Below are 121,907 nucleotides of genomic sequence, written 5' to 3'. Positions count from 1 at the left end.
GAAATGGGTGCAACCGCGATCAGCATTTACAGCGACTCTATGCTGGTCGTCAACCAAATTTTAGGGGAATGCCAAGCCAAGGAAGAGAACATGGTCCGCTACCTGAAAGAAGCTAAGACCGCTCTCGGGTCATTCAAGCACTTTGAAATCACTCAGATCCCCAGAGAGAGTAATTCTATAGCAGACGCCCTAGTAAAGATAGCCTCGTCGTTGGATTCAGAGGCTCCAGATAACATTCCTGTTCGTTTCGTTGATGCTCCAACTATCAGCTCAACCGAACAGGCCGTAAATGTGACTCAACAAGATTCCTGGATGATTCCCATTGTCCAGTACTCAAGGACGGGACCTTGCCAAGCGACAAGGTCGAGGCAAGGGTCCTGCGAGCAAGATCTGCTCGTTACACACTCATCGGGGACCAGCTGTACAGGAGAGGATTCAGTGCCTCTCTCCTCCGATGTGTAACCAGTGAAGAAGCAGACTACGTCATGAGGGTAATCCATGAAGGGATCTACGAAAATCACACAGCTGCTCGATCTCTTGCGAACAAGGTTGTTCGTCAGGGATATTATTGGCCCTGAATCCAAGAAGATACGCACAATTTTGTCAAGAAATGTGATAAGTGCCAGCGATTCGCGAACATTCCGTGAGCCCCCTTGCACGAGCTGATAACGACATCTAGCCCCTGGCCATTTTTCATGTAGGGGATCGACCTTATCGGTCCCATGCCAGTTGGAAAGGGAGGGGTCAAATATGCCATGGTCGCGGTAGATTATTTCACAAAATGGGTAGAAGCTGAACCGCTAACCGCGATCACAACCAGAAAGCTGAAAGACTTCGTTTTCAAGAACATAGTGTGCCGCTACGGAATTCCCCACACCCTCATCTCGGATAATGGAAAGCAATTTGATAACGAGGAGTTCAAGCAGTTCTGCGACGAGCTGGGCATCCATAAAAAATTCGCCTCAGTCGCCAGACCGCAAGCAAATGGCCAAGTTGAAGCTGTCAACAAGACCATCAAGCACACTCTGAAGGCTAAGCTTAGGGCAGCCAAAGGAAATTGGGCTGACGATCTCCCCGAAGTCTTATGGGCATACAGGACAACTCCAAGAACCTCCACCTTAGAAACCCCCTTTTCGCTAGCCTATGGCTGCGAAGCAATGATTCCCGTGGAGGTGGGAACTGGTTCTTTTCGGAGAGACTTGCACGATGAGGTTGAAAACGAAGCACTTATGAGGGCAAGTCTTGATCTCGTTGAAGAACACCGCAGCAAGGCTTCGCTAAGGATAGCAGCCTACCAGCAACGTGCAAAAAGGTTCTTCGATTCAAACGTCAAGCGAAGAGATTTCCAAGTTGGAGACCTTGTGCTAAAAGAAGTTCTCCTCGGAAGCAGGGAGCCAAGTGCGAGGGTACTAGGACCTAACTGGGAAGGACCGTAACGGGTCGACAAGGTGATCAGACCGTAACGGGTCGACAACGTGATCAGACCGGAGACTTACCATCTCAAAAGATTGAACGGTTCTAAAGTACCCCGAGCTTGGAATGCCGAGCACCTCCGGCCATACTATCAGTAATCCCGAACTCAGCTCTCATTATAGATCAGTTTTTTTGATTTTGTTAGTTCCCTTTTTTTTTTTGTTGTAAAGTTTATTCTGTTCGCTTAAGCAGTTCGCATTTATTCTGTTCGCTTGTAACGATTCACATGTAATATTGCCTATGTAACCTAAATTGTAAAATGCACTTATGTATGATAAAGCGAACAACAATTAAAAGCAAAATGTATTTTCATTTATTTACAACAAAAATTAAGATCCTATTCTAATGGAGTCAGACCCATTGCACTATGGCTGGTCGGGGGGATCCTTCGAAGCAGGACCAGAACCCTCTGCCTGGTCAGATCTTCGGGTGGCCGCTGCTGCCTGATCATCTTCCTCCGCCAGAATCCGCAAGGTCTCTTGCCAACCCTCTGGGAGGTCGAAAATATCCAGATCTGGGTTCTTCGGTCGCAGGGCATAGATGGACCCGATTGCCCAGTCGGCGGCCTTATCCTTGATCTCCTCTGACTGGATACGCATTTCTTCAATCAGTGAAGCGATTCTTTCCCGACTCTTCTAAAGTTCGGCCTCCAGAGCAAGCCTTTCCTTTTTGGAAGCCTCCCTTTCTTGTTCAACTCGCTGAGCCCATATGAAGGTCGTCTGGAGCTCCTGGTCCTTCTCTCCGACCTCCTTGGAGAGCCTAGCAGTTGTCCTCTGAAGCTCCTTTACTTCCTCTGCACGTCGCTCAAGCTCCGCCTTTTGGAAGTCCACTGTTCGCAGAGCGGCATCCTTTTGGTTCAGGTACCTGTTCGCCGCTTCGAATGCTTGCGTTCTTTCCGCTTCGACGGACTCCAGGTTCTGTTTGAGCTTCGCGACCTCCTCCTTTAGGTCGCTTGCCCCCTTTGCGGCCCCCAGCCGAGTCTTCTCCATAGACATCCTCATCGCAAGCAAAGCCTGCGAGCAAGAAGTGAATTAGAATAAAAACGGTGGACAAGCTTTAAGAGCAATTCGTTTACCTTGCTTAGATGTTGAAACGACGTGGTCATCAGGTCGTCGCCCGTATCGGTGAACTCATCATATGACTCCGATAGCCCACACTCGAGCAGAGAATAGACTATCGGCTGCAGGTATTTAGGCAGGCTCCCCAACGAGTCCAGCACTGGCGTGCCCTTCGCCTTGTCGGCAGCGATCGTCTCGTCTGCGGGTTCCTTGCCCGACCTCCTTCTTGAGTCCTGTCGCGACCTCAAGGGTTCTTCCTCAGATTCAGTCTCTGACTCATCGACCTGAATTTGCTTCCTCTTCTTCGACCTCTGGGTCGGAGCCTTCCGCCTTGGGCGAGCAAGTGGTGTCTGAGCGACCTGTTCTATCCTAGTCGCTTCTTGTACAGGACGGGGCTGGGAAGGCACGGCTGTTCGCATCGGTTGTGCTGTAATGGGACGAGCAGCTTCGGTCGCTCTCTCTCTCCTCGATCGAGGGAAGACAAACGGTGCTCGGTGAGGCTGCTCGGATTCTTTCGGAGGCATAGTCGCTACATGCAAGTACATTAGTATGCAAAAGTTATTCTGCGACCAGAAGGGAATCAGTGTAACTTACCTTCTAGGGGCTCCAAAGACGCATTGTTACTGATGAAACCGTACTTTTGCAAGTTTGCGGTTGTCACGAGCTTCCTCGCATCCCGGCTTTCCTCGGGAAGGACTCTAAAAGACACGAGCATGTCTGGGTCGTTAAGCAGGTCTTGGCTGGTCGTCTTATTAACTGCAAAAGAAGGCAGGTCGTTATGATAAAGCAGATGAACAGACAATGAACCTAGCGAAGAAGAACCTACTTGGTTTCTGAAAACGGCAGTGGCCATCATAGCAGAAAAAGAAGAATTTTGTCTCGTAGGCCCCTGCGTTGCTGGGATAGCTATGTATCCCTTCGGCGATGGTAGGTCACCGGGACAAGTAATAGGAATCCTTGTCCTTACTCTTTTTGAGATAGTAGGCGATACGGAGCTCCACTGCCGTTGGCTCGCCCAAGCCATTCTCGCGGCACGCGATGTACATCGCGACGGCGATGACATAAGCGTTTGGCGTCAACTGCATTGGTGCGATCCCGAAGTGATCCAGGACCAACCTGATGAAAGGATGGAAGGGAATCATCCCTCCACCCTTGAAGATCTCTTCAGAGATCGCAACGAGGCCTTCGGAAGGATGCTATGACGACGGGTGTGGTTGAGGAACACCTCTGCGCGGACGTCGAACTGTCTTTTTATCCTATTGAACTCTTCTTGGGTGAGAACCGAGAAGACATCAAGGGATGCGTCCTCGGGAACGTCCCGCGAGGACAAACTGGCCGCTTCCTCGGGTCTGGACGTTGATGGTTCCATTCCAGAGTCTGCAACACCGACAGACAGGTCATTTTAGCCATCGCATGTCCTGCATGGCAGCATGGGACAAATCCTTTAAACCCTAACAGTAACTCGAGCCGCCATCCACGGCTCGAATCCGACGATGGCGTCGCGTCTCTGGTGAAACACTGGGAGACCCAACGCCATTGCCCACCAACCAAACAAAAAAAAAGGGGGGGGGGGGTGTTGGGGGAGAAAGAAGAAGACCTTACCTTTTAGGGGGCGTGACCAAGAACAGATCTTGTTTCAGATATCTGAGAGGCGCCAATCGGAAAAGAAGAACTTTCGGTTTGCAAAAATTTGTCGCTCGAGGCAGAAGGGATTTTGGTACTTTATTCGAAAGTTTGGGCTTTTATAGGACTGCGAACCGACGGTTACTACCTCTCGGAATCGAAACGACAGCCTCTCTCTCTCTCTCCATTATGCGCCCCACGTCGCATTCAATGCGGTGATGATGGTCGTCGTTTCAAATGTGTCATGCAATTAAGGCTGTCAAACATGCCGGGTCAGCACACAGCGCATTTAATACGCCTGCCAGATGCTTTGACACGTGCAGAGTCCTAACAGCGCGAAACAAGTTCATTGAATCTCCAACCCTAAGCACGTAGAAACGTCCGACGAATCCAGGTCACTAGGATGATGACTGTCAGGTCGTTTGGGCAGAATGTGAGGTTGTGTTCGCAAAAGGCCCTATCCCGAGCTTCTTCCATTCAGGTCGAAATAACCAAACCCCAATCGCGGCATACTTAGTTTCCAAGGTTCGATCCTCAAACCTTGAAAACTAGGGGACTTCTGTTAGCCTGGGAAACAAGGGCTGACGTGGAAAGTCGTGGTGCAGTGTGACCTGCTCCCGTTAGAACGGTAGGTACACGTCAGGCCTGCCAAGCGCTATGGAGCTCCCACGCGTCCATTCCCTGCAATAAATCGCATGAAATCAGCTTGGGAAGGGGGCAATGGGACGTAAAGCGGATTATGTCTTGACATTCACACCAACCCATGGATTGAATGATATCACCCGCCCTCATCTGTTATAAAAGGGAGAAGACCCCTTCATTAAGGGGATTCGGCCATTTTTACACTTGAACTCTCTCTCTCTCTCTCTTGCAAACTTTGTATGTACTTTTCCTAATCATTTGTAAGTCAGTCCGTTGTTGCGACCTGACCCCATTACTAATACAAATCATGGACGTAGGACTTGCTACCTTAGCATCCGAACCACTTAAAAGCTTTTATTGCATTCATTTCACTTTTTCTATCCATAATCACGTGTGTCTCCTGACCAATCAACGTTACACACGTGTCGATTAGTTGGTGTAAGAATCACGCATCAACAAATTTGTATCATTAGACAATTGGATTCCATTACACAGGACAATGGACAAACCGTTAAGCAAAGTATCAAGTTTTTTTGATACAATATGTCAATCATAATAAATATGATTAAATCCACAATCAACTGGTAAATTTTGTTTGAATCACTTGGAAGAGTATTACTTTTGTACCTTCAAGTTGCATGCGGTTAAATTTCCATACTTGGTATCGTCCACAATTAGTAAGGCCCTCTGCAACTCTGAAATCCTATAACCACCATTTGTTTCCACATAAAAAACATTTATTTCAAGAGTACATGTATCCCATATTGTTTAACATTTATGAAAGCTTCCACAAAAGGAAAACCTTTGACTAAAAATTAACTAATCTCCTCACCGAAAAAAAAAAAAAAAAAAGAAATCCTGACAATGTAATCAAGAAAGAATCGTGAAATCGCTCCCTTTTTTAAGTCTATACTTCTTTTAAATCTTTCATACATTAATAACATTTTAGTTCAAATTGACAAAGTAAAAACGAAAATTTACCGTAGTGCCCACAAGTATGATCTTGGCTCCATTGTTGATCTCAGATTCTCTCAAAGACTTCTCGTTCTCCAAAAGTCGGCCTTTCAACACAAAAAACATTACAAAAAGGTGATCACCAAGAATTCAAGATTCAATTTTGATATTTCAACGAAATGGAACCTTTAAAGATGAGTTTCTGGTCACGAGGGAGGACATTAGTGAGAGGTACAAGAATGCTCTTCAAGCGTTGAACTGTTGAGTCATGCGATGTAGTTATTGGTATCGATTCTGTAATGAACTTCACTGTGATGTTAATGTTGTTTTCTTCCATCTTGCTCTCTGTTTCGTCCGTGAAAAGCTTTTCGATTGCTTCTGTTGCAAACCTATTCTTGTTGTGTGTATTAGAAAGAAAATTCAGGCGCTAAACAATTTACTAGTTTTTTTGCCGTGAGTGTTCACTGGGAGTAACTGTAGTTTTATACAAAATTTGGCGGTGTTAATTAACACTAGATTTTTGGGTTATTTCCGTTAGGCTGAGATATCTTTGTTTCTTCCGAATATGTATTTTAGAAATAATAATATGTCCTGTCCTGTTACAGTTTGCTGAAATAACAGAAATCCGAAGCAAATTTATCCGGAAATTTAAGATTTTACCCCATATCTTACTTCTATGTGATGTAGTTGTTCAAAAGGAGTTTACCCCCCTGGTAGTAATTCAACAGGTTTCATTACTTCCAACAGAATGTTCAAGGGAGAATATCCTATATAAATCTAAAATCAGCCATCTGGCTATGACTATTCACATAGCAGTGAAGTTGGGTCAAATATTATGTTCTTTGTTCTAAATGGAAAAGCCGGGTTTTCATCAGCAACTTTGCACAACTGCCATCTGTAACCAAAAACTGTTCAACTCAATTTTTATCAGCACCTTCATCAAATTCAGCAGAATTCATAAATCTGAAATCTATTTGCTTCTGATGCTTTGCACTACGGCGTTCATCAAAATCTTCCCATCCTTCGCACTGTTGTCAGAAGAAAACTTTTTTATCCGTTGCAGTAAAGGGAGAGTGAATTGGGCCACTTGATAAGTCTAATACCTGGCGGAGGGTATCTATAGTGATTTCTGTATTATGAAGATCCAACGTTGAGAGCTGGGCACACATCCTGAAAAACGAATTTGGGAGGCTTTTCATAGCATTGTTACTGAGATACAATGCCTGTATCCAATATCAATAATTAGCCACAGTTCTTGATGGCCAATCTCATGCTCCCTCAAGAACATACAGCTAGTGCACAAGAATTGGGGAACCTCTTGTTGCAAGAATTTGACTGTCCTCCAATAATAATGTCTTTAAGTTCAATTTGAACTTCTGAAAAATTGACCAAGATGAGGCGGGAATTCATTTACGAACTACCTGGAACTTTGATATAGCAATCAGATGAAAGAGAGTTGAAAGAAACTAATATGTAACTAAGAAGAAAGTAGGGACCTTCAAGTTATGCAAACTGCAGACTTCATCTGGCAACTCAGACAGAAGATTTGATGAAATATCTACCTGCACCATGTGAAGATCAAGTCAAGTTAAATATCAAATTCATCATCTCTTGTTCCAGCATATATTTACCGCTACCTTGCATATTCCTTTTGGGAATTCTTTATAATTTTAATTTGTTAATCTAAACTCAACATTTTTGTGAATGTGCAGGATGATGACACGAATTATCACATGGATATGATAGCTGGGCTGGCTAACATGAGAGCAAGAAACTATAGCATTTCTGAGGTTGACAAGCTAAAAGCCAAGTTCATTGCTGGAAGAATCATTCCTGCTATTCCAACCTCCACAGCAATGGCGACAGGTCTTGTGTGCCTGGAGCTATACAAGGCTCTGGATGGAGGGCACAAAGTTGAAGACTATGCGCAACAAATTTGCTAACCTAGCATTGCCTCTGTTTTCCATGGCTGAGCCTGTCCCACCCAAGGTCATGAAACACCGTGATATGAGCTGGACTCTTTGGGGTAGATGGATCCTGAAAGACAATCCCACCCTCAGGGACCTTATCCAATGGCTCAAGCAGAAAGGGCTGAATGCTTACAGCATCTCATGTGGAAGTTGCTTACTCTTTAAAATTATGTTCCCCCGGCACAGAGAACGGATGGACATGAAAGTGGTTGATCTGGCAAAAGAAAGTGGCAACAGTAGAATTGCCTCCATACCGTCGCCACTTAGATGTTGTTGTGGCATGTGAGTATGATGAGGATAATAATGATATCGATATTCCTCTGGTATCGTTTACTTCCAATTAAAACGTTGTTTTCCCGGTCCACCGCACCAGTCAAAACTGTGATTTTATAATGAGAACCCTATTGTTCACAGTAGTATCTTTGGTTCTGTTTCATATCGAAGAGTACACAAAACAAAACCCGAAAGCAACTTTGGTTGTTGTTATATATTGCGATATATGCTTTTATCTGCTGCTTGTGTTGTTGCTGGTTGTGTTCAATGAGAGCAACTATAGTTTTACACATAACTATGCCTATGTTAATTAGCATTACATTAATGGTTTACTTTCTATAGGTTGAGATATCTTTGTTTCTTTCGTTTCTTTCAAAAATATACGTATTTTTGGAAATATTATTATCTTGATATATAATAATAAGATGATGGGTAAATAATATGGGATATTAAAAGAAGTATGAAAGTAAGATAATATATAAATATGGGCTGCTAAATGAGAATTGTGATGTTAGTTAAGGAGAATTGCAAGAACCGAGGCCAATTTTTCATGTATATATATCCCTTAATAAAGCATTTATAAGGGGCCTTTATTGGCTGCAAACCGCCTCAAAGAGGCAATTAGAAACCATTGGATCTTATATATGAACATATGTGGGTGCGTTTGGTTTAGTATTTTGGATAGGATTTTAAGGGTAGTATTGGGTTATTGGATATGGGAGTATTACGAGGTAAATTTTAAAAATTTATAAAAAAGCCCTTAGGTTTACTAATTTAACTAAAGACCCTAACATGTAAAATGACAAAAACACCCCCACCACTGCAGTGTCAGATTCCGGCCACCACCGCCGGAATCTGACCGGAAAATTTCGTTACGGCACAGACTTGTCGGATCTGTGCCGTAACACATCGTTATGGCCTTTTCCGGCTAGATCCATGGTAGATCTGGCCGGAAAAGGCCAGATCTATGGTTTGTTTTGGCCGTCGACGGCCGGAAAAGGCCAAACGACGGCCATCTTTGGCCGTCAGCGACGGCCAAAGATGTGGCCGTCGTTTTCGATCGACGACGGCCAAGATTTGGCCGTCGTTGACCGTCAACGACGGCCATTTCTTTGGCCGTCGCTGACGGCCAGATCTGGCCTTTTCCGGCCAGATCCGTTGTGGATCTGGTCGGAAAAGGCCACAGCGGTGAACTTCCGGCCATTTCTGGTCGGAAGTTTGGCCGTTGTACAGATTCCGGCTATCACCGACGGTGGTTGCCGGAATCTGACAAGTTGGGTTGATGGGGGTGTTTTTGTTAATTTTAAACTTTTTTTTCAGGGGGTATTTAGTGAAATTAATAACCTTATGGGGTTAAAATGTAATTAAAAAAAATAGGGTAATATTTTGAGAATATTGTACCAAACGCGATTTGAAAAATAGGATCCAGAATAGGGATAAAAATATTAAACCAAACGCATACTGTATTTTTGCAATGACCTCTCCTGATGAGTCAGGAGCAAATTTATTTAGAAATTTTAAGATTTTACCCCGCATCCTACTCCCTATGCAATGTAGATTATCAAACCGAAAGTACCATGGTAGTAAAATCAACAGGTTTCCATTACTTCCAAAAAAGTTCTCATGGGATAATCCTATACAAAGCTAAAATAAGCCATCCTGTTATAAATATTCACATAACAGTAAAGTTGAATCAAATATTATGTTCCTTTTATCAAAATGGAAAAGCAAGATTTTCAGCAGTAACTTGCACAATTGCCATCGGTAACCATAAACTAATCAACTCAATTTTTATCAGCACCTTCATCAAATTCGGCAGAATTCATAACTCTGAAATCTATTTGCTTCTGATGCTTTGCACGACGGCGCTCGTCAAAATCTTCCCATCCTTCACACTGTTGTCAGAAGAATACTTTATTATCAGTCGCAGTAAAAGGGGAATGAATTGGGCCACTTGATAACTGTAATAAGAAAAATAAAAAACCTGGCGGAGGGTATCCATAGTGATTTCTGTATTATGAAGATCCAACGTTGAGAGCTGGGTGCACATTCTGAATAACGAATTTGGAAGGCTTGTCATAGCATTGTTACTGAGATGCAATGCCTGAGAAATTGTATAAATTCAAGATCAATAGTTAGAGACCGTTTGCTCCTAAGGGCCTGTCTCATGCCCCCTGAAGAATATACAGCGAGTGCACAACAATTGGTCAACCTCTTGATGGAAGAATTTGACTGTCCTCCAACAAGAATATTTTAATTTGTGAAAAATTGACCAAGAATGAGGCGAGAATTTATTTGTTACAAACTATCTAGAACCTTGTTATAGCAATCAGATGAAAGAGAGTAGAAAGCAACTAATTCTACTAAGAAGAAAGTAGGGACCTTCAAGTTATGCAAACTGCAAAATCCCTCTGGCAACTCCGACAGATGATTTGATGAAAGATCTACCTGCATCAGGTGAAGATCAAGTCAAGAAAAATATCAAATTCTTATTATATGGAGCAGAAATCATCCTTCTAGATTGCAGCACAACAGCCAAGTAACTTAGGTTGCATTATAAAGATTTAAAAAAAAAAAAAAAAAAAAAACATATCAAGAATTCTACCTCAATAAGAGAAGTACAGTTGCCTATATTTGAAGGAATGGAGCTTATCCTGAGCCAGAGGAACAAGCCAATCAAGAATCATAATTATGTATAACATAGACAAAAAGAAGCTTGCATAGGGCGGTCCTATTCTGTTTGCGCTCTAAACCCAACAAAAGAATTCCTACACAACAATTCCATCAATTTATCTATACATTACCTATTATTGTTGACTTTCAAAACTTCAAGCTCAGTCAGATTTCCTATTTCAATTGGGAGGGCAGTTAACTTGTTGTTCGCAACATGTAGCTGCTGCAGAGAAGTCAAAAGACCCAGTGTGGAAGGCACAGTGTTCAAACTGCAGAAAAGATGTAATTTGTGATAGTTAATGCGGAACAACATTATGCACACATAGACAGAGAAGCTACAGTTCCAGGCGTATAATACCTTAGGGATAAAAAAAGTATCCCACATTTCACACCTCACAAGCATGCCTTTCAAGAACAATGGTTAAAGAACTATACAGAATTAGTATGAACTTATAAGAAATAAAGTAAAATACCAAATAGAGAATCATGTTTTTGCAAAATCTTAACAATTATATACATGTATAATAAATTCATTGTAAAAATTGGAATTAGCCCATATGGAAGAGAGGCCAATAACATTTTGCATCTTTGGGAGGGTGTAGAGACTTCACATTAGGTCCCAAGTTTAATCGTTAAATTTCTCCCTCTGGTACTCCGTCCTTTACTTTTCTTTTGGTTCTTTAAGGGAAGCGTCAAAAAATAAACCAGAACTCCATAAAAGCTCCTTGTCATATTGGAGCAGCAGAGGGATAACCAAACCACAACTACAAACAACTTTTCCCACTTCTAGTTTAAAGAAGACCAATTTGACATGAATGTCATGTTTTTGTGTCATAAGAAACTAATTATAGATTCAAAATAAAAAGGCTTTACAGAAAGGTAAAAATGCTGTCTGCTGGTACACAATACAAAAAATAGGAATTGACAGCTCAAAAGATACATATCTATGTGTTTTACAAGGGAAAGCAGAAACCAAAATTATACTACACACATTATACATAAATGAATATCAAAAACTAACCAGTTTTGGCTTAAAGATAGAACTTGTAGAAGCTTCAGACTTGTGAGTCCTTGCCAGTTAATGGATTCATCCGACAAACCATTTCCATCAAGAGACAATTTCTACCAAAGAATTGAGATTGAAGGATTTACATTCATCATCTTTTAGAGGGAGGCCATTCAAATGGCTGAAGTAAAAACACCAAAGTTTGGTATAGAATGGTTTTCATACCCTCAATCCAGTAAGACAATCAATCCGGTCAGGTACATATTGAATGAAATTGTGGCTGATATCAAGGATTCTTATAAAAGGTGCACAAGGCCAAACTTCATCAGGAATGTCCTATCAAGATACAATAAAGTTATCAAACATATACCTTGTGAATACATCTAAAAGAAGAAACTTGAAAAACTCTTTGCTTTTTTATGTTTATTTCTGATAATAATGAAGTTCTACACCTCTCATTTCAATTTGTTTTCTTCTACATATTAGGCAACACAGAACTCTTAGCTCCTCAAAAGTATATAAATTGACACACTGAATCCACCAACCTCAAAATCTTCATCAATAATAATCTATATTCTCCATTTAAAGAAAAATAACTCTGCAACAAATTACTTCTGTTAATGCTATTCATATCAAAGGGCAAAACAACACTCACATTACAGTGAAAAGCAGCTCCTTTAGTTTTTCAAATATCTGCAGACAGGTCTTATAAAATTCACATTCAATTGATGAACATGTATGACATTCAGAGACCTGACTAATTTGTATCACTAGACAATTGGATTCCATTACACAGGACAATGAGACAAATCGTTAAGCAAAGTATCAAGTTTTTTTGATATAATATCTCAATCACCATAAGAAATGATAGGATCCACAATCAACTTAGGTAAAATTTGTTTGAAATCACTCAGAAGAGATATTACTTTTATACCTTCAAGTTGCATTCGGCCAATGCTACAATATTGGTAGCCTTCCACCGTTCAGTACGGCTCTTATCAGCTTTGAATTCCTTCTTCTCATTCACTACATTAGTCTTCCTTGAAATAATTCGGCTTGGAGCCTCTCCCATCTTTGGACCATCCTGTTCATATAAATTCCTCAGTTAAATAAATTAAAGACATATAAATCCTATAACCACCCTGTTTTTCCACAAAAAAACATTTCTATTCAAGATTACATGTATTCCATGTTGTTTAACAACAATAAAATTTGTCAAAGCTTCTAACTGTTACATCACCTTCCACAAAAATAAAAACCTTTGACTGAAAATTAGCTAGTCTTTTCACTGGGAAAAAATAATAATCTTAAACGATATAATCATGGAAGAAGCTGAAATTGCTCCCTTTTCCAATTTTATACATCTACATTTTTCTGAAGAACTTATTGAAGTATGTAAACCTTCATACATTAATATCAATACTAAAATTTATTGAAAAAATAAAAATGAAAAATTTACCCCTTGGTGCAAACCCTTAGATCCCACAAGCATGATCCTGGCTCCATTGACGATCCCAGACTCTCTCAAAGACTTATCATTCTCCAAAATTCGGCCTTTCAACACAAAAACAAGACAAAAAGGTCATCACCAAGAAGTCAAGGTTCAATTTTGAAACATGGGTTTTGATATTTCAATGAATTGGAACCTTTAAAGATGAGCGTTTGGCCACGAGGGAGGATACTAGTGAGAGGTAGAAGAAGCGTCTTCAAGGATTGAACTGTTGAGTCATGTGATACAGTTATTGGCATCGATCGTGTGGTGAACTTTACTGTGATCTTAATGTTGCTTTCATCCATCTTGCTCTCCGTTCCGTCCACGACTTCTTGTGTGTTTTAGAAAGCCGATTCACATGGTAAGGTCGTGTTTGGTAGGGTATTTGGAATAGTGCCTTTTTTTTTTTTTTTTAAAGTTGAATTGAGTTGTTACGAGGATGATATGATTTTAAAATTGTGTTTGGTAAACTTTCGGAAAATATTTTCTGGAAATATTGAGTATATTTTAATCCCCAATATTTATTAATTTAGCTAAACATCCCTTATAATAAAAGTTTTAAAATTAATAAAAATATCCTCACTCACCCATTAAATGCTAACAGTAGGCCACTACCATCAGACGATGGCCAAAAATCTTCGGAATGGAGCACGCTCAGCTAGACGTGGTCGGTAGTGTGTTAATCTAGCTTTTTCAACTAGATCCATGGTGAATCTGGCTAAAAAATACTAGATCGATGCATGACCGGCCACATCCAGCCAGTCGTAAGCCATTCTGGCAGATTCCGACACCTTCTAACAGTGGTGGCTAGTTGTCGGCATTATATGGGTCGGTGGGGTGTTTTTGTCGGTGGTGAATCTGGCTGAAAAAGGTCAGATCGGTGCACCACGGGCCACATCCAGCTGGTCATGAGCCATTTCGGCAAATTCCAACCCCTTTCTAATAGTGGTGGCCGGCTGTCGGCATTGTGTGGGTCGGTGGGGTGTTTTTGTTAATTTATAAACTTTTACTGTTGGGGGTGTTTAGTCAACTTAACAAACCTAAGGGTTTAAAAAAATCTAAATATTTTGAATTGAATTGAATAAGATTGGATTTTGAAAATATTAAAACAAATACATATGTATTTTGGATATGATTGGATAGAAGTAAAATCTAACATGTATTAAATAATTAACCCCAATAATGTTTTGCTCACGACTGAATCATATAACTATTTTATCCTTTTTTTTTTTTAATCTGATTGTATGACCCATTATATTAGAAATATAATTTCTCTTGTTATTTCATCACATTTTTCAAATCAATCATAACAACTTAGTTATGATTTGACAATGACTATTATATATATTACTCAATAAATCTTAAGTTTGATTCATTCTTTCATTGTTAATATGGTAGCCATTGAAGCTATTGTATGATCCATAGATTTAAAGTCATGAGAAATTAGTTGAAATGTGCATAAGCTAACCCGACGACCCAATCATAGTTACCATTATTTAGTTGTTGATTAGTAATCCAAATATAGATGGATGGCTGGCTGCTAAGTCAAAGATGATAATTTCAGATCTTGAACACACGGATAGACTTGTTATGGTCAAGCTTAGAAGTCCAAGAAATCACAAAAATGGTATTTCATGTGAACATGATGAAGATGAAGTTGGGATTTCTTAGGTTCAATCAGCATGTGGGTTGTGGGAGTTTTACTTTGCTCTTCACTTTTCTTCTCTGCAACCATGTGACACTTTTCAGAACCCACTCACAAAACCACATCATGGACTTTTTAACTTTAATCTTTAGCTTTTTGGTAATCCAATTGATTCTGTATTTCCATTCACGCCTTGTCTCTGCTACAGTATAATTATAACTGTGTATGGTCTCATCTCATCTCATCTCATGACGACAGCAGCTCACTTGTTAGAATGAATTTAGATCACCCTTTCATTTCATTACTCCATAACCCATAACTATTATTCCTTGAAACTTACCAGGCAAAAGGGTTGTTGGTATTGTTGACAATAGCAGGAGGAGCTAAGAATGTAAGCAAAAGTTTTTCGATGTGCCCATTAATGGGAATAACTGGAAACTTCAAACAATTATTAGCAGAACTTAAATGAATTTTATTTCTATCTGCTAAATTTCTTTAAAAGAGTGAAGTGAGAGAATAGAGATATAACTACCACCAAATAGTTTGATAGTTCGTTTGAGACTCTTAGATTTATTATTCAAAAAGTTCTAAGTTCGAATCCTCACAACTACTAATAAAGAATAACCATTGAAAGTTTACCTAACCGTTAACTTCAAAACCCTAAAAGATTAATTGAGGGTAACGCGAAGATTTATTAGACTGATGTTTTTGACGATGTCTCCACTGCAAGGAAAAAAGAAAAAAACATCTTTAAATAGGCCTTATATAAGGTATGGGTATCCACTGATAATCAGGACCTCCCATCTAAAATTAGGCTAAAAATATACCATCTCCAGATCACAACCTCTCATCCCTCTCTTAAACCCCATTAAAACAAAACACCGAAAACTAAAACAAACCCTTTTCTCATATTAACCTCAACTACCTTAACCAACCCAACACCCACCATTTTAAGTTTTCAGTTTTAACCCATCTCTTCTCTTTCAGACCCCCAACCAAATACAAAACAAAACAAACCCAGATTTCATACACCCTCCAAAAACGCACCGCTTTATACCCATCTCCTTCTCCGAGATTTCATTTTTTTTTTTTCATCTCCATCGAACTTTCCCCTTCGATTGTTCACAAACCCCAGTTCTCAATGTGGCGGCCGTGGACTAAAACGCCGAGCAAAATCCACGACACGTCATCACAATTCTCATGCTCCTCCTTCAAAGACATTCAAAACCTCTGCACAGAAGATCCCGTCCCAACCGCCAACATCCTCACCAAAAAACCCTCCATTTTCCACCGTGTTCGCCTCGCCAACTCTATCATCCGCGCCTTGGCCCCTCGCCCACAACCCGACACCTCATCCTTGGACGCTAACAAAAATTTACCTCAACCTCAAGATTTAGAACCCTTACAACCACCGAAAATCTCAATCCCCGGAGCAGAGAAGCGTATTGTGGTTTACCTCACGAGCCTACGTGTCGTCCGTTCGACTTTCGAAGATTGTAAGTCCGTCCGATCCATTCTCGGGGGGTTTCGTGTACAAGTCGATGAACGAGATCTGTCCATGGACTCAAGTTTCGTAAACGAGTTACAGGCGATTCTGGGCGTTAGTCAAGGTAAGTTGACTTTGCCGAGGGTGTTTATCGGCGGTAGGTACATTGGTGGGGCCGAGGAAACACGGCAACTTCACGAGACGGGTGAGCTTAAGATGTTTGTTGAAGGGCTTCCCACAGCTGATATTGGAGCGTGTGACGTGTGCGGCGGTTACAGCTTCCTTCTGTGCAACGACTGTGACGGTAGCCACAAGATGTACACGGAGAAAGCTGGCGGGTTCAAGTCTTGTACTGTTTGTAATGAGAACGGACTCATCAGGTGCCCATCTTGTTCTTTTCCGCCATTTTCAACCGTCTGATTTTTAGGCTTGAGATGATAAAAAAACCATATAAAAAATTAAAAAAAAAAAAATTCGGGTTTTTTTTCTTTTATTTTTTGGATAAATTAGTTTTTGTTAATTGGGTTAAGTGGGGGCCCACAGATGGTGAGACATGACACGGGCACCGTTGGATTTGTCTTTAAGATTTGTATTAGCCTCTACTGAGTCTTGTTAGTATTAGTGTCTTTTTCAATCTTGTACTGACATGGAAGGTGGACTCTCTCTCTCTCTCTATATATATAATCTTGAGTGTTTAGAGTAATGTTTATGACATTATGAACCTTAATGTATATTATAAAAGTATTAGCTTTTTTCATTCAACTTTGGGGTTCCAATAAAGAGATGGTGTAGGTTGTTTTATTTTATTTTTGATATTCAGGAGTGTTCGGGTCAACTTGCACGCACCTTAATTAGTCCTTTGAAGTCTTGAAGTTAGAAGTAAGATAAACCACAAATGATTATCCCTTATTAGTAGTTGTGGGGATCCGAACTCAAGATCTCTTGAGTAATACACCCAAAAGTATTAAGCGAATCGTTAAACTATCTAGAGGTAGTTGTTTGATTGTTTGTGCAACTGGCTTTCAACTCAATGCGTTCAACTATTTTACCTTCTTCTTCCATGTGAAAATTATGCAGAAATCTCTGGAATCCAATCCAGTCAGAGAATGTGTTTAAAATGTTCTCTTTTATAGTATTGATAGAGTGGTGTGGTCTTTATATTTTGGGAGAGTCAAAGACAGACTGTAAAAAAAGTGCAAATATTTGACACCAATGCCACTTTGTTGCTGGCTGCATAATTGCCTCATCAGCCATCCCAATTCAGGTTCTAACTACAATCCCTTTTCGCATTGACACTGGTTTTCGCCATTGGAAGGAAAAATTGCTTAGGCTTTTACTATCAGAGAGCAACAAATGTGCCTAAAATAGCTGAGCTTTTCTAAGGAAGATAGTTTAAGATGAGAAGCTTTTGGGTGAGATGGAGCTATCACATTAATAATATTACATCACTTGGAACACTTTCTCTTTCCTTCACCCAACTACCATAATGACTCCTTAATTTTGAACTAAATAAATTAATTACAGAAGCTTATGACATGGTAGGTTTATGCCCTCTTTTTTTTTTTTTGGATAACTGGGATATTTGGGTTAGTTTATACGCACTTCGTCTAATCCTTGAAGTTAATTGAACATCTTCTAAGTCCAATAGATTAGATAAATCACAAATGTGATAGCTGGTCATTTTGGAGGATTCAAACACAAAATATCTGGGTCTTAGATGGCTAAAGTCTTGCCATCTGGCATGGTTTTATACAGTTTTTTCAGCCTCTTCATCAATGGTAATGTAAGCTAGCAAAAGATTATCGTAGAAAGTCCCAGTATCTATGGTCTTTTTGCTATGCTCAGAACGTTGATATCTCACTATTTCTTTTTTTTTTTTTTTAAAGGTTTATAATAATAGACAGTGACAGGGGAATGCAGAATTGCAGATATCATGTGAAAGCAATTATTGCTATTTGCTAGGCCAAAATCAAAATGCCATAAACACTTCAGAAGGGCTGATCCCAATTAATGGCGTCCAGTTCAGAAAAGAATCTCAAAAAGCCAGTTTACTTGACTTTCTGATGATCCCATGATGAATATTATTATCCAGAATTACAGCTATTTCATTGACAATGTGACACATATTAAAAAATGGGCTTAACTAGGTGTGAACCATTTATTAATCTACAAATCATATGCCAACACAAACATATAAAATAATGACAATATAACTGGAGATTAGAGTTTCAATCAATGGGAATATATGCTTATATTTCTTAACAACTAAAATCTACCCACGTTTCAATCTGCAGAACTGATTTATTATGAGCCATATGATAAGATGATAGATTTCATCTGCTACCTGGAAGTTTCCCAAAGGAAACATTCAGTTCTTCAGCTGCTTCACTGCTAATTGGACCTGGAAAGTTATTATTCTCTTGGTTTCGGGTGATGCCCAGAATTTTACTGCTTAACAGAATTTCGAGGTGTATAGTCTCATCACTGTAATTCTCATAGTTGTATTTCTTTCATTGGCAGATGCACCAAACTTGCGATCAAACTTCCACTATTACAGGTCAAATAATACTTGCAAAAGAGAAAATCCAAATTTCCGGCTTTTCCAGAACAGGAAACAACCAGAGAAGTCATGCATTAAATTAAACTAAAGAAATTCTGAAAGATCACACTTAATCAGCCACATGTCGATCTTCAAATATAAAATATTAATGACGATTATTGCTGGTCCATCGATAGCTTGACACATAGTCAAAATAATGTATTAATAAACTATTGCTCATACAGCAAGAATCGTATTTACCAAAATCATTAGGAAACAGAGTTTCAATCAACAGGAAGATGTGTCTCCAACTCTCCATACTTCAACTACTATAAGTGGACATGTGGCAATCCATAGAAGTGGAATTCTGTGAAGAAATTTGGGATTTTATGCAGCTGCGTTTACCCTTGTGGCCTCGTAGATTAAGCTTAATCTTAACAACGTCTCTTGAAGAAGCATATTCTGCTTTTAGATACTATTCTTATCTTCATTACGATTTATCTGTTGTTTTAAATATGGCAATTAGATCAAGCTCACAAGGAAATTAAGAATTTGTTGTTGTGATTTCTCGCACCAACGAAAAGTACATAAGCCTTCGAGTAAGTTCACGTAAAGGGTTTGTATAATACTGAGAAATATAATGTTGAAATGATGAGAAATAATAACAATAATGCGTGAAAACAAATAAAAATAGTAGATAATAGGAATTTTTGAAGTAATTCAAATGCAAGGTACAAATCTTACATCTTGTGTTATCTTATTGACGTGTTTACAAAAGTTATTTGCTCTTAAGTAAGGCTATTGCTCTTAGCTATAGAGAGAAAATGAAATTCTTCATCCTTGATTTGGGGTAGGAGACCCCTATTTATACTGTTGCATGGGTTGTCTTGCTCATGAAACAACCCTCTCATTGCATGACATGTGACCTAACAAACCACCCTTATTTGAGATATAATAGTGAAGTAGTTCTCTCGTGGGGTGACAGGCGACCTGGATGACAGCTCAGTCCTGAACCTTACTATAGAAGCAACCTACGGCAGCCTTACAAATGAAATAACCCCTTCTAGGTGTGACACGCGATCTAGACAGGTGCATAGTCATAAGTCACGTGGCAAAAGCTCATGCTTCCGTTGCTTAGTCATAGGACATGTGTCGAGAATTCATGTCGTACAAATTTACAGTATAACAGAATCAAACAAGGATTAGTTTTTGATAAAGTTCTGAATCTTATGATTCATTCTCCTTTTAAGTTATTAAAAGCTATATCTTAATATAGAAATTTTGATTAAATGATGATTACCCAGATAGTACCTTTAACCATCATCATTATCATATTTTATTATTTGTATTTTGACAGATGGGTTCGGTTAGGTGAGGGGAGATTACCAGCCGCAATCAATAATCTTTGGTAAGAAATTTTGATACGCATTATTGAAAGAACCCTTTATTTTAATCCCCTTTTTGCAGTAGATAAGTTTTAAAGAACAGTCTTATTGTTAGGAAAAAGATGTTGATGTCGAAGGGTAAGGATAATGATATTCGATTATTTAAAGAGACTTGATGAACAAATATGCTTTGTACTTGGACTATCTTCATATCATGTTCTTCTTGACCTGTATGATAATCAGATGACAAAGACTTGAATTATTATTTTAATGAATAATCTGGAAGAAGCATAAAATATACATCAATATAATTCCTGAAAGGAACTATTGAGAGAGTAGGAATCTAATGCAGATGTTAATGATAAAATGTAGTGTGAATGACAATGAAGCCTACAATTTTTTTTAGTTTTTTTGATTTTTAGTAATATTTAATTATTTGCCCTCTTGGTCTCTAATGCTCGATCATGGCTATATATACAAAATCCGTTGCTGCAAAATTAAAAATTAACAACTGTTACATTCTTTTCTGATTTCAAAGATGATGCAAGTTGAGTCTTTTCAGTACTGGCCCGATGATTACAATTCAACAGACTCACCCCTGGAAGAAATAGGACTTTATTTTGCAGAAAAGTATGGCCAAGGGAGCTGCTTTGAGTTCCCTTCTCCATCAATCTCCATGGAGGATTTCTCCAATGATGTTTCTTCAGTTTTGTTATCCTCTCCTGTATATGATGATGACGACTCACATAATCTTGCAATTTATAGTGATGATTTGTTTGTTATGATCCCAGTGGAGCAATATTTACTAAACTTGGATGAGGTTGATATTCCTCTAAATGATCAGTTCATGGCTGATGAGTTCGAAGATTTTTCTGAGTTGATGGTGAGTGGCAGCAGCCCTATGTCACCACAATTATTTGCAGAAGAGGACACTAAGAGCCTGAATCTGTCACCAATATCAAGTGAGGCATCATCTATTGATGTCTCAGTTCTCCCATCAGATCAAACATTCCTGGTTTTTCCCTCAGAAGAAATGGAGGTTGATGACCAATTGAGCATTCTTCATCTGCTGAAGGCTTATGGAGAAGCAATAGAGCTGGAACAGAAAGATCTAGCAACAGAAATTATCAGGCGATTGACAGATAAGGCCTGTCCAACTGGTGCAACCCTCGAACGTCTTGCATATTTTTTGATCCAGGCCTTTGAGAAGAAATTAGACTACCTGAGTCAAGAATCAAGCAAGAACTTTGCCGCGGCTTTCAGAGCCTTCTATCAGATTTTCCCTTATGGAAGGTTTGCTCACTTCACTGCCAATTCAATGATACTAGAAGCTATTCCTGAGAATGCTCGGATAGTTCACATCATTGATTTTGACATTGGCCAAGGCATTCAATGGCCTCCACTAATTGAAGCACTCGGGAGGAGAGGCCAATTTTTGGTACAATTGACTTCAATAAAATGGGAGGAAGAGGATTGCAGTTACTTTCCTCCCACAGACAGCTTTGTGGAGACAAAGAGGAGACTGTATGAACATGCACGAAGTTTTGGTGTGAGATTGAAGATGGAAGAGATAGGCATGGAGAGCCTGGTGAGTGAGATGAAAACAAGGAGAAGTAGCAGAAGAAATGAATGGTTAGCCTTCAACTGCATGGTTGGTCTCCCTCATATGGGGAGACTGAGGAGTAATAAGCATGTTATGGAGTTTCTGAATGTGGCTAAGGACTGGGTCAATAACACAGGTGTTATAACTTTTGGTAATGTAAGTGAAGGGGAAAGATTAGACTGCAATGGATTTGGGTATTTCTTTGAAGAGAAGTTGCTTCAACTCCAAGCATTTTTTGAATCAATGGAGTGGCATTTCCCTGCTCACCTTTCGGAAGCAAGAATAGCAATGGAATGTCTGTTTATGGCACCCCAAGTTTCTTCCCTTGCTGACTTTCAGAATTTGGAGGAAATTAGTACTAGGAAAAGTATGGCTCTCTCTGAGATAGGGTTGAAGGCCTGGAGATTAAGCAGAAATAACCTTATGGAGGTTAAGGAGCTGGTGAGCGAAGGTAACAGTCTATATTGGGCAAAAAATACAGGCGAAAATGAGATGGTTTTGGGCTGTATGGAAACTCCATTGGTGAAAGTTTCAAGCTGGAGATAAGGAAATGACTTGGCAGGAGATGTATACTATACTTAAGAAGGATTACATTATTTTGTAGAGATTGTGAGAAAGGCTGATACATAGATGAAAGCTATAGAAGTTTTAGCAGACATTGATTCAGAATTTGCTGCATTAATTGATTTGTACATATCATGTTAAGGCATACACAATGATATTAATTTTCAAAATTATTCTTTTTTTTTTTTAAATACTAGATAAACTCGTACGATATGATAGATATAATATCTATTATTTCAATCACTTGTATAATATATTTATTATTTTACCTACTGTTTTTGGGTTAGGTAATTAGTTTGAATGCACCTCAATTATTACTTAATTATTTAAACATTGCGACGGTAACATTTGAAAAGCGATGTTGATGTAGAAGGTTAATACATCTTTAATATAGAATTATTTGATATTATTTGTTTGGGCTGTCTAATGGAAAATGCTTTGATGAAGACTTTGAATGCTCATCTCATTAGTCTCTTCTAAACTAATCCAAAGATTCCAAACAAACACAAAACTACAAAACTTCAATTTCCCTTGGACCTGCCAGGAGGCCCTCAACTCTTGGGGAACTACATTAAACAATAAGAAGTTCATAGAAATTGCCTCTGCTGCAGCCTGCATGGTCATACAGGGGAAGCCATAAAAATTGTTGATGTTCGATTTTAACACCAACGACTCGCACATGCAAAGTGCTAAGTTGGCTTAGAAATTATACGTAAATAAAAAACGCAGAAGTGTTTATGGTCCTGAGATTATATATGTTTGCAGAAACATAAATAATAGATTGGTAAGAGAGATTTTTAAAGTGGTTTGGATGCTTAAAGCGAATCCTACATCCACTGTTATTTTGTTATTCTTTGACTATTTCCATGATATTACCTGTAAGTCGCACAAAGATGAAGAAATACTTTCTCTCATGTGCCTAACTCTCATATGCCCAGCCTCTCATTTTTCACAAAGAGAGGTGCCCATTTATACACCTTTGAGATCACTGTAATGAGTGATTTTATAAGTTGTCTTGACACATGGAGAGCTCTCATTCGTCTTTATATTAAAATGAGATAGAGTTGGTATTAAATATCTTTGAGGTGGTATAGGTTTGACAGCTAGTACACTTTGTCTTTTAGGTAACTTTTTAGGCCCAACAAACCCCCCCCCCCCCCCCCCCCCCGCCCCAGTTTTTGGAGTGCATAATTGCACTTCAAAAACTCATGTCTTAGATCTGAATGGCTATCGCACTATAGGCTGCAGTCTCGAACTGAAGAGCTCAAACTATGTCTGGGACGATCGAGTGCTGAGAGCTAGGATCGCGATCCGAGTGCTTGGAGCAATTCGAAGTTGAGTGCGATTTGAAAACTAATATGAAATGTCCAGTAGATAAATTCCTAAAGAGAACTAACGTCAGAAGCCCAAACGCACGGCTTAGAGGCCTTAAATGGATAAGCCAACTTAAAACAATCATAACTTTTGATCCGAGAGGAGTTTTGAAGCCTGTAAGATATCCACGAAAAGCTTCTTCCGAGCTCTATGTCTTGGCAATGGGGGAACCTAGTTGGGGCCATTTTCGAGGCCAAAATCCACTGTTTCGGCATGTTTTGGGGCTGTTTTAAGTTTTCTACGTGTTTTTTTTTTTTTTTTTACGCTGGCAGATGGTCACAATCTGATAACTGAGAACTGATCATGATTTGAGAGCTGAGAACACAACCTGAGGTTGTTCGCAATCTCAGAGCTGAGAGTTGATCGCGATTTGAGAGCTAGGAGCTGATTGCAATCTGATAGAGGCTCGACTTAAAAGTCTGATGCAAGCGATCTCAAGCAAACGAGCGAGCTTATGAGCTCAATCAGAGAGCTTAAGGAGCTCGATCAGAGAGCTTAAGAAGCTCGATCAGAGAGCTTAAAGAGCTCGATTAGATAGCATAAAGAGCTCAATCTAAGATCATACAGAGCTCGATCATATAGCATAAGGAGCTTGATTTGAGATCATAAGGAGTTTGATCTAAGAGCATAAAGAGCTCTATCAAAGATCATAAGAAGCTCGATTAGATAGCATAAGGAGTTTGATCTGAGATCATAAGGAGCTCAATCTGAGATCATAAGGAGCTCCATCAGAGAGCATAAAGAGCTCAATTTGAGAGTCTGATGTATGCGATCTTAAGCAAACGAGCGAGCTTATGAGCTCAATTAGATAGCATAGAGAGCTCGATCTGAGATCATACGGAGCTCGATCTGAGAACCCGGGAAGTTCGATTAAAAAGCGCAAGGCTTGATCTGAGAACATAGGAAGTTCGATAAGAAAGCGAGAAGCTGGATCTAAGAACATAAGATCAGCGATCTAAGCACTCAGAAGCGTGATCTAAATGATCTGAAAGCGTGATCTCAATGATCTTGAATGCGCGATCTAAGAAATCAGATGCGTGCGATCTGTGATCTGACCACGCGATCAAAGAGCTGAAGATCAAAGCGATCTAAGCGTGCGATCTACGATCTGACCATGCGATCAGGGAGCTCTAATGCGTTTGATCTGACCACGTGCTCTGAAGTTAAAGATCAGCAATCTAAGCTAAAGATCAGAGCAATCTGAGCGTGCGATCTGTGATCTGACCATGCGATCGGAGAGCTCTGATGCATGTAATCTGTGATTTGGCCACGTGATCCGAGAGCTCTGATGCGTGCGATCTACGATTTGGCCATGCGATCAAAGAGCTCTGATACGTGTGATCTGCGAACTGGCCACACAATCCGAGAGCTCTGACGCGTGCGATCTGCGATCTGACCATGCAATCTGAAGTTGAAGATTAGAGTGATTTGAGCGTGCGATCTACGATCTGACCACGCGATCGGAGAGCTCTCGGAATAGGGTTTAGTATTTTGATGATAACTTGAGTTGTAAACCTCAGATTCGGATAATTCTTAGACCATCAGAAAGCTAACTCGAAGGGCTACAACTCTTGTGCTTATCACATTGCCAGATTCAGACTCTATCCTGCTCGGATCTCCACATCAGACGACGTGAAGATTTTGAGGCTTGCTGGAAAAACATGGAGAGCTAATGTTAATCATGCCCTCCCTCTAACGCCAAACTATTGATGTTTGATTTTGACACCAGCAACTCCCACGTGCAAAGTGCTAAGCTGGCTTAGAAATTACAAGTGAATGAAAAACATAGAAGTGTTTATGGTCCTGAGATTATATATGTTTGCAGAAACATAAATAATAGATTGGCAAGAGAGATTTTTAAAGTGGTTCGAATGTTTAAAGCGAATCCTACATCCACTGTTATTTTGTTATTCTCTGACTATTTCCATGATATTGCCTATAAGGCATACAAAAATGGAGAAATGCTTTATTTATAAAGAAAAATAAGCTCTCATGTGCCTAACTCTCATATGTCCAACCTCTCATTTTTCACGAAGATAAGTGTCCATTTATACACCTTTGAGATCAATGTAATGAGTGTTTTTGCAAGTTGTCTTGACACATGGAGAGCTCTCATTCTTCCTTATCTTAAAATGAGATAGATTTGGTATAAAATATCTTTGAGGCGGTATGGGCTTGACAGCTAGTACATTTTGTCTTTTAAGCACTTGTTGCGCTGACATCAGTGTGACTTTTTAAGCACAACAAAAATGATTTTGGGTGGTCGAATGTTGTGTTCAGCAAATAAGGAGATCGGGTTATAGAAGATATATAGGATCCATTAACACAATTTTTAAGCACTTCTGGGTTGAGATTTCATGGGTTGGTGGCAATTCTGCAAGCCCAAAACGTTGCATGAATCCTGGAGGGGATCAACACCACCTAGCCCTCTCCTTTTAAGTCCTTTTTTTTTTTTTTTTTTTTTTTTTTTGGTATCCAAGGGTGTTCGGGCCAGCAGAGGCGTCCCTCAATTAGTCCCTTGGGACCTTGAAGTTAACAATCAGATAAGCTTCCAGTGGCTACCCCTTATTAGTAGTTATAAGGATTCAAACTCAGAATCTCTTAGCTAATACACCTAAGAGTCTTAAGCGAACCACCAAGCTACCTAAAGGTAGTTTCTCTCCTTTTAAGTCGCTCTAACATACATTTGTGTATCACTTCTAAGAAGCTGAGCTTACTCCCAACAAGCTAAGTGGAAAGTGAAAATGACTTTGTAATCTTTGCCGATTTAATGTCCCAGTATGAGTTGGTCATATGCCATTTTCTACAACTTTAAGAGGTTCCCTTGTCTGTTTCTTTAATTTAAGACCTGACCCAATTGAGCCCCACTTCAATTTACATTTATAAAAATTCAAGACCAAGTAATCGATTATGGTCCACAATGACTAACCAGACCACAAGGACTTGAGCTTTTAAGTGGTGGTTCGGACATGGGTCCGACCCTAAAGCCTATGCCCTCCATTTGTTAGTAGACATGTAACATGTTAAGATTACCATCCAAACATGCTTTAAGAAAGCAAAATCTGCTTTGTTGTTTTTGTATGGTGTAGGGTCAATTTCTTGGCAAATCTAATTTGGGTGCACCAAATGGCTCCTTTTTATTCAATCAATATATTTGACGTTAATAAGGTACCGAGTTTAATTCATAAGAACTTGTTTTTAGGTTTCACGTAAACATCTTTCACCTAACGATGTTTTTACAAGATGTGATGCTTGAAATTGAACTACTCCTCACGATGAAAAGTACACCAAACATGTTGTCGAAAGGCATTAATTTAACTTTAATATAAGATAAAAAAATAAATTAACATTCCATCTAAAAAATAAAAAAATTAATAAATTAAATATATATAGAAGACTAAACATCATTTTCTTTATCTTCTTCTTCTCTAATCTCTACCATATGATTGAACAATCACAACTTCACTACTTATCTTCCACGCCATGACTTCCCCTTCAAAAGCTCTCTCATGGGCCACAAAGATTTATTCATAATCAAGACTAACATATTATATAATAAACTCATTTTGGGTATCTTTTATGTTACTCTTATTTTCTTCTTTGTTAGATTAATTTATTAATTCATATATATTATATACTAAAAAATGAGTATAAAAATTGATTAAGAAATGCTTAGTTGTATAATTACCATTTTAATTGGATATATATATTAAGTACTAAAAAAATGAGTAGAAAAATTGAACCCTTCTATAAGTAGCCCAGACGGTTATGATGAATTAGGGATAGTGTGGATAGACACACAGTCTCAGGTTTGATTCCCCATTTGAGTATATGAAATTTAAATCGAGGGTCGTGGTAATAGATTGTTGCACTAGTCTCTCCTGAGAATTGATTAAGGTATGAGTAAACTAATCCGGACACTTTGATTAAGAGAAAAAAAGAGTATAAAGATTGATTTTCACATATATAATTTTAAAATTATTATGTTGAATAGGGTTACAAACACTCCCAAATATAAGGTCCAAAATTCATCTTCAATCACATGGCAAACATGCAAGTTGGCTTAAAATAAGATAAATAATTGAGGACCCAATTTGGTCTTGAATTATTGTATTCTCGATATATATTATATTATCTTATCTTCTATAATTTTATGTTATATAAAATACTCATAATATTAATCTATTATTATATACTCAATTCTAAAATAATAAAAAAATGTATTTATTATTGTTTTTATCATTGTTTTAAAACCCAAACAGGAGGGCAACCCGTTTTGTTGTCCGGGTCATTTTAAAAAATGACATATTAATCCCTCAAATTTTAATATATGACAAAAATTCCCCTAAAAAAGTTCAAATGAGTCCTTAAAATTTTGATTCATTTAAAAAATACCCCAAAAAATTACCAATCAATCCCTAAACTTTTGACATATCTCCAAAACACCCCTATAAAATTATAAATTAACCCTTATAATTTTAAAATATTACAAAAACCCTCTAAGACCTGAACCGGACCAGAGAAGCTGCAAGGTCCCAGTCGGATCGGTCGATCCGATTTGGTTTTTAAAACTGAGGTTTTTATTTTTATTCTTTTTTTCGTAATATTTGTTTACTAATCATATTATGCTTGTATTCTAAAATAACAGACACAGGGGTGGATGCAATACTAATCGATGGCTCATCTTCATATTTTTAAAAAAATTATTAATATGTATGATTTCTGGATTTTAATTCACCGTAACAAATTTTTTTGAATCTGTTCCTACTAAAATGGATAAGATCCTACCATCCAATCACAAGGCCGATGGTTCCCATTTTCATTTTCGAGAATATAGAACCAGATTTTCCTTTCAATTTTTGAGATTGATTTTTAGAAACAAAAACATCATATTCAATACACCGAATCGACTTGACTCGTGATATAGACGCAATAAAATTTAATATTAACCTTAGAATTTCATTTCTGAAAACAAAATCATCAAATTCATTCATGAACGACTTGACCCGTGACATACACGCAGCTTCATATTTTCTTCCTCCAATTCGGAAGCTTGTGAACTGTAATTATACAGTGATGGCAAGTTGGACCAATTCAACTACCATCAGTCACCCACACGTAAACTGACTGAAAACAGTACGTGGCATCAAGTAATTGGTGTGTTCGTAAGTCTCTATCACAAGTCAGTCATAAATGAAGGTAGATCGTACAGTATTGCATGGATGTAACTGTATCCAATCCCCATACTTTTCCATTTAAAAAATGAAGAAAATGATAATACTAGCATGACCACCAATTGGCATTTACTAGACGCCAGCTTGCCGCAGACACGAAACGCGGCATTTTAGATTAGATTTTCCTCGTTGAATTGGTGTTTTTTTAATTAAATGTTTTCAAAGAATTTATTTTTCTGAAACATTTTAAATGTTTTTTTTTTTCATTTTAAAAACACTTTAATATTGGAGTCAAAATCTCATAACTCATATATATGAAAATAATTTTGAATAAGAGTAAACAACTTTTTTCCACCTAAGGTTTAGCCTAATGACACTTTCTCACTCAAAAAGTTTCAAAATACAATTTTATTACTCAAACATTATGTTCCGTTAATAATTTCTGTTAAATATAGTGATATATATTGTAAAGACGAAACAGACAGTAGGCGATAGTGTCACTTTGACTATAAACGACTAGCAAGTGGGTAGTAGGGTGTGGGGGGTTTTGTAAAGTGGGGACTGATGAAGTAGGGGATGACGACAACAATGATGACTTAGATTTTGGCCACTGAATTTGGCTGGAAGCGACAAAACCCTAATCCAAATGGCGTTGGCAAACGGTGGGAGCAATCAGACAGTAGTCAAGGGGGTTTTGGAGTATAGAGGTCAAGGAATCTCGTGGTGGTGAAGGGGCAGGCCAAAGTCTTTGATTTTGGTGGCGCTGGGTGCTTGCGCACGCTGTATTACATGCTCATTAGGAGTGCGCGCATGTTGGCTTGTTGGTGACTGGGGCTTTTCATTGGGGCAATAGGTTGAACAAGTGGTGGGCTTCGATGGAGCAACAAGGTTGGAGAAATGGGGGAACCGTCGACAACCAAAAAAATCAACACAATAGCAACACAAACACTTCAAGTAGCAAACCACAATTCAACACTTGAAATAAAACAACGTTTTGAAGGGGATTGGGGTCGCAAAATGTAATTGTCTCGCAGTGGCGAGTGCAGGTCACAATGACAAAACGGCGAGTGGGGGAAGCCAATAAAGGGTGGAGTTTTGAAGAGGTGGGGAAGGGGATTCGTACAGTGGTGATAAGGGTACTTTTCGGTGTCTAAAATGGTCAAAATCTAATCACGAAACAGTGAGTTTTAGTGAAGATGTAGTGGTAGTTTCCCGATGATTGGAGACAAAAACATGACCGACTTATATTTGTAGCATTTTTCTGGTTTTAGAAATATTGAATGTTAACTGACCATCATGTTCTTACTTATAACACACTTTTTACCATTTTGTCCTTTTTCATAACAAAATTTATAAACAGAACTGTGTTATGGGTAGTAAAGTTATATTTTGAAACTTTTTTATTGGGAAAGTATCATTAGACAAAACCTTGGGTGGGAAAAGTGGTTTACTCTTAAATAATTTTCTAAAAAAAAAAAGCTGATAAAGGAAATTTAGAATAATTTGATATTAACTTGATAACTACAATATCAATTCTAAGAATTTTAAACATGTATATGGTTGAGTTGTCGCACTTGAATATTTCTTTAATCAAAAAAGTAAAAAATAAAAAAAATGAATTAATCCAAAAATAAAATTCAATTATAATGAAGATTAGCGGTAATTAGAAGAGTATACAACACGTGAATAGCACATGCTATCAATAGGACGGCGCTTTAAATTTACGAGCGCGCGAGGAAGTAAAGTCTAAAGACTCCCTCCCTACAAGACAAACCAAATTCTACGTCAATGGATCGCCGTGTTTAAGACTTTTAACTCGCCAACACAACTCAGCTCAACTCAACTCAAAAACATGTATTCTCTCTGTCTCTGTCTCTTAATTTCAGCTAAACTTGCAACAATATCTATCTGAGTTTCTGTATCTTCGGTGAGAATTTGTACGTTCTGTATATATATTTTTCTTCTTTGTTTATCTCAAGTTAGGTAACCGGTAATTGATACAAGAACGACAGAGAAAAAAGAAAGTGTTGAAACAGGGTATAATCTTATCGTAAACTACTTCTGTGAATGGATGAAGAGTGGAGATTTGGCCATCGGCAGAGCTTCAACATGGCGGTGTTTATGGCGGTGTTATTGCTGTTTCTTCAGAATCTGAGTCTTTGTTCGTCTCTGAACAGCGAAGGTATATATATTTATATATGTGTGTACGCATTTATTGCATGTCCGGACAGGTTCAGGCAAGTTTTGAACTTTGAACAGAGAATGATGTGTGAGGTGTATGAACATACAGGTTTGGCACTGTTGAGATTTCGAGAGAGAGTGGTGAGAGACCCTTTTGGGGCGTTATCAAAGTGGGATGATAGTGGTACCGATATTGATCCTTGTTCGTGGTTCGGTGTTGAGTGCTCAAATGGAAAAGTAGTCTTCTTGTGAGTAACTTATCATATCTTCTTCTTTATTTCTTCTGCATTTCTCATTTTTGCTCTCAAATGACTCATGTAGTTGATAGTTAATAATGTTTGAAGTTTTAGAACTTCTGGTCTTCCTGATCCAATATACAGATTCGCCGCCAACCACCACAACACCCACAAAAAAAAAAAAAAAAAAAAAAAAAGTCCGAATTTGACACTTAAGAGATTTGGTAACGAGGCTGAAAGATTTTCAGTGTTTTGTGTATTTTTTTAATCCGTAATCATTTACTTTATGAAGTCTTTTCATAACTTTGATTATCACGTAAAATATGTACAGTAGTGTGTTCTTGAATGGCATTTATCATCTTTCAACTACTCACACTGGCAAGTTTATTCAATCAATTATTGAGCTTGGTTGGAAGATCTAAACAGGGTTTTTTTGCTAGCTTGATTGTAGTATTGTTGATGAAGAATGGAAGATTTTATAAAGAATTTTTCTTTTTCTTTTTTGAAAGTGACGACAACCACTTAATGTTGCATATGTGATGTTTTTGAAGGAATGGTCCTTGCATTTTTTCCCATTCTCTTGTTTGATTTATTATATCAACATTATTAAGTGTAAACCTTACTTTGCTGTTGATTTGCTATGAACTTTTTACACCTCTAATGGTTGAGCAGAGAGTAATTCTTCTATGTCTTATTTACCTTCATTAATTGTGCTTTAATATTCAATTGCAGAAATTTAAGAGATCTTTGCCTCGGAGGGACACTGGCACCTGAACTTGGAAAACTTCCGAAATTAAAATCTATGTGAGCATGTAACTTGGCCTCATCATGTATATAATTCTCTTATCTTTGCACCTTGTTTTGAATCTCCTGCCTTTTTGTTTACAGTATTCTTCGCAACAATTCATTTTTTGGAACCATTCCTAAAGAGATTGGAGAACTGAAGGAGTTGGAAGTGTTGGATTTGGGATATAATAACTTTAGTGGGACGTTTCCTTCTGATTTTGGCAATAAGCTGTCTCTGACTACCCTGTAAGTTGGCCCTTAAATGTTACTTATGCTAGTATGTCTTTGGGAAGCTTATTGATTGAATTTTCTTGGGACTGTTTTCTGCAGTTTACTGGACAACAACCAATACCTTGGTGGCATATCTCCCGAACTATATGAGCTTAAGACAATTTCTGAGTTTCAGGTGGAAGAGAAACAGATAACCAATGCTGCTTTAAGAGCATCTTATGGCAGAAAATTATTATTTTCATGGTAAGCGAGTTCAATAAGCACAGTACTTTTTCTTATCAGTTATTTAATACGAATCCCCTTCAGAATTGTGAACTTTAGTCTTAGCTAGTTTAATCTGCCCCTCTGTAAATCAATCCCTTTTCTGCATCTTGAATATTTCATGGCGTAATTATTTTTCTTTTAGGAGTCCAGCAACATGGTCTGGTCAGGTCTCTGTCTAAGAATTTGTGTAATATTACGAAGAAGTAAAGGTAAAGGAGAAAGGGAGAAAACTTTCGGACAAAATGTAAAGAAGCAATGTTTTACTGTAGTTACCGAATAATGTTTGGACTATGTCATGTAATTAAGGGAACAATTAGATATATGTGTGAATCAGCAAATCATAAGGGATGAAATTGGTTTATGTTCTTAATAAAACTGTAATAAGCTTGAAAACTAAGACTGAGAGGTGCTGAGGGTCTAATCATGAGTAAAAATCAAGCTCATATCATTCATTTTGCAGAGACTTTCTCTTAGAGCACTTCGTTTTTTCTTTGTTAGGAAAAGTATCCGATCTGGAGATATTGCTTACAGGAGGCTGCTGCAGCGACTAGCAAGTTTAGATCATTCAACAGCCCCTACACCGTCACAACCTCCATCACTTTCTCCTTCACCGCCTCCTGCAGATCCTACATTTTCTTCTCCATCTCCATCTCCTGCACCTATGGTAGCACCACCTCCTGTATATCCACCAAATGTTGTTGCAAAACCACCTCAATGGCCTGCGTCTCCAACGCCTTCTCCTGCTTTGACTCCAAGCCTGGCAGGGACTGATTCCAAGTCAAAGCATCATATAGTTCTAATTTTGGCTGGAATTGTTGGAGGCTCATTCTTAACTCTGTTTTTGGCTATTGGCATTATCTTCTCCAGAACCAGTAAGGTGGTTACTGTCAAACCTTGGGTAACAGGGTTAAGTGGGCAGCTTCAGAAAGCATTTGTAACAGGTATTTCTTTGTTTTGAGCATGCTCGCCTCATTACATATGCGTGGATACTCATATATTCTAGTCTACATTTCAGGTGTACCTAAACTTAAGCGAGCAGAACTTGAAGCAGCATGTGAAGACTTCAGTAACATAATTGGCTCTTATTCAGATGGTACTGTGTATAAGGGAACTTTATCAAGTGGGGTTGAAATAGCTGTAACATCTACTTCTGTCAAATCTCGTGCAGATTGGTCAAAGAGTTTAGAATCACAATTCAGAAAGAAGGTAATTTTAAATTTATTGAAAATTTATGGATGCAGTATAGCAATCCCAGTCCCTGAATGTCACTTTTGGCCTTGTTTACAGATAGACACGTTATCAAAAGTAAACCACAAAAATTTTGTGAACCTTATTGGGTTCTGTGTAGAAGATAAACCTTTCACAAGAATGATGGTTTTCGAGTATGCTCCAAATGGAACACTCTTTGAGCACCTTCACAGTAAGTTCCTTTTAACTTCTATAAACTTTTGTATAAACATAATGAAGCATTCTTCCGTTGGTATAGCTATATATTGCAGAACCTACTTATATTAGCTGACAAGAAACTATGACATGAGCATAAGGAACCTTAAAAACTCACAATAGATGAAACTATATGAACCGCTTTGTGATTTGAATGACATTGAAATCTGGATTTCCTGCAGTACAAGAAGCGGAGCATCTGGACTGGGGAATGAGGCTACGCATAGCTATGGGCATGGCCTACTGCCTTGAGCATATGCATCAGTTAACACCACCCATTGCTCATAGAAAACTGCAATCTTCCTCCATATACCTGACCGAAGATTATGCGGCCAAAGTATCAGACTTCAGTTGCTGGAATAACACAACTGCAGCTAAGAATGGATCAGCTTCGATGGAACCTTTAGAAACCTCAGAAAATGATCTAGAAAGCAATGTCTACAACTTCGGAGTTATTTTGTTTGAAATGATAACTGGTAGGATCCCATACGTGGTGGACAACAGCCCTCTTGAGGACTGGGCATCAGCGTATCTGAGAATGGAACAACCATTAAAAGAAATGGTGGATCCAACTCTAAAATCTTTCCAGGAGAGTAAGCTTGAGAAATTGCTTGGAGTTATCAAGGACTGTGTCCACCCTGATCCTAAACAGAGACCACCAATGAGAATAATTGCAGCTAAGTTAAAAGAGATAACAGCAGTGGGACCTGATGGAGCAATACCAAAATTATCTCCTCTCTGGTGGGCAGAACTAGAAATTATGTCCACTGAAGCAAGTTCATAAGTGAAATTTGGCCTTACATAAATTTAAAATGATCTTGACCTTTTCTTTTCCCTGCTTCTGTTGTTGGCCCCAGAAGCAGTGGTATGTAGAGTAGATGTTACTCTTGTCTTATACAAGGTAGAGGATAGATTTTTGTAAATAACTGAGAGAGACCTGCTGGCTTTTGTTTGCTTTCTTCCTCGTTATCGAAATTGATTGTATAAATTTCTGCATATAGTGTATGATTATGACATCAATAAATTTGAATTTATTTTTTCTTTTCTTTATAAGGCTGCTATTACATTTGTTAGTCATCTCAGTTGAGTCAATTACAGTCCTTATTTTCAAGCATCAGCTCTTCAATCCCATCGGTTTCTATGGCAGCTTAGAATCTGTTAGGATCCAAAGGGAAAATGGTGGACATGTGAGTTATAAAGGCTTAGGCACTCTCCCTTGACAAGCTGGTTTTCTAAAGAGAATTTTACTCAATCCCATGAAACACCAATGGTCCAGCCCAAATTGTTGAGTTATTGGAATGGGTTCCTATCAATTGGTATCAGAGCATGATCCTGCGCCTTTGTGAAAACGCAAGCGTGGCAGGTTGACCTTGGGCTCAGGCTGCTACCTCGAGGGCATGGAGGCTCAAGGAAAAGGGGATTCGCGTAGTCACCCAAGGGGTAAAGAGGCCGACGTGGATGTCGGTTGCAAAAGCATGGTGGAATATTAGAATCCCACATTGAAAGGGAAAAGGGTGGACATGTAGGTTATAAAGGCTTAGACACCCTCTCTTGGCAAGCCGGTTTTCTAAGGAGAGTTCTACCTAATCCCATGAAAAACTCATGACCCAACCTAAATTGTTGAGTTATTGAAGTGAGTTCTTATCAAAAATCTTTTCTAGATGAACATTCAGTCTTCTGCATGTACAGTACTACAGATATAAAATTGAAGAAAAAAAAGAAGAATGTATTAACAAATAAAAGAGACTAAAATCTCTTCGTGACCTCTATGTACAAGATGGATTTTTTTTTTTTTTTTCCTTAAAACGAAATAAAAATCTGCTACTAATGGAAGACAGTTGGTGAATCCTACACCCTTCCAAGAACAATAACAAAGTTGCGAGAGTAAACACTGTTACTATCTTTACATGCCAAGAGGATATATTGTATTTAACCACTTTTCACCAGATTCGTCTGGGTGGTAGCCTGCAGTTCTTTGTTCCACAGCATCATCATAATCCTATGATATATATAAATACATACCTCTGCCACTCCCTTGTTCCTCCTTTCTCTTGATGTATTCCTCTCTTCTCATTGCTATGGCCGCCTAAGTTGTTGGATGCTAATAGAGACCACAACATCCAGGAACAATTTGGCTGTATATGAATTCCCCATGATTTTCTTTCCTCAAGCCTGACAATATAGCCTCCTTCAATGCAATAACTTCATCTGCACAGGTGAGTAAATCTCACTTCTGTGGATGATTGGTTCGGTCTCTTGCTCTATTATACAGATCAAGTGTGTCCATGTGATTGGGGTCCAAGCAAAGAGCTGCTGCAGAGTCTTGGATAGCAGATGTGAGGTCCCCCATTGACTCGTAAAAAGCTGCTCTCAGATGAAGCATTTGTAAGTCAGGCTTGAAAGCTAGTGCCTTTGAGAGCTCCTCTACAGCTTCTGCTTCTTTCTGGTCATCCATTAATACTGAGTATGAAGATAATCCAAGTCAGAAACGTTTTGATTTTACCAGGTAACAAATGAGAATTACTGAAGTGACATCAATCATAAATGTCAACTAATCCTTCAAAAACACTTACATAAGTTTAACACACAAAACACCAAAAAATTATCCCAACTATTAATCTTAAGTATCATTCTTAACCAGAACTCAAACAATCGACATGATAAGAATATTCTCACTCAATTTCCTCTGTTGAATCAATCCATTGATAAAAAGAAAATAGTAATTAAAAATAAACAATTATAGGTACCTAGACAAGATCAAGTTAAACGTATCTAGAAGAACCATATATCAGAAGGAGAAGAACCCAGAAAATCTTAATCCATATCACCTATGATGATTACAACATGCAATGAAGTATTTACGTTAGGCAGAGCAGCCAGTACTTGTATGTAAGAAGTCATAAACTTGAACAAGGAAAAAAAGACAAAAAAAAGTAGGCTTCCAGTTAGAATCAAAATGCAAAAATTGGTGCATAAAATTACCAGCTGCCCTATATCTGTAAGGGTATGTCCTGAGTGGATCCAGTTGGGTTGCCATTTTAAGATCATCCATCGCCGTCTCACGCTCACAGTATTCTGATCGTTTCTCATATGCTGATGCACTATTATGTGCCTTCTCTATTAGCTTAGTCATCTCATCATAAGCAGCTTTTCGCTGATTTTTCAAATAATATACACGTGCTAACCCTTGATGGGCTCTTGTATGCTTGATGTCAAGAGCATTTATGTAGCAATTTGCGGCCAGATCTAGCTTGTCACAATCCACATAAATACTCCCTAAATTATTCAATGCCTGCAAAGATAATAAATATGATCAAACAAGTATTTCAAGGCATGCATGGACAAATGATAAGGGTATTGGTACATTCGGAACTCACTTGTCCTTTCCGGAGACCATCTGAAGGACACTTGAGAGCTTCTTCCAATAGTTGGATAACATAAGTTGAACATTCAGGATCAACACTTGTATCTGCCAGTATGTATGCTTTAAGGAAAAAGGCTTCAAAAGACCTTTCAATTAAAATAGACTTCTCAGCCCTAGAGAGAGCTTCTACTCGATGGCCAGTGTCATATAAAATCCATCCTTCATAAATCAATCTTTCGTGTTCGGACCTCGAATGATTTTTAGCCAACCGTAAACAGCGCATTGCAGCCTTCTGACAATTTAACCTATAAATACACAGTTACCCAATTTATACAAGCTATTGGGTGATATAAGTTCAACGTTGACAACTGCCACAAGGCAGAATTCCCAATTTACACACAAAATAACATTACAGTTTTAACAACTAATCAAAAACATCCAAGGAAACAAGGAAAAATGCAAATGCAGGGCTAAAAAAGAAAACACATATAATGGATGCAACTGACAGTACAAATGCAGCTAACAGCAAGATTTATAAGTGAATCCATGAGGCCAAGATTTGATATTCAGTTTAAAAATATGAGTATATAGTCTCACGAAAAAATCATGATTTACACCCTAGAGAACATGTGAAATAGGATAAAGTTGAGAAAATAAAGATCTCAATAGTCATGCAGTCTTCTGAACTATAAGTATATAAGAGTATAATTATATAAGATAATGAACTATAAGTATCATTAAAGATACTTACCTAAGTAGAAGCAAAGATTGCCGAAATCGTAGGAAGCTTTTTCCTGGGTCATGTACTAGCATCTGATGTATGGCAGCCAGAGAGCCAATATCATCTACAGAAGACCATCTATCATAAAGTTGCATCCAGCAATCAGCTGGACTCCACTGCTGAACCCGATGGCTCAGAAGATCAACAATGTGATCTCCATTCACCCTGTCATGAAACATCATGTAGTTGGGCTCTAAAGTTAATAGTGCTAGAATGTCTCTCAGAGCACTTTCATAATCCTCAAGCGCAAGGAAGAACCAAGCTCGCAATTCAAGACAGTCTGCAGAGAGCCTGAACCCAATGATTCTGTTGATCTCTGCGATAGCAGCACTAATTTGCCTCTCTTCTACCTTTGCAACAGCTCTGTATTTATATGGAAATGAAAGAGTGGGATCCAATTCAGTTGCAGTGTCCAAATCTAAAATCTTCTCCCTGCCAAGATTATACAAAGACCGCTCTTGGTACATCCACCCGGTTGGTTCATGCTCAGAGATAAGAGAGTGCATCAACTTATAGGCTGAGAACTGTTGCCCTTGCCTGTACTTGGTTCTAGCAAGTCCAGCCAATGAATAAAAATGACCCACCTCAGCAGCTGCCTCGAAATAACACTGGGCATCCTGGTACTCTTTTCTCTCAAGCATCACACAACCCAATTGATGCAAAGCAAGCATCCTTTGCCACTGTTCAGTTGCACATTCCTCTAACCTTTTCAACAACATAACTGTTGTGTGCGATATGATGTTCTCTTCCATAGCCACCTGGCTCAGGAAATAATACAATAGGAAAGAAGCATGCCCCACATTGACCAATCTTTCCCTAGCCTCAGGGCCACAAAATATTTTCAGCACTTTAGGATTATACAAAGAGCTGGGGAGCTCTCTTAGCAACACCTGCAAGCAAGAAGCTACTAGAAGATTTGCCCTTTCCTCCAAACCATATTCAATAAGAATCAGTGCATCCTCAATATTAACAAGAAGTGAAGCTAAATGAGCATCACAGGTAGACTTCATCTCCTCACAACAGAACCTATTTGCAAAAGAAAGTAGCTCCAAAACAATCCCTGGGCAAAACAAATCTACTCTTCTAGTCCTACTATACGTTTCCACAGCCCTCATTCCCTTAACAGATATCCCACCCTGCGAAAAATCAATCTTATCCCTTCTAGATTCAATAAATTCACCATACAACATTGCCTTAAACGGACTCGAAAGTGCTGCAATTTTATAGCGATTAAAATAAATCTCCTCATCACCAATACAAAATGCAAAATCCTTATTCTCCTCCTCCTCCTCCACCTCCTCCTCCGAACTCAAACACTCATTCTCCACTACAATTTGTGCTTCAATTGGCTTTGAACATCCCTCGCAACATTTACAATTATCATAAACTGAATTTGGTTCATACCCAGATGCCAAAGCAGCCACTGGACATTCAAGGACGAACCCACTACAATCCATAGATGCAACACCAACGAGCTCATCTTCTCTCCTCTCAAACCTTAACCAGGCTGAGAGCACAACCTTTGAGTGCACATCTGTAGCATACTGCCTTGCAGACCTGAGACACCTTCTTAACAGCTTGGCATCACCTAAGCCACGCAAGTAAGCGTACTGCTCAATGCGTACTGATGATTTATCGGTCTCTAAACAAGTCTCAAGTCGTTGATAAACATGAGCTAAGGCTTCTACATAATGTATTGGCTTGAGATTAGGGTCAATGGTGGGTTCAATAAGGTCAGTTGTTGGCAGTCCAAACAGAAGGTGGGTTTGAGCCACAGAGAGAGAGTTGTTCTTGCTTGACTTTAACCCAATAAATTTGATTCTTTTGTGATTGTTAAGTTTATTTCCAATAGCAAAACCGTTGGTGCTACCAGTGCTATTGTCTGGTGAATTTAAAGCGTGCACTTGGGTGCTCTTGAATCTTTCTATGAACTTAAATCCACGCATTTTGTATATCAATATATACTATTTTGTGGGCATGTGTGCAGTTATACGTTTAAAAAGATAAGATTTTTAACAGTTTCGATACAGAAATCTCAAGTCTTAATCACTAAAAAGCATAAAAACGAAGGTTTCAACAAAGAGTTCAATTTACCTCTCTGCCCTGCAAAGTTCAAACACCACCACCTGTCCAACCCAGAAAGAGAGAATGACAGAGATAGAGCAGTTGCAGGTTACAGGCCGAAAGGGTGTTTGTTTCTCGGGAAAGAGAAAGAAGATTGTAGAAGAACTTTTAGACTTTGCGTTTTCTCACTCTCTCTTTCATGGTGGAGACTAGAAAAGATTCGTTTTTTTGAGAGTTCTCTCTTTTACTTTGTGTATCTCTCTCTATCTATCTCAAGAGATGCAGTAGGGTCCTTATTATTCTAAATTTTGTCGGTTTTGGTTACCAGAAACTTTTGGTTTTGATTTAGGTGACTCACTCCAAAATCAAATTGGTTTTTGATTACCCAGTACCCACTACATTATTGCCACGTCACCATCTATGGATATGAAAGAACTGGTCAACTGGTTAGATGGTTGGTTAATTTCACCTCAGTAAAGGTACCTTCTCCTTTACTGCTTGCTACGTTGTTAACCGCAAAAAGTGGATTATGTGTTGAATTGCATGCTAAGCAAAGTGGAATTCAGGTGGAGTAACAGTTGGACCATCTAATTTGTTATGTTCTTGAGTCTCATCCTCACCAAACAGTTGATCCTCCAGTTAAAGTAACTTTTTTTAAGGTTCCGAGGTACATTAAAAAACAAAACAATTTACAGATGGTTAAAATTTGTTGTTGTGCTTGAAAGAAGAAGAAGAAGAAGACATGCAGCGTTCAATCATCTTTCATAATTGATGGATCAACGACATGAACAAATTCAGTTTGGTTCATTGGTAAAATTTCAAAATCATGAACAGAGGCCTATAAATTATTAAGATCATAAAAGGGCACCTCCCCATCAGAACCCACCAATCTTATCATACAAATAAACAATATTATAGATCACATCTGGAGAAAATATTTATTTCATTTCTTTAATTAACCTCTCAGCAAACACATGCATATGTCAAGATATGGTGCTAATTATTAACTAATAAACAAAGGGAAAGGCCGAAAGGGGGTACTTATCAATCAAATTATTGATGGGTAGGTAACAAACACTATTAGATCTAAGAATAAGCTTGCAAAGATTAAATTAGGTATCTTTTTTTTTTTTTTTTCCTCCCAAAATGAGATTCTAACAGTGATTGGAGGACTAAACAATTAATTTTTCGTTGAACATTTGCACATTGTTTAACATTATTGCCACTTGCAGGTTGCAGCCATATCTAAAACAGAATATAAACCAGCTCTGGAAGGACAAAGAAAGGAGGAGCAAAGAGACAAGAAATGTAATCATGTGCTTAAGACCCCATGTGAGAGAGTTCTGAAACAGCCAATCTTCATCAGTTTTTCTTACTTGGACAGCTTGATGAATGATGATTGAGAGGGTAGAGTAGCAGACTAATTTTCACCAACTTGTGCACATGTCAAGGACTGTGGAATTAAATTTTTGCAAAGAATCTATTCAAGATATAGCAAAGGCTAGAAAGTATAAAGCATCTCATAGTTTTATCAATTTTAGTCACCAGTCATTTCAGCCTTGGGCATATTGTGTGTGGGTAATGGCCCTATGAAGCCATCACTTCAACTTGGGATCATAAGGATTTGATTTGATGGTGTTAAGTTCTTCATTGTGGGCCTCTAACTTTACTTTTGGAAGTGATATTGATGAACCAAAAAAGGCAGAGATAGGACAGAAATAGGTAAATTCTGATTACAAGGCATACCATATAAAGCTGAACGCAAAAAGAAAGATAGACCAATAATAAACAACATAATGAAAATGACTAGGAAAAACATAAAGATTAAGTTTAATGTTCATTAAAGTTTTGCTTTTTGAACAGCAAATAACATAACAAGTTGGACTTGGTAATGCTAGTTCTCCACACCAACCCTTGGATTATGGATCTAAGATTAACAGAATTATGATTCAATAGTTCAAATAGAGTAGCATTTTTCCTGCAAGTTGTTATTCTTTAATGCTTTTAGTAGCCAACTACATTTGAGGGGCAGACATGGAGCATAAGTAGGCTATTAAATCACTCAAAGCAAACCCAGAAATGTTTTGACGGTCCCTTGAGTTCAACACCACATTGGGCCACCAAATATAAACCAGCAGGAGAAGTGGGTATCTAAGAGACTGTAAATATATTGACACTGAGTCACCTGTAGAGTTGTTGTTAGTTATACTTGCCCAGCCACCTAACCTGGTACTAACCATGTGCTAAAGACTGCAATGTCAATGATGGCATATGGCATGTTTTACACATGGTAATCTCTGGTAATAAGTGAACATAGCAATTACTTGTAAACCAGTGGTAGAATTATTACCTGGGGCTTCACAGAAACACTGAAAAACATGATAATTTCAAGCTAATATAGAGAGGAAGAGAATGCTATGAGAACATAAACATAGAGCACAAATATGTTGCCATTTATATAGTGAAGTAGTATATTCCACATCATGTATACAGCAGCCACCAAATTTGAGAATATTTAGATCACCCCAGGAAGGAGACACTGCTGTTTTGAAGCCATCCATATCTATAAAAAATTCACATTAAAAAAGCTCCGGGATTGCCCTTACAAATTTTGACCTTTTGTAACAAATCTGGGATCAAGAATCTCAATGGCCGTTCATCTGAGTCACTTAAAGCATTTTTGTTATCCAGAGCTTATATTTCTTTATATACAGATATACAAGAGAAGGTCCAATTAGACTTGCATCAGATAGACGCTTGCTAAGGTTAAGATAAGCTTCGACATCCCCTGATTGTTGGATCCTTTTTCTCAGTCCCTGCAGAACAGCTACCCTGTCTAAATACTCCGGATACAAACCCAAATCAAGCATTTTAATCAGTGTTTCTGCAGCATCATTGAAATGTCCTCCTTTAATGTAACCTCTTAACAACCAGGATAAAGTTTTCTTCTTACACAGAGAGTTCATAACATCAACTCTCGTAAGCAACCGTGAAATAGCACCAGCCTCTTTTTGCAAAGCACAGATAGCCAAAACAATGTCATAAAGATCTCCATCGGCTTCTTTACCCAGAAGCTTCATTTCCCACAACTTTCTTTCAGCTTCAAGTCCACGACCAGCACAAATATACATTGCAAGAAGCCTCTCATGAACCACCCCATTAAATGAAGCACCTCCCTCTTGAATTGCCCAACTAGACAGGCGTGCCCCATCAGCTAGAAGATCTGATTGATAGTTTTCAGTAAGTCCTACATTTTCTGCATCAAGTTCAGCTATCAAACCATTCCTTGCATAACCTTTCAATTTCCGTAAAGCCTTTGCAAATTCATTTAGCTCTTTAACCACAGCTGTCATTGCAATAAGGTAGCTGTAGACCTCTGGCTTCAATCCAGATTCTCTAAGATGGATCACCATATTGACTGCCCCCCTGTAGTTTCCTTCAACCTGACAGTATAGACTTCAAGTCGTTATTCACATAAAAATTCAACGAACCATTATATCTTTGAAAATACACAATAAGATTGGAATAATTTGCTTAGCAATAAGTTTCTTAAGAATTGTGAAGTACTTGACCAATGTAATACAGTAAGAAACTAATACTAACAACATTCTTTGATGAATAATTTGTAATAACAAACAGACACTTGTGTAACAGTCACAAAGTTGAAACACAAATTTCAAATGTGCATCAAAATACATATCTATCATTTTGTTAGAAAGTAAAAAAGTACAAATACTTAGATATAAATTCATATTACAAGAGATAAAAACAACTTCAACAAAGTCAAAGAGACGACAACGACAAATTGAAATAGCAAACATATTATAACAAATTCAAGCAATAATTAGGCAAGGAAATTCAACTCAACCAATCAAATTCTAGCAATGTAACTGATGAAGAAAAGCGGGGCTCTGAGATGATGATCATGATCAATGTTAAAGATTCTGTTGCACATAAAGAAACAAACTCGAATTTTCAACAAAAGAAAACAAAACTCAATGGCCAGAATACAGATAACTAAATTAGACAAAGGGCTTACCATCATCTTCCACGCAAGATATCCAGTTGGGCCTCCTTTCTGTCCTTCTCCATTGTCCTCAGCATAACTAATTCCCCGTCTCAAGATCTCTTTCACAAACGAAATTGCTGCCTCCTTCTTCCCCACTTCCAGATACAATGAAATCACCTTCTCAATCATACTAAACCCTGGCTTCAGCCCAACACAGTCCATGTCCACAAGAAGGTCAATCACATCCCCAACCTCACGCTCCTCATCAATCAACTTCTTAACCCAACTACACATTATTGAAACCATAAGCTCCATCGTTTCTTTATCAACTCGGTTCTCTTTTTTAAGCCACTCAAAAACCTCAAGTGCACACCATGAGTCTCTCCCCTCCTGAGAGAAGTACACTAGCACTAACTGCAATTCTCTGGCTGATAAACGATCATTCATTTCCTCTAATATATCTGAGGGCTCCCTTGTCATTCTTTCTAGCTCTTCAATTGCAACAAAAAACTCTTCACTCATTTCTTCTTCATCATCACTTGTTACAAATTGGTCCAATTCGACTGATTTAAGCAACCTCAATTCTCGAAGTTTACTCAGCTTAGTGACTATAAAACAAGGATTATGGTGGTTCTTGATTCTTGTAGAAATTCTTGAAGAGGGCTTTATTGAAAAACTAAGATGAACGTAAGGAGCAAGAACTTTATACCGATGAATCGAAAAAGGAGAAAATGCAAAACCCAGTTCAGTAAATGAAGCCATCTCCTATGCTCTGATTGTAAACCAAATTCCCAATTCAAAGAAAGGAAAAAAAAGTGGAAACACAGTGTTTGGTTGCTGAGAAACTTCAAGGAAAAGAAAGAAAAAAAAATCCTGAATCTTTAAACCTAAACTCACGCAAACAGAGTCAAAATTCTAATCTTTAACTTCCAATAAAGCAAAGCTTTTATCTTTTCTCAAGTACTCTATATCAAAACTCAAAATCTAACCCTTTTCTTTTCTTTTCCTACGACTTCTCAGCGCCCAAACAGAAATTTAAAGTTTCAGGTTTTGAGAAAATAAACCCCAAACCAACTTGAACAAAGAACCCGTATTGAAAATAAAGAATAGAAGAAAGTGAAACTGACCGATTCTTGAAGTGAAACACAAGACAAAACTTTTTGTGTGATGCTCAATATCCGAAATAAATGGTTAGGATTAGGCAGTTTTGGTTCATATCAAAGGTCGTGCAATTTGCCATAGACAAAACAGTGTACTCTTTGCGAGAATGTTTTAAACGAGTTGAGACGTGTCCAAATGAAGACTACTCACCGAACTCACAATCAGCCCGTACTGACTACTGACTGACACTGCTTATTTATTTATTTATTTTTTGCTTAATTAAAAGAATTAAAAATTCCTCATCTTTGTTTGTTTACACTTTACCCCCACAAGTCTTCTACTTCATCATTAATATTCTATGAATGACTTTTTCTAAAGAATTTGGAAACGTTTTCTTTGTTTTAAAAAAACAAAACATATAATATTCAATTGCCATTATCAATTTGATGCTGGTTTTTGTATTGTGGTAGACCATTACAATCATACATTCCAAATCTTTCAAAACTCCATCTTTATACTATTTTGTATGATATTATCGTGTTATTTAATCATCTCGTTTCACCATTTACACGTTAATGGCATTTGGGATAACATAATAATATTTCCGTTCTATCGAAGATTTTCTTTGTGAAAACCACATCAAATAATAAGGGGAATAAGTAGTACCAACTAATATATTTGTATTTTGGAAAGAGCGAACGACTTTTTCCCACCCAAGGTTTGCCTTCATGACATTTTTTCACTCAAAAAGTTTCAAAATACCACTTTCTTACCTAAAGTTTATATTTTGTTTACTATCTAGAATACACTTTCTGATCCGATGGCCAACAGAGAGAAAAATCAATCCAGGCTATGTGGAGCTTTTGAATAGGGAATGTTAGTGAGTCTTTTGGTAGTGACAAATTGGATTTTGGTGGTCGGGATCGGTCAAAATCTGACTTAGGAGTGGCGACTATGCGTTACACAAATCGCTCGATTATTGGCGATTGTCGGGAGCAAGGTTTGAGGGGTTTTGGTGAGTGATGATTAAGGAAGAGAATGATGGTGACAGGGGCAGATCCAGCCCACTTTTTGCCCACCCTCAAATTTTTTTTTAAATACTAATAATTATTTTTTTGAATTTTGGTCACCCCTAAAAAAATTTTCTGGATCTGCTATTGGATGGTGGTGTGGGGTCGCAAATGTCTGAATCGGCTAGTGATTGGTCGAACTATAAACTTTGGGTGGAAATTGGTATTTTGAAACTTTTTTTTTTTTCGTGCGAAAGTGTCATTGAGGCAACCTTGGGTGGGAAAAACTCATTTACTTTTTTGGAAAAGAGTATGCTATAGCCACCGACGGTAGTGCATCGAATTTGTACACCCAATGACGTGACAAACCTGACTTGATTAATTTAGTTTAAAATTCATCAACGGTTAGGATTTTGCTATGTCATTCGATCCTAAATTCGGTGCACTACCGTCGGTGACTGTATTATTTTCCTTTGAAAAATTGGTGAGTGTTTTTGGCTATGAACAATATCTAAGAGGAGTTTACATACTCAATTGGACCAGGCCTTTCTTTGTGGCTCCGTAATCGACTGCTGAGACTAAATTACGGGCCTTTCTTTGTGGTCATCTGAGCCCAAAACTAACCTCTTTTCCTGCCCATGTTAAATGCTGGCCTAGGCCAGGCCCATGTATGTATGTACCTATGTATGTATGTATGTATGAGTAACAAGCATACACATATATCATGCATTAACATGATGTATTGATCATGCAATGATAATATATTCTATAGATGATGTGGGCAAAAAATATAAAATGGAGGAGAGAAGGATATCAAGTGTGACAGATAGAAAAAGGACAAACATGCTCATTCTTGGAATAGTGGTTTGATCCGCATAAATAGGGTTACGTATTCTCATGCAATAATATATTAATTACATTTGTTTTGGTGGAATTAATTAAAGGCCAAGAGTTGACCTTATAATATTCGACCTTCTCAATTCTCAATCACCCACAACAAAACAAACCATTTAGGTTACAAAATTCTTCTTCACATGCAAGGACTTGACACACCACACCCCCTTTGATAACTACAAATGGCCTAATTCTCTCTACTCTTGGCTCACCATATATAATTTTATTTGCATTATTAAAGTAATTATTTATTTTTTAAAAATATTGATAACTATCAAGGATCGACAACCTCTTTCTTTGATAAGGATGATCGGTCACTATCTGTTATGGTTTATATGTGTAGGGTTAGGATTAGGAGCTGAACGAGTATTTCTTCGGTAAAGACTTTAATAAATCAAATTTCTTGTTTAGATGACATACTCAAAACTTAATAAATTGTTATTCTTTGAATGATAAATCCATTAAGCTTCTTTATTTCTTTAAAAAACTCGTATGAATATCAGATACAGAAGCAACAAGATCTCTATGCCAATTTAATAGTTCTATACCATGAATCCTGAATGGAACTAATTAATTAACTCTTTGTACTTAATTTTCTTATATAAGAATTAATGTAGTCATATAGTGAATCTGTTGTATATGGATCATACTTTGCATGACCTTAACGGATTATTGGCTTACACTGAAGCATTCTTCGGTGAGTGGACGAAGGCGAGGGGCCAACGCCCCCTTTACGGTAAGTCCAATTAGTAATTAGTAATTAGGTTTAGAATTAATTTACAAATATTTGGGTCTGAGTTGAGTTAGATCAAGTAAGCGCAAATGGGGTTAGGTTTACCATTATATATATTTTATAATAATGAAAAACCTAAAATGAGAAATAGAGAGTAAGCGTGGACTGTCGATACTTTAAGATGATTGTATTATGTAGATTTCTGAAACTCAATAAAATTACTCTATTTGAATGTTAGACGTAGTTTCTTTATTGGAATGAATTAGGGTAAATCAATTGTCTTCTCTTTACTTTTCTGCTTTATTATTGTGTGTGTTTTTGCTATGGTTTCAACAGAATCCACTTTGAAATTGAACTGAAATTATTTGTGAGACTTGAGATTGAGAGAGAGAGATCATCGTTTTAAGATTTATTTAGCCCTCTATGAGCTCTCCATATAATTTTATAGTGATGATCATACAACAAAAAAGGTTTTTAGCTACGAATTTTTTTGTTGCTAAAAACCTAGAAATTGTTGTGGTATACGTTTAGCGACGAAAAAAAATTGTCGCTATGATCGTCGCGGTAGGTATGTCGCGCTTGATTTTAGGTGACAATTTGTTAAAATTCGTCGCTAAATTTGGCGACAAACCAAAAAATTGTCGCCTATATCATTTTCGTCGCTAAAACTAATTACTGGTGAAATATTAAATGTCGTCACCTAAAGTTAATAGCGGCGTACTTTCTATTGTGTAACCTACACTATATAGTGACGAGATGTGTGTTTGTGCCGCCTAACGTACACCACAACAAAATGTAAATTTTCTGATTCGCTGCTGGCTAATATTATCAAACAGTCCAACAGATAATAAGCTTCACATAATCACATTATATATGGTATTACTTATTTCTCAAGCACTAATTAATTAACTGACGATGAACTGAGGACAAGCACGAGAAAGCCTGATGATCAGGTCAAATATAATAAATTTAATACATGTTAAGATTCCTATATATATGTATATGCATGTCATGGTATTCTATAATCGAGAACACTTGCATTGAGCATCTATGATATATTTGTGTAATATGCTCTCTCTATGATATATTTCTGTCAATTTTTTTTGATCTACTTGGTCTTCGATCGAGGATGGAATTTGTCATAAACAATACTAAATAATTTTTGCTATTTAAGTCATCTTATTGTAGAATTAAAATCTCAAATGTCGCAATCCTTCATGATATCATCTTTAGCAACTCAGTTTGTATTATTTTAATATATTTACATCTAGATTTTTTCAGCCACAATTTGTGTATATATAATGCTTAGTTTTTTTATCACTGTCTTGTACATCAAGTACTTCAATGCTATACAGGATTTTTTTCATGGATGATGCAGAAACACTTCAAAAATGTTTCAAATTTTGAGCTACTTAGCTTGTCTTTTGCCACAGGAATCTCTATATATACCTTTGAGGACTAAAGGCGTCCAGTGTTAGTATATTTTGTTAATTTATTCTTGATCTTCTCTTGTTGGTGTAATCCTTTTGACAGTACATATATATGTTGGAGAGTAAGCTTCATAATTTATTTTAAAACTTGAGAACAAGAGTCTACGAGATTATTATCTGCTGTATGGCACAGAACAACCGGCTCGAATCATATAGAACATCGTGAATTTTTGTGCTTACAGAGAATCAAAAGAGTGACGTCCGTAGGATAAGGAAAGAGCATTGAATCCAACGCATGTCAGGAAAAAATTATTAGATATATAAATAAAGTCCACAAGAGGTTGAAAGGAATCTCTGAGAAGGCCAAAAAAAAGTTTTATAATATAATATATATATTAGGTGTGTGTTCATATGGGGAAGAGGCAAAGAGACAAATCCGTGAGCGCCGACAGCAAGAATCATCAGCACAGTCTTCCCCACGCCTCGCCCAATCAATATATCTTCCATTCACATTTCTAGGTTTCATCTAATTCAGTTTTTGTGTTCCCCAGTTTCCCAAATAGTGCCCAGGAAAGGAAATAACGAGTTCATTTGAAAACTTATTGGTGGGTTTAAATTTTCATTTGAAGTTTGGGAAGAAAAAATTGTGGGAATTACTTAAGAGTTCTTGAGTTTGAATCACAACGACCACTAATAAGAGATAATTATTAGAGATTTATCTGACCATTAACTTTAGGGTCTCAGAGGATTCGTTAAGATGCGTGTAAACTGATTTAGACATCCCGACACAAAAAAAAAATAAAAATTGTGGGAACGTTAATTATAATCTTATTGACGTATTAGTTGGCTCATTAAAGTTACATGTAGTATATATGTTTTTATATCCAGGAGCTTGGCAATGTCTGGGTGTTGTATTGCTCTTGGATTTATCATTTTGTGCATGTTTTGCCTTTTCGCTAACTTAATTATAATTATTTCAAACCTCTCCACCACCCCAATTAAGTAATTATTAAACAACTAGTTAGTGACTCATTCATGCATGTTATCAAATGTATATATGTGTACATGCATCCATATACATCCTTGGATATTGGTGTATCTCAAATTCTCCCATTTATCACTGAATCATCATCTGTTGTTAAAATTTTTTATTCAATATTTCAAACCATGTGCTATGACTTTTAAGAGTTAGGGCAATTGTCATTTGGCATGAGCTTATCTTCTTTAGTTGTGGAAAATTTTGCTCTATATGAACCCTTTGGAGCTATGTAAGCATTTTTGTCTTTGAGGTTAAAGAGGGAGAAAGAAAAGACAGGGAAGGAATTATCAACATCCTGCACAAATCCATGATGTTTAAGTATTGTTTATTAGAGTCAATCACTTCTAATGAAGCGTATCATTTTCTTTCTTAAACCTTTCAGACCTAGAAAAAAGAGACATGAGAGAAAGTTTGCTTAAGGATGATGGCTTGAAGATGAATTTTCTGGACAGAGATGAGCTCGATGACGAAGGCGAAGACGAGAGCAAGACTAAAATTAGTACAAGCTCAAACAACAGTGTAGTTGAAGAAGGTGATCAAAAGAAGACCAGCAGCTCTAGTACTGGGGTGCGCCCATATGCAAGATCCAGGGTGCCGAGGCTTAGATGGACACCTGAGCTTCATCTTTGTTTTGTTCAAGCTATAGAGAGACTAGGAGGTCAAGAAAGTAAGATAAACACTTTTTACTTTTTTCTAGTAAATCATTTGTTCAGTTTGTTAAATTTGCTGGTTCATGTTTTCTAAACTTGATTTATTTTTGGTGTAGGAGCAACCCCTAAACTGGTTTTGCAACTAATGAACGTCAAGGGACTTAGTATTGCTCATGTCAAGAGTCATTTGCAGGCAAGATTAACCTCTCTTAATTCTGAACTCCTTTTTTTTTTTTCTTTCTTTCTTCTTTTTTTTTTTTTTTTTAAATAATCTTAATTTTAATCGTAATTTTTGGTATATGGGAATAGATGCACCGGAGCAAGAAGATTGATGACCAGGGTAGAGGTAAACACAGCTACACAATCATGGAATTTGAAAATTAGGGTTTATCTGGTCGTCTAGAAGTGTCTCTAATCTTTGGAAATGCTGTCTTTCATAAACAGTGAACTCTAGAGGGCATATTATGGGGACTGATCATCCAGATCAATTTTCTCACAATCTTTGGCACTATCCCATGCTTCAGAATATCGATCAAAGGGTCAGACGTTCCAATAACATCAGGTAATGAATTATGAAACTATATGAATATGAATTCTTGTTTCATCAACTTCAGCATATTAAACACTCTGGATAGCGCTTAAACATCATTCAATTTATCTCTGATCTCTCTATGAACTAATGTTCATGTGGCATAGTGATGATGCTTCTTGGAATGGCCAAGGGAACTGGTTGCTCAGGCCACATATGACTACTGAAATGTATATTAGAAGAGGAGGTAATTGCTTTCAAGGCATGAATATCTCTGGAGGTGTTGGTTCAAACCAAGTAAGGAATGAAGCTCTCTACATTAATGAAAATTTTCCGTTCACTGAACCAAGCATCAGGAGAACACGGGGACTCCCTGAAGATTTTCAATTATCGTACGATCGCAACTTCATCCACACAAGGTCGAGCATATGCAACGGGATAGAAGAAAGAATAAAATGCTTTAACTATCCCATTACTAGCTCAGACACAAAGTGGAGAACTAAGGGAGAAGATGAGAAAAACACAACAAAACGAATAGCACAAAATCATCAAGATGATCTTGATTTGAGCCTTTCACTGGGCTCAAAATTAAGAGAAGATAAGGGAAAGCTGTACTGGGGTGAAGAAGAAGTGGAAAACAATTTGCATCTTTCTTTGTCTTCCCCACCTTCAAAGAGGGAAGTGTTTTCTACAAATCTGAGAAAGTGTGGGAGATTGAAAGAAGACTGTGATACCATAAATCCAAAATTGGCGAGTACTCTGGATCTGACTATATGAATTACAGAATTCTTAGTGAGATCTTGTTGGTACTTGTACAATTAAGAGGATAATCTTAAGATCATTGTTATGTAGTGGGAATGGGAGGTAAAATCAATAACTCTATGATCCCTTTCTCTTTTGAAATTAAACCATCTTTTAATTAGTTAAAATATGTTCATCTCACTCTCAACTCTTGCTTGAGCTTTCCTTCACTTGATTTATACTGCCAACCCATATCCTCGAATTTTGAACTAACTGTTTGTTTTTTCATGGAAAGTCTATTTCTATTGAATAAGACATAACTACCATATAGCTATTATATGTTATAATGTCCAGCCAATCGATCTCACTCTCATTTTTCTCATAAATCTATATTTTAGGAGTTTCAAAGTTGATAATTGATCGAGAGAGTTATATATATATTATTATCTATTATTGGTAAGCGAGTAGTGATCATTGGGAAAAAAAACTATAGCTTGTAATTTCTAGAATACCAACAACAGTAGCATATCTATTCCCAAGAATGAAGCTATATAGCTCTTGCTTAAAAACCTAAACTACTGGAAATGTACAAGATTTTTAATTCTCCAATTACACGTTCAATCGATCAAAAGGAAATACATATTTATAATTTTGTTCTGTTCTCTTTGCTTATTGATTTTCTCATTAGATTCATATGCCTATAGCTAGCCAAGTCGTAACTAAGTCAAAATGAAAGAAAATGAACGATCTATTGTTTGATTCAAAAGCCTAGATTTTTTGGTGGCTCAAAGAAACTTAAGGTTCCCAATACAAGACAGGCTCCGAAATATATATATAATTAATTAATAATCCTATGTTATATATTAAACTTTTTCATGCACCAGACAACACAGTCCAGGACCCAAAACACAGCAGACATACTACATACTGTTTAGATCATTATTCATGCATGCAGAACACTAAACATGCAACAAGCAACTGATCGAAAAGGAAATTAAACATAAGGGTTTACGCCGCAAGAGAATTTTAAACCTTAATGATTTTGATGGATGATACGATCAACCCATTAAGAGGATTAAAAATTTTGGCCGACATTCAAGCTATGGATCTGCTCTATTCCACCCAAGTTTAAGTTGATATCCTCTTTCGGTGGAGGCTGAGGTTGACTCGGCATCTGCACCGGCAGTCCAAGTTCCCAACCAGGCATCATCAGCATCTGTCCAGAGTTTTGCGGTTGCATCAGGTTCATGTTAAGCCAGTCAACCCCTGTTGTTTCGGCTGCTAGTTTCTTCAATTTGAGTTGTTTCACCCCATTCATTTCTTCTGTATTCTCTCCATATTGGCCTACCAAAAATATATAATAATTTGAGATTACATTAAAAGTGCACGTCATAAATTACGTAAGCACGTAATCCATATAGTCTGATAACACGGTGACGTATTATGAACTTAGAATCTAGATTGAAGAGCCATTAATTTCAAGTCTAGGTTAAAACATGCATGCAAGAGGACAAAGAAAATTAAGTAACGGTTGGAAGAAGCCACTCTTTTCTTTGCCACGTGGCTTACTACAAAGTTTGACTCTTTGACCATATGAAATTTCCTTGAGGCCATCGCCCATCAGTTACATGAGGTATCCACTACAACTACCATTTGATAGAAGAATCCTAGAAACAATTAATAAACCAAAGTTTATTCTCTCAATTTTGGCTTAATTTCTTTACAATATAAATTAAATTTTACTTGATTTTATTTTACAAATGTAATTATATTTCTTCTTTTCAATTTTTTTACATACTTGATCACTATTTTTTTTATTTTTTATTTTCGGCCGACAACAAATTGATCTAATTTTAATTTAAAATTTAGTTTCTTTACTTATTTCTTAATTACTACACTAGAATACTTGTCCCATCTAATTAGGGTAAATTTTTGCATTTAAATTTAATATACATGAAATAAACTACTTTTTGAACTACAAAAAACGCGCGTGAAACCGTTATTATTTAAACTAAAAATCCCATTAAATTCATTCATGGACGGTGATCACGTCGACTTTTTAATCATATGTATAATAAAAGAGAAGTAAATTAACAAATTCATGAATTGCATAGAAAAATTAAGAGAACTAAAGAATTAATTATCTAAACCCTAAAATTACCCCCAGAAAAAAAAAAAAAAAAATCTAAGGAAGAGAGCAAATTAAGCTAATTGTTCAAAGGATTGATCAAGAAATTGGCATAACCTAGATGGATAATTAGTATGATGAACTGAATAATTAATGATAGATTTACCTTGGTTTGAGTTTATAAAAAACATCGTTTCTAGTCCAGATCGATTTATGCCGGGCATGGCCATTTCATTCATCCCCGCAGACTGCCAAAAGGGCATCCTATTTTGTGCTTTCATTCTCTCCTGCAGTTGAGTCAGGTGAAGTTGCCTCAGTCTGGTAACTTCTGCTTTGTTCTCTTCAATTTCAACTGAAAAAAAAAAACAGTTTATCATTTGATTTTGAGACCACACACACACATACAAAAGAGTGAGTCTTTAATTCAATTGTTGATTACCATCTCTGAGCATGTTGTTGTTTCTGTAAGTGGCCATACATTGATTCAATCTCTCTTGCTCTATTTCTAACCTTCGTTGATGGTTTTTATAAATTTCCACCTGCGGATTGAGCACGCATATCTGAGCCTGTGAATATAAAATAGAAAGAGATGAAGTTAACATGGTTAATAATTTAAAACTTTAATAGATTCAATAAAATCTATAATTATAGACAAAGGTATATATGGTTACCTCTAAAAATTTCACCTTCCTTTCCATATCAGTAAGGTACTGAAGCTTCCTCAATCTAGATTTCTGGGCAGAGACCCGGTTTGAAATAATCCTTCAAAAACAAAACATGAAATGAAAATTCTTGAATATTCATTAAGACTTACATAACATCACAACTTTTTTACGTGAAAATCAAAGAAAGAGAGATAACAAGGGGTGAATTATCACCTTCTAAGCCTCTTTGGGTCCATGTTAGGGTCAATGTTACGATACAAGCGAGTGAGGGCAGCACTCCCTGGCTGAGTTTTTTTGGCAGAATTAATATTATCACCACTAGGCATCGGATTCTTATCAGACGGTGGAGATGGGTTCTGGCTTTTTTTGTAATTAAGATCATTTACCATTGGTAAAATAGTAGTTTTAGGATCAAAATGTGAAAAATAGGACTTAGTGCCACCACTGCTACTGGCCCCACTGCCACCATGGTTCATGAAGTAGGGTTTTTTCCAAACTTGAAATGAACCAGGAGTTGAAGCCATCACAGAAAAGGGAGAACTTTTACTGGCAGTCCTTTTAGGGCAGCATGGTGGCAATCCCTTCTCATTATATTGTAATTTGTTCATGCCTTCCATGTATTTATCACCTGCAAAATAGGAAAAAATAAGCGAGGCACTACTAAAAGTACCAAAGAAAAACTGAAAACCTTACCAAGAAAAAGATAATACTAACCCTAAAATGCTGTAATATTAATGGAAATAACCTGAGTTTAATATGCTTGTTTAGACCTATATTTATACAGAGAATCACAGTCAAATTTCTTAAATATGAACTGCATCTGGGCAAGGATTATATCTTTAAAACGACATTATTTTATCAAACCCCAGCTTGAATCACAAAATTACCATTTCAAATTCATGCTTATCTCTTGAACAAGGTAATTAAGACAAACTACTATATGGGAAAAATGATAGCTGTCGCTTATTCAATGTAAAATTTAATTGAATGCACGAGAAAGACACAAGAGTCTTTAAACTGAATATTAGCCATCTATGGAACCTTAATCATGATGGTACAGTCAATGAGTCAGCTTAATTGTGCCACGTGGACTGCCTCACCACACTCTTAATTAATTGATTTACTCTTAAGGGCATCTACACTAATGAAGTGTCATACATTTTTACTCTTATAAGTTAATTTCTATCAATGATCCATAAAAATAAGAACCAAAAGAAAAAAAATCTTCAAGGAAGTATGTCTACTCCATAAATACAAAAGTAAAAGATGTTGTATATTATTATGGTTAATACATATGTTTAATTAAATTAATCTACAATCAGATCGATTAATATGTCATTTTAGTTACGTATTTTGTCGATTAGTATTACTATTAATGATTTGATGAAATATGCTTCAATTAAAAACTTTGTTCCCAGTCTAGTGTGCAAACACAATTAATGAATGATAATATCTGTGTCCCCTTTTGATGGCATCATTTTTTTTTTTTTTTTTTTTTTTTTTTGTACTATACTTTATATATTTTCTTTATGGTGTTGATCAAATATTGAGAAAGGAGAATTGAAGATTTGAGTTAGAGGTACCTTCAAATCTTTTATGTTTTTGAGGGTTTTTACTTTCTTCGAAAAACATTGTCAAGTATGTCATGTAGTGTGTATTAGATCGAATAATGTTTCAATTAATATTGTGAAATTAATTGTTGCTGCATTTGGTTTTTGAGCAAATTTAGGGAACAATAAATGTGTATATAAACTATAAAGGCGAGAGGCAATTGGATTGGAGAGATATATAAGATTAAACTGAAGAGAACGAACAATAGCAATTAATATTCAATGGCAATGTCGAAGGAAACTCATCACTTTATTAATCTCCTTTCTGTAAGGCACTCTAAAGAGAGCGAACAATAGCAATTAAGAGACAAAATCAACGAAAGCCCACAACCTTACAGAAAAGAAAAAGAAAGATAAAATGGGAGATATATATATATCTCAAGAGCAAGTACTAGATTATGCTAGAAAAATATTATTGAACTTATGAAGATTGAGAGGGTTCGATCCTTCAAATCTGTCCCGGTGCAAATGGATTCATGTTCTGGTTAAACATCTGTGGCGACATTGAAGAATGAGGTTCCTGGAATAGATTAAATTCTAGTGTGCAATTCTGATCTGCAGGTTTGGCTTTGACCAGTCCTGCAGCCTCTTCTTGCTGTTTGAAGAGCTGCTTGAATATCTCACTCTCCCCCTTCAGTTCCTCATATTGAGCTGCATAAATAATTATAAATAAATGTATCATTGTTTCATTTCTTTAATGGCAGTCTTAATACGTGTTAAAGAGTGCTCACATATTAAATTAACATGCAAGAAGCCAAATTTTTTAATTAAAAATTCATATTTTTATAGTCTTAGCATATGGAAGAGAATTAACCTTCTTTGAATGTACATTCATTGGATATGGCATTAAGTTTTTCCTTCATAAAAACATTTTCTGCTCGAAGCAACGAGTTCTGACGACGAAAATATTTGATCCTGGGAGAAGTAATCACTACTTCTGCCTTCACAGACAATGATTAAAATTAATTAAGAGAGCTTCTGGTGAAAAGATAGATCGATGTTGGTTTAATTTGGTTACCTGGAGAGCCTTCACTTCTGTTTCGAGTTGCAGGATATAATGGAGCTGCTTAAGTCTATATTTCTGCGAATATTGCCTGCTTGCAAGAATTCTGTGTCATAAAGAAAGTAAAATGAGTCAAGAAAATAAGGAAAAAAAACATTGAAGAAAATATTACACGAATATAATCATGCATGAATTATAAAATGAAAATTCATGCACTTTATTTAATATATATCCTAAAATGTCGAAACCATCTATAGAAACACTGCTGAAAAAATTGAAAAAATGGTAGATGAGGCGCAGGTTGAGCAAAATCATGCGGCCTCGTTTGAAAATTTGAAAAAAAAAAATTGGTTAATCTAGACAAAAGTGAAAGGTAAATTAATCCACCGTTTCTGCTTCTTGTCTTGGAGATCAGCAGCCAGAGTGGTTGACAGATTCTCAGAGGACGTTATTTCTCTGTTAGCGCCGCCGTTATTCCCACTAATGGATAGTGAAATTGGGAGAGGAGGCAGCCCATGGACACCTCTCTTATAAGCACCCTCCATTTTTTTTTCTTTTCTCCTGCAAAAAGAGAAATGAATCACACACAAACTCATTCATAAACATTATAAAACTTGTATTAATCCCTTTTTGTTAGTATTATACGTACTAACACTGACGACAGATCGAGGAAGAAATGAGAATGGAGAAGAGCAAGTGATGACTTCGTTCAACTCAACTCCCTCATTTTATAGAAGGAAAATTCTACCATCCATGCATTTGGAGACTCTTGTATATAATTCCATATATGGCGAAGCCTGACAAATGCCAATCTCTAAATGTGTACATATTATTTTGTATATGACAATACCCAAACTATCCAAGAATGCATGGCGAAGATTGATTTTGGCGTATTTTTATGGGGATTTTTTAGTCTTAATAGTTAATACTAATCCTAATTTTACTATTCTTATAGAGATTTATTCATGTAAGTGGAGCATTAAACGTGATTAACAGCATTCAATTTAGAATTTGTCAGTTATAGAATGAAAATAATGCAGTAGGAAAGCGTCATTATCCTGCATTCTGGAAACTCAAATGGGAAGATATGAAATGTATTTGAGTTCTGTAACTATCCATAATGCTGGAATTGACAACCATTCCAACAATAAGGGGTTCGTCTATAAGGGGCGACGCAAATGGGGTTCCCCTTAGTGGTTTTGACTTATACCATAAATAGCCGTTGTAGGATTTGTTTTAAGGAATAAAACTCTTAAACAGGGTTTGGTTTAGCAATACGAATCCTAGTAGTTTAAAGTTTTTCTTTATAAACCTAATATTGAAATAATATTGGTTTTATTGGGCATAGCTCGGAATTAGATGAATCAAGATAAATTACGTGTGTTATTTTTCTTTACTATTTCGTTATTTGTATGTAATTAATTTTAGTTTGATTCAAATTAAATACTCTCTAACTCGTTTCACATAAATCGTTCCATATATGTTTCTTAATTATTAAACAAATGTGTTTTATAATCTTCATTAATTCCACAATGTATATATATATATCACTAACTATGTGGTTTTGTAAAGGATGCTGCGGATTTCCTACTCCAAATTATTGAAATGAAATTAAAGTTTGGGTAATACATGGTAACTTAATTTCTTGTAATTACTGTCGATGCCTCTAGTAAACCAAAGTTATCGTTTAATAGCTATTTTGATTCAATCTCTACTATACAAAACAAAAATTGAAGATTTACTACGGATTGGAAGTATGGATCTAATTAAAAAAAAAAAAAAATTATGTTTCGCAATTTCATAATCCAAAATTTGAAATCCCTACCCTCACCAAGAAATAGAATTGACTAATCTTAAAGCAAAAGGTCGAGAAACTCAACACCACTATTCTTGAACAACTCAAAGCCGAGCCTTTCCTTCGCACTATTATGGATATGAAACCCAATGGATTCCAACCATAGCACCCAATGGATTTCAACCATAGCACGTGCTTTCATAAAATCGTACAATTCTCTCAACCTAAATCAAGCAGGTTTTATATGAAAAAATGATATTCAATATGGGTATAAGAAGCAGTATTCTTATATATATATATATATATATATAAAAGAAAAAAAAAATAGAGAAATCAGAACATATAAGAAAAATGTGATACAATAATATGGAGTTTACAATGTGCGTATACCAAAAAATTCGGTTATTCAGCAAGATTTAGGTATGTAGATAAATGTTAAACATGATTCATTGGTAAAATTGATTGTTTAGTTTAGTTTATTATAAACAATTAGTTTAATATGATACAATTTTTTTACATAAATTTGTAACACGTTTTCTTAACCTTTGATTTTGGGTTTGAATCAAAAGTTAAGAGTTAGTTATTTTTTATGTTAATTAAGTAATTTCTAAGTAATTAGATTACCATAAATAAATGGTTAAAGAATTTGTCATAAATTTGTATAAAAAAAAAAAAAAATGTGTTGCAATTATAACTTGACCTTATTATAAATATTGTGTAATCAATAATTAATTAAAGATATTGAGGTAACATTATCAATTTTACTGGGTTATTAAGATGGTTTTGACAAATTGGATGTAATGTGGATAAACGTATGGTCTTAAGTTTGATCTCCATTTGAGCGGAACATAATGATAATCGTATTGACAAAGGTGTTCAGATCAGCTTATATGCACCTTGATTAATCTTCAGAGGAAATTATCTCACAGCAATAGTGATGGCAATGGGCCGGGCCAGGATCGGGTATCTCTTGGCCCAGGCCCAAGCCCAACCTCATGACAAAGGCCCAAGTGCGGCCCGAACTCATCATGAGTATGACAGATAAAGCCCAAGCTCGGCCCGACAAGCTTTTTGTAACCTTAGGCCTGACCCAAACCTGCCCATTTTTATAATGCGAATTTTTAAATATTAATAAATTTCAATTTTTTTTATATTTTTAATTCTAGAAACAATTTTTAGATATTAATTTATCTTTTAATACTCACCAAATATATAAATAATTTTCCATAAAGTGCATCCATCCATCCATGTAGGGTTTGGGAAAAATGGGTATATATATATGTAGGATAATCTTGTAATTAAATATATAGTATAAAGGTAATTTAGTATAATTAATATTAAAATTGTCGGGCCGGGCTGGAAGACATACCCAAACCTGGCTCGTACCTGAGGTTGGGCCTTAAAATCAGACTCAGGCCCAAGCCCAAGTCCACGAACATCGGATAAAGCTCAACCTTTTCAGGACGGGCCGGTTCGGGTACCTAGAAACCTAGTTAGTAAAAATGCGTATTATACGCGAATTATAAGGACAGCCGTATAATTCGCGTATAAAACTCATGTATACGTATTTTGTAAAATCTGTCGTATAATTCGCGTATAATAAGGTTTCTCGTATAATTCGCGAATTTTTGAAATAAAAAAAAAATAAAATCTCACACCCCCAAAACGACGTCGTTTTGGTGGGTTTATACAAAAAATTAAAACAGATCTGGTTCAGTCCTTCTTCTTCAGTTCTTTGGTAGTGAGCAATGCGCCCCAAACAACTATCAAATTCACCTTGAAAATGAACAAATCCATGAAAACATTAAACTAATAGTGAGAGAGGCCATGAAAACATTAAACTAATAGTGAGAGAGGGAAAACAAGAATGAAGAGAAAGAAGAAAATAAATTAGAAGAGGTGGCCCTGCTGGAGTTCGTAGTGGTTTCGAAAGATGATGAAGGTGGGGTGCTAGGGTTGTTAGATTTTGGGGATGAGGGAAGGTGCGTAGCAGGTGTGAATTATGAAAGAATATTGGGGGTGGAGGATTTTCTGGCGGTGGGGTGTGGGAGAAGGATAAAAGGGGTTGGGGCAATTTTTTTTTTTTTATATTTTTTTAAAAAAAATTTTTCTTAATTATTAAAAATGTTTATTTATTAATTTATACATTTTATTTTATTTTATTTTTATAAAACTTGACTTTTCTTTTATTTAATAACCTGATTTTTAATAAAAATATAATTTTTAATAGAAATTGAAGATAAGAGTTTAAGTGACTAATTTCCAAGTTAATGAAGGTAATTACCATCTATTTGTATTTTAGGGTTGTAAGTAATATTAACTTTATAATAAAATTTGTGCAAACTAGACTGACAAGAATGTCTTTTAACCATTAAAGCTAACATAAGAATTTTAATAATGGGTGGAAAAATGTAGATTCGCCAAACTTTGAGTTGAGAAAATGTCATTCAGCCTATTAAAATATGTGACTCTCTATTATTTAATTGTAAAATAAAAATTATTTCTTATATTCAAATAAATAAATATACTATATAATCCAATTCTAACCAATAAATAAATATACTTCAAAATAGTTTGATTATAGTACTAGATTAATTTTAACCCTCTTATCCTAAGGCCTGAAAAGCAGAAGAGGGCTCATCACTCATCGGTAGCGTTAAAATTATCACATCTCATAACCCAATTCTGTTATGACTTATGTGTTTAATTTGATACTATAGTTGAATCTTGGCTAAGTATTGTGTTTGAGTCTGGAGACTATAATTTGAATATCAGTTATATATTGTGTATTTGTGTTATTGGTTAATTGAATACTTTACATTTGAAATGTTATGTTGATTTTAACCAGGTAGTCCATAAAAGTGTTAAAACTAAGATTGATATTGCCGTATTTTTCAAAACGTATTATTGACAATGCACCGTATTAAACCCGTACCGTATTTTTTTCGTATCCGAATTTTATGGCCCAATTTTTATAAACGTATTTTTTACCATTTACCATATTATACCCGTATAATTTTCGTACCCTTTTTTTGCCGTATCCGTATTTACTAACTAGGCCTAGAAATATCCGACCTATTGTCATCTCTACACAACAACCCATGGTCATGACCTCCAAATAAATTATGGACAAAAGTACTACTTTTGTATTTAGTGAAGAATTGAACCTGGGATTGTAGGGACGATATTTTTGTATATTTACAAAATTTGAATATAAATTTTGATTTCATATGTATAATATGGTATATTTGTATTAGAAAATCTGATTGGTTGGAAGCATTAAAGCTTGTTAGAGGGTGATGCATAGTAGAGTCTCTCCCAATCTCCCAAGTTCCCAACAAACAAAGTCACAAGAAAAATGACAGTGAATCTGGGTCTAATCAAATTCATTTAAAAAACAAAAAACAAAAACAAAAAAAAAAAAAAAAATGGCTCTTACTTTAATTGTCTTCTCCCCACCAAAATCCATCTCCATCTTCTCCCTATTTGAGCCTCCATACCCAATCATCTCTCCTCTCTTTAAATTCTCCTCTTCCTCTTGTTCTTCTTCTTCTCTATCTCTTACTTCTATTAGTTCTTTTACTTCTTCTTCCTTACCCATCAGGTTCCGCTCACTTCACCTCCGTACATCTCGACGGAATCTTACGTCGCCTCCCTCTGCCATGCTTCTTCCGCAGAACCCTCTCCTCTCCGACGTTTGCGCCTCCGTTCTTAGTGCAGGTATCGCCCTGTCTTTACTTCGTCTCTGGGAAGAAACCGCCAAACGCCAACTCTGCGACCAGGTGAAATAGCAAGTTGTAAGAATTTTAATTTTAAGGATTTGATTTTTTTTGAGATCTTAATATTACGTGTTAGTTCAAGCTTTAATGGCGGAAATTTGAAGTATAATGTAATCTATACTAGTGAAAGTTGAGTCGTCATTTTGCTGAGTTAGGATACTGCTTAGCTGGCTCCTCGATATTTTGTTTCTTCTTTAATAGAAAAAATGGCATAATTATTACTAATTACTAGTCAGAAGTCAATAAAATTCTGGTTACTCAATTCGGCAGTAACTCTTTGTAGCAGAACTAAACAGTTAGTTAATTTTTTTTCTTATATTTCAGTTAATTTTTTTTTCTTTTTTTGAAGAAATATAAGAAACAATTGTTAATTTTGTTTTTTAAGAGGCCTCAGAACTTATTATGTGTTTCTGCAAGTTGGGTTTGCATTTTATTTTATTAATTGGTAGAATTTCAGTATAAAAGAAGGCCGATAGGCGCTAGCCTAAGCTATTAATACTATGAAACTCGGAGAATTTGATGAGATAAGTGTTTCTGGGCTTGTTATTTTTTGTTTAAGTGTGAAACCAGTTAAATTTGCATGTGATACAATTCTTAGAAGCAACAGTCTTATTTGTACTTGAAGCATAATCTCTCTGTTAAATTCAGATATATATATTGTCTCTGTAGATAACGATTTGTTCATAGCTTAAATCAATCTATTAAAATGGGGTCGACAAGGATATTACTTTTGTTACACTTCATGTTCTTAGAACACTAGTCAATTAAGCATGTTTTTTGTTTTGTTCATCAACTGGGATTTCTTATCCTTCATTTTTTCTTGTTTAGTATTTGAATAGGAAGCTTGTGCATATTAGTATCGGGCTAGCTTTCATGCTTTGCTGGCCAATGTTCAGGTAATCTCACGACTAAGAAGCTTTACATAGTACTCCATATCTGCCTGATGAAACAGCTGTTGCTTCTCATTGCAGTTCTGGGCCTCAGGGAGCAATTTTAGCAAGTCTTACTCCAGGCGTCAATATAATTCGGATGCTTCTTGTGGGTTCTGGAATGTGGAAAGATGAAGCCACCGTGAAGTCAATGAGCAGATATGGAGACCACAGGTTACAACTTGGGATACTATATTTTTGGTTCAGGATGCAAATATGAAGAATATTTGAATCATATAAGTTCACTTGTTGCATCCATTGGTCTTGCTCCCACATAGGGAATTTGCTTTGCTTTGAACTAACATAGCTGGGTTGAGCTAGACCTAGCCATCCATCTACCTAATATGTTGATTTAAAGTTAATTGTTCTGGTCGTCAGAAAAGAGTGTATGTTATGGCTCTAGTTACTTACTGGCTTGTCATTCGAATAATGATATCAATCGTGGGGATGATTTATACTATTAGTTAGCCACTGTTTGGAAGGAAAAGGGCAGGTCTAAGCAGAGACTTAAAATAAGAATTTTTTTTTTTGGTTTATTTTTTTTATTTTACTTTTCATTGTTTCATTTCTTTTGGTCATCATTGATTATTTAAGTCTTTATATGATTTCTCAGTTTGTCCTTAAGCTTGTTCCGTGCATCAGGGAACTTCTCAAGGGACCACTGTACTATGCTATAACAGTTACTTTGGCTTGTGCGGTCTATTGGAGGACTTCCCCAAATGCAATTGCAGCAATATGTAATCTCTGTGCTGGAGATGGTAACGAAACTATACCCTTCTATTCCATTTACATCCTTTAACTAGGTTCCGTTCAATATTTTAATATCTTCATGAATGAAACCTTCTACTGGTGTTCTTGCAATCGGATAATTTTCATGTGAAATTTATATCACTTGCTCTGTTTCAGGCATGGCAGATGTTGTGGGAAGGCGGCTTGGCAGACAGAAACTTCCTTACAACCGAAACAAATCTGTAGCCGGTAGCATTGCTATGGCATCAGCTGGTTTTTTAGCTTCTATTGGGTAAATTTCACCTGTTTCTATTGATGTAGTGAGTTGAGTCTCTGCGCAATTTAGTGCTTTGTTTGTGACAAGTAATCTTGCTGCAGGTACATGTACTATTTCGCATTATTTGGATATCTTCAGTGTAGTTGGGACTTGGTTTTCAGTTTCTTGGTTGTGTCTCTTGCCTCAGCCTTGGCGGAATCACTCCCAATAAGTACTCAGTTAGATGACAACCTTACCATAACTCTAACATCTATATTGGTGGGCAGTCTTGTTTTTTGACGTTAGGACAAGCAGCTACACGTGGGGAATTGTAGTAGCATTAAAACAAAGGTCTGGATATCTTTTATAATTTTGCTTATTGCAGAGGTTGATGTTGTATGCTTTCTGTGTTGTAAGTTGTAATATTTTCTACATTTGAGTAAAATTAAGCAAATGATATCACCAATGTTATAGAATATCTTAAAATACTGAAAATTTGTGGATTCGAAGGGTCAAATACTCAAATTACCACACCATGTTGATATTTTCTAGAGCATGTCAATTAACTCTCTGATTGTGGAAGTTTCGAAGAAGGAATGTATGCCACTCTCTACTGGAATTAGTCATGTATGCATATTATAAATGGTAGATTAAAGATGTTTTGTGTCTGGTGCAGCATAATCTTAAATTACTTTTCAATTTTGTAACTCTTTTTTCTCTACGCTAAGTCACCCTGTCCTCCATGGATGAGACATTAAATTTCTTCTTCCTATACAAACTGAATACTCCATGTCTATGAACCATAAACAGAATCGTGATTCAAAGATAGGGGAAGAAACACAATTTTATTATTCATGATACAGCGAAAAAGAACAAAAATGGGAAAATACTAACCAAAACAGCACAAAATTATGAATTTTCTACAAACCCATTAAGATAGAGACTTGCAGCCACAAATATTGAGTTCATTCTTTGAGCTATCAGAGTAGAAAGAAGACAACTGCTATCTCATTTCACACTCTTACCAATCATGCTTTGATATTCCATCTACCATATGGGAAATTTTCTGCTAATTTGGTTACTTCAATTCAGGCGTTCTCCTCTTGCAGCATCATCAGTCATCACCAATAACTCTTCTTGGTTTCCTTAGCCATAAAAAAAAGTGGCAATTTCTCTGCTCATGAATAGAGTCAGAATGGTGTAAATGAAAATCTCTACTGCGTTTGAGAAAAGGAAGTGCTACAAGTATAACAAGGAAAAGAGCAAAGGAAAGTACAAGAACAAGCATCAGGGTTTCACCATGCAACCCATACGCCCTGTCGCGCACAATCAAAAGAAACTCACCATCGTCATTACCAGGACAGAGGGCTGGTGCGACTACTGCTGATGATGAAGATGATGATAATAATAATCTCCTTGGAGCTTCCCATATTTCTGTTTCTGTCATCTAATGTTTCTTCATATTCTTTTGATTGAGTGTGGAGCTTCCTTATATATATATATATATAAAATAATAATAATAATTTATGTGAAAGGCGAGAGTCCATTGCATATACACGGAAACTGTGTTTTTGTTTTATGTTAAAGGGTGTTTCAGAAGGTCAAGAAGTTTTTATTCTAGATGTGATTTATATGAAAACAATTTAAGCTTTTGTTGTTTCTCTTTGGGTTGGGGTGGCCATTAGCTGGACCCCTTTACTCTTCTTCTTTAAGGCCATACCTAATGGTCCCCGTGATTTCTAGGGTTTCATTTACAGGTCCACTGTCACTGAGATAAATATAATTACAAGAAAACAAAAACAAACAAATCCTTACAGTTTCTCAAATTAAAATTTTACCCCCGAAAGTAAATAATTCATGGGGTAATTTTATAATTTTAAAAACTAGAAGGAGTTATTGATATTTTGAGGTAAAAAACAGTTTAGGTGGACCATTTTGTATCGCCGAAAGCGTCGAAAGATGGAAGAAAATTGAAGAGGAGGTAGAGGTAGAGCCGTAGAGGTAGTGGGCTTTATCATCTCATCAAGAGTAATCTATCAACGCTGATGTCGGGATATCATGGAACGACCAGTGTGTTTTTGATATTCAATCAAGATAAAGTTTGATTTGACTGTAGAGAGCTGGTCAAGGACCAGTCCAGTAGGCCTGAGCCCGTTTGGGACTGGTCTTTTTGGGTTCAGCCACTCAAGGACCTGAGACCTATGAGTAATTCTAAGACTGAATCGATCTTGGATTGGTTTTATAGGCCAAGATCGGTCCTATGGGCTTGGAATTTTTTTTTATTTTAAGGCGAAACGAAATTTGTTTAAGGGTTTTTAGTATTTTTTTGAGGTAAAATTTATAAATTTTTTAGGGCCTGAAATTTTTTTAATAAATTTATAAAATTTTCTTTTAACACCTATAATTTTGTTTATTTCAAATTTATAAAGTTTTAATAATTATACAAGGGACTAACATAAAATATGTAAAAAAATTTGTGCTCAGACCTTTTAATCACTATATTTATGTTTATTTTAAAATTTATAAAGGGTTTTAGTAATTACATAAGAGATTAAAACGAAAATATGAAAAAAAGTTGGGCCCAGCCCGGCCTTGGACGAGGGAGGGCCTGGCCTCCTAGGACCGAGTTTTTGGGTGGGTTTTTAGGCCCTATCCCAAATCCACCTCTATCTCATACGGTGCCGTATCTTTAATAAGCTGCAACTACACGTAAATAGTAAATGTCTCAAAATAAAAGAAAAGAAAATCATATTCCCACCAATAAATCAAAGAGTATAATAAACTTTTCTTACGTGGCAAGCTACAGTAGATATGAGAAAATCTAGTGACCAGCTCACCACACTGAATCCTCCCCGAACAATCACCAAAGACTGAACTGAATCAAACTAAACACCCTCTGCCGTTCTCCGCCTTCCAGATTTTCAGGTACGCTCTCGCCTCTCTCGATTTATAATAAATTAATCGCGATTTCGTTTAATTGATGATCGCCGATTTCGATTTGTTTTTTGATATTGCTTATGCTTTGCCGCCATGATTACTCGAGCAGAAATCTTTTGGACGAGCTGATCCATGTCTGTCCGAACGAGGAGACTATGTCTTCTAACGCTCAGGTTTGTGATACAACTTATTCATCTGTTTGTAGATTGCTCGAAAAGATCGATTTTGTTTATGTTCTTAACTTCTCGTTTGACTGTTTGAGGAGAAGGAAGAATAAGATGTATCTAGTGATAGTTTTGTGTCTTCTTGTTTTTCTTATTTTAGGATTATGCAAGATTCTTAAATAAGAGTCTTCGGAAAGACATTAATGTAATTGTATCTGATTCGCTTCAAATTCGGACTTAATAAATAAAAAAAAAAAAAAAATGGTTGCGAACTACTATCAACTTCGTGGCAGGTGTTTTTTAAATCTGTACCATTGAAGAAAATGAGGATTTCTGAATCCTAGAAAATCTTTAAATATTCTCTTGGATGCAAACTTAAAGGTTTTTATTCAGATTTCAGAATGGAGTTCTTGCTAGCATATGCAAGAAGTTAATTGGTTTTGTTGTGGTGCTGTGTTTGCAGCTTTCATCTCATTTCTTTGGGGATCTTCTAGATTCGATATCGTTGATGTTGCATCTGAGTGTCACCGATAGCAAGGTTGGGCTTGATGTAATTTGGAGGAAGAAGAGCAGAATGGAGGTTGTCAGCACAAGCTCGTGCTAGGGTTGCGGATTCTAGTAATAGTGGTGAAACAAATACAAGTATGTTGTTGATATATTTGGGCAATCTCACCCTCCTGTACCAATGAATATTTGATTGCATGAATTGTGGGCGTTCATCATGGCGGAAGGTTTGCTCCTCATTTAGAGAAGTCATGGAAAGGTGATCATAGTATTCAAATCTCAGTTTTGATAGATGTAATTCTCTGGTGAGATTCATTTTACAATTCATTGAAATACTTTGCATTTGTACTCTACTGTAGGGTCGAAAGGCTCGTCAAAAGTGACAAGTAGCACAGCTGCACAGACACCGCACGCAGGAAGCCCTGGTTCCACATTCTCTTATACCAATTCCACCAACATGAATCGGTTATCAAATGGAGCCCCTGGTGTTGCAGGTGAGGATTATTCAAATGGCTCATTTGAAGAGCTGTGAGACAAGGAAGAGCAGAAGGGCTACTAACTACTTGAAGGTCTAGGCAAGCAACCAACAATGCAGCGGGTTTGTGAATTTCATGCCTAAGGAAATTTGGGGATATGAACATGGGTTCTGGTTCAGAACATATCAGATTATTCTGTTTCATAAGTAGTTTGAACTTAGGACTCAACTGGGAGATGAATGATATAGAAGTTACCAATTATCAAAATTTTCTCATATGTTTATGTCGGCGTATTATAATTTGAGATCCAACAGGATATTGCCATCAGATTGTGTTTCGTTTATTAACTGAATATTTACCCAGAAAATTAAGAAAAAAAATGCAGGTTCCTGGACACCATCCGCTCACCACAATGGTTGATTCTTTACATGAAACAGGGCAATTGTGATTAAACAGTACTTGATATGATAAATCATATTTTCTGTTGAATGCATCACAGAAATCATAAATTGTCTCTTCTATATAACATCCAGCTTTGTCAACAATAACAAATAGCAGTAGTCTTCTGTGCAATGAGATTATCAAGCTTTGTCAATCCATCAATGGAGTTTCTCCAGAAGTTATCAACAATAACAAATAGCAATAGTCTCTTCTGCGATGAAATAATTTCTCTTGCTATGCACATTAACAGGATTCCAAACTATTAACAATAACAAATAGCAACAGGCTATGACTTCAGTCTGTCAATAGAATCCTTCCAATAAGGATAAACGTATTCAACGAAAAAACGATAAACAATAATGCTCACATCTTTCTATTCAAATCAAAACTATCCACGGGTAAAACATTTTAAGAAATGACTGGAAATAGTTGAATGATGAAAAGATCCATTCCCAGGTCAGCTGCTTCTCCTTCGTCATCAAAGAGCATCCTAAAACAGAAAAAGAAAACAATATTCAAAACTTCCATAATAAAATGAAAAAAAAAAACACCATCAAAACCACATAACAGAAACCATCATTACACAAGGAACTCCCATTAACAATTGAGGAAATCACCTATTTTCTATAATACATAAACATCATCATTTAACCCTGGTCAGCATATAATTAAGAACCCTGCTGGAGGTTGGCCCCTGATATACATAGCCTATGGGAAGGCCGAACGGAAACGACAGATTGGTACCCAAAAGGTTTCAAAACGACAAACAAGTATCTTTCGTTAGTGAAAAGACTAGAATGCCCTTTGAGAAATATTAGTCTATTTTTTTAACTACTTTTAGATCCCTTAAGTTTATTAATTCCATCAAATACCCCCAGAAAAAAAGTTTAAAAATTAACAAAACACCCTCACCCACCCATACTTGCCAGATTCCGACGGCCACCGCTGGTGGTAGCCGGAATCTGTCACAACGGTCTACGCCACCACTGTAAATGTCTGGTAATTCACAGATTTGGCCTTTTTTGGCCAGATCCACCATGGATCTAGCCGGAAAAAGCCAGATCTGACATGAAAAGGCCAAATCTGGTTGGAAACTGACGGCCAAAAAAGGCCAGATTGGTGAATTACCGGCCATTTCCAGTGGTGGCATAGACCGTTGTGATAGATTCCGACTACCACCAGCGGTGGCCGTCAGAATCTGGCAAGTATAGGTGGGTAGGGGTATTTTTGTTAATTTTTAAACTTTTTTCTGGGGGTATTTGATGGAATTAATAAACTTAAGGGGCCTAAAAGTAATTAAAAAAATAGACTAATATTTCTCAAAGGGCATTCTAGTTTTCTCACTAATGGAAGGTACCTGTTTGTTGTTTTGAAACTTTTTGGGTACCACTCTGTTGTTTCACCAAACCTTGGGTAGGTGGAAGGCGTTTTCCCCGGGAACTAATACTCCAAAAGAATTGAAATTTGAGTGTTTACCAATTACCACCCACTTGTTTCTTCCACAGTGTTTTAATATAATTAACAGTATGTAAACAAGATGAGCCACAATGTTAAACCCTTTACATTGGGAGCAAGCTTTTACAGGGTCACTTTTCACATTCCNGATAGCTCAATCATAGAGTAATCTATCAACGTTGATGGTCGGGATATCATGGAACGACACGTCTTTTTCATGATTCAATCAAGATAAAGTGTGATTTGACTGCAGAGAGCCGGTCAAGGACCAGTCCCAAACAGGCCCAGGCGTGGCCATTTAGCACTGGTTCCAATGGGACCAGTCATTCATGGGTTTGGTTTGGGATCAACCACTCATAGTCTGGGATCGATCCAAACCCATGAATAATTTTAGGACCCGAATCGGTCTCTAGTACTGGTCCTATAGGCCCAGGACTGATTCTATGGGTCTAAAAAATTTTTTTTCTCCTCTAATTTTTTTATAATTTAGGGATAAAACGAAATTTTGTTGAGGATTTTTAATATTTTTTAAGGTGTGGAATTTTTTTTTAATAAATTTTAATAAATTTTCTTTTAATCCTTATAATTTATAATTTATGTTTATTTTAAAATTTATCGAAGGTTTTAGTAATTATATAAAAAATTAAAACAAAAATATATAAAAAAAATTTAGGCCCAGACCCGGGCCTCGGAAGAAGGCCCATAAAGAAACTGGGCCCTCCTCTTTAGGCCTGGTCTCAAAGTACCAATCCTCTCAAGGGACTGGGGTTTTAGGCTAGATTTTTAACCTGTCCAAATGCCCACCTCTACTCATACGGTGCCTACGCCACTACACTTAAATAAGTAAATGTCTCAAAATAAAATGAAAAGAAAAATCATATTCCCACCAATAAAATCAAAGAGTATAATAAACTTTTCTTACGTGGCAAGCTACAGTTAGATATGAGAAAATCTAGTGACCAGCTCACCACACTGAATCCTCCCCGAACAATCAACCAAGAACTGAAACTGAATCAAACTAAACAACCCTCTGCCGTTCTTCGCCTTCCAGATTTTCAGGTACGCTCTCGCCTCTCTCGATTTATAAATAAATTAATCGCGATTATCGTTTAATTGATGATCGCCGATTTCGATTTGTTTTTTGATATTGCTTATGCTTTGCCGCCATGAATTACTCGAGCAGAAATCTTTTGGACGAGCTGATCCATGTCTGTGCCGAACGAGGAGACTATGTCTTCTAACGCTCAGGTTTGTGATACAAACTTATTCATCTGTTGTAGATTGCTCGAAAAGATCGATTTTGTTTATGTTCTTAACTTCTCGTTTGACTGTTTGAGGAGAAAAGGAAGAATAAGATGTATCTAGTGATAGTTTTGTGTCTTCTTGTTTTTCTTATTTTAGGATTATGCAAGATTCTTAAGATAGAGAGTCTTCGGAAAGACATTAATGTAATTGTATCTGATTCGCTTCAAATTCGGACTTAAATAAATAAAAAAAAAAAAAAAAAATGGTTGCGAACTACTATCAACTTCTGTGGCAGGTTGGTTTTAAATCTGTACTGCATTAGAAGAAAATGAGGATTTCTGAATCCTAGAAAATCTTTAAATATTCTCTTTGGATGCAAACTTGAAAGGTTATTTTATTCAGATTTCAGAATGGAGTTTCTTGCTAGCATATGAGCAAGAAGTTAATTGGTTTTGTTGTGGTGCTGTGTTTGCAGCTTTCATCTCATTTCTTTGGGGATCTTCTAGATTCGATAATCGTTGATGTTGCATCTGAGTGTCACCGGATAGCAAGGTTGGGGCTTGATTGTAATTTGGAGGAAGAAGAGCAGGAATTGAGGTTGTCAGCACAAGCTCGTGCTAGGGTTGCTGATTCTAGTAATAGTGGTGAAACAAATAGCAAGTATGTTGTTGATATATTTGGGCAATCTCACCCTCCTGTAGCCAATGAAATATTTGATTGCATGAATTGTGGGCGTTCCATCATGGCAGGAAGGTTTGCTCCTCATTTAGAGAAGTGCATGGGAAAGGTGATCATAGTATTCAAAGTCTCAGTTTTGATAGATGTAATTCTCTGGTGAGATTCATGTTACAATGTCATGTGAAATAAACTTTGCATTTGTACTCTACTGTAGGGTCGAAAGGCTCGTCAAAAGGTGACAAGAAGTAGCACAGCTGCACAGAACCGGCAGTCACGAGGAAGCCCTGGTTCCACATTCTCTTATACCAATTCCACCAACATGAATCGGTTATCAAATGGAGCGCCTGGTGTTGCAGGTGAGGATTATTCAAATGGCTCATTTGAAGAGCTGTGAGACACAAGGAAGAGCAGAGAAGGGCTAACTAACTACTTGAAGGTCTAGGCAAGCAACACAAGCAATGCAGCTGGCTGTTGAATATTCATGCCTTAAGGAAATTGTTGGGGATGATGAACATGATGTTGGCTGTTCAGAACATATCAGCTTATTCTGTTTCAATATGTAGTTTGAACTTAGGACTCAACTGGGACGATGAATGAATATAGAAGTTACCAATTATCAAAAGTTTTCTCATATGTTTATGTCGGCGTATTATAATTTGAGATCCAACAGGATATTGCCATCAGATTGTTGTTTCATTCTATTAACTGAAATATTTACCCAGAAAATTAAGAAAAAAAATGCAGGTTCCTGGACAGCATCCAGCTCTACCACAATGGTGTGATTCTTTACATGAAACAGGGCAATTGTGATTAAACAGATACTTGATAAATCATTTTTTCTGTTGAATGCATCACAGTAAATCATAAATTGCCTCTTCTATATAACATCGAACTTTGTCAACAATAACAAATAGCAGTAGTCTTCTGTGCAATGAGATTATCAAGCTTTGTCAATCCATCAATGGAGTTTCTCCAGAAGTTATCAACAATAACAAATAGCAATAGTCTCTTCTGCAATGAAATAATTTCTCTTGCTATACAAATTAACAGGATTCCAAACTATTAACAATAACAAATAGCAATAGGCTATGACTTCAGTTTGTCAATAGAATCCTTCCAATAAGGATAAACGTATTCAACGAAAAAACGATAAACAAGAATGCTCACATCTTTCTATTCAAATCAAAACTATCCACGGGCAAAACATTTTAAGAAATGACTGGAAATAGTTGACAGCTGAATGATGAAAAGATCCATTCCCAGGTCAGCTGCTTCTCCTTCGTCATCAAAGAGCATCCTAAAACAGAAAAAGAAAACAATATTCAGAACTTCCATAATAAAATGAAAAAAAAAAACACCATCAAAACCACATGACAGAAATCATCATTACACAAGGGACTCCCATTAACAATTGAGGAAATCACCTATTTTCTATAATACATAAACATCATCATTTAACCCTGGTCAGCATATAATTAAGAACCCTGCTGGAAGTTGGCCCCTGATACACATAGCCTATGGGAAGCTTTTAATATAATTAACAGTATGTAAACAAGATGAGCCACAATGTTAAACCCTTTACATTGGGAGCAAGCTTTTACAGGGTCACTTTTCACATTCCCAATAAATCTAATTTATTTTCCAGTTAACAATGTATTATGAAAACTTAATTTTAAAATTAACAGATAGAGAAACATAAATATACTAACCTCGTAAGGGCAATCAGCTTGTCGATGACCGGCCTCCCCACAACCGTAACACTTACCTCTAAATTTGAAACTCCAACTACTCGACCCAGAAATCGACTTAACTTCATCACGGTCACGTGCTCTGAAAAACTCCTTACAACTCCCTGTAGCTCTCACAATATCCCTCACATTATTCATACTCAAACCCTTCTCATCGCTGTCAATGTTCAAGATCATCCCAAAAATCGAATCCTCCCACGAGTCCGGCAAACTATTCATTAAGAAAACCGCTTCCAGTTCATCAGGAATGTCAACTCCCTCCAACTTCAACTCCATAGCCAACTCACTCATCTTCAAAACATGTTCGTGCGCCGACGTGTCGTCCGACATCTTGTGGGTGACATAGCGTCTAAGCGCAGTCATGCGTCTTGACATAGAGGGTTTCGTGAAAAACGACGTTAGAGCATCGAGCAAAGACTTGGCAGTCGAGTGACGGTGGTACGACATGTAGAGCCCTTCGCTGAGAGCGCCGAGGATAATGTGGCGAGCGGTATAATCATCGTCGACAAATTTCTGATGGGCTTCCGGGTGGGTTTGTTTTTCGGGTATTGGTTGAGTTAGAACGTATTTGACTTCGTTATCCTCCAATACGAAGTCGACTTGGGACCTCCAAATGCGGAAGTTTTTGCCGTAGTCGAGACGGTGTCTCGTTTTGAGTTCTGGGTATACTAATTCTGAGAGAGATAAATCTTTCACCATTGAAATTACAAAGAGAGACAGACACAGAAGGGTTTATGACTTTATGTTGATTCTTGTAATTTTTATTATATATTTATAGGGTTTTAATGTTTTATATAATTCAGAAATCTCCCAGGCTATGTTTGGGAACCAGGATAAAAGTTTACCCTCCCATTCTCCAAGTAATCCCAATAAGAGTGGGGATAAGGAATGTCGGAGCGGGATGCGGCGACATGGGATTCTTTCTCCCACGTCGGGAAAAACTTTTTTTTATCAAAATAATCTCATAAATAATATTATCAAAATATTTTGAATACTTAATTTAATTTATTATCTAAAATAATAAATATTTAATTTAAAATATTAAATTATATATAATATTTTTAATATAAATATTCTTCTTCAGTCTCAGCTTTCCGGTGACCAGTCTCTCCACAACATATTCCGCAACTTTTACTCCCTCCAACTCCAACTTTATAGCCAACGAACCCATCTTCAAAACATGTTATTGCGCCGACTTGTCGTCCGACATCTTCTGGTCTGCGTAGCGTCTGAGTCAAAGCCATGCGTTTCGACATGGAGGGCTTCATGAAATACGAGGTTAGAGCATCTAACAAAGACTTGGTCATCTCGTGATGGTCGTAGGAGATGAAGAGGGAATGATGTGGCGGGCAGTGAAATCGTCACTGGGGAACTTCTGGTGGGCTTCCGGGTCGGCTTGTTTATCGGTAACGGTCGGGTTAGGACGTATTTGACATCGTTGTTGACGAGGAAGAAGTTGAGTTTGGAGTTTGGACTTCCAAATGCAGAAGTTGGTGGAGGCGGTGACGTTGAGCCAGAACGTCGTTCCGAGTTCTGGGTATGCAAGTTGCGAGAGACTTAGATCTTTCTCCATTGTTACTCCTACGCTATTGGATTTGGGATTCTTGAAAGATACGCAGAAATGGTCTTCGTTAAAGCAGAGCACCCAGATTTTACAGTTCCCAATTTGAGTTAATATGGCAATGAACTTTGATTAAAAGTAAAAGTTGTAAAATTAAATTTTGATTCAAGATTTAGTTTTCTATTAATACATTATGGTCAAGAGCTATGAAAAAATCGCAGAGATACATAACACAACACCAACAACACATCAAAAAGGAAAGCAAGGCATCTCAACTCTGTACAACATCATAGCAGTTAAAAAGGTTTGATCTTCATCTCTAACCTATCAAAAACTTAAAATTAAACAGCCTTTTCAGTGATTAAGAGCAGCAAACAAAGCCCTCATAGTAACAGGGTCCAGGTATATTGATATTAGAATATATACTTTTGCTTCCTTTGCAAATATATACAGACCTCATCAGTCAAACGATTCCCAATCCTGAGTTATTTTTGTGGAAGGTTGTAATGGGGCTGGAGCGCTTAAGCATCCGACTCCTGACTCGAACGTCTCCCATTTGGTGGTCACTGATACTGCATTGCCACTATTGCTAAAGGGATTAGAGTTTCTTGCCTTGAGACTGTCTACTGTGTCCACAAAACTCTGCACTCGGCGAACCTGTACATCAAAATTTTACAACATTTAACAGACCGTATATTCAAATTTTCAACTTGATGACAGTGGTGTTAAAAGTCTGGGGATTTATTGATAAAACTCTGTATTTTTTTTCGTTACTGAATTGATAGAAAGGGCCATTGCAGAGGTCCACATGCGACATGATAAGACAACCCTTTCCAGGGAATTCATTAATATTTTTGCTGTGCCTAAAGTGCCTGAAGACAAGAAAACGTATAGGCATATAGCAATTATTGCTCAGCTTTCTTTCTTCTGTAGAAAGCCACACCAAATTTACTATCAGCAAGCTCAATTATTTGTATAAAAATTGGAACAACGCTATCAGAGAAAGACTTCTTTGGTGTTGTTCAATGTCCTTGCCTAAACCAGTTACATCTTTGGATCAATCAATTTATGTACAGTGGACAGACGAGACCCATGTTAGGTTTTCTAACTTTTAATTATATCAAATAAACAGCTTTCACTTTCCAGAATTTATATGTTAGTTAAAGTAGTATAGATCACTTCAACTTTTGGCACATGGAGCAGGCATCTTTGTGATGACTCAACTGCATTCTTCCCAAGGAAGAAAAAAGGAAATATTAAGGATTTTCAAGAAGGTTGACAGGAAATTTCAGCTCACCTCAATCCTCCTCTGAACTTTCGCTTCTCCATTTGCCTCAATTGAGTCCAGTTTAAGCAGCTGCGCCATAAGTAACTCCGTTAAGACGAGGAAGTCCTTGTCTGCAACCTTGGCGCCACCACGAACAGTTGCCTCTAAAGCAACAACCTAAAAGGATAATATTAAAAAAAAAAAAAAAAGACTAATTAGTTTCGATGATGCTACATGAACATAAGGTTTTGTCTCATAAATTAATGGAAGCCAACCTTCTCTGAGAGTTTATCAACCTCCATTCTGACTTTGGCAACATCTTCATAAGCTTTAAGTATACCATGATTTCTATTCATCTCCTCAAGCTTCCTCTCCTTGCTAGCTGGGTCCTCGAACAAAATTACCTTTGACATATCTTTTACACCTACCATGTGTAAACATTCTTCATCGTCTTTTTCTTTACCTTTAAACAACAATCTCTGCTCCTTTGGCTCCAGACCAGTCTCTTGGCCAAGAACCCTTTTCAAATCCCCTTCCATTGAACCAAATATACCCATTGAACATCAATTTCAAAATGTCTAATAATTCAAATGCTGTAGCCTATGCCTATCCCACCAATTAAGTACTTAAATTCTTCATATCATTTTTCTTTAAGAAATGAGGAACTTCATGGGATATAACTTATTAACCATTGTAGCTACTGGGACAATAATAATTCACAGAACATTATAATAATCAGGAAAAAAAAACATAGAAGATAAAATTACAAACCCAGAAAAGAAAACACAAAATTTTTACCAAAGGTGATTGAGCAGGGACATGAGGTCTGGTGATAAGAACCATAAGAGACCTTGATCTTGATCATGGCCCTGAAAAGCCATCCCCAACATCTCTCTTTTGAACAAGCATCCACCAGGTCTTAGCTCCCAATCTATCTGTCTGTCACACTCATTTTTCACTACTACACCTTTGAAATTGACGATCTTTTCATGGTCAAAATGGACACAAAAGATCAAAAACAGGATTTTTTCAAAAAAAAAGAAAAAAAAAAGGTCAAGTTGGTTGAGAGAAGGAGAGGTAACTGTAATGTGAAAGAGTAAAGATTAAAGAGATAGAGTAAGCAACAAGTGCTTTAAGAACAAAGACAACTCAACAGTACAAGGAGTTGGCGGTTGGTTGGTTTATGGTTTCCTTATATACACAGAGTGGTTTTAATATAGTCAGTGATTATCTATTAACCAGGATCATATCATATTATACATTTTAGCATATATTTTATACATGAGAGTGAGCCTTTAGCCTTAGTCTTAATGAAGATGATGGGGTCCCTGTGATGAAAATTAAGTTTGGCCCACAAATGTAACTCATTCTCACCCGATGAGACTGTACATTGAGGGTCCCTGTACTATCATTTCAGGACCTTGATTTTATAGTTGGAAGCGTATTATTGAAGTTGATTTTTTTTCTGATTTAAGTGAAGGAATCTTCCCCATTTTTACTCAGTCCAGGAATTCAGGAACTAGACTCAGTCAAAACTATCAGTTTTTTGAGCATTTGAACTCAGTAACAAAGTTTCAGAACAGTTCCTAAGAGAATTACCAAGTCGTCTTCTGCATTTTCAATAGGTATATGCACTAGTTTCTCAGATTATTACTATTATTTTGCTAATTAATTCCATGAACAGAATAATTTTTAGATTGATTTAACTCAATTCAACAAAATTGGACCCACCAACTCTTGGTGGCTGGATGGGATGATATTACTCTTAAGAGTTTTGAGTTTATTCTCCTCAGATATTAATAGAGATGATACTGGAGAGATGACCACTGTCATTAACTATAGTGCTCAAAGATTATTAGAGGTCGCGCAAATTGACCCAGACCCCCCCTGTCACCAAAAAAAAAAAAAAAAATTCAAAATTGGACCCAAGTTTAGCAAGAAGCCAAAAATAACCAGACCAAGTAAGCGGCACTGGGGGTGTATATGAGCCGGTTTGTGATGAACAGTGTCGAGCTCGAGCCGAGCTCATTCGAGCTTGAATACTTAGGCTCGAGCTCGAGCTTGCGAGTATGGGTGGATACTCGAGCTTGAGTAATCGAGCTCGAGCTTTGATTTATTGTGATAAGGGGGCTGTTTGTCATTTTAAAAACTTGAAAATGAAAAAAAGTTACAAAACTTACAATTTGGCCCTTCGAGCACAATGAGGCTCGCGAGCCTATCGAGCCAAGCTTCACCCTGATTGAACTCGTCTTGATCCCTTAAACGAGCCACTCGAGCTCAAGCTCGACTCAAAGTCAATTGATTCGAGCTCGAGCTTTTCACGAGTCGAGCTCGAGTAGCTTGTGAACTGCTCGGCTCGCTTCTCATCCCTTAGCAGCACTCAACGTTTGGATGGATGTGGAGCCATATATATGGATCTTAGTGGACCGATATTGGCTAAACTTATGAGTGGGCTTAAGTAATTCTTTTTAAGCTCCATAATTGAATTTAAATAAAATTTATTTTATTCCAAAATTGTCCTTGTCAAAATCCTTTTAACTTCTTTTATTCTCCTAATCTTTTTAATTTTATCTTCTTTACTAATCCTTTTAATTTCTTATTTATTTAATAATGATCAATAAATAGAAAAGATAGATGATGAGCTTTTAAGAAAGAAAAGAAATTAAAAAAAGTTTGGAAATTAAAGAAAATTAAAAAAATTAGTGGAGAAATTAAAAAAAGATTTAAAAAAGGCTAATTTTGGAAAAAATTATTAATTTTTTTTTTTCTAATTGATTTTGGGGCTTAGATAGAGTTTGGGTGGGGCTTAAATAACAGTACTCTAAAATTCTAATCTTGGGCCCAATTTGCCAACCATCTGTTAGGTAGGACCAGGGCCCATGGGCTTATTGTATTCCTAATCTTAGCCTTAGGTCTTTACTTGTTAATTGCATATTTATTTATTTAAATTTATATTAAAATATGGATAATATAAACCAACAATTTAGGTCCACAAAAATGTTTGTGCTGGGTGAGAGCCAAGTGAATACCCTGAAATGCCCTCAATGGAATAAAGAGTTGTTTGGTTGATGATAATCACCAAACCCAATCCAATTAGACATCATCCTATTATCTTTAGTGACATAACTTTGGGTTGCGTATCAATTTTGTCTTCCCATTTCTTACGTTGATATTGCCGATCCCACCCATTTAGTGATACAAGACCAATAAGATCATTACATATATATATATATATATATATATATAGTAAGCTTTTCTTGTTTTTCTATCTATCTCCGTTTCTGGATATTCAAATACTGTGGATTAATTTGTTTGTTCAGTAAATTTAAACTATATGTCGGTATGTCGGACCCAATGTCTATTTCTAGGTATTCAGATACGTTAATTTGTTTGTTTAATATATTCAAACTATATGTCGGTGTGTCGGATCCAGATATATGTCTGTTTCTAGATATTCAGATATTTGTCTATTTCTAGATATTCAGATACGTTGATTTGTTTGTTTAACATATTCAAACTATATGTCGGTTTATCGGATGCAGATATATGTCTATTTCTAGATATTTGGATACGTGAATTTGTTTGTTTAATAGATTCACCCTATATGTCAGGTCCCAAGCCTAAAGTGAATAATACCTCTAAGAACCCTCCTACTATATGTCTGATCTAGACATCTAAACATATAGTAGGAGGGTTCTTAGAGGTATTGTTCACTTTAAGCTTGGGACTCGTAAAGTTTTGTCCTAAAAAAATGTATTTGGATGGTGAGGGTGTTCTTGTGTTATATAAGCAACCAAAGCCTCTCGTCCCCCTAACCAATGTGAGACTTTGACACCAACAATATCTTTATAAATATAAAGTGGGTCATATCACAATCCAAATGAATGGTTTACAATTAAAGATAGATGATTGTATATCTAAAATATATGATAAGTACTTATCTTAAAATACGTATTCATTTTAAAGAAAAAAAGATGATTCAAGTGGGAATCAGTGAAGGGTTTGGAGAGAAATGAAATATAGGATTAGAAAGGAGACCTTTTGAAACATACAAAATAAGAACTAAGAAGAAAGAAGGAAAAAAAGCATTTGAGCAAATATATTTATACATAAAAATGAAGATAAGAATTTGTTTTGAATGGATCCAAAAGGAAGAAGAAGGAGAGGCATAGAAACTACATAATCAAATTCAAACCCCACCCAATAACACAACTCCAAACAAGAAAATTCTCCTAAAGCCAAAAAATTAGGGCATGACCCACTTCCTTGTATTTTATGCCCCAAAATGTGGGGTCTTCTCCTTTTTCGCATTCTTCACCAAAGTATCCATGGCAAAAACAATGGAATGCAGACAACATAATGCATGCAAAGAAAAACACAAAGAAGACAGATTGTTCACTTTCTTATTCCATTTTGTAGAGAAGTTAAATCATGCGTGGGGGCATAACATTTTCGTTTTGGCTAAGATCAACTAAATCTTTGATGATAATGGTAGGGACACTTTCCATTGTTATTTACTTAACTAGTGTGGTGAAGCTCTTAATTTTACACACGTGTTATCTCTGTAATGGGGAATGGGGATATTCTTCTTTTTTCTCGTTATAATGGATGATCTTATGATTATTTTGATTAATGAATTAAGATCAGAAGTAGTAGTGAGGTAGTTGGAATACATAATTAGTGTTATAGAGGGCCAAAAAGACAGAATTTAGGACGTTTAATAGCGATGGTTAGGGTGTTTCGTGGGCCATTTTGTGAGTGATTCAGACGACGAAATTATTATTCTTTTCTGATATTGGGGTTTCTGTTTGATGATATATGTTTCTTTGTATTTGTTTTTTTCTGGGTTCATCATATATATATATTCAAACTTTTCAACCATTAATCCCAATACCAGCGCGTGTAAGTTATTAATTATATAGACTATATGTTATGGCACATCCATTTGACCATATTATTAATATGATCAGCCATCAATTAGGTTTCACAGTTAGCTGTCTAGCTTCATCTACTTTGATGACTAAATTTTTCGGTAATTAGGGTTTCATTTTTTTTTAAATGATAGGTGATATCTAAACTAGTTTATATGCACCTCGATTAATCTTTTAGGACCTTGAAATTATCGGTCTAGTAAGAACTCAACTGGTTACCTTTATTAGCAATCGAGAAGAGACTTAAACTCATGACCTTTTAAGTAATAATACACTTAAGAGTCCCTATCGAATCATTCAACTACTCAAAGATAGTTAGGTTTAAGTTACCGGTTAAGTAGATGAACAAAAGTATTAATTTATGACGATTTTATGCACAAAGGAGCTTTTGATTAATCTATATGAGTTGCTCAATTAATGATTGATCTCCGCATTCTTTTCACTCTTTCTTCTTCTTAATTATTGGTGTTAGACTTAAATATTAGCAACAATCGATAATGCTTTGTTTGCTATTAAGCTCTTGAGAGGACGTTGAGGTGGGGGGGTGGGTTACCATCGTGATTAATTAATCTAATTAATTAATAATTTTTTATGTTTATATAATTAGCAGATTGAGAAAGAACAAGAACAATGAAGAGTTGAGTGGGGTTTCACTTTCACTTTCGAATCTAAGTGTCGAAAAGGAGAATGGACCACCCCCATTGCCATACTGCAAACACACAAATAAACAAATCGTAAATAAAATAGTGCACTCAAAAAGTTTATTATTAGTGTGAACAGAAAACGACTTCCCCTATTGCAAAAAGTTTCTTAAACTAACAAGTCCCTTTAACTTCATTATTTTAATCCAATTTTAGATATAATTATATGGTACCATGCATTTATACGGTATACACGTAGCTGAAGAAATCCAGGTGAACAGCATCTTCAACCTCCACCATCCTTTAATTGGTTGATATACTTAAGCTTAATCAATTCGTTAATTAATGAAGTTTTTGTTCATCAGAATGTAAGATATTGTGTTTGCCGACTGTACAGTATGTATGAAAGTTGAAGAAAGTACAAGTAATTTGATTAAGATTAGTGGGTGATTATGTGGGTAATTAACGAATCAAGAAAGGCCAAGTCTTGATAATCTTAGGCGTGCATTGTGGCGTGAGGCTGAGGTTATCCTAACGTGGATAGATTTAATTAAAGTTAATTAAGAAGAGGAAAAGCCAGGGACAAAAGACACATCTTATTATTAATTACCTTTTGTATAATTATATTATTATTGAAGTGCAGGTTGATGTTGATGACAGAGAACATTCCACATTTTTCCCACTCCCGGCTCTGCATATAAATGGTGATCAATAACAATTTCAACCCAAACCCTTCTTTCTTTTCACCTGCTAACTATGGCTTTCACTTAGCGTAGTACGTCTTCTCCTTTCTCTCTGTTTTCATTTATATATGAGAACCCTTGTTGTTGATGATGATGTTGTTGTGCTTCATCATGGTTATGGTTTAAGTTTATAGATGAATTAATAGAATGGGATATGGAGAGCTCACAATACGAAGCTATGATGGTCAAATCGATCGAGCAGGGGTGGAAGATCTCGAGAGAAGGTGTGAGGTAGGCCCAACTGAAAGAGTTTTTCTCTTTACAGACACTTTGGGTGACCCCATTTGCAGAATCAGAAATAGTCCGATATACAAGATGCTGGTAACCCTACTACTTCAATTTTATTTCTTATTTTTCATCGTCATCGTCTCTCTTAATTCCATCTTCATCTCCTTATGGTTTTTGATTTAATACATGTTAGGTAGCCGAGTTGGACGATGAGTTAGTTGGAGTAATTCAAGGCTCTATAAAGCGTGTAACTGGGCTCCATAAACCTCCTGATAATCTTGCCAAGGTGGGCTACGTCTTGGGTTTAAGGGTTGCACCAGTTCATCGACGAAAGGGAATTGGGTTGAGCCTCGTTCGAAAATTAGAAGAATGGTTCGTTGCATATGATGTTGATTATGCGTACATGGCTACTGAGAAAGACAACGAAGCTTCCGTTAAACTCTTCACCAAAAAGCTCGGTTATGTCAAGTTCAGAACTCCAGCTATTCTCGTACATCCAGTTAACAATCGCGTCTTCCATATATCATCAAATATTGAAATAGCAAAGCTGAAGATTGAAGAAGCTGAGAATCTCTACAAAAAATTCATGGCTTCAACAGAATTCTTCCCATATGACATAGGCAATATATTAAGAAATAAACTAAGTTTGGGGACATGGGTGGCGTATCCTAGAGGTGAATCAAGGGGAGAATTTGGGTCGAATGGGCAAGTTCCAAATAGTTGGGCAATGCTTAGTGTGTGGAATAGTGGAGAACTTTTCAAGCTAAGGTTGGGGAAGGCACCCTTATCATGTTTAATATACACAAAGAGCTCAAAATTGATTGATAAATTTTTTCCATGCTTTAAATTGCCAGCAATACCAGATTTTTACCACCCGTTTGGGTTCTATTTTATGTATGGAGTGCACCATGAAGGACCATTATCAGGGAAGCTGGTTCGAAGCTTGTGCCAATTTGTGCACAACATGGCCACAAAGTCTAAGGATTGTAAGGTTATTGTAACAGAAGTTGGAGGTAACGACAGCCTGAGAGTTCACATCCCGCATTGGAAATTACTCTCATGTCCAGAAGATTTGTGGTGCATAAAGGCCTTGAAAAATGAAAAGAAGAACACCCTTCACGAATTGACAAAACTCCCACCAACAATAGCTCTTTTTGTAGACCCAAGAGAGGTATGAACAATAAATTTCCCGACTCTTTTGCCTGCTTGATCCAAACCCCACCTCATGTATTGATTGATAAGTCCATGTATCTCTCCTGGTGGGGGCTTTTCTCTTGTTCCTTTCACATCGAAGACATAAAATCTCCAAAGATTTCCTTAATTAGGAGCCACCCTCCATTTCCTTGTTCTCTATTCAATTTTGTGCCTCACGATTCAGACTAATCAAACAGGTCTAGTGGTCCATTTTTGTTCTTTCTCCACTGGTAACAAAATTCACTGGACGCTCTCATCAATTGTGATCACTACCTAACTTGCTAATGTAAAACATTGAGATTTTTACTCAACTGAAATGAAATCTATCAATGTATACAAAGTGGGTCTCTCTACACACCTTCGAATTTGATCAGCCAATTTTTTTCATGCATGTTTTTAGTAAGACATTAGTACATTAATATTTCGGCGCATTTGTTTCATTGTTATTTTAAAGCTTTGTCTAGTTGGGAAGATGTCAACCTCGCCGACCTCGCTCCATTTTTCATCACCTCATCTAGCTACTTTAATTTGTTCTTGTTCATGCGGATAAAACAAAGTTGGTTAGTGTTTCAACTCACTAGTCACACTCGTTACTATGTTTAGATAAAGCAATATAGAGTTTGGCACATATTCTCTCTCTTTATATTCATCATTCATTACTTGATTTCTTTTCGTTTAAACACCAATATGTATGTATATATGTGCCAATAAGAGCCTAATAATACTCACTAATCACCATTAAAATGATGATATTTATGACTGTTATAGTACTGATGATGATAAGGAGTAAACTCATATTGATTCTCATTGGTTTTGAAGAAAGAGAGAAACTTCTTTGAAGCCCAATTATAACAGAGATAAGATCATGCCCATTTGGACCTTATTTTTTTCTTGAAATTAATGAACATCTCTTTGTCCTTTGGTTGAATATTTTTCAGTAAGTGGAAGGTGGAATACAGTTGCATGTCATCGATCACTTGACTGCTAAACAAGTGGTTTGAGGATAAAGTCAATACCTGCATGCAAATTCATAATAATATTTTTCACATATAATCCAAGCATCAGTAATGGTAAATTTTCAACTCTGCACTTTCTAATTGAACTCACTTAGACTGCTACTATATATGTACCTTCTCATAGCAATTCTTCACCCACATAGGAAGACTTAATCGATAGGGGAAATATATTATATTAATATGTATGATTTTGTATACCTTATGATTGATTGGATGTACATGTATCTTTTATAAAAGTTTTTCTCTTGTGTACCGTGAACGGGCATACTCTATTTGCAAAAGATAATAAACCTTTTAGAAAGACAAATGTATTCAATTGTTATGTATATAAAAACCTTAAACATACAAAAACATTCCGAGGTGTGATAATATTGACAAAATCTAGCTAGCTAATAATGTTGGATCTTCAGAGTCTAAGAAAAACCTCTTGTCGTGGTCGTGGACCACGAATACGATCGATATCTATCAACATTGATTTTCCAGCACATGCATGACCAATCTTATTCACTTACAACAAGCAAAAATCAAAGAGAAGGCAGATGTGAAATTGATTATCCTGACTTCGCATGCACAAAATAATTAATGCAGCTTCCTTCTTAGGTAGCTTTCTTTGACAACTTCATACTGCTGCATAATATTTTTCTAAGGGCTGTTAAAACTATTCCTGCGCAGACGTTGAAACTTCATTTGTTATCTGTGGACATTATTTGCTGCAGATAATGGGTCACTGAATCACGTGCATTGGACAAAAACATATACATACAGCAACTTGTATGGCTTAATGGACTGATAATTAATTGAGATTCCTCCCTGCTACAGGTCATCTACGTTGTTGATTTTGTGGCCTTCATTACTGACTCGCCATTACAAGACAAAAAGAACTATAGTTTCATTCATTCGAGGTAGTTGTCTTGAATAGACAGAAAACCTACGATTGTCATTGGATTTTTCCATTGTCAAATTGATAAAATTGTAGCATTTACACCACAAATTTCATTGATAAACGAGATGAATACCTTTCATAGCTGTTTAATTTATTTGGATCAATCTTGTCTTGTATACACTCACACTTATATGTATAGATATAATGAAGAAAAATTTTCAGTAGGATGGATGTATAAGTACCCTTACGATTTAAGTAAATTAAGTTATCTCGTATGATGATTAGCCTCATTCTAATAGATTAGGCAAGCCAGAAATTGAGATTAAATGAGAGAATTGTATCAAGTTTAACCTTACCTAAACTTCATAGACAGGACAAAGCTTCAAAACCTCGCTCTATGTAACACTGCAACCTATCTTGTCCGATTTGCTGCATATTTTGGGCCCTCTGGTAATTGTTGAATAGCCCCATATCCTGTTTAGTTAAGATGTAGATTTGTAATATTCATTTTAAGGAAGAGTTCTGCGTATAGCAAAATCCTAACCAACTGAAATAGAGAGACTGGGAGAGGAATATATGATAATGGTCGTAAACTAATTGAAATACACTGTAAATTCTGAAAACAATTAACAAAGTCTGCAAATGAATGGAAAAAATTTCAATACAACAATTCTTTGGATTTAGACACAGTTTTCACTTACTCTTCTCCATCACCTTTATCATGTTGATATGTTTTGATCACCTGGATTCAAGGCCGTGTGATGCAAATGTTTATGTATTGGTTATCTTTTTTTTTTTTTTTTATACATATACTTGTACTGCAATGACTCAACATCAATTCAACAATGAAAATAGGTATTTTGAAAGTTTAAGCTGGTTGCATACGTTTTATATAACTTTCCCTCGTTAGTTAGTAAGTAATCTGGTTTTCAAGTAATTTTTCTTCTTTGTCAGACATTTAAATGGTTGCTAAGGCTAATCTACATGAAGTTTTAAATGGTTGCTAAAATTGTTGAATGCTATCTTTATATGTAATCTTGAAATTGTGAAGATAGAGTTGATCAAAACCAAGATCTGTTCTGTTGTTTCTAATGGTTAGACACAGTCTAGCTCTATTAAGATGGCTTGATATTGGTATTAAAATATGAAATGTGCAGCAACTAGTGGTGTTCTCTATGAAGGAGGTGCAACTTTTGGTTACATTATTATTATGTTTGCATTTTTTATGTTAGCTGTATCAGTCTAATTAAGCAATGGCGCTTTTAAGTGTGAGTATGGTTTCAATAGAAGAAGCCAATGGCCACACCCTTAATGCTTGCAGATTTAAACAAACTGAATCCTTAGACCTATTATACAGTCACAAGAGATCTTAGCAGCTGAGTTCATTGGTATCTCGGTCATGCTGATCCAGAGCTTTTATTAAAAGCTATGAACTTAATTACAATTCAACTTAACTGACCCTTGAGAAGTTTTTTTTTAAGTTGTAAACATTAAGCAAAGAGGAACATATTTGACATTGAGGCCTGCAGAAATGACAAGGAATTTTTATGACTCTAGGTACAAGATATAAAATATGGCTGCTATTTCTTCTAATTCCATTCAAACAAGTATTGCATAAGGTTTCTAGCCTGATCTGTCAAAGTTTGAACTAAAAATAAAACAATTCTGAGTAGTGAAAGTGAAACAGATTATTGCAGTTTGCAGATAGAAGTTCTTAAAACACTTCTTTCACTTTTAAGGACAAATGCTATTATACAAATGTAAAAACAGTGGATGTATCAGATTAATGATAACTAATATTTGCCAAAAATCTGAGAGTATTACAGAGAGATCACCTCATATACAGTTTTTGATTGATTGACAATATTGAATACTGTAGATGGGCCATTTGAATAAAAAAATTTCACCATCTGTCGCATTTTGTTTGCGAGATGTAAGGAAGACTAGTTATTTGGGCCAGGGTAACTTACATCTGATCTGCTAGGGCCTGTTTTGTCGCCTCCTTCTCAGGTTTTCGGCCCTCAAAATCACAACCTAAAAGCCCAGAAAACCAAAATAGTTAGCATTGTAAGAAATTAATTAGTTTTTTCAATACATCATTTTTGTTTAAGGTGTCTCACCAGTTTGCACGTATCTTAACTAATCTTTGATGGATGGTAGGTGATCATTTTATGGGACTAGAACATAAAACCTCTCGATAACTTACCGAGAAGTGACCCTTTTTGAGGATTTATTTTTCTTTTGAGAATATAAAAAATATTCTATTTTTTATTGAGAAAAATTGTACCAAGTAAACCAATAAAGTCTTTATCATCTTTAGTCAGTTTCAGCTGAATTTTGTGAAATAAAGTTACCATACTTAATGTTTTTCTTTTGCTTTCCTTGTTTAAGTTATGATCACTCGTGACAAGTATTGAATGTAACATGGACCAATTAGTAAAAGTGTAATAATCTTAGCTTTCGTACCTAATTTAATTTGATACCTTATAATATATACACAATTTGATACCTTATAATATATACACCAATTTAGTACAAGGCTCATTAAATACAACAAAAAAAATCATCAACATTATTAAAAAAAAAATAAAAATGGTGTTATTGCCCTTTGTACCTAACTCTGATACCGAATAATATATTGATAAATCTCGTATAAAAAAATATGCTCATACTACCACCAAAAAAAAAAAAAAATGTCCTCAAAATGTCGTCACATAAATGGGCATGATCCATGCACTAAACCCCAATTGCCCCACCATGCTTGAAGCGTATAGTGGAATCCACACACACATCTTCATCGTCTCTCTCTTTCGGTAGTCAATTACTACATAGAGACAAAGCCACATCAAGTCCTTCTAAACCTTCTCTCTCTCTCTCTCTCACAAGTTTCTCAGAGATAGAGCCATGGCGGGTTGTATGGGCGATACTGATCGAACCCTGGCGTGCAGAAACAGCGAAGCCGCGGCTCATCTCAAGTTCATATCAATCTTTATCATCTTCTTCACGAGTGTCATAGGTATCTCTTTACCAGTTGTGTTGGCCCGCTTTTTCCAAGGCAAACCCAGTTACGATAAAGCTATTTTGATAATCAAGTGCTTCGCCGCCGGTGTAATTCTCTCCACTTCTCTTGTCCATGTCCTCCCAGACGCTTATGAAGCTCTCTCTGATTGCCAAGTAGCAACAAAACATCCATGGAAAGACTTCCCCTTTTCGGGTTTGGTTACTTTAATTGGCGCCCTGTTGGCTTTGTTCGTTGATATAACTGCAAGTGACCACGTTGAACATAGCCACGGCGGCGGCGGCGGCCATATGAGTCCTGATAAAGAGATTTACTCGCTCATCAGGGCACATGACGAAACTGTAGTTCCGGCGAAGAAAGGAGTTGAGTTGGGGAGATCAATTGAATTGGGTGAACATAATATTGTTATCAGAGATAGAATTGAAGAATTAGCGAAGCTTAAACAGAAATTAGTGTCACAAGTTCTGGAGATAGGGATAATATTTCATTCAGTGATAATCGGTGTGACCATGGGGATGTCTCAGAATCAATGTACCATTAGACCTCTCGTTGCTGCACTTGCGTTTCATCAGATTTTTGAGGGTATGGGCCTCGGTGGCTGCATCGCTCAGGTAATCTACTTAATTATCTTATTCAACTGATTAATTGATCATCAGATAATCTGCTTTTTTCTCTTTTATTTTGATATGGTGCGGTAAAGCACCATTAAATTGAGTGAGATATTGGCCCCACTTAGTGCATGGAATTTTGTCTAATTAGCACTATTCTGATTACGTGGCTATCTTTTTCAGCTTTAGATTTTAGAAAAAAGAAAACCAGAGTGGACTTTAATTAGTGATCCACTATTGTTTAGACTTTTTCTCTTTAATTACATCAGGATCGTTTCAAAGACATTAATGGTCTTGTCTCATCAAAGAAAAAGTTGCAGAGAGTGTAAGAATCTGATTTCCAGCTAGTTAGCGTATTTCTTCAAACTTCTAATGCCATGACGAAATAAAAATGAAAGTCTGAAACTTGCACGTCTCTCTGGTATAAGATTATCTGAAAGTAGCTATATTTCTTGAACATTTAACAAGTTTTAACTGATCATGAATTAATGGTGAGAAATATTATTGAATGCAGGCAGGATTCAGTATTGGAACAGTGGCATACATGTGCTTCATGTTCTCAGTGACAACGCCAATGGGGATAGTTTTAGGAATGATAGTATTCTCAGTGACAGGTTACGATGATAGCAGTCCTCATGCATTGATAATGGAAGGCCTTCTGGGATCTTTATCTTCTGGAATACTTATATATATGGGTCTGGTGGATCTCATTGCTTTAGATTTTTTCCACAACAAGTTGATGAGTTCTCAGGCATGGTTGAAGAAGGCATCCTTCATTGCTTTAATTCTTGGCTCCACTTCAATGTCCATCCTCGCCCTTTGGGCTTAAAACTTCTGTTTTAATTCTAATAAAACAATAATCATGTAAAGAAGGAAAAAATATTTATGGCTTACAGTTTGCATCAGAATGAACTGTATCATTGGTGGCCATATTGTAGCCATTTTCTTCATTTGTGCCCACATATATGTGTAGTTTATCTCCAATATGAGCCACATGCACAGACCTAATGTTGTGATGAAATTAATGGTGATTTGAAGCAAGACTCAAGGAATCTTTAATTTCCTGGAATTGATCATCAATAAGGCACTATCTAGTGATCAAACTGATACCTGTTCATCATAATTGTAACACCCCAGTCCACAACCGACCTAATACTGTCAAGATATTGTCTATTAAGACACCTAGGTGAGGTGGCCCAACTCTGAAAACCTTTCACGGTTTTGCTTAAACCCAAAATGCGTCTTGACATTTAGAAGATTCTCTTGGTATTTAACCAGCTGAGGTCCTTCATTTCCAAATGATGTGGGATGTTTCAATAATATAATTAGGGAATAGGTTTTTTATTTAACGATTTTTTCTCTGATTATTTAATTAACATCTTTGGCATGAACAAATTGATAAGTAAATGTGCACCTAAACATAAACTAGTGCATCATAATACAATGAAAAGAAAGGATTAATGCTCACTTAGCATTAATTAAGTGTTAGTGTGTTTACTTTATTTTGATTATTTATGATTTGGAAAATGATAGAGTCACCAAAAATATACATTGAATCTGTACACCGAATGACGTGACAAAATCTTGACCGTTGATTAATATTAACTGATAATGAATAAACGGTCAAGATTGTATCACGTCATTCGATGTACGAATTCGATGCGTATCCTTCGATAACTGTAGCATTACTTTTATGGTTTTTAGTTTGCTTTAGTAGAAGACTGTGATTGCAATTAGTTTCACTAACATATACAAAAAACCCACAATAGTGTTACAGTTTTATATATTCACAGTATTTAAATATATTGAATGAGTTGTGAGCAAACATCAAGGTCCCGTAGCTCAGTTGGTTAGAGCGTTGGTCTTATGAGCCGAAGGTCGCGGGTTCGAGCCCCGCCGGGACCAGGATTTAATTTTTAATCATTTGATTTGGAAAACTTTAGTTTTGTTTTTGGTGATTTGTGGGTACTACTATGAATTAGCTAGCATGACATTTTGATTTCATAATCTTTATTGTTTAATCATTTGATTTGTAGTAAACTATGAATCAAAGCATTACATTTAATCAATTTGAAGCAATGAAGTATGATTTTGGGATGTCATTATATTTGTTGACGTTTGATTTTGACACCAACAACTCGTACGTGTAAAATGCTAAGATGCTCTTAAAAATTACACGTGAATGATTAATGCAGTAAATAAATAGAAGATGATTCTTAAGGTGGTTTGGATGCTCAAAGTGAATCTTACGTCTACTGTTTTTGTATATATGAGAGATTACAATCAAGTCACGTATAGCAAGTTAAGATACAATTAGAATATAGTTTTTGCTATCAAAATCCTGAAAATGAGAGGGAGAGTTTTCTATTTATAGTTGAGGGATTCAAGATAATGATTACAAGTCTGTAAGTGGGTAGATACCGTACAATTTCTACATTGCTTCCCATTGACTGATTACATAGAAGATATCCTTAAATCGCGTAGGGCTTAGACAGGTTTGCAGCCCTTATTCACTTATAGACAAAACTTGAATCTGCCAAGTTGATGATAGTTATATTCTTTTTGTCTTCGAACGACGTGACAGCTCCTAAACGATACAAAGCCTTCATGAACTCTGATTGATGCTTGCTGACGTAAGCTTGCGTCAGCCCTGTATTTTTAGGCATAACAACATTCAATTATTTAAATAGAAATCGGATGCAATAAGTAGAAAAGATAGGCAAAACACTTTCCTACAAAAGAACACGAAATCCCTTTATCAAGAAAAGATGGCTTCCTCTTCATTTTGGTGATGTTATTTTCTCTGCTCATCCTCATCACCCTTCTTCATTATGTATAATATTGTATGGATTTAGCACCAGCATTTTCATGTGTCAAATAATTCAAGGGCAAGAGCAACCACCAATGCTATAATCTTTTCACCGGCGCGAGCGCTAGGTGGTGGCGCCAGAAGATCATCGTCGCCAATTGGGGTGGAGCCGAGTATCATCAATAGCTTGCCATCCTTGGATCACAACCAATAATAGGGTTAGGTTGGAATTATCAGAGTGCTCTCTATAATATGTCTTGGTGTTTTTGAAAATAAAGATTTTTCCAGAATGTCAACATGCTTATCATAGTGATTGTCTTGACAATTGGCTCACCCTCCATTCAGGCTGCCCTCTTTGTAGAGCTTCTCTTCAAGTCATCTACAACTCTGTCAATTAATTAATGGTTTTCTATTATTTAATTTGGCTTAAATGAAGGCCAAAAAGAATCTTGAAACATTGATGCAATTACTTCCCATTTAATTCAAACAAAGTAGTATGCATTCGTAAATCGTATAACAGATTAATTCCTCAAAAGAGACGAGCGTCAGAAGCTCAAAAACAGACAAATTAACTTAAAACAGCCATAACTTTGAGGCTCATAAAATATCAACAAAAAGCTTGTTTCGAGTCCAACGACATGGCAACCAAACAACCTAGTTTGGGGGTTATTTTCGGACCCAAAATCTACTGTTTCGACATGTTTCATAATCGTTTAAGTTTTCTACGCATTTTTGATTTTTTTTTTTTATTAATTTTGATTTTATTTTCTTATTTATTGGGAGCCTTTTAAGATTAGGCCTCATGACCATATATGTTTATATTATTCGTTTTTGGAAATTATTTAATGATTATTCAGATTTTACTTCTTCAAATTGTTTATCAATTTTAGAGGGACTAATTTTCAAAAAAAGTAGTACGCATTTGTTTTAGTCTTGGATTCATATTGAAGAATCAAAATTTGGTCTAATAAGAAGAAGCAAATGGGGCAGAGAGGAGTGGGACATTGAATGAAGGTAATTAATATATATATTAAAGCACATCCACCGCGGTAGCCCTTCTTTCTTTGACCGTTCTGCTTCACATAATAATTAATTGAACACGACGAAAATTGCAACAAAACATTGACCACAAAACATGGAAGACTGTACCAAGAGATTTCCCTGATCTCATCACCATACGAACCCCGTCACCAAGTTTTAGACTCAGACTTTCAGACTTCCCTTCTTCATCCTCATCATCAACCATTATAATACAGTTTCTTTTTTTCTTTTTTTGACGTAGAATTGAATGAACTTTTCTTCATTTTATATTAGCTGTAGAAAACGTAATCTAGTCTTCTTGTTATAAGAAAACATTATGGTATTTTATAGTCAGCATTACTGGGGTCAAGTCACCCTATATTGGCAAATGGCAGCCATACCGGGCTTCAAACGTGATGAAGTTGAATCGGTATTTTGTTATATCCAATTAAGATTGAAATTCTCATCTATAATATAGTGAAAGATAAGAAAATGCATGAAAAAGAAGAAGAAAAAATTTGATCAGACAGTTGAAGTTATAACCTGGCCCAATGGGAACTATGAGAAAGATGATACTAACAAGTTTAAAGAAATCTATACAATCGATCTAGTTACAGTAAACACTGACAAAAAGATAGCTGAGTCTCTCTCTCTCTGTCAAAATGCTATGCATCTAATTCATTGACACGATCTTTGGATGAAGGAAACACTTTGCATTCAGATCGATTTCTACTCAACATTCTTTTCAAAGAGCACCCCAATGAAGAAGAAGAAGAAGAAGATGTTGATGGTGATGTTACCTCAACATTCATTCTCATAACATCCTGATCATCACTTATCTCACAGTTCGATTCTGATACATTACTCAGTCTCTCCAATCTTGACTCTGCTTCAACCACAATCTCCAACAAATCCCCACCTACATTCTCCATAGAATTATTACTCACATCGTTCTCTACTTCATTAACAGTGCTGGAAATAGCAGCATTCTTGTCACCAACAACTGGAGCTCTACAAATGGGACAACTGGAGTGAGAATGCAGCCACATATCAATACATTCAACATGAAAACAATGGCTACACTTGGGTAAACTCCTACCAACATCATTATCTTCAAACCCACTTAAACAAATAACACATTCCAACCCTTGCTTAGATTCATTTGAGGTGTAAACAAACAGCGGAATCGAAGCAATCGAGGAAGGTTCAAGACCCTTTGAAGGAGACGAATATAGAGTTGCAGTAGTAGTAGTAGTAGTAGTAGTATCAAATGTGAATGTATGGAAATGATGAAAACGATGAGCGGGGCGTAGGACTTGAGAAACAGAGATGGAGTTTCTTCTTCTTTGACGAGCTTGTGCTAAGAACCACTTGGCGTAGATGTGAAGAAGCAACACAAAGAGGATAACAAGAAGTAAAGAAACCACAGCTGCAAGCATAACGTTGCTGTCGTAAGAGGAAATGCTCTCCACCAAGCGGCTCACTGCGTTTAATGAGTCAGAATTAGAACTCGCCATTGCTGCTGTTAATTGGAAGGGGAAGATTGGTTTAGACAGTGTTGTACTTTGCAGTGACAACAAAGTGAAGTGAATGTGATATAAATATATGTGAAGTATTGGTTGGATTTTTCTTTTTAAAAACTATTTTTATAATTTGATATATTCATTAGAACATAGGAGAATAAGATACCAAACCAAAACGTGAAGACAAAGTAAAAGGCATTGAAAAGATGGATTGAATTATGGGGATTGATTGTGGGAGTTAATTAAGAGTTTGAGTGTAGAATTAGGATTTAATTAACAAGTGTTTTAATTTTGTTGTAGTTGTTGAAGTCAATAGAGAATCCCATAATCCAAGGAACTAATAAGAAGAGTTGTTTTTGTGCATGGGATTGGAAAAAAAGGTTGAATATAATGAAGGTCTCGTGAAGGCGACGGCAGTCAGGGATGGGGATACTGGATTCATGTGACATTGTTTAGGGATCCCAAGACTGAACTACATACGTCTTTCATCTCATCTTTCTAAATACTTTTATATTTTTCAGTGACCTTTTTTTTTTTTTTTTCTTTAATGACTAAAGGTGTTTAAGCTAACTTATGCATACCTCAATTAATATTTAAGTGAGCTTATGCATATATCGACTAAATAAGAGCTCCAGTTGTTACTCCTATTAACACCCAAAAAACGAGTTGAATTTAAGATCTCTTGAATAATATACCCAAAAGTCTCTATTGAACCGTTCGGTCACCCAGAGATAATTCCCATTTACTTACTTTCACTTCTTTTTGTGTCTTTCTTCTTTGATATAATAACATCTCTTTATACAAATCTTATGATATGAACCCTTGTAATTTATGAAACCCATTTGAGATTTGATTTTGTTTTGTATAAAAAGGGTAGGGTGTGTACTGTGTAGTAGGGTCTGAAATAGGTGAGGAGTCAATTTGAATGGGGTGGGTTCAGTTCAGGGGCCACATGTGAATCTAACAAGACAAAGGTTCTTTTTTGACTCATCATCCATCAGTCCACTGCATTTTGCTTAAGACCAGGACCACGCCTAGTCTTTTGCTTAGCTTGCTCCCAATTCAACTCCTATTTGCATCTTTTTTGGCTGCATGTTTTCAGTAATTAATCATAAACTTTACAACCGGTAGCCTCGTGACCTACTACTGCCACTGACCACACCAATGTGTACAATACCTGTGAGACTTTAGGCACTTTTTTTAATTACTGATTACTCTCAGGGTACGACCATTTTAGACTTAAAAAATAAATTCGTTCACACCCCTACCTAACGTTTGTAGCTGCAGGCCAAACAATCTTCTTCCTCTGAAAAGTTCCCAATTCCCCGCACAGCTTTCGGAAATTAGAATAAACATTGAATCTACAGCAAGGAAGAGTGGGATTTATGAAGAGCACTTGGGTTTTGTTTGCCCAAGAACTTAAATTCATTAAATAGTATCGCATTTCTAGACAGGTTACATTTTCCTGATGAATTGTGATTAAACGAATGGAAAATTCCCTCGGAATTCAGTTATTAAATTACAAACTTGAGTGTTTTCGTTAAAGCGTGTCATACTTGGTTTGGTTCAGTCCATGAGTTTGTATCGTTTCTCTTGGACACCGGTAACTCCCATCTGTATCTCGATTATAGTATGAAGCGGCATCTGAAAATAGGAAAAATGCTTCTGTTAGTACAAAACTCTTACAGAATTAGGCAAAAATGCACAAGCCAAAATCCTAATACAACTGTTCCATCCTAGTGTTTTGGTGTTTCTAATCTTTAAGAGAGAAACATCCATTGAACTTTGCGTACTAAACAATTTAAAACCTTAAACAATACTAAGTCTTAATATACATGCAACCATTGTACATCCACTGGAAAAGAAGAGTTTTGTAGCAGCAGTAAAAAAAATCAAATCAGTATTGCATGTGTGTATCAAACATTACCACAACATTGTAAATTTACCCAGATGGGGAGCAATGCTGTTTTATCCCAATCCAAGTACATGCAAGCCACATTCAAGGTTGCATGCAGTTAAAAGAAAATATACAAAGAAGTACCATTTTAAATTGTGCATAGATTACCTCGATGTGGGGAATTTCTTTGAGAGGCCTATCAGCAAAATAAGCATATAATGCTCTTAATACTGCCTGCAACATTAAAGAAAAAATTGAGATTATAAATATCTCATATATTGAAAATAACATGAGCTAAATAAACTTATGTATAACCTGATGAGATATCACCACAACTGGTGCCCTTTGTCGTTCAAGCTCAATGATTACAGGTTCAAGCCTGGATAAATGCGGGAAGTTAATTTCTTCTGAACAAGGTAGCAGACAAAATATTCAAAATCCTAGAAAAATAACAAACAAACCGCAAACCTCTGGATAACATCGAGATAAGATTCTCCACGTGGATACCGGTACCTCAGTTTGTCCTTCTTACGAGCGCTGTATTTACAGAAGAAACATGGAAACAAATGTGAAACTTCTGGACACGTAATTTTAATTGATCACAACTCATAAACAACCAAGCTCACTGAATGAAGTCTGACTTCAGCCATAATAAAAAAAGAGGATGAATTCAATCTTATCAACCAGAAAAGAAGAAAAAGAACTAACTCATACTCCTCAGGCATGTTCTTCCTTATCTCTTCATATGTCATTCCATCACAAACTCCAGCATTTATCTCATCAAGTGCACGCCATTGTATCTACAAAAAGATCTTAAGATTAGTTAGAACCCCCATATTTGATTATAAAGTAATGTCTAGCTTTAGGTACATATATTACCCACCCAAGTTGAAATGACGTTTTCACAGATTCACACTAACCTTGGGAAATCCAACAATTGGACTTGCTGTCAAAATTGTCCTCTGCAGTGTGCTAGTCCATATCTAGACCACAGCAATATAGAGGGGAAAGAAAATTAACTCATTTGTCATTATGACACTAGGCATTTTATTGATAAACAAGACTGTTCAGATATTCCAAGAAACATTATAATTAAAGTTAGTCATAAAAAATATTTCAAGTCTTGAAAAGTAAAACAATATACTATTGTACAGACATGGCCCAGATATTTTCAGTTATTGGAACCCAGTGCCCAAATTCTTCACAAAGCCAATCTACAACCTCACTATTTAACAGTATGGAAATCCTTAATTAGGGAAAAGAAAAATTAACAGTCGCCACTTTCAAACATATCTGAAACTTAAGCATAAGATTCTAAAAGACAGTTCTAGAGCAAGTATAGTTTTGTTTGCCAGCAAAATGATATAACAAGATTCTATAAATGTCTTTCATGTTAATTGTGAAGGATCACCATACAGCATTTTTTTTTTCTTTGGTTTTAAGTAATAATACAAAATAGAACTCCACATACAAAATTAATCTTTTATATTCCCTAAACTTACAGAAGCAGCCCTTTCAGATTTCAATCGCTTCTCGATGAAGTTAGCAAGTTTCTTTGCATAAATTTCTCCTTTGTCACTGTCATAACAAGTTACAATAACCTCTGTAAGTAAAAAATGCATAGTCATTCAACCAACTATATAATTCATACCAAAAGAAACCATTAGGAGATTTCTGACTTCTACACAAGCTGCTAGTTTCCTTTTCTAAAACTAAATAAGACTGCAACTCAACAACAGTGTAACTCTCTATGATAATTGACAGAGAGTTGGATGCATCCACATTAGAATCAGAAGCAAGCTGATGCAATTCACTTCGTTTTTATTTTCATTGCAAGATGCCTGTCACTAAATGATAAACAAACATCCACCAAACGCCACAAGTAGGGCTTCAGAAATTATCATTTCAGTAGGGTTTTGGACCTACAAGGTGCCTGATCAAAGGAAATTGGGATGGCACAGTTGGAAAATGCCAAAGTGAACATTTGTAATTAAACAACAGAACATGCAAAAACCCATCATTGCATCATTGCAGATAAAGAGATGATGCAATTTTTTAACCATGCAAATAATTCATTTCCAGAGTAGAAAGATGAGAATCACTCATATCCTTCTAAATTTAATAAAATCTTCACCAAACATGTCAAATTTGAACAATCTGTAGAAAATATACCTCAATACATTGTCACCCCCAATTCTACCTCTAACATTATCCCGACTCTCTCCATGCCTAGTAAGCAATATTGGACGGGGTGTAAGATGTGTATTCACCTGCAAAAGATGTGAAAAAGTATAGACATTAATGTTGATATATATTATGGATATTCAAGTATAGATGTATGCAAGAACCATGGACATATGATCCATGTCTGTTGAGGATTCCTCCTTTACCTCACAGTGTTACTAAAGATAATCTAATAAAAGATTGATGTCATAATATCATGTACTTTTAAGTCAATCCTTCTCCAAACTATATATATCACTAAAGCTAAGATAAAAAGCTTTCAGCGTTTCACACTCCAGTAAAGCTATTTATATTCTCAAATCAAATGCTTTACATCTAAAGTATAAAATGATAGACAACTGAATATACTTTTATTTGGCTATGTTTCCTAAAAACAAATAGAAAAGGATAAAAACTCACAATATTTCACATTACAGTGGGATCTAGAGAATATACAATATAAGCTAAAGTTCAACCTGACAACATTTTTAATTGACCAACCTACCAAGAAAAAGACGATTCGTCCTGGAAGATAGCCGCTGATATTGTTGACCTGAAGCAAACTATCAGTTCCTTGTAATAAATATCAATTCAGGTACTACAATATGGACAAATTAGATAAAAACTACAATAAAAAGTACAAAGAGATGCATGTTCATCTAACAAACTATATTTTGAAAAAGAAGGGGGGGGGGGGGGGGGGGGGGGGGGGGGGGGGGGGGGGGCACGGGTTGGGTTGGTTGTGAAAAGGAGAGGTACAGTATGGGCCATTTTCCAAGAAAGAAGAACTGAATGCTACAACTCTACAACTACCTAAGTCCACAAGAAAAGTATTTCTTTACCACCATTAACAAGTTGTTTATTAAACATACTACAATGTCCAAACACAGATTTCATGAAACAATACAGAGCTACTAATATGAAATATAATATATACTCAGTTGGGCCTTTTATATCAATTTTCGATTGAAAAACAACATTTCACAAGGACTAGAATATACACCAAACTTATTAGAACATCTATAAATTCCTTATAGCCGAAAGGTAATATACAATGTAAAACTTACTTGTAGTTGTCCACCATGTCCACTGACCATATCAATCATTTTTATATAAGAGCCTTCTTCTACTGGCTCATAAACCTAATAAAAGAAACATATGCATACATCTTAAATGTTGTAAATATTCACAAAGAAACGATTTTACCAAGACCAATTATTAGAAGTATATGTCAGAACTTTACCTTTTCATAATTAGCTAATCGATTTTTGAAGTCTTGTAGTCCAGCTTCAAAATCTGGCCTGTAGAATAACACCAATTTCGAAGCAATATATACACAAATACCATTATTAGGTAATGAATATACATTGTTTAATCCAAATAAAACAGCAAAGGTTCCAGAGAGTATCCATACTGTTCAGCATAGTCAGGGCTTTGTTGAATTTTCAGACGTATGTTTCTTAAAATAATGTCTCGATCATTGCAAATTGTTTCCAAAAATATAATCTGCAATGAGAACGAAAAAGATTTATGAGAAGGTTGAACGAAATATATCATATTGACAGTCAATACCTTACTACCAGTCAAATTTTGGTTATATTCTTAATTAAGGTCTCTCATGGGGACATACACCAACTCTTAGATTCCTTGAAAATTATTCCAAATCACTAAAAATAGCAACTAACAGAAGGATCAAAGATACACAAAACCTCTATCAGAAAATGATACTTGAAATCACAACTTCATCAGCGAAAAAGTTTGAAAAAATAAATGAAGCTTCACTTTGTTTGAATCCTGACACAGTAACTTCTATCTTTTCTACTAAAACATTGCAGTATGAACCTGGCCATTTTAAGGCTTTCCTTTTTCTCTCTGTAACGCTTTTGATGTGAACATAGCTAAGGTATTTGATGTGAACATAATGGCTAATACAAAGATTCTACTACAAAATTTAACAAGTAATGGATCCCTTGTCCTGCATAAGCTGCAGGTCTAATACTTCACTTAGCGAGCATATTATTTTCCTGTTTGGGAATTCTTAATTGTCTGCATATAACATGGTACCTTGCATTTTCCTTCTGCCATTTTCATCAGCATATTCCTTCGCTCCCTCATACTGTTAGTAGCATCAAATATTCCAACCTACAATCACATAAGAAATGGAAGAAAAATTTGATAGGAATGGGAAGGGAGGGGGAAAAAACTAACACTTAAAAAACAAATATAAAGACAACTTACCTGGCCACCTTCTTGCATCCAGGATATCATATCCTCCATTGCCAGGGCTGCTACCTAGCAGCATGCGATATATTAAACTATGTACAAAGAAGAAGGTTAATATGGTATATGCATTTACCAATTACCCTAGAAAATGAAATTCAGTCGTAACAGCATTTATAAGGCAAAGTGAGACATTGAGGGGTTATCGTCCAATATCTAATAGCTATAAGCAATTATTATCGTACTTAACATAATATAACATGCAATTGATCTCTTTATTATTTCTTCAGAGCATTGCTATTGTGCTTTTCTATTTTTCTTTTTCAGAAGAATTACAGTGGGATATTGTATTTGAGGGTCAAAAGTTAAAGCAATAATTTCTTAACACTTAAAAGAACCATAATAGTGATTATTCCAAAAAGGGACTAAAGCATAAAAGTATTCAATACAATTAAAATGCACAAGTACATATATAATTACCTTTAGAATTCAATGAGTTTTCATTGCTAAATCTCATGGGAAAAGCAAACTTTAAGAACTATAAAAAACTAAAATATCCAGTTTAATCATTCACAAAACTTATGTCAATGATTAATATTTTGCAAATAACAATAACAGTATATATGAATCTGACTATGCACTAAATATATAAACAAAGCCTGTTATAATATGACAAAGAATCCTCTGTGGATATTCACCTCATTACGTGCTTCCATGCCTTCAGGATTGTCAGCTCGAAAAAAGTCAGCAGACTGCATCAAACAAATGTGTCATACATAATATCATCTACGATAAAAAGACATCAGTCAAATGCAATAGCATAAATGATTAATGTTTAGCATTACATCATTTAACCCATAAAAGTCCTAGACCTACCAACATCAAATCCCTATTCTGACTAGCAAGAATTTACAGAGTAGTTGGTTCCACGGGAAAGACATCCTATCTGTTATTATTGAAAGAATAATTCTGAATATGTACACCAAAGGGAAAATTCTCTAAATTTTCATACTATGTGGAGATCTCTGAAACAAACATTAACCATTTGGCAAAGATTTCAAAGTGTTTCAATTTACATCTCTGCCTACAGAAATTTCTTCAATTTCTGGCAATCAAGTGATATGTTTTCTAAAGTCACCAAACGCACACAATGGTAAAAGATCAAAAGTACCACAGAAACATGGTTTGCAGCATATATAGGAGGCTACATGTTCCTTTTACATCTAAAGGATGTGTGCATGTACTCGTCAGAGAGAGGGAGTGAGAGAGGAAGATTGAAATAAACCTGGACAGTGTTATCAACTTTGTTTATAGTATTAGTAATATCAATAAACCACGCTGAAGGTCACTAGGTCAATTTCATCACACATGTAAAATCACACTTAAATTATAACAATATTCTGTTGCCTAAGCATTTGACAATATTTGATAAAATTCAAACCATAAGCAACTTAGTTGTACCTGATTAGTTCCTTGCTTAAGGCGTCGATACTGTTACAACCAAATGAAAGAAAGGGTCAAGTTAATTTCTCTATATATATTTTCTCCCCATTGAGTAAAGATGGAAGCATGAGCAAAATTGTGGTTGTAATAGATATAACCTTCCCAACATTGAAGTGTTTGGTATCATGCCCCAACCAGCGAAGATATCTTGTAAGTTTAGCAGCAGTAAAAGTCTTGCCTCGAGCAGGCAAACCAACCTGATGAACAAACAACTTGTTAAGAAAAACCTGTTTTTGACAGTACACATGGTTTAACTTTGTTGAGGTAATTAATAATATAGGTATTTATTTCCAAAATCCAACTTTCAGGCCATCTAAAAATGGGACCTTCTGTATTTGAATTTATCACACTATGTTAAAGACTAAATTGAGGAAAAGTGCAAAAAGGATGGCTTTAAATGATTACAAACTGACTCATTACTCATTAAGGAAAAATACCAGGACAATTGCCAAATGTCGATCCTCCTTTGGCCCAAGCATCTGGTCAGCTATAGCTGCAGCTGCAACAGCTCCAGCAGCTGCTGGCATTGAATTCTAACAATTAACAGAAAGAAAAATAAAAACGTCAAATGACCGCCAGAAACAGCATATAATATAACTTGCATAATATTCACTAAAAGGAGATATGTCCAGTAGTACAAACGTTGGTTTCATTATCCAATTTGAGGTCCATAGTGAAAGTACTTGCACTAGCTGATTTGACTAGCCTAGGAGATCCAACACCCCTATCCACAAAGAGTCCCCTGTAACTATCTTGTTTTTGCAAAGGAGAAAATGTACCCACTGACTTTGATTCACTCATCCCAGAACCAGAATACACCTTTGATGGGTCGGGAACAACGACCTCCATCTCCTGTGTAAAAATCATTAGATATAGAGTATCAGAGTAAGAACAGAAGAAGGAAAATTTTGAAGATATCTGCCAGCAAAGCAGAAAAACAGTTAGTAACAATAAAAAGTGTCCCATTCAAGAACTTGAGAATCAATATCTATTTCAACCCAACCAACCAGTGAGTTTGACCTAGACATGCTTATAGTTGTAAAATTAAAGTTCACCTTATAAAGATTGGACAGACTGCAAACTATAGAAAGTTGTACCAGCAATAAAATCGAAGGCCCATGTTAACATTTTTGCAGTGACATGGGCTGCATTATATTCTTCAAGACATACCGCAAAAAAAAAAAAAAAAAAAAAAAAGCAGAGATGCAAACCTATAGATGTCTATAAATTCACAAGATCAGTTGCCAGGATAAACCTTTATAGTTGCAGGTCGATCAGCAGAAATACCACTATGTGAAACACTGCCTGAGCCCTCAGCATTAGAGAAAACACCAGCATAGCGCAATGACCTTGGAGTCTCTGTATTGTTGGCTGCATAAATCTGACCTGAGTTGGCAGAAGTAGTTGGAGCTGGGACAAGATAATGTTCAAGATCAAGCTCCAAACTAGCTGAAGAGCCACTCTGCGTAGGGAACACACATTTTTGTAGTCAATATCACATAACCATCCACTCGAACATGATACTAAACTATACATACATGAAAACAAATGTTTGAAATTAATAGAAAAATGAAATCAACTAGAAAGACAGTTAATTTACTGTTATCTACACCGTTTAGACACTTTTAAAACGGTGAACATTACATAACTTTTTCAGGCTGGTTTTAGATATCATAGAAAACAGCTTCCAAGGTACAACAGTGATTAACAGCCTCAACAGACAACTTAAAACTTCTTTTGGAACAATATGAGTTAGAGTGTTTTGCCTCATCTGATGTGCTACTGTTACCCAACTCTTAGCTGGTTTTGAAAATTATGTTTGAGTCTACTCAATCAATAAACCAACAAAATGAAACACTGTTAGTTAATCATACCTCAGGACCCACTTGCCGCACTGAATTAATACTAACATCAGGAATTCCACGCACAGTTGAAGGCTGCAGGTTCTCCTGGTAAGCTCTCCAACTAGCCGCTAGATCAAAGGGTGAAACCCTATCTGCTTTAATGAACACTCGACTCTCAAGAAGTTCTTCACTATCTAACCTAAAAAACGCCAACCTCGCATCCCCTTGTAAGGTACCACCAGTGAGAACTCTGTTTGGACCCTCTTCAACTATGCAAGGCCCATTGCCGCACGTTGGCCTCAAAAGGAACTTGAAATCCAAAGTTTCTGTATCCAACACAAGACATGTAAAAGAAAAAGAGAGACCTGAAATCTAAAACAATGCACGTTTTACTTGCACCATTATATACCTAAATCTCCAAATCCTACCATGCACATTTTACTTGCGCCATACGTTAACTCAATTTGGGTTGTGACTTTGGCTCTAGTTATAGAAAGTGGTACATGTCTATATAAAGTAAGAATTTAAACTCTTTCATAATTTATATGTTAAAGTATTTTCACTGAGTTTCTAAACTCTATATTTTCCATTGTTTGAAATCTTGAAAATCAACATGTCCACTCAACTAAGTTTAGTTGTAAAAAGCATCTAAAAAGTACTACTATAACCATTAAAAGTAAAACTGGAAATAAAACAGGCTTTCAAAAAGAAGTTAAAATACTTCCAAAATGTTAGACTAAAAAATGCCTTTACATTTTATATTGACTATCTTTCTGTCAGCTTTTTGAGGAACCAAACAAAAGATACCAGCACAAAGAAATAAAATAAAAAGAAATAAAACAAATAGCATTCCTCATTCTTACCATGATTAGGAGGAACAACAAAGCTGAGTTCCCACATTGACGCAGATTCACGCTCCATTGGAAGCTATTCAAATTATTAAAACAAAAATAAAATTTATTAAACAAATAAAACAAAATCAATAAAACAGTATAAATAAAACAATTAGAAAAAGTGAAGTGAATATACAGCTTTAGAAGCGTCCCAAGAGCCAACGAGAGGGACAGAGCCATAAACGTGAGGAATAAGCTCGCCTTTAAGCTTATAATTCTCCATCTTTAACGATACATAGAGTTGACCACCAGCTTGGTCAAGGCTCTCCTCTCTCGCTTCGCCACCGTGGGAGCCACCGTCCTCTGTACTCTTCGACGCTCCCGTTCCCATTCTCAAATTCGTTCTCAATTAATGCAATAGAATTAAATTTTAGCAGCAAAATTTTGACGGTTTCCTGTCGATTTCAACCTTAGCCTTAAAATTAAGCACAGGAGCGATAAAATTGAGAGCATATTCAGTTCTTTATATTTATTTTGTGCCGTTTTGGATAAACGAGAGAGATTGAGAGATCGAGAGGAAACGAGGACGATGTTTTTGTCTGCGTTTTGCGTGTTTTGTTTTTCACGTAAACGGGCATTGGGCCGGGTCGGGTTGGTGCTTTGTCCTCGAGCGTTTTATAGTATTAGTAATATCAATAAACCACGCTGAAGGTCACTAGGTCAATTTCATCACACATGTAAAATCACACTTAAATTATAACAATATTCTGTTGCCTAAGCATTTGACAATATTTGATAAAATTCAAACCATGAGCGACTTAGTTGTACCTGATTAGTTCCGTGCTTAAGGCGTCGATACTGTTACAACCAAATGAAAGAAAGGGTCAAGTTAATTTCTCTATACATATTTTCTCCCCATTGAGTAAAGATGGAAGCATGAGCAAAATTGTGGTTGTAATAGATATAACCTTCCCAACATTGAAGTGTTTGGTATCATGCCCCAACCAGCGAAGATATCTTGTAAGTTTAGCAGCAGTAAAAGTCTTGCCTCGAGCAGGCAAACCAACCTGATGAACAAACAACTTGTTAAGAAAAACCTGTTTTTGACAGTACACATGGTTTAACTTTGTTGAGGTAATTAATAATATAGGTATTTATTTCCAAAATCCAACTTTCAGGCCATCTAAAAATGGGACCTTCTGTATTTGAATTTATCACACTATGTTAAAGACTAAATTGAGGAAAAGTGCAAAAAGGATGGCTTTAAATGATTACAAACTGACTCATTACTCATTAAGGAAAAATACCAGGACAATTGCCAAATGTCGATCCTCCTTTGGCCCAAGCATCTGGTCAGCTATAGCTGCAGCTGCAACAGCTCCAGCAGCTGCTGGCATTGAATTCTAACAATTAACAGAAAGAAAAATAAAAACGTCAAATGACCGCCAGAAACAGCATATAATATAACTTGCATAATATTCACTAAAAGGAGATATGTCCAGTAGTACAAACGTTGGTTTCATTATCCAATTTGAGGTCCATAGTGAAAGTACTTGCACTAGCTGATTTGACTAGCCTAGGAGATCCAACACCCCTATCCACAAAGAGTCCCCTGTAACTATCTTGTTTTTGCAAAGGAGAAAATGTACCCACTGACTTTGATTCACTCATCCCAGAACCAGAATACACCTTTGATGGGTCGGGAACAACGACCTCCATCTCCTGTGTAAAAATCATTAGATATAGAGTATCAGAGTAAGAACAGAAGAAGGAAAATTTTGAAGATATCTGCCAGCAAAGCAGAAAAACAGTTAGTAACAATAAAAAGTGTCCCATTCAAGAACTTGAGAATCAATATCTATTTCAACCCAACCAACCAGTGAGTTTGACCTAGACATGCTTATAGTTGTAAAATTAAAGTTCACCTTATAAAGATTGGACAGACTGCAAACTATAGAAAGTTGTACCAGCAATAAAATCGAAGGCCCATGTTAACATTTTTGCAGTGACATGGGCTGCATTATATTCTTCAAGACATACCGCAAAAAAAAAAAAAAAAAAAAAAAAGCAGAGATGCAAACCTATAGATGTCTATAAATTCACAAGATCAGTTGCCAGGATAAACCTTTATAGTTGCAGGTCGATCAGCAGAAATACCACTATGTGAAACACTGCCTGAGCCCTCAGCATTAGAGAAAACACCAGCATAGCGCAATGACCTTGGAGTCTCTGTATTGTTGGCTGCATAAATCTGACCTGAGTTGGCAGAAGTAGTTGGAGCTGGGACAAGATAATGTTCAAGATCAAGCTCCAAACTAGCTGAAGAGCCACTCTGCATAGGGAACACACATTTTTGTAGTCAATACCACATAACCATCCACTCGAACATGATACTAAACTATACATACATGAAAACAAATGTTTGAAACTAATAGAAAAATGAAATCAACTAGAAAGACAGTTAATTTACTGTTATCTACACCGTTTAGACACTTTAAAAACGGTGAACATTACATAACTTTTTCAGGCTAGTTTTAGATATCATAGAAAACAGCTTCCAAGGTATAACAGTGATTAGGAGCCTCAACAGACAACTTAAAACTTCTTTTGGAACAATAGGAGTTAGAGTGTTTTGGCTCATCTGATGTGCTACTGTTACACAACTCTTAGCTGGTTTTGAAAATTATGTTTTGAGTCTACTCAATCAATAAACCAACAAAATGAAACACTGTTAGTTAATCATACCTCAGGACCCACTTGCCGCACTGAATTAATACTGACATCAGGAATTCCACGCACAGTTGAAGGCTGCAGGTTCTCCTGGTAAGCTCTCCAACTAGCCGCTAGATCAAAGGGTGAAACCCTATCTGCTTTAATGAACACTCGACTCTCAAGAAGTTCTTCACTATCTAACCTAAAAAACGCCAACCTCGCATCCCCTTGTAAGGTACCACCAGTGAGAACTCTGTTTGGACCCTCTTCAACTATGCAAGGCCCATTGCCGCACGTTGGCCTCAAAAGGAACTTGAAATCCAAAGTTTCTGTATCCAACACAAGACATGTAAAAGAAAAAGAGAGACCTGAAATCTAAAACAATGCACGTTTTACTTGCACCATTATATACCTAAATCTCCAAATCCTACCATGCACATTTTACTTGCGCCATACGTTAACTCAATTTGGGTTGTGACTTTGGCTCTAGTTATAGAAAGTGGTACATGTCTATATAAAGTAAGAATTTAAACTCTTTCATAATTTATATGTTAAAGTATTTTCACTGAGTTTCTAAACTCTATATTTTCCATTGTTTGAAATCTTGAAAATCAACATGTCCACTCAACTAAGTTTAGTTGTAAAAAGCATATAAAAAGTACTACTATAACCATTAAAAGTAAAACTGGAAATAAAACAGGTTTTCAAAAAGAAGTTAAAATACTTCCAAAATGTTAGACTGAAAAATGCCTTTACATTTTATATTGTCTATCTTTCTGCCAGCTTTTTGAGGAACCAAACAAAAGATACCAGCACAAAGAAATAAAATAAAAATAAATAAAACAAATAGCATTCCTCATTCTTACCATGATTAGAAGGAACAACAAAGCTGAGTTCCCACATTGACGCAGATTCACGCTCCATTGGAAGCTATTCAAATTATTAAAACAAAAATAAAATTTATTAAACAAATAAAATAAAATCAATAAAACAGTATAAATAAAACAATTAGAAAAAGTGAAGTGAATATACAGCTTTAGAAGCGTCCCAAGAGCCAACGAGAGGGACAGAGCCATAAACGTGAGGAATAAGCTCGCCTTTAAGCTTATAATTCTCCATCTTTAACGATACATAGAGTTGACCACCAGCTTGGTCAAGGCTCTCCTCTCTCGCTTCGCCACCGTGGGTGCCACCGTCCTCTGTACTCTTCGACGCTCCCGTTCCCATTCTCAAATTCGTTCTCAATTAATGCAATAGAATTAAATTTTAGCAGCGAAATTTTGACAGTTTCCTGTCGATTTCAACCTTAGCCTTAAAATTAAGCACAGGAGCGATAAAATTGAGAGCATATTCAGTTCTTTATATTTATTTTGTGCCGTTTTGGATAAACGAGAGAGATTGAGAGATGGAGAGGAAACGAGGACGATGTTTTTGTCTGCGTTTTGCGTGTTTTGTTTTTCACGTAAACGGGCATTGGGCCGGGTCGGGTTGGTGCTTTGTCCTCGAGCGTTGCTGAGCTGGAATTTTGCTCACGTGTAAAGACGTTCGTTTTTGGTTTGCTTGGATATTATCGCCAACTCCAAGGGCGATTGAATGTGGTGGATAGTCAACGGTTACTCACGTGGCAACCAGTCATTATCTGCCACGCATTACGTTATTTTTATATAAAAATAAGGTCATACGAGGTGCCAAAGAATAACGTTATCCTACAATCCAATCTCACAAGCTCTGATCATAATCTTGAAGACGGCAATTCAAAATTGGTTAACTTATGAATGAATCTCGCTTGTTTATTATGAGTCTCGTATCTCCATTTGTGAGTTGGGTCTCATATTTTTATTTGCGAAATAACCAAATACGAACTGTCACATTAAAGATTATTTCTGATACTAAAAATATACCAATAAATTAATTAGTTAATTACAATTTAACATGCTTAATCTTTATCCAAATTTTTCTATCTTTTATTTTTGTGTTTAAGAAATTTGAACTGTAATTTCAAAATTCAATAAAAAAAAAAAAACTTTTTAATATTGATTTAGCATTGCATGTAACACATACCTCCTTAAGATTAAAAGGAAAAAAGTTTTTTTTATTTATTTATTTTTTATTTTATATTTTAAGTAACTAGAGTGTTCCGTTATGTTTACATGTATCTTGACAAATCACCAGGGTCTATTGAAATAATTTTTTTTTTAATCACTTAGATGGCAAGACTTTAGATTACTTAGAGATCTTGTGTTCGAGTCTCACTAAGTGATCACCATCTACCAAAAATCCAATAGATCATGAAGATTAGTTACTTGACCCTATAGGATGTCCAATGAACCCAGATGGTAAGACCTTGAGTTATCCAAAAATTTTGTCTTCGAGTTTCACCAAATGACTACCACCTACCGAGACCCAATAGATCTCAGGGATTAGTTACTTGACCCTGTAAAGTGTCCAATAGACCCGAATGATAAAACCTTAGGTTACTCGAACATCCTGGTCACCAAAACAAAAATTTTTTTTTTTCTTTTTTACCTAAAATACCTTCTTAGAGGATTAATTTCTTTGACAATACAAACCGACAAGTCGTCATTATATAACCAATGGCAAGGCGTTCGTGCCGTCGACGCTGAATATACATGTCGTTTATTATGTAGAAACATAAACGTCAAGTCGTTCGTTTTCTGGGAGAATAAATTTGATCGAGTTGGGTTCATGCATTCACGCTATGTTAATTTAATCGCTTGATGATCGTTTTCAAGCACTTAATCTTGTACATAAATTCTTTGTGGTCGTGGGTATTAATCGTTATAGCTTGTAATTGAAACTGAAAATCCCTCATAATTGTGTCTGCTAAAATCAAACGGTTTTGTTAAGCTAAACGTAAAGTACATTCTCTTGCCAGTCCAGTGCCTTAATTTGCAATATAATACATAACTGGCTGTTTAGTTACCTAATTATACATTATTATTATTATTATGATGATGATGATGATGACTACGCATACCAACTTTCTTCAGCTCTTCAAATGCATTTATGGTCTCTGTGTCAAACCCACCTGCAAACTGAACATTCTGATTGTTGGTAAAAGAGATCATGAAAACGAAAAGATTTTAACAATGTAGGGAGTTTGGTTTGAGTTTACCTGGTGTATTTTGTAGGCAAATCGAACTCCTTGAAGCATCAGACTCTGTTCTTGCGAATATTCGTTAATGGACTTCAGCTCCTTGCTTATTCTCTTCATATATTCCTTTGCAAGCCTCAGTGAACTTAGTTTCATCTGCTTACAGTCAACATTTCTTAATTTACAAACAAATTTGAGTAGCCATAGAAAGTTTCACATTATTGGTAAGACATTTTTATCAGTTGAAATTTTGATGAATTGCTTTATAGTAAATTTAGTTTGTAAGCTATGTGTTACCTACCTGGCCAATGAGTCCTGTATCAAACATCCATTCCCATGGGATCTGAAAATCCCGGTATCTTTTACTGCTGCTTTCTCTCATTCTTTCTGTGTTGTTAACACTTTGCTCCAACCTGCAAGTTCCATGTTTATTCATGCAATAATATTAATTTATACTATCAAATTTCATCACTAAGTTACAGTAATTCAGCTTATACATGCTCGCCTGTCTTGCAATGCTTGCATCCTTCTTGTTGCCTGAGTCAAAGACTCTTTGCGGTTGTCCTCGAATGATGAAACCTCAGTTTCAAGGTTCTTCAAGTCCCTGTAATTGAAAGCAGCTTCTCTTAAAGCATCTGCTTTTCGCTCTGGCCACTGTGGGAAGTGCTTTAACACTGCCCTTTCATCAACCAAGGATGATAGCTCCCCATCTAGCCATTTAACAAATGTCTCCACATCTGATATCTCTGAAAAACTGGCTGATTCCACCTCTTTGATCAAGAAATTTATGAACTCCTTTTGTTTTTTGACATCAGATTTTATCTGTGTATCAATGTGCGTATTGTCAAAGAAGGTAATCATATTTGCAAAACAAAAGAGAAAAACTCAATGAAAAGATAAGATACTGTTACACTTACAGCTGAAAGATAGCTTGAGCGGTTCTCAATCTCTCCAATCATGTTCTTATTGAAAGCCATTACAGGAGTTGCTGAAGCATTGGTTCTGTTGTCCATCTGGGCATCTTTCTTTGTAAGTGAACGATACAACTCCACAATTTCTGGCACACGCCGCACTGATTTAGCCCCACTTAACAGTTTAGATGGCAATGGAGGCGGTGGTGGTGCTGGTGCTGGCATTGGCATTGATGGCACTTTAATTTGATTTTGATTGACTTGCTTCAGTGAATGGGAAATAGCAGCAGGTGTAGGCCTTGGCGGCGGTTTTGGTACATTCATTGATCTATCTTTCCCACCTTGTAATTCTTGAAAATTCGGCTTTGGACAGAAAGTTGTTTCATCATCAAGATTGTATTGCTTGTATTGAGATGCATGATCTGTATTCGAACCGTCCATGGAATTCTGCAACTTCTTCCAGAGCAACGATTTCCTCTCATTGTCGTGTGCTTTCAGAGAGTTTATCTGTGCTTTAAGACGGGCTACTTCTTGTCTGAGCTCATGATTTTCTTTCTCCAGTGAAGAACTCCTAGCAAAAGAGGCTTCAAGTTGCTTCTTGAGGCTTGAAATCTGTGATTCATCATCTCCTGGTGGCATTTTAATCCCTCTTCTATTTTTCTTTCACTAGAAGAATGAATTAAAGCAGGAGATTTGATTAGAGTCACATTGAATAGCTAGCTTGATCTTTCCTCCTTTAAATATGCTCTTACTTTTGAAGTAAGGAATGTTAACCAAAACCTGAAGAGTGATATTTTTTTTTGAGAATTAATATAATTCCCCTTAATATGCTGGTAAGCATGCAGGATACTGTATTATAGACAAGGATGTTTCTCACAATTTTAGCTTTCTTCTGTTGGATATTCTTAAAATTAGTAATGTATAGACCAAAGATTTCTTTTTGTTTTCTGCCACAGAAGAATTTGATAGAGTGTTGTAGTTGTCCAGTTGTCCCTAATAATCAGAAATGTTAGGTGCACCATATTGTTCTTGGTCAAATTTACCTTATGACTATTATTATTTATTTATTATTTTTTTTTTTTTTGGGTGACTGGGGCATACAGGTTAGTTTGTACGCACCTTAACTAATCCTTTGGAACTATAAAGTTAGCACTAGGTAAACCTTCTCAGTGGTCACCCCTATTAGCAGTCCAGATGAATCAAACTCAAAACTTATTGAGTAATACAGCTAAGAGTCTTAGTTGAATGTTGGGCCACCCAGTGATGGTTAACTCTTATTCTTCTATTCAATTATAAGTTTGTTTCCATGTAGCTAGATAATTCAGGTCAGGCAATTTTTTATTTTCTTTTTTTCTTTTTCACATGTTTTACACAAAAGTGTAGAGAGGCATGTGCAGAAATAGAAGCTGAAATGAGTGATTGATGAATACCAACAGCTTGTGTTTTGAGCTTCTGTTTCCAATCTTTATTGTCCAAGTGTTAGCCCCGGAGAGGGAAGGTGGCACCATTCACGATTGGGTCAATTTGGTTTTCATTATTTCAGATGGAGGTGTTAGCTCCCTGTAGCCTGTTATGGAGTTTTAGTTAGTAGATTGCATTTGTTATTCTTTGCTTGTGAAGCAATGTGAAAAGGAAAAAAGGAGGTTAATGAAAGGGCGGTGAAGGATGCTGACACTGCAAAATTAAAGTAAAAGAGAAAAAAGCTTTGATAATTACAGGCTAGCTACCAGAACAGAACAAGATCTAAGTTCTACTATTTTTACTTTATATTTATGTACTTCTACTTTCATCAAAAGAAAGTTTATTTATTCTCATAGATCACTTTTTTCTTCATTTTTGGCTTTGGAGATTATTTTTTAATCAGTATTGGCTTAATAAAATATAACAGTGTACAGTGTTACATCTCTGCAAATGGATTACTTCTTGACCTAACTTGATCTGCAGTCACTAGGTGGACTAAAATCCTTTCGTTAATATTTCTTCTTACTTTATTCCCAAGGGTAGAATCTAAGTGTTCTAAATTGGAGCAGTCGCTGGCATTGTACTATTTGTTATGAGTCTACTTCAAAGCTCTTCAAGTTAGCTTTACTTTCCAGAAGGACCATTTAATGGCCATCTTTAGGCTCTTAAATTGAATTCCCTGCCGGCAAGGGAAGAAGGGGTCACATACTTTTTGATAGATTTTTAACCTCTTGATGACTCAAAACATAAATAAACAGATGGTATGCCAAATAAATGTAGAGTTGGGACCTGTTTTTTATGATGAAATTGAAAGGTTGGGTTCATTTTATCTGTAATATATATGCCCCAGGACACACGGAATCGTTCTTCATTTGAGCCGTCCATACTCCCTAGAATTCCCTCAATATATGGCCTACCAAAATTATCCAGGTAGTTGCAGTTTGTTTGCACAACAGCTTGTATAATTGATAATTCAAATCCACATTCTTTGTCAGTGTAACAAATGGATATATTAAGGAAGGTATGATTCAAATGTGTTGCTCAGCTTTATCTTTTGTCTTTATGAGTAACCTCCAAGCCCCTTTTTGCATAATAAATAAATAAATAAATAAAAAACAGTTTTCCATGTAAATTATAGATTCCCATTTCAAAAAACTATCAAGATTAAAGATATGGAGCAAGATCTAAGTGGGTTGGTTTTCTTTGATTAAAAAATAGGTTCAGAACCCAGTTGAATGACACATGTAATGCAATGGAAGACAACTGGGAAAACAAGGTTAGGTTGATTGTTGATGTCTTTTTCTTTCTGTAAAAGCCTCAAGAGAAGGAAGCCAACTTGGAATCACTTTCAGTTTGTATCCTGTGTCACAAATGAGGCAGAACTTTGAAATTTTAGAACATAAAATTTTCAGGAATTGTTAGTTCTGCTTTATAGCTACATGATAAAATCAGATAATCAACTTTCACTGAAGATACAAACTTGAAGATTAGCAGTCGAAAACTATGCCTATTGAAGGGCTCTCTAATATTATTATCCTAATGTCATCCTAACTCTATACTACTTAATAAACATCTATGTTGCTGGTAAGACCAGATTTTGCTCCTTTATTGTGCAGCTCCGTCTGTTCAGTAATGTGCATGCTTTTTTGTGAAAGTTAGACATAGTAAATCATGCCGACTTCTAGCAAAGAAGTGTGGGGCACATTCAGGACCACCTCAGGTTCTCTACAATTCTTGCTCAGAAAAGCAAATACAACATTGATAGTAAATTTCTTGAGAATGGAAGATGATTTCTTCGCCTTTGCATAAGAATGACCAACGATATAAGCAACACCAGATTCTTTGGCTTTCAGTATCTGGAGAGATTCATCTTTAAGTAGAAAGTTATCTGGATGCTCAATACCTGATTCAGTCACTCGGAAATCATGTGAAGATCGCTCTGTGTTCTCTTTATGATTTGACTTTTTGCGAGAGTGTCCTGAAGCATGCAAAACTTCAATATCTGAGTCTCCAACACATTCTTCTGTAGTTGGTCTGGGAGCACTTTCTTCTTCTGTTTCTACAAATTGTAATATTTCAGACACCAATCGGTTCTCAAAATCATAGTTCTCCTGTTGCAGATCCTTGTAACCATACCTCACGATGCATCGGAACATGCTATACTCCTTTAGGCCCATCCTACTAATGAGCAACCGTTCATTTTCATTGACATGGGGAACTTGAACAGATTTGACACAGACAAAAACTAGAACCTGATGGAATGCAGGCAAGTTAGTCACAAAGTGTCCAAATATAGCAGGAACTCCAGTCACTAGATTAGAGTAAACAAGTCCAATTCCAGGGACACGGACCATGCCAAGGCTAGGCCCCAAAGCCACTATCCTATTCATTGAAACCTTGTTCTCCACATCAAAATCATGTTTTTTCATAGTCCCATAGTTCCATATATACATTATTGCCATAAAAATCAACGACAGAACAAGTGGTATCCAACCCCCTTCTGGAACCTTGTAAACACATGCTGAAATGTAGAGCAGTTCCACCGATCCAAAAAACACCAAGAATGCAACCACATAAATTAGCCTTCGCTTCCACACAATTATCATCACCAGAGCCATCAAACAAGTTGTCACAAACATAACAGTAGTCACTGCCAACCCTACAAACCCAGAAAAACAACCAAAGATTATTTGTAAGCATCAATGAATGGCTTAAGAATATATTAAAACTGTACTGTAACAGATAGCTTAAATATGTACCATATGCATGACCCATCATGTTAGTATCTCTCAATCCAATTGTCACGGCCAAACAAAGGCACATTAAAATCCAATTGACCTCAGGAATGTATATCTGCCCATATATTTTACTGGATGTATGGACAATTTTCACGGCCGGAAAGCAGTTTAGTGCACAGCACTGGCTTACAATGGAAAATGTAGCCGATATTACAGCTTGACTTCCAACTATGGCTGCAAAAGTGGCCACAATGAACACTGGCCAGAATACAGGTTCTGCATGAAACAAAATGACATCAGTTAAAGAAAAAAAAAAAAACTAAAAAAATAATATTTACTTAAAACTCCAATATGATCTTGCCTGGTATGGCCTTGTAGAAGCTTCTCTGAATATCTTCATGGTGCTTAGAAAGAAAAGCAGCCTCACCCATGTAAGCAAGAATTAGAGAGGGATACACTAGACATGTAAAGGCCACCTGAGAAACGAATACCAGATGTTACAATTCCAAGATAGACATAAGAAAATTTTGGCCTATTCATTTCTTATACACAATGGCATTAGTGCCTGACAGAAGTACCTTTATTGAGAGAGAAGTGAAATGCCCCAAATCAGCAAACATGGTCTCAACACCTGAGACAGTATTTTAAACAACAGTAGTTTCAATATGCAGCAAGTTAAACAAATAAACTGCATTGTAAGTCAGAAAGAGGTACCAGTGATTGAAAGAACCACTCCTCCTAATGACACCCAGCCAGGTATGCCTGTACTTCTAAAGAACTTCAACATGTAAACCGGAGAAAGAGCATTAATTATATGTGGATTCCACTTAAATATGTTATATACCCCAATGCTGCCAATGCATAGAAGCCATGTTGTGACAATTGGAGCAAACATGAAAGCAACTCTGTGTGTTCCATGGTGCTGAATTGAGAAAAGCCCCACTAATATGACACATGAGATTAGAACAACATAATCTGCCAGAAAAGAAATTAAATATAAGTTTTAACAGATGGTGTTGGTTTTTGATGGGTTACAAATATTAAGCTCGCAATCAATGAAGTGGCTCTTACTCTCATGGAGTTCTTTGATCTTAAGTTGAACACCTGAAACTGCAGAAAGAACTGAAAGGAGAAATATATCAGCTATTTTTTCCAAATCATACTTATAAAAACTCAATCAGATCAAAGATGGAAAGAGATAGAATTGACAGACTGGCAAAAAGAATTTTAGTTCAAAAAAGCTCCTTTTCTAGAACAGAATCCATTCAATTCAAAAGTTAAAATAGACAAGACTAGTCACTGGCACACACACAAGGGATAAATAGGCAAAAACTAGTCACTAACGCATGCACATTGGATATACATTTGTTATACACAAAAGGGTTTGTGGACATATAACTGATAGAATCAGATTCCTTTCAGAATGCAGAATAATCTATGAGGAAAGGAGCTTCTTATTGGAACTTCTAGTTTTCATTGTTCAAGCACCACCAAGAACTGCTATCCAGCTTCCTTGTGTCATCTCTTATATTGAAAAGTTAACAATTTTTTACTCTAAGTCTAGACCAAGAAGATAAGCTTATGGGCATAACAATAATGCAAATAAATAACCCCAGTTCCAATACAATCTTTGACTAGGTCATTTTTCTGCTCAACTCATGGACGCAGTATAAGATTATGCGAGTCCATAGTAATCACATGATTTACAGAGTTAACATTAGTAAGGTTGAATTAGCTAAATTAGCTAAAACCTTAAGGTAATGAGCATATAGAACTCAGGATATAAACAAAAGAGAACAGAGGCCAACACTATAGGCAGCTACCTGATATTGAAGGGGTGAGTACTCCATCACCAATTGCCATACAGGTTCCTAGGAGAACAAAGATCAACAGAACATTACGAGGTCTTGGATGCTTTTTAAATAATGTCTTCAAAGCAGAACTCTGCCATGTGTCTGCTGGTCCATCTGTTCCATAGGCAGATAACTTCTCATCTGTGGCTTGTTGATTTGGTAGAATGCTTAGCCTTGCATGTCGGCACAGAAGGGAATATATTGCAAAGGTACCACCTGCACCATAAGTGAAAAGTTGACATCGATAAGCTGTCTTTCTTCCTTGTCCAATCTGCAGTCATGGAGCTCCAAATTATTACTTCTTGGAATTAGTACAGTTTTTCCAAGGGAGGGCTATGTTTATAAGTTATAAGGAAAAAGTCCACCACAAAGTTATGGTGAAGCAAAACCAGCAGCCTATATCTTTTGGCTACACAGTGTCAGGATACCTTAGCTTAACTCGTGTTTCATTTTGATTGCAATATGCCCATGTAGTTGTAAGAAGAAAGAAATGAGGATAAGAGACTCTTCAGTATTGGTTTTATTTGCAAAAGAATGAACATTCTCTCAATAGATGTTTTAGTTTGATTGGAAGCCAAAACTTGTCCACAAAAGTACTGATAGAAAATTTTTTTTTTTTCAATTCCCTTCTCCACAAGTTATCATCAAATTTTGGAAACGACCTGGTGGGGGGGTTTAAAAGGTGGTTTTAAGCTTAATGGGCCAGGTGTAATTCTTCTAATCCACAAGCTCAATGATGTTAATTAAGTAATGAATAAGTTCTTTAATGGAAATACAAAGTCTTACCTTCACCATTGTCATCAGCTGACATCACAATGAAAATGTATTTGAAGAGTGCAATGAGCGTGAATGTCCAGAAGATGAAGGATAGCACCCCATATATTTCCTCATCATTTTCATGAAGGCTCAACTTCCCTGAGAAAGCGGTTTTGTAAACATAGAGAGGAGAAGTACCGAGGTCACCATAGACTACTCCCAGGCTTTGATAAGCTAATGTAATCACAGTTGTACAGGATGCCCTCTTCAGGTTCTGATCAGGACATCAAATTTATCAAATATATTTATCATAATTAACATAGTTAGCTCCATGTAATAAACAGTTCCACAATTTTGAGTACAGACACTATCTTTGGGGTTCATGTTCTATTTATGGTTGTTCAACTGAATCCACAATTTCTATATACAAACAATGGAAACCAGAAGAAAATCATAGGACACAGCACCATTAAGAATGTTCAACTTTCTTAATGTCAGAACCACTGATCTCTACTACGATAGAACGCATAAACTGCCTCAAGGAAGACAGGATATGCATTTTTTTTTCACCTCAAATGATGATTTATGAGTTCAACTTAATGAAAAAAGATTTTTATCTTTTTTTAACAAAAACACTCACAATGTATCTTCAGAGATTCCAACTAATAACAGAAGTAAAATGAACTATGAAACTTTCAAACCCATGGGATTAAAATCTTGTGAAAGTAAAACCTTACAATGAGTCCTTCTATAAAAATCACTTTATACCATAATTGTGAACCGAACGGAACAATATCCACCCAGAAAGCACAGAGAATCTTAAAAGAAAGGCTCCCTTGAAGTTTTAATCACATTGCATACGCATGGTTCTTACAGAGAAGCATTGAACTCAAAGTCCCTTGTCCAAATGGAAACTTACAAAGAAGTACAATAATTTACAAGCCACAAAATCACAACTCCACACAACACAGGCAGACAAGAGACAACAATAACAGCAGCATAATGACTCCGACCACATAAAGATTCAAAACTAACAAAGTAAATAATGTAATGTCCAGCAAGATTCACAGGCCATGCAAGACTACCTGTTGAGGTATTCCCTGTTCTAAAAATTCTTGTGATGGTTTCATGGCCTTCCTCCTGTTTTTCTTTTTCCCACCTCGGGGCTTGTGTTGTGTGTGTGTGTGTGTGTGTGTGTGAGAGAGAGAGAGAGAGAGAGTCTTTTGAAGGAAAGAGAAGAGAAGCTGTGAATGAGAATATAAAGAGAGAGAATTTAGAGAATGTAGGAAGTAAGTAGCAGCAACCAGCAAGCAGTGAAGAGGCAAGTGTTGTTTGCGTCCAACAAAGCTGCAAGCTTGCATTTAATGCTCTTTATCTCTCTTCAATTTTTCAGCTATTTTATAGCTCAGCCTTGAAAACTGAACATAATTTTATAA

At 36.3% G+C, this 121,907-nt stretch overlaps 19 protein-coding genes, 1 long non-coding RNA gene, 1 other non-coding gene and 2 pseudogenes across 29 annotated transcripts; 11 read left to right on the top strand and 12 right to left on the bottom strand.

Annotated features, from left to right (window-relative positions):
- The first annotated feature begins 7,483 nt into the window (after positions 1-7,483).
- Positions 7,484-8,064, top strand: LOC116130175 (annotated as a pseudogene).
- Positions 8,065-9,577: 1,513 nt separating this feature from the next.
- Positions 9,578-13,573, bottom strand: LOC116130283 (LRR repeats and ubiquitin-like domain-containing protein At2g30105). The gene is made up of 10 exons (XM_031416038.1): positions 13,319-13,573; positions 13,132-13,226; positions 12,607-12,756; positions 11,898-12,008; positions 11,688-11,788; positions 10,798-10,935; positions 10,599-10,647; positions 10,376-10,441; positions 9,978-10,097; positions 9,578-9,888 (listed from the first exon to the last, which is right to left on the bottom strand). The coding sequence occupies exons 1-10, from the start codon at positions 13,467-13,469 to the stop codon at positions 9,778-9,780; spliced, it is 1,092 nt and encodes a 363-aa protein (XP_031271898.1). The 5' UTR covers positions 13,470-13,573; the 3' UTR covers positions 9,578-9,777.
- Positions 13,574-15,596: 2,023 nt separating this feature from the next.
- LOC116130284 (uncharacterized protein At5g39865) lies at positions 15,597-17,099 on the top strand. Its single transcript, XM_031416039.1, has one exon. It carries the CDS (start codon positions 15,951-15,953, stop codon positions 16,713-16,715), a length of 765 nt encoding a protein of 254 aa, XP_031271899.1. The 5' UTR covers positions 15,597-15,950; the 3' UTR covers positions 16,716-17,099.
- A 3,545-nt stretch (positions 17,100-20,644) lies between these two features.
- Positions 20,645-22,586, top strand: LOC116130281 (nodulation-signaling pathway 2 protein-like). Its single transcript, XM_031416036.1, has one exon. The coding sequence runs from the start codon at positions 20,758-20,760 to the stop codon at positions 22,366-22,368; it is 1,611 nt and encodes a 536-aa protein (XP_031271896.1). The 5' UTR covers positions 20,645-20,757; the 3' UTR covers positions 22,369-22,586.
- Positions 22,587-30,745: 8,159 nt separating this feature from the next.
- Positions 30,746-35,125, top strand: LOC116130280 (probable inactive receptor-like protein kinase At3g56050). The gene is made up of 9 exons (XM_031416035.1): positions 30,746-31,116; positions 31,225-31,363; positions 32,084-32,155; positions 32,240-32,383; positions 32,468-32,611; positions 33,131-33,573; positions 33,648-33,838; positions 33,920-34,052; positions 34,258-35,125. The coding sequence occupies exons 1-9, from the start codon at positions 31,002-31,004 to the stop codon at positions 34,857-34,859; spliced, it is 1,983 nt and encodes a 660-aa protein (XP_031271895.1). The 5' UTR covers positions 30,746-31,001; the 3' UTR covers positions 34,860-35,125.
- Positions 35,126-35,780: 655 nt separating this feature from the next.
- LOC116130279 (ethylene-overproduction protein 1) lies at positions 35,781-40,557 on the bottom strand. The gene is made up of 4 exons (XM_031416034.1): positions 38,191-40,557; positions 37,453-37,744; positions 37,058-37,367; positions 35,781-36,535 (listed from the first exon to the last, which is right to left on the bottom strand). The coding sequence occupies exons 1-4, from the start codon at positions 40,164-40,166 to the stop codon at positions 36,303-36,305; spliced, it is 2,811 nt and encodes a 936-aa protein (XP_031271894.1). The 5' UTR covers positions 40,167-40,557; the 3' UTR covers positions 35,781-36,302.
- A 2,094-nt stretch (positions 40,558-42,651) lies between these two features.
- LOC116130282 (pentatricopeptide repeat-containing protein At2g30100, chloroplastic) lies at positions 42,652-45,610 on the bottom strand. Its single transcript, XM_031416037.1, has 2 exons — positions 44,324-45,610; positions 42,652-43,727 (listed from the first exon to the last, which is right to left on the bottom strand). The coding sequence occupies exons 1-2, from the start codon at positions 45,053-45,055 to the stop codon at positions 42,954-42,956; spliced, it is 1,506 nt and encodes a 501-aa protein (XP_031271897.1). The 5' UTR covers positions 45,056-45,610; the 3' UTR covers positions 42,652-42,953.
- A 5,081-nt stretch (positions 45,611-50,691) lies between these two features.
- Positions 50,692-52,650, top strand: LOC116130266. Its single transcript, XM_031416019.1, has 5 exons — positions 50,692-51,167; positions 51,267-51,343; positions 51,460-51,496; positions 51,595-51,712; positions 51,847-52,650. The coding sequence occupies exons 1-5, from the start codon at positions 50,900-50,902 to the stop codon at positions 52,454-52,456; spliced, it is 1,110 nt and encodes a 369-aa protein (XP_031271879.1). The 5' UTR covers positions 50,692-50,899; the 3' UTR covers positions 52,457-52,650.
- Positions 52,651-53,495: 845 nt separating this feature from the next.
- On the bottom strand, positions 53,496-55,830 carry LOC116130174 (basic leucine zipper 19-like). Its single transcript, XM_031415927.1, has 5 exons — positions 55,427-55,830; positions 55,220-55,310; positions 54,988-55,114; positions 54,715-54,900; positions 53,496-53,764 (listed from the first exon to the last, which is right to left on the bottom strand). The coding sequence occupies exons 1-5, from the start codon at positions 55,828-55,830 to the stop codon at positions 53,496-53,498; spliced, it is 1,077 nt and encodes a 358-aa protein (XP_031271787.1).
- Positions 55,831-57,271: 1,441 nt separating this feature from the next.
- LOC116130173 (basic leucine zipper 34-like) lies at positions 57,272-58,371 on the bottom strand. Its single transcript, XM_031415926.1, has 4 exons — positions 58,214-58,371; positions 57,842-57,932; positions 57,638-57,764; positions 57,272-57,474 (listed from the first exon to the last, which is right to left on the bottom strand). Exons 1-4 carry the CDS (start codon positions 58,369-58,371, stop codon positions 57,272-57,274), a joined length of 579 nt encoding a protein of 192 aa, XP_031271786.1.
- Positions 58,372-63,007: 4,636 nt separating this feature from the next.
- Positions 63,008-66,663, top strand: LOC116130238 (probable phytol kinase 3, chloroplastic). Its single transcript, XM_031415983.1, has 7 exons — positions 63,008-63,403; positions 64,229-64,296; positions 64,372-64,503; positions 64,972-65,087; positions 65,236-65,350; positions 65,437-65,665; positions 66,407-66,663. The coding sequence occupies exons 1-6, from the start codon at positions 63,050-63,052 to the stop codon at positions 65,612-65,614; spliced, it is 963 nt and encodes a 320-aa protein (XP_031271843.1). The 5' UTR covers positions 63,008-63,049; the 3' UTR covers positions 65,615-65,665; positions 66,407-66,663.
- LOC116130239 lies at positions 66,143-67,128 on the bottom strand. The gene is made up of 2 exons (XR_004128017.1): positions 66,659-67,128; positions 66,143-66,488 (listed from the first exon to the last, which is right to left on the bottom strand). It is a non-coding gene; the product is annotated as an uncharacterized LOC116130239 (long non-coding RNA).
- Positions 67,129-68,218: 1,090 nt separating this feature from the next.
- Positions 68,219-69,451, top strand: LOC116130157 (annotated as a pseudogene).
- A 512-nt stretch (positions 69,452-69,963) lies between these two features.
- LOC116130227 lies at positions 69,964-75,702 on the bottom strand. Of its 2 annotated transcripts, none has more exons than XM_031415968.1 (2): positions 74,924-75,702; positions 69,964-70,326 (listed from the first exon to the last, which is right to left on the bottom strand). In XM_031415968.1, the coding sequence occupies exons 1-2, from the start codon at positions 75,659-75,661 to the stop codon at positions 70,315-70,317; spliced, it is 750 nt and encodes a 249-aa protein (XP_031271828.1). In that variant the 5' UTR covers positions 75,662-75,702; the 3' UTR covers positions 69,964-70,314. The 2 variants fall into 2 exon arrangements, with proteins under 2 accessions (XP_031271828.1, XP_031271827.1); XM_031415967.1 differs by lacking the exon at positions 69,964-70,326 and adding an exon at positions 74,452-74,511.
- Positions 72,233-73,729, top strand: LOC116130228 (SAGA-associated factor 11-like). Its single transcript, XM_031415969.1, has 4 exons — positions 72,233-72,350; positions 72,475-72,539; positions 73,012-73,323; positions 73,429-73,729. The coding sequence occupies exons 2-4, from the start codon at positions 72,498-72,500 to the stop codon at positions 73,606-73,608; spliced, it is 534 nt and encodes a 177-aa protein (XP_031271829.1). The 5' UTR covers positions 72,233-72,350; positions 72,475-72,497; the 3' UTR covers positions 73,609-73,729.
- A 1,078-nt stretch (positions 75,703-76,780) lies between the features above and the next one.
- On the bottom strand, positions 76,781-78,447 carry LOC116130256 (BAG family molecular chaperone regulator 4-like). The gene is made up of 3 exons (XM_031416001.1): positions 78,066-78,447; positions 77,821-77,967; positions 76,781-77,180 (listed from the first exon to the last, which is right to left on the bottom strand). Exons 1-3 carry the CDS (start codon positions 78,345-78,347, stop codon positions 76,983-76,985), a joined length of 627 nt encoding a protein of 208 aa, XP_031271861.1. The 5' UTR covers positions 78,348-78,447; the 3' UTR covers positions 76,781-76,982.
- Positions 78,448-84,050: 5,603 nt separating this feature from the next.
- On the top strand, positions 84,051-86,125 carry LOC116130254 (probable N-acetyltransferase HLS1). The gene is made up of 2 exons (XM_031415998.1): positions 84,051-84,426; positions 84,527-86,125. Exons 1-2 carry the CDS (start codon positions 84,253-84,255, stop codon positions 85,508-85,510), a joined length of 1,158 nt encoding a protein of 385 aa, XP_031271858.1. The 5' UTR covers positions 84,051-84,252; the 3' UTR covers positions 85,511-86,125.
- A 4,038-nt stretch (positions 86,126-90,163) lies between these two features.
- Positions 90,164-91,961, top strand: LOC116130265 (zinc transporter 6, chloroplastic). Its single transcript, XM_031416018.1, has 2 exons — positions 90,164-91,056; positions 91,568-91,961. The coding sequence occupies exons 1-2, from the start codon at positions 90,331-90,333 to the stop codon at positions 91,880-91,882; spliced, it is 1,041 nt and encodes a 346-aa protein (XP_031271878.1). The 5' UTR covers positions 90,164-90,330; the 3' UTR covers positions 91,883-91,961.
- A 923-nt stretch (positions 91,962-92,884) lies between these two features.
- On the top strand, positions 92,885-92,958 carry TRNAI-UAU. The gene has a single exon. It is a non-coding gene; the product is annotated as a tRNA-Ile (tRNA).
- Positions 92,959-93,961: 1,003 nt separating this feature from the next.
- LOC116130160 (RING-H2 finger protein ATL63) lies at positions 93,962-97,777 on the bottom strand. 3 transcript variants are annotated; one of them, XR_004128012.1, is made up of 3 exons: positions 97,674-97,777; positions 95,426-96,404; positions 93,962-94,057 (listed from the first exon to the last, which is right to left on the bottom strand). XR_004128012.1 is itself a non-coding variant. In XM_031415912.1 (2 exons), exons 1-2 carry the CDS (start codon positions 97,759-97,761, stop codon positions 95,548-95,550), a joined length of 945 nt encoding a protein of 314 aa, XP_031271772.1. In that variant the 5' UTR covers positions 97,762-97,777; the 3' UTR covers positions 95,386-95,547. The 3 variants fall into 3 exon arrangements, 2 of the variants coding, with proteins under 2 accessions (XP_031271772.1, XP_031271773.1); XM_031415912.1 differs by lacking the exon at positions 93,962-94,057 and having other exon boundaries at positions 95,386-96,404; XM_031415913.1 differs by lacking the exon at positions 93,962-94,057 and having other exon boundaries at positions 95,386-96,365.
- Positions 97,771-111,061, bottom strand: LOC116130159 (6-phosphofructo-2-kinase/fructose-2,6-bisphosphatase). Of its 3 annotated transcripts, none has more exons than XM_031415910.1 (23): positions 110,670-111,061; positions 110,504-110,567; positions 109,671-109,966; positions 109,051-109,257; positions 108,438-108,647; positions 108,233-108,328; positions 107,894-107,992; positions 107,754-107,783; positions 103,444-103,497; positions 102,764-102,817; positions 102,590-102,667; positions 101,940-102,031; positions 101,769-101,826; positions 101,593-101,667; positions 101,031-101,078; positions 100,475-100,572; positions 99,805-99,880; positions 99,223-99,285; positions 99,017-99,102; positions 98,771-98,839; positions 98,618-98,681; positions 98,471-98,536; positions 97,771-98,049 (listed from the first exon to the last, which is right to left on the bottom strand). In XM_031415910.1, exons 1-23 carry the CDS (start codon positions 110,862-110,864, stop codon positions 97,972-97,974), a joined length of 2,256 nt encoding a protein of 751 aa, XP_031271770.1. In that variant the 5' UTR covers positions 110,865-111,061; the 3' UTR covers positions 97,771-97,971. The 3 variants fall into 3 exon arrangements, with proteins under 3 accessions (XP_031271770.1, XP_031271768.1, XP_031271771.1); XM_031415908.1 differs by having other exon boundaries at positions 99,011-99,102; positions 110,670-111,060; XM_031415911.1 differs by lacking the exons at positions 107,754-107,783; positions 107,894-107,992; positions 108,233-108,328; ... (3 more) ...; positions 110,504-110,567; positions 110,670-111,061 and adding exons at positions 104,207-104,236; positions 104,347-104,445; positions 104,686-104,781; ... (3 more) ...; positions 106,956-107,019; positions 107,122-107,494 and having other exon boundaries at positions 99,011-99,102.
- Positions 111,062-112,424: 1,363 nt separating this feature from the next.
- LOC116130267 (protein CHUP1, chloroplastic) lies at positions 112,425-114,541 on the bottom strand. 3 transcript variants are annotated; one of them, XM_031416020.1, is made up of 5 exons: positions 113,670-114,536; positions 113,258-113,574; positions 113,054-113,165; positions 112,774-112,908; positions 112,425-112,693 (listed from the first exon to the last, which is right to left on the bottom strand). In XM_031416020.1, exons 1-5 carry the CDS (start codon positions 114,300-114,302, stop codon positions 112,586-112,588), a joined length of 1,305 nt encoding a protein of 434 aa, XP_031271880.1. In that variant the 5' UTR covers positions 114,303-114,536; the 3' UTR covers positions 112,425-112,585. The 3 variants fall into 3 exon arrangements, 2 of the variants coding, with proteins under 2 accessions (XP_031271880.1, XP_031271881.1); XM_031416021.1 differs by having other exon boundaries at positions 112,535-112,686; positions 113,670-114,539; XR_004128025.1 differs by lacking the exon at positions 112,425-112,693 and having other exon boundaries at positions 112,786-112,908; positions 113,250-113,574; positions 113,670-114,541.
- A 1,919-nt stretch (positions 114,542-116,460) lies between these two features.
- On the bottom strand, positions 116,461-121,661 carry LOC116130275 (potassium transporter 1). 2 transcript variants are annotated; one of them, XM_031416031.1, is made up of 9 exons: positions 121,557-121,661; positions 120,502-120,745; positions 119,686-119,931; positions 118,934-118,984; positions 118,577-118,837; positions 118,441-118,493; positions 118,224-118,338; positions 117,884-118,138; positions 116,461-117,783 (listed from the first exon to the last, which is right to left on the bottom strand). In XM_031416031.1, exons 1-9 carry the CDS (start codon positions 121,599-121,601, stop codon positions 116,780-116,782), a joined length of 2,274 nt encoding a protein of 757 aa, XP_031271891.1. In that variant the 5' UTR covers positions 121,602-121,661; the 3' UTR covers positions 116,461-116,779. The 2 variants fall into 2 exon arrangements, with proteins under 2 accessions (XP_031271891.1, XP_031271892.1); XM_031416032.1 differs by lacking the exon at positions 121,557-121,661 and having other exon boundaries at positions 119,686-119,986; positions 120,502-120,589.
- Positions 121,662-121,907: the final 246 nt, after the last annotated feature.

This window comes from Pistacia vera, unplaced genomic scaffold, assembly GCF_008641045.1.
Source record: "Pistacia vera cultivar Batoury unplaced genomic scaffold, PisVer_v2 Contig218, whole genome shotgun sequence".
Lineage (NCBI taxonomy): Eukaryota > Viridiplantae > Streptophyta > Magnoliopsida > Sapindales > Anacardiaceae > Pistacia > Pistacia vera.
Note: the sequence above shows the minus strand (reverse complement) of the source record. Positions and strands in the feature narration are given on the sequence as shown.

Coding starts and splice junctions, on each gene's coding strand:
- LOC116130267 (XM_031416020.1), bottom strand. CDS start 114,302: ATGCCACCAGGAGATGATGAATCACAGATTTCAAGCCTCAAGAAGCAA. Junction 113,166..113,257: donor ATGCAAGCATTGCAAGACAG/GCGAGCATGTAT, acceptor TGGAACTTGCAG/GTTGGAGCAAAGTGTTAACA. Junction 112,694..112,773: donor TTGCCTACAAAATACACCAG/GTAAACTCAAAC, acceptor CAGAATGTTCAG/TTTGCAGGTGGGTTTGACAC.
- LOC116130256 (XM_031416001.1), bottom strand. CDS start 78,347: ATGGGTATATTTGGTTCAATGGAAGGGGATTTGAAAAGGGTTCTTGGC. Junction 77,968..78,065: donor TTGATAAACTCTCAGAGAAG/GTTGGCTTCCAT, acceptor TTATCCTTTTAG/GTTGTTGCTTTAGAGGCAAC. Junction 77,181..77,820: donor AAGTTCAGAGGAGGATTGAG/GTGAGCTGAAAT, acceptor TTTGATGTACAG/GTTCGCCGAGTGCAGAGTTT.
- LOC116130227 (XM_031415968.1), bottom strand. CDS start 75,661: ATGGTGAAAGATTTATCTCTCTCAGAATTAGTATACCCAGAACTCAAA.
- LOC116130159 (XM_031415908.1), bottom strand. CDS start 110,864: ATGGGAACGGGAGCGTCGAAGAGTACAGAGGACGGTGGCACCCACGGT. Junction 99,286..99,804: donor AATCTGAAAGGGCTGCTTCT/GTAAGTTTAGGG, acceptor GCTGTGGTCTAG/ATATGGACTAGCACACTGCA. Junction 98,050..98,470: donor AAGAAATTCCCCACATCGAG/GTAATCTATGCA, acceptor TCCTATTTTCAG/ATGCCGCTTCATACTATAAT.
- LOC116130275 (XM_031416031.1), bottom strand. CDS start 121,601: ATGAAACCATCACAAGAATTTTTAGAACAGGGAATACCTCAACAG. Junction 120,746..121,556: donor AACAGGGAATACCTCAACAG/GTAGTCTTGCAT, acceptor TGTCCTGATCAG/AACCTGAAGAGGGCATCCTG. Junction 117,784..117,883: donor CATGATGGGTCATGCATATG/GTACATATTTAA, acceptor CTGGGTTTGTAG/GGTTGGCAGTGACTACTGTT.
- LOC116130265 (XM_031416018.1), top strand. CDS start 90,331: ATGGCGGGTTGTATGGGCGATACTGATCGAACCCTGGCGTGCAGAAAC. Junction 91,057..91,567: donor TCGGTGGCTGCATCGCTCAG/GTAATCTACTTA, acceptor TATTGAATGCAG/GCAGGATTCAGTATTGGAAC.
- LOC116130174 (XM_031415927.1), bottom strand. CDS start 55,830: ATGGAAGGCATGAACAAATTACAATATAATGAGAAGGGATTGCCACCA. Junction 55,115..55,219: donor GGAAGGTGAAATTTTTAGAG/GTAACCATATAT, acceptor TTATATTCACAG/GCTCAGATATGCGTGCTCAA. Junction 53,765..54,714: donor TTTTATAAACTCAAACCAAG/GTAAATCTATCA, acceptor TATTTTTGGTAG/GCCAATATGGAGAGAATACA.
- LOC116130280 (XM_031416035.1), top strand. CDS start 31,002: ATGGATGAAGAGTGGAGATTTGGCCATCGGCAGAGCTTCAACATGGCG. Junction 33,839..33,919: donor AATCACAATTCAGAAAGAAG/GTAATTTTAAAT, acceptor CCTTGTTTACAG/ATAGACACGTTATCAAAAGT. Junction 34,053..34,257: donor ACTCTTTGAGCACCTTCACA/GTAAGTTCCTTT, acceptor GATTTCCTGCAG/TACAAGAAGCGGAGCATCTG.
- LOC116130281 (XM_031416036.1), top strand. CDS start 20,758: ATGATGCAAGTTGAGTCTTTTCAGTACTGGCCCGATGATTACAATTCA.
- LOC116130254 (XM_031415998.1), top strand. CDS start 84,253: ATGGGATATGGAGAGCTCACAATACGAAGCTATGATGGTCAAATCGAT. Junction 84,427..84,526: donor GTCCGATATACAAGATGCTG/GTAACCCTACTA, acceptor AATACATGTTAG/GTAGCCGAGTTGGACGATGA.
- LOC116130279 (XM_031416034.1), bottom strand. CDS start 40,166: ATGCGTGGATTTAAGTTCATAGAAAGATTCAAGAGCACCCAAGTGCAC. Junction 37,745..38,190: donor CAATCTTTGCTTCTACTTAG/GTAAGTATCTTT, acceptor GTGTATTTATAG/GTTAAATTGTCAGAAGGCTG. Junction 36,536..37,057: donor TTACAGATATAGGGCAGCTG/GTAATTTTATGC, acceptor CTTCATACTCAG/TATTAATGGATGACCAGAAA.
- LOC116130283 (XM_031416038.1), bottom strand. CDS start 13,469: ATGGATGAAAGCAACATTAAGATCACAGTAAAGTTCACCACACGATCG. Junction 10,936..11,687: donor CTATCTTTAAGCCAAAACTG/GTTAGTTTTTGA, acceptor TCTTTTCTGCAG/TTTGAACACTGTGCCTTCCA. Junction 10,098..10,375: donor GCAGTTTGCATAACTTGAAG/GTCCCTACTTTC, acceptor ACAATTTCTCAG/GCATTGCATCTCAGTAACAA.
- LOC116130173 (XM_031415926.1), bottom strand. CDS start 58,371: ATGGAGGGTGCTTATAAGAGAGGTGTCCATGGGCTGCCTCCTCTCCCA. Junction 57,765..57,841: donor CAGAAGTGAAGGCTCTCCAG/GTAACCAAATTA, acceptor TTGTCTGTGAAG/GCAGAAGTAGTGATTACTTC. Junction 57,475..57,637: donor TGAATGTACATTCAAAGAAG/GTTAATTCTCTT, acceptor TTATTTATGCAG/CTCAATATGAGGAACTGAAG.
- LOC116130282 (XM_031416037.1), bottom strand. CDS start 45,055: ATGGCTTCATTTACTGAACTGGGTTTTGCATTTTCTCCTTTTTCGATT. Junction 43,728..44,323: donor ATCTTGCGTGGAAGATGATG/GTAAGCCCTTTG, acceptor CTATACTGTCAG/GTTGAAGGAAACTACAGGGG.
- LOC116130284 (XM_031416039.1), top strand. CDS start 15,951: ATGTGGCGGCCGTGGACTAAAACGCCGAGCAAAATCCACGACACGTCA.
- LOC116130228 (XM_031415969.1), top strand. CDS start 72,498: ATGTCTGTGCCGAACGAGGAGACTATGTCTTCTAACGCTCAG. Junction 72,540..73,011: donor CTATGTCTTCTAACGCTCAG/GTTTGTGATACA, acceptor CTGTGTTTGCAG/CTTTCATCTCATTTCTTTGG. Junction 73,324..73,428: donor TAGAGAAGTGCATGGGAAAG/GTGATCATAGTA, acceptor ACTCTACTGTAG/GGTCGAAAGGCTCGTCAAAA.
- LOC116130160 (XM_031415912.1), bottom strand. CDS start 97,761: ATGTTTATTCTAATTTCCGAAAGCTGTGCGGGGAATTGGGAACTTTTC. Junction 96,405..97,673: donor CCTGCAGCTACAAACGTTAG/GTAGGGGTGTGA, acceptor TCCAATTAACAG/CAGCAATGGCGAGTTCTAAT.
- LOC116130266 (XM_031416019.1), top strand. CDS start 50,900: ATGAGAGAAAGTTTGCTTAAGGATGATGGCTTGAAGATGAATTTTCTG. Junction 51,168..51,266: donor GAGACTAGGAGGTCAAGAAA/GTAAGATAAACA, acceptor TTTTTGGTGTAG/GAGCAACCCCTAAACTGGTT. Junction 51,344..51,459: donor ATGTCAAGAGTCATTTGCAG/GCAAGATTAACC, acceptor ATATGGGAATAG/ATGCACCGGAGCAAGAAGAT.
- LOC116130238 (XM_031415983.1), top strand. CDS start 63,050: ATGGCTCTTACTTTAATTGTCTTCTCCCCACCAAAATCCATCTCCATC. Junction 64,297..64,371: donor CTTTGCTGGCCAATGTTCAG/GTAATCTCACGA, acceptor TTCTCATTGCAG/TTCTGGGCCTCAGGGAGCAA. Junction 65,088..65,235: donor TAATCTCTGTGCTGGAGATG/GTAACGAAACTA, acceptor GCTCTGTTTCAG/GCATGGCAGATGTTGTGGGA.